This window comes from Pagrus pagrus (genome assembly GCF_965226575.1).
Source record: "Pagrus pagrus genome assembly, chromosome: 21".
NCBI lineage: Eukaryota > Metazoa > Chordata > Actinopteri > Spariformes > Sparidae > Pagrus > Pagrus pagrus.
Window position 1 is genome coordinate 10,737,629 of NC_140208.1, and position 144,179 is coordinate 10,881,807.

The following is a 144,179-nucleotide window of genomic DNA, read 5'->3' on the forward strand; positions in this document are numbered from 1 at the left end:
CAGGGCGGGGGTTCACCCGCTGACATTTGACATCTTTATAATTAACTGGGAAGGTCTAATCTCTGCCTTCAAATGACGTGTGGCCACATTCCATTTAATATGCTTATAAGCACTATGTATTATTCAAATATGCAGATGAGGCTCCGTTAGAAAACAGACTTTTTGACACAGGTTTTTCTCCGCCGTCGTGGCGGGCTATGGGGCCACTAATGGACCTGCAGGGATCGGAGAGCAACAGCCCCTCTGCAATTTTCATTCCCCGAGAAAGATGCCAAAGTTTTCTTCTCCGTCTTCTTTGTCTGGAAAAACAGACCTGAGATGAGCACTTCCCAGCGCTTTGTTTTCATCGTGTTGAAACCTTTTATTCTGCTATATAAGCCAGAGTGCAGATTCATCTAGCCCTCATTACTCTATAAAAATCATTCTTGGGGACAGGGAGTGCTTGTGTGGATTTTTCTGAAGAGTTTTAATAGTTTTGGTCGGAGATGTTTGGAGGAGTTGGCCATCTTTAGACTGAGTGAACCAGCAGAGCTTTTTATGGATGCGAGCTCTAACAGGGCTGGAAGAAAGAGCCTCTTATGTTCACTTTTGGCTTGAGTTACTTTTGAGAGGCTGGTGGTCGCTGGGTCAGAGGCTTCAGTGAGCCGGTAACCACTACACGAAGCCCTCAGTCCTCACCGGGGCTCTTCAGCTGCAGCAGCGCCTCGCCACATTCACAACCTTATATCCCCTCACTTTCGGGAAGAAATGTAGTCAGACTTGTGAGTAGTGTGTAGCTCTGTCAAAAAATGCTATTCAATATTTTGTTTTTTCTTTTCTTTCAAATCCATATTCATGAATCACTCATAAATTAGAAAATCAATATTGTACTACAATTACACTGTGGTGAGGTGAAGAGGTCTTACTATTTGGAAATCATGCATGAAACTATCCACATGTACACTAAATAAATAAATAAACCATCGCAAAATTATTGTAATGAGTGCATTATGATACAAAATCATTACAAACTGGAATATTCATCGCATCCTCTGTCAGTCTCTTTTTAAAAAAGATCACTTGTAACGTTGGGGAGCTACTAATGTAAGCGTTCTGAACTCGAAGTCACTTTATAGAATACTAGATGTGCGGTTTTTAATGTTTATAAAGTCTATTAGATGTAGAGTGATGATATAATTAGAGAACTAAAGAAAATCCGACCTAAATGTGTGAATGATCTGTTTCTGTTTCAGGGCTCATTCAGGGCCGCCCATAAAGGGGGAGAAAATGGGCCCAGCAACTTGGGGGGCTCATGGAGGCCAGTTTATCAACCTATATAAGTAATAATACCACATTTTTGTTCTAACCAAAATACTCACCATTAATTATTAAAACAATAAAAATAAACATCATTAATTGCTGTTGGTTTATTAAAATTTTGCCCGTTTCATAGTGAAAACCAGCTCTCCGCAACGTAAACACATGCCTAAACTAACTAACTACAAGCTAATGTTGCAACAGAAAAAGAAGAAGAGGGAGCCGGTAAGGGCTATGGACCTAAAAAATAATGTTATCACCAAGCTAACGATTACCAGGAGACTAGCGTTACTGACCAAGAGTTGTGGTCAATTTACCTTGAATGTCAGAAATCAGAGCTGGGAATGATGATATACCCGAGTTGACCGTGTTCCAGTAGGCCAGTCGGAAAACCAGTCCTAGCCAGTTTAGCCATTGTTAGCAATACCATTACAAGGTTGGCGGAGTGATATAAGAGATTGTGAAGTGATGTATCACCTTGCTCAGTGTTCAGTTGTCAGCCCGAAAGTACAGTACTGTATATCAACTTATCAAGTTGAGGCAAGAATAAGCAGCCTTACAATAGTCTACAGTTTTTACAGCTGTTGGTATGGGAGCAGCCATCTTGGATTTTGAGATCAGGGCCAGTGAGGTGCGTGCAACTTTCTGTCTCGGAAACCCAGCTTCAGGGGGACTTGAGCTGAAATTGTCAACTGTGAGCTGAGAAAGTTGCACCTCCCAGTTCAAATGTGTTGCACCATTAGCTAATATCACTGAGGGAGCCACCACCACCTGTGAGAAAAATGACAATGTTGATGCGAAGGTGGTCACTGGATCTTTTCAGGGGTCTTTCTGTTGGCGGGCCTGTGTCATTCGTAGCTTGAGCAACATTAGTTCACGTAACATTTTGAAGTTGTATTACAGGTGCAGTGTTTTAAGAGAAGCACATGAGTGTAAATCAGATCTTTCACACCTTCACTGTATTGTGTTGATTGTTCTCATTCTCTCCAGTGTTCGACAAAAGGATGAAAAAAAAGCAAGTCTGAAAGAATCATATTAAAAACTAAACGAATGTCTGCTGTATTTGCCCTCTGTTTCAGGTTTATCCCCAGTTTGCTATTTGGCCGTTACAGGGCTGATATCGAACGGCATCAAATCACCTTTTTTTGTTCCTTAAAGGTTGTAAACATTTGTAAATGAGTGCTTGCATGTGTTGAAGGCATATTAGGTTTTCTCCCTGGTGTCCGTGGGGGTTTATTGAGTGTGCTGTTGTTGATCCTGGGCCATGAATCCTTCCCTGCCCTCTCCTCTGCCTGGAGCCTGCCCCTAGCCTCTCCACAACCTCCCACTGAGCTCCCCTCTGTCTCTGGCTTCATCTCCAGCTCTGTCTATCCAGCTCACCATCGTAGCACCCGCCTCCTGTCTCATGTCCCTTTTAACTTAACTGTGGGCTTTTTTTTAATATCACTGTTCTCTTCAAGCCTTTGTTATTCATCCTTCTGTTGCTTCTCATTTTCATGTAGCTTATTTGCTTTTTCTTCATCCTACTTTTTGGTTCATTGTGTCTTTTACAGAGAAAGTGTCTCTATTTCTTTTTTCTGGTTTAATCAAACATATACTTACTACATATACTACATATACTGTTGTGCTGTCAGCTTCACCTGCTGACAGCACATCAAGAACTAGCCACCTTTAAGACTCCCACGAGTGTTTTCCACCTTCCCTCTGCCCACGTGTACACTTAACCTGCCTGGGTCTCTTTCAAAAGATAGAAATCTGAGGCAGAACAAACAACAAAATGCTTACAGCTTGATATTGCTCTTTGTATACAGCTATAGAACAGCTTTTATGTTAATTGGAGACATGCAGTATTGCAAATTCAGTGTTTCCTGTTTTTGAGAAATATCCCCCCAAAGTTACACAAATATTAATTTAAAACGTAATAATTTGGACACTATGGAGCAGATCATATGAATTTAGCTACTTAATGTGGCTGAAAGTGTAATTAAGCTTTAAGTAGTTTTTGTCAGAGGTAGATGAAAAGATCAATACCACTATCAATTTTATGAGCTAGCAGCTGGTTAGCTTAACTTAGCATAAAGACTCGAAGCAAGGAGAAACAGGTAGCCCAAATTTGTCTGAAGGTAAAAAAAAAAGCCATACTAACACCTCTAAAGTGCACTAATTCAAATGATATACCTCGTTGGTTTAAAGCAGCTATAAGGAACTTTCTTTTTTTTTCTTCTTTTTTTGATTCTGGCGCCCCCTGTGGACAAAAGGGCCGCCACATAAAGATCTTGATCTGGCTAGCATGTGTATTTGTTTTGAAAGCGAATGAAAGAAAGAGGCAACATATCTTTCAAACTATTTTTGTTAAACACAGCTGTTGGCAGGATGCATCGCGATGTGGCTGTGTAAGATTAATCGCTGTAATGTGACACTGGCGAAACAAAGTAAACTTTGCTTTGGCAATGTCACCGTTCTTACACCTAGGTTACATTTAATTCTGCAGCTGACAGATTTGATTGCTCAGTAATAGTAATTTTTTTAGCAAACTTTGGTTTTATGTTTGTGTTGGTGTTGTGTTTCATTCAATTTGCTTTTGGGGGCTCTTTAAACAACTGTCAGTATATATGGTTTTTCAAAGAACCTTTTGCTAAAGGGTTCCAGTTAGCTCCTTTGTTTTTCTGTCTGTAGTAATGTACTTTCTTCATAGTAATAGTCCAACAACAAGATATAGTTCAGCAGCAAAGCCAACATAAAGTGTTATGTCATCAGTCAAGAAACAGTGCATACCTTTCTGTAGATCTTCAAACTGTAATTTTTACACTTAAGTTTCTTAAAATATTAAAGCTACTCCAGGAACTAATGTTTTGTTGATTCTGGCACCCTCTGTGGACAAAAGATGACAAGATGACATGTTGTGTCATATCACCAGACTACAGAGCAGCTTCTTTCCTCAGGCTGTAAGACTCCTCAATTTATCGTTAGCACTCCACCATAAAGAATACTTTTAATTTTATTAATTATCTTCACTATCTTCTCAGTGATGGTCTTGTTTACTTATGAAGGTCACATAGGGACCTTAGTATAAAACTGAGACTGTGTAAACAAACCAGATATAACGTGCTGATTAGTGAGTTTAAGGGGTGTTGGTAGGTGGATTTTGTTATCTTTGGAAACAGCCAGACAAGCTGTTTCCCCTTGTTTCTAGTCTTTATGCTGAGCTGAAAAAGCTCAAGGCTTCAGCTACATATTTACCATACAGACATGAGAGTGGTATCGATCTTCTCATCTAACTCTTGGCAATGTCAAACCTTTATATTATTGTGAACACAACCACTCAGACCAACAAGTTCATCCAGCATTTTCTCATTCTTTCCGCCTGTCAAATTTAAAGGTGGCATCTTTCTTTTTTATCCGTATTCATATATCCCATAGTGTATGAACACAAGATCAGTGTTCTCATGCCAAGGGTCTGCATACTTAGACACGAGCAACATCACTGAGAATTTGATTACAAAATGGCAAACACAGAAATGTTGTAGAAATATGCGTGGGATGTACACATCATCTTGTGCATCCTCTTCGCAGACACATAAAGAGAAAGAAAAGGGCCTGTTGGCAGCCATATTGGCCGAATGATTTATTACTTTTCTCACATCCACCTGTTGTTTTTCATGGGGCCTAATTAGAAGCCTACTGTGTGTGTCATAATGTAACGTCGCTCACAGAAACACAGGGGAGGTTGTGTTCAAATTTGCTTTGCCCAAAATAAACGAGGTAAGAAATATTTCCCATCATTGGCTGGAGCCTTAGCTAGTTTAGCATCTTGAGACAGTATCGCACAATATTTTGGTGTTTTTGGGGATATTAACATATTATCTCACTCTCTCTTTAACACACTAAATTTAATAAGCGACACATTTCCCTCTTTTTGCCATTCTCTACCACTGTCCTCCCTCTTCCTCCCACTTACCAACCCCTCTTTATCGATTCAACACATCTCTCTTCCTCTCCGTCTCTCCTTCTCTCCATTTCCAGGCCCTGCAGATTGTCACTGTTATTTACCAAATATAGTCTGACAAAGAAGAAGTGGGATTTTTTACTGATTGAAGATCAAAGTAGCAAAGTCTCCTCCTCGAAGCCCGCCCCTTCTATTAGCCGCCCTTAAGAACAGAGGAAAACATCAATTTCTCGCACATCAATGGCGGCTTCATAATCAATTGAAAAAGACACTTGTATGGGGATGCAAATCTTATCTTTGTCTTATTAGAGCTTTTAGAAGATGCATGTCGGGATTTAATGTTATGAAATAAAAGGGGGTCGCTTTTTTTAATCTAAAGATGCAGAGGCGTTAGTAATGGTCGAAATCAAAGCCCAGAGACTGTGGTAATTACTGGAGGAGTTTGCCTATCCTTATTAATATTGATCAAATATTACTGTGATCTGATCTCTGGGCTTATGATGAATTTGGAAGGTGGTTAACGAGCACAAAGAAGAACATGGCACTCGTTTCCCCAGTGCAACAAGCACAAGCAAATGTCCGTTCGCCTCTTGTGGAGATTTTGACCATAAAAATTGGAGAAGAATGGGGTAAAAAAAATACAGTTGTGTTTGAGATGGAATTGTTAAAATGCTTAAAGATTTTAGCCTCGCATGTTTCTCTTATGGCCGTTTTTCTCCGTTTTGCCTCTTTGCCTTGAGCTGCAACAAGGTGATGCACACTCGCGCTTGTTTGAGTGCTGGAAAAAGACAGTTGCGTCAAAGGGAATTCAAGGTTGCTTTTTCATTGACCTGATGATGATGTGCAGTGCTTTAAAATGGCCCTAAATAAGCCGATGTCCTCTAGGCAAGAGGGATGCACAAAACGCACCGATTCATCCACCAACAATGCCGTGGATGATCACAGAATGTTAAAAGATCCTCATTTTGAAGTGTAAATAAGGCAGGCTCAAAAGTGTTGGCGGAAAGGGCACAATTTCTGCACAATATATCCCAATTCTTAGAAATCTTGTTTTGCGTTAAGCGATACTTAAGTGGTGACCAAAGACATCATTTCATGCCCCGGAATATACATTGTGCATCAGAGAGTATCGCGAAAAGGTGGAAAATTAGTGTTTATTTCATTGAAATTCATATATCAAAATCCTCCAGCTATGAACACATAAACAAAAGAGTGAGGGGGCTGCGGAGCCACCCATGTGGAAAGAATTGATTGCTGCTCGCTTGAAGCCTTAAGGAGTCTATTGGACATAAAACTTGAGGCCAATTGATTTTTCTGCATTAATTTCTCAATTAGGATCCTTGTAGAAGACCACGAGGGCTGCAGCCAAAAAAACTCCAGTTGAAGCATGAAGCTTTGGGGCCTTAATGGTGTGTTTGTGTGTGTGCGTTTTTGATTATGCGTGTGTGTACAGCGTGCAACCGCGCTGTAGCTGTTCTACCTAACACAGAAGTATCTGTATGATTATGAACGATTTTGGGATCAATTTTCGGGAAAAAGGAATACCTGAGAGGTAATCAATACTTGCACCAACTATGCCCTTAAACTTCATACACTCACATCCCTCCATCAGAGTCAGACATTAAAACAAAAGGCCGACAGACCTTTAAGAGCAGCTGTGAGCGTACAGCGCGCGTCATATTGACAACAAAAAGCACCTCAACAAAGAGACAAATCACAACGCTAAATGTGTAGTTTGGTGTGTTTTTAGTCTGTTGCTTTTCAACCTCTGCTTCATGACTATTTTCCCCCGAAAGAAAACAACTGCCAAATTCTTATTTCGTCTTTGGCAATGCCCTTTAACTGGTTGGGGTTAGGGATTTTATTAAAAGCTACAAATTTGAGGGGTCGAGACTGATTAACAATAGATTTTTCATAGTGATGCCGAATGTGAGTGTTTAATTTTGTTTTGTTTTAGACAAGAAATCGAAGTCTTCTAACTTTCTCACTGCTTTAACCTCCACGATTATAACTGCACGTAGAGAACAATTACAGAAGGTGTAAACAGCGGTGAAAAGGAATTTGATAAATTAATTCAAATATTGCACTTGCAGACATACAAATTTGAGATATGGAATATCGAATGAGTACTTCTGCTTCTGATATTAAAGAGGCACTATGTAGTTCCACCAAATATTACATGCCTTTATCAAATAAACATGTATAAACAGTTTATTCTGTCGTAGAAAAACATTTACCAGTAACTGTTTACATTATAGTGTCGGGATACTCTCTCCCACCAGTGCCTGGCTTGGATCATGCACTGATGCTACCATGGGTTTAAAACCCTTTATGCTAAGACCGACCCGGATGTCCCCTACAACATATAAGTTTGAGTTGAACACCGTTCTACATGTACTCACCGTCAGAAAAGAAGGTTTATATTCGTACCTTTAGGGGTACACCGGCTTGTCAATGGGACACTACCCTCTAAGGTACAGCTGCCGTAACCTTGACATTATAGTTACCTTGAGGTCCGATATTTAGCCCTAGGTGGTAGGTTACTGTTGATTGTACCTTGGGGGACAGAAATTCAGGTATAAAAGAGTAAATAATGCTGATATTGAGTTGAGATTTTTGGGGGGAATTCTTCCTTCAAATCAAGGATATCGTACGCCGTACATATTGTAAAGCCCCTTGAGGCAAATGTGTGATTGCTCATATTGGGCTATATGAATAGAAATGGCCTGACTTGGTGAATAAAGAAATGCTAATTGAAGTTTGCATTGTGTTGATGGCAAAAAGGAGCACAAAGTGTAAACCGACTAGTTGAAATAATCGTGTCGGGATACACATTTAGCTAATTTATGCTCCCCAACCTCTAAATTATTCTCATATGTAAACAGCATCAAGGTTTTTAACAAATAAAAAAAAATCACTTTATAAACTTGTTGCTTTACTTCATACTGATGAATAGATTTCAGCTCAGATCCACGCTTCCTGTTGTCTTTGTGATAGTGGCAGAAATATGCGCCAAAAGAGACACGTACCTTTGCATCAACTATAACCTGCTCACAACTTAACCTTGGATGATGTTTACCGTTCTTTTGACTCGTATTGCACAAAGAGCGCAGACTGATGTCTCGTTAATGGGCTCATCTTCCATTCTGTTAATGAAAACAGAGCCAAATGAACACGCCGGTGCTCTGAGAGGCTGTACTGAGAGGCAACTCATTTGACTCAAGGTCACGTCTCCATTGTGTCGCTCATTAATAAGTGTGCATGTAGAGCGTTAAAGATGCAATTGTTTCTCTGTACTAAAGCTTTTCCAGTAATTTATAGCGCTGAAAGAAAAACAGCCGCTACTTTACAACTCAGCAAATGAGCAGCAGTGTCAAGTTCAAATGGGAAAAAAAAAGTAGGGCTTTCTTTATGTATGCTATAATTTCTTAAAATCCTCTCTGTGGTATGAGTTGATTTTTTTCTATAAAGATGATAAGATCTTGTGTGCAGAACCTTTGCAACCAAAGCTTGTCCTTCACGAAACTAAAGTGCCTTGAATGTCTTGGAAACCAGCCCTGAACCCAGTGAATGTGCACTGGAATTCAAGGAGCACTTCTATGATTGACAGCAGCACAATATGTCGCTTCTTGTATCAAAATGATATTATTTCATTGACCATACAAAGTTGGGTGAATTGAAATGAATATAATAAGTCCTCTGCAGAGCTGGAAATGAATGCACATGCCAATTCGGACACAAAACTGCGAAAAAACATTGCTCAGAACTCACACGCAGTCGGACAAAGACAACCTGCCTCGATCGTGCACATAATGACCCTTCATTCAGGCCCCGAAAGGTCAACTTGCCCTCACTGTGATTTTAATTATGGCCCCATTGTCAGGAACATGAAGAAGACACTGTTCCCTCTTTTTCTTCTCTCACAATGAGGCCTCCTTCTTCCTGTTTGGGGAAGTGCCCTCTATGAGATGCTCCCAGTCTCTTAACCAACACTCAGAAAGGGTTTCTACCCCATTAAAAGCCCAGAGACGTGGAGGGTCCTGCATACCAGACCATCTTGCGTACAAGAGAAAGGGAGAGTTCCTATGTGCTCCTTGGGCACAAAGCAGGGGTCAACAGGAAGCTCTGAGTTTGTCCATCTGCTTTTGGTAGCTGAGGGTTTGAAAAACACAAAGGTCAGAGATTAAATTTGCCGTCAAACTAGACATCCCAAACTCATCAGGATCTCGCAAACATGACTGGAAACACCGAGATAAGAGCTTATATCCCTCTCCCGCAGGGTTCATCCATCTACGATTCCTTTTCTGCTTTAATTATACAGTCTGTTAGTGATAAAATCAACACTACACGGCGTCATAGGAGGATAACGAGACTTTGCACAGTCCGCAGAAGGTCCAGTGGCAAACACACACCATCTTCTCTCCCAATCAAGACATAAATCAGCGAATAAAAATCCCTTTTGCCACCTGACGGCTGATGCATTCACTGAAAAGCTGGTGTGAAAGTATGACTCAAACCATTAACCCGCTGGCGTGTATACCATTGACCTTTAAGTAACATTTACCAGCCAGCAGCCGGGCTTGGCTCGCCTCTCCCTGCGAGATGCTGCCGTGACGGACAGGTGAACGCCATTTGTGACGGCCGCCAAAATCCGTGGCAGCCGAGCACATACTGTAGGTTACCTCGTCTCTCAGGTGGATTCCATGTTTAGAGAGTTCAGGACCTGCCTCAGACCTTGATTAATGACTATCGCGTCCATTTCTGAAAAACGCTTGGCTGTTTGCTTTGGAGGCGACGGGAGACAGCTCACGTAGACGGACTAATATGGTTCCCACGATGCCGTGCAGATGAGTTCTGGAGACACTCGGCCTCCTGCTTGAGTCCTACAGTGATATGAAAAGCAGTGGGCCTACATTAATCATGAGTGTCCAGGCTCCTGGGATAAAAATGAGGCTCTGCATCCTGAAATCTGATCTACTTTCATGATCGATCATAAACTTTTAACCTAATGAAATGCTTGTTGAGCTGTTTGTTATATTAGTTGAGACATCTCTGGGGGGTGATATTGATTTTAGATGAGTGCAGCGTAGTCACAGTCACAGGCCAATGTGACTCACTCCACATTACACTATTATTCCCTTCTTCTGCTCTCTTTATTGTGATTTGTGTTGCAAATAGACGTTAAGGTGTTGTCCATATTGTCAGTAAGGTGTTTTTAATGATCATGTGCGCGTGCAAAACTGCTCCCTCAGATGTATTTCTATACATGTGCATCAATTTCGGCAATTCCAACAGTTTCTATATGTGAAAAAGATATTACCCTCAGCCTATAAGCTTTGGTCAACATAACACTCAGAGTGTTTTGCTTTTCAATTTCAAGGCCTTAAGAATTCCTGCATACAAAGCTTTTATTTGTATTTATCAAATGTTTTGTCCCATTGTGTCAAATGATTAGAGCGCTGAGGAGCAAGAGAGCAGAGAAGCTCCTTTTCTGCAAGTACAATGAGAGAAAACATCCGTATATCTATATGGAAGAACATATATAATTCATTTCTTCAAGAAGGCAACACAGTTTTGATGTATAGAATTCGAATCCCAACCCAGCAGAGGCTGAGTGAATATTTTCCTCAGAGTAATTAAAATAAGTACACACAGAAATATTCTGATTTATGAAGCACACTATTCAAGAGAACACAATTAACCATTTACACACATATATTTGTTGCGTGATTTGCTCTTACTCTAATGAATAATATACAGCATGAAACAATCTTTTTTATAATCAGGTGAATCAGACTTCTATTTCTCCGTCCTGTCCATTCCAAAAAAAAATGATGAGCACCATTAGTATACATGTAATTATGGCTAACCACAGTATTTATCCCGGTGATAGCATTTATATGAGCTGTGCTGACAATAAATGCCAAAATACTTAACAGCATCTCTCCCAACAATAGAGGGAATTTGCACTTGAATAAATGCAACTAAACTTTAATGTTAAGTCTCACTTATTATCAAGCGAACAAACTTCATTACTGGAATAAATCAAACCACAGTTGCCGTAAAACAAGCATGTTTTTTTTGTGTGTGTGTGTGTGTGTGTGTGTGTGTGTGTGTGTGTGTGTGTGTGTGTGTGTGTGTGTGCAGGAAAAAAAAGAAAATGTCCAGCGGTAATATGTTAATCAGCAATGAGAGACCTTTTAGCTGGTATGGTTGGCAACATGGATGCATGATGGGTAATTAACTGTTTGCAAACGCATGAGGATGTGCACTGTGCTGCTGCTGCTGCCTTCCCCTGCTCGAGATGAAACAATGAGGGGTGTTCACAGAAAAGTAGGTGAATTCTCAAAGTAGTTTGGTGCTCTGTGTGAAGATTTTGTTAAAAAACTGCTTCGTGCTCGTGCAGAATTTATTTCACCAGGTTTTTCTAGTGTCGGTGCAAAAATTGAGTAAAAAATGTTAAATTACAAAACAGCCAGTGGAGGTTTCAGAGGACAATTTTACGACAAATAAACACTGATCTGTAAAATATTAAATGTCAGCTTTCTCATGTAGACTGTGTATGAACCAGGTATAACACACTACATATATATTAAAGGTGCAATATGTAGTTTTGGGGAAGACATTTTAATCAGAAGAGAAAGATCTCCATTAACTGATTGTTTAAGCCAAAATAAACAACAAATTTGTTTTCATGACTGAGTAAACTGAATAAACAAACTGACTTTAAAGGACTTGTTTATATGTGGCGGACCCTGCCACCCTTCTAGCTTCAAGCAGTGTTCTGGGGTTTCTTAGTTTCAACAGTTTATTCAGTTATGGAAAAATAATGTTTCTGAGTTTGTATTATTACCTCATTAACATTGTAAATATTAAAATTCTGAGTTTTAATTTCTTCTCCAAAATGACCTAGTGCCCCTTTAACTTTATTATACAGCTGCTATTTCTTTTATTTTTTTACTAGTACGCTGCTAGATCTACAAACATAAACATATGTTCAGTGGTATTAAGAGGATTTAGGAGATTCTTGATATCAAACGCTCACCCCTCTTTGTTAAGGCTCTGTTCTCTCTCAGTTCTTCCTGACTATGGATCTACTGTTTAATTATTTAACATTAAAAGATTATTATAATGTTCCTAGAATCATGTGACACCAAAAAAAGAGAGAAAATGATTAAAGCTAAAATGTGTATTATGTTAAAAGCTCTCTGACAACCTGTATGAGCGCAATCTTAAAAATTTCCCAAAAGAAAAAATGTCTTAACAAGGAAAATTAATTGGTACATCTTGTATGTGTATTGTCGTTATGATATGTATGATGTTTGTGTATGTCCTATATATATGTATCATGAAAGCAAACATGCACATGGACATAAGAGGCAAACAGAGCTTGTAATTGTAAAACAATGAGATGTAAAATATTAAAGTATCATGTTTTATTTAATGTATTTGTGTTTTGCATATATCTTCAATTAGAGACAGAATAATAATTAAATCTGCCTCAGTTTTATTATCACTGACTTCAAATCTAATAGTGCCTAACAATGTCTTTATCATCAGGGGTTGATGAAGTCAGTATAGATCTGTTGTGATCAGACACTGACTCCCTCCACACTCCAGAGACATGGAAGTGCACGCCTGAGACAATCCCCAGTTGCACCGAAACCCCATCTGCACATGGAGCAGAGGTGAGCATGCAAAGCCCATAACAATATAAATAGCACCAGCAGAAAGCCATGCGTGCTCCTGCTCCATCATTCAGAGCAGCGGCTGCAATGCAGCCTATCATCATCTTATTAAAGGGTCCTGTAGATTAGAATCACCAGGGCGGCATCAGAGGCAGGTGTCCCCACGGCAGGCATGATAACACGCTGCCAGCCCCCGGTAAACTCTCAGGTACCTGCTGAGGCGATCCGGGGAGAGGCCAGCTTGGAGCTCCTCTGCTTTGGTTTGGTCTGTGTGGGCTCAGTTTTGGAGGGCCCCGAGCGGCGGGGTGCCTCTTCTTCCACCGGCTGCCTAAACACAGACACACTGGATGAGAACCAGAGCCGGCGATCCCTTTACCCTTCCTCCCTGCTCCCTACAACTGCTGGCTGGGCTGCAGCCAGCGAACACAAACACCGCTTTCACCTCATCCAGATAAAGCACATCAGTGATCACTGAGCGGAATAGTCTGCTTTCATGGTGTTGCCTGGTCTAGGTGCGTTGGTAGGCAGATTTCACAACACTTTGGTGCTAGACTGTGCACATAATTCCTCATCACTGCTGTTTGACAACACTGCTGAGAGCAGATACAGAGGAATTACTGTCATAATATTGTGTTTTATGCATCGAACAGCACGATGACATGAAACAATATTTTTTTAATCAGCAATTCTATGTCGTCTTTTGATCTTATAGTGATTTATTTTGCTTGAGAGGAGCCAAGCGTGTTGCAACAGAGTGTAAGTGTCACCTGGATGTATGTTTCAGCTCGATTCACTCGCAGCTGCATTTGAAATTCATTGTTGATTTTGTGATTGCTCCATCAAATATCGGCTATAATGGAAGCTGCGTTTCCTGAGCTGATGAGATAAGGTTAGTGAATCACCGGTGCTGAGCTCATCACCGACATACACACATAATCACACACGTGCACGATCCTTGTTCAGCTGGAGACAGCTCCTATTGCTTTTCTTATATATTGCAGGTGGGTTTTTTTTTATTTTGTTATTTTGTCTTCAACCCTAATTAATCTGTTTTTACTCAGAGGAAATTGTTTAATATTTTACATTTTAGATTTTTTTCTCTTTATTTTTAATCTCAGTTGTTCATTAATAGGAACATAGGGAATTTAAAAAAAATGCCCATTTGGCTTCACAGAACAACTGGTGTGCATGCAAAATGGACAAAAGACGAAAAATAAATGATTTAGTAAGGCTATCTTATAATTTCATGCGGTCAAATTCTCCCACACATATGCCTCTTTTTTTCTTCAGGCTAGGCTGTATTTCTACAAGAATAAGACACAGAACTGGAGCATCCGAATCTGCATCAGTTATTTGTGTCCAGTCTGGCTGCTAAGGGAAAAGAGAAAAATAAATAAATAAAAAATAAAAGAAAGAGTCTGTGCTCCGGTGAGGAATTCAGGTTAGTCCCAGAGGACATCACACCTGTCAAGAAGAAGGCAGGATGCAATAACCAACCGTCCCAAAAAATAGATCTGAGGAAACATTATCTAATATAATGAAAAATAGATCTAAAGGAACTGACAAAGCAGATAAAATTGGAAAACAAGCTCGGAGTAATGGCTTTTATTCTGCTTTGATAGGCCTCTTGTATTTTAGTAAGCACAAAAAAAAAAAAAAAAAAAAAAAAGGACAGATAGAAAAGTAGGTTATACAACCTGAATGTGAAAGATTTGGGAAGTTTAATTTAAGCTGTAAGTTAATTTGGCCCCAGTGTGACAGACTGGTGGGGGAATGGTGAAGTCAAACTGGTTGCAAACAGCCTCAGGAAGTACCTTTTCTTTTTTTTTTTTTTTTTGGTCTCTCTCTCTCTCTCTCTCTCTCTCTCTCTTTCCACCAGGAGACCGCCCATATGTGCGTTTAATCCACATTTGCTAGCAACTCCTATCTTCCTCCTATTTTACCATCACTGTCCTGCTCCCAAACTGCCTTTTTCCTCCTCACATGCTTTTTCTCTGCAGTTCGGCTTCCTCTCCTGCCTCTCTCTCTCTCTCTCTCCCCCCCCCCCTTCTCGCGCTCTCTCTCTCTCTCTCCCTTTTTTTTCCTCCTATTTATGAAAACGTCACTTCAAGTCCCTCCCTGTTTGAATCTCATTAGTTTCTTGTGTGTTTCTCCCTGTCAATAATCCTGAATCCAGACTCTCTCTATTTCCATCCCTCTCTATCTGTCAATCAGCGCCGCCTTTGAACTGAAAACCACTCCGACCAACTTCAACTCACTCAATCCGAGCGGCTCGGCTCCTTCTCCGGCTTCCTTTTTCTGCCAAGATTCCCTTCTTTTTTAGTTTTGTACCAACCAGCCAGAGCTTTGGAAAACGCCAATACTGAACACCCCAAACTTAAACTCGGACTTCCCCAGATCCACCGAGATCAAGGGTTTAAAAACTTCGTGTTTTTTTGCCCCCCTCTCCACCTAAAAAAAAAAAAAAAAAAAAAAAACAGAAGAAGAAATTCTTTGCTCGGGAAAAATGCCGCAGCTCAACGGCGGTGGAGGGGACGATCTGGGTGCAAACGATGAAATGATTTCCTTCAAAGACGAAGGAGAGCAGGAAGAGAAAATTTCGGAGAACTCCTCGGCAGAAAGGGATTTAGCCGATGTCAAATCTTCGCTTGTAAACGAGTCGGAAACGAATCAAAACAGCTCGTCGGATTCAGAGGTAAGTTGCCGATTTCGTTTTTTTTGGGGGGGGAGAAAAATCGGGGATCGATCCGTCCCCGGCGCTGTTTAAGTTAGGGGCCTACGTTTTTTTTTTTTTAGTGACATGTACAAGAAAGTTTACCATCAGCCTCACCGTGTTAACTTTAACGCCTGTGTTTCATTGCATTTCAAGGCGGAAAGACGGCCTGCGCCTAGATCTGAAACTTTCAGAGACAAAACAAGAGAAAGTTTAGAGGAGGGTGAGTTCACGGTTTATTGTTCCACTCTTTTCTCTTGCACCATGACATGATTACATGTGCCTGACGGAGGGAGGGGATCTTTGCCCCCCCTCCCCCGCTTTATACCTCAAATGCAATATATATTTTTTTAAACTTCTCAAGGCCACTTTATTAAAAAAAAGTTTTCTTCTTTTCCCCCCCCGCCATGTTAGCTGCGAAAAGGCAAGATGGAGGGCTGTTCAAGAGCCCACCGTACCCGGGCTATCCATTTATAATGATCCCCGATCTCACAAGCCCCTACCTTCCCAATGGATCACTTTCTCCAACAGCACGCACAGTAAGTTCATTTATTTACAACTCTATGTGCACACACACTCCTCACACACACACACACACACACACACACTCACACACACACACGCTGGTCTCCTCACACACACGTTCACAGCCGGACTGCCCGAGCAGACACGGACGAGTGTTGTCACCCAGAAGTGCAGCCGGTAAAAATGTAGAGCCAAGTTTTACAACTCGCCCTGAAGTGTACAGTACAGCGGCATGCATGCCCCCCCTGTTTGTCATGGGCAGCAGCTAGCATGCTAACTCTGCTAAGCGCTAAGGCGTTATTATGCTTATATGGCTGCTCATGTGCACATGACATGTTTTTTTTATTTTTTTAATTTCCTTATTGGATTTTTGCAACTTTTAAATTAAATTAAATGAAGTGCATGAGAAATACATAATAAAAAAAGATTATTATCATTGTTATAATTGCGTTATAATTATTATGATGTGTTATTATTAGTGTGCCACAAGTGCATGTTTTCAGCCCACTGAATAATGCAATTGGCTCGTGTGTGCACAGCCTCATCAAACATGCCCTTTTTTCTAACGCGGGCTGCATGAGCATTCAGACCTTTACACTGAGTTTCTGACACGCTGCACGCCGGTGTGAAGCAATGCAACAAAAAAAAAAAGAGAAAAAAAGGAAACAACAACAACAACAACAACAAAAAAACACACACACACCAATAAAATCAATATGCAAATGAGCTTCCCAGTGATTTGCATGTGTCAAAACGTGTAAAGATGTCACAGAGACGAAAGGTGCATGCATCGAAATGTGACAGCTTTTTTTAAAAAAAACGTTAATTTTCCTTTTTATTGGTGTTTCTTTTTTATTTTTTTAATGTGTGATTTATTTAAATGGTTGTGCGAGACTGGGCTGCTGGTGCTCTGCATGTGCGCCACCTTCGCTTCTAATGAGGAATAAAAAAAAAAAAAGGGAAAAAAAAAAAAAAGAAGAAGCATGTGCCGTGTAAAACCCGTATTTATAAATAAATTCATGTTATTTAGACACAATCAGCCACGCTGTAATTATGCACACTTACTCATTTGCTCAGCACCTCGCTGGTCCCACTGGGCAATGGCGATCCTTAAGCGGAATAATTTTCTCAACCATGGGTGTTTTTTTTGCCCCCCTATTTTAAACGGTTGCAATTACAAGTCTGCACTTTAGGACCTGTCATCTCATTTTACAAGGTTAAGGCAAAGACCAGGCATTTGGAAATATGACCCCTCCACCCCCCCCAACCACCACCACCACCACCACCACCACAACCACCACCACCTCAGCTCTGGCTAAAGAAACTGATATTTCTTACCTCAATTTTTGTGTGTGCACACCTTGAAAATAAACACACATCTGACACATAACGCCTTCTTTTGTGTTTGACACAATTTCTGCTTGGGGGAAATAATTTCTGCTGCTTACACACACACCTTCTATCTCTGTCTCTGTCTCTGTTTTTATAGTTGAAAAGATTTTTATCATTCCCGGCATATGCACATATGAGAGAACATTTTGCCATTCTTTCCCACTTAGTCAGCCCGGCCTTGTTAACGCTACCGGCTGGTATGTGGAATTAGTCACTCATTATTCTCATCAGCGCTGACACAAACACACACATTCACAACACAACACACATGATTTGAACTGAGGCACTTCCTTGTTTCAGTGGCAGAGGTTTGTCTTTGTGTCCTGTACTAGTCCGTGAAGCGCTCATTTCATTGTGCTTAGGCAGCAGTTAGAAACGCAGTAAATTGTGCAGCATGGCTGGAGGATGCTGCGGCGAGACAGCGGTGACCTTTTGCTCCCCTAATTCCACCCCTGAAATACTATTTTCAGACAAAATCCAGAAAAAGGAAGGATACTTTTTTTGGTTTTTTGTTTTGAGATTTTTTAAATGCACGTTCCTTGATTTGTTACCTGTTGTTAAGTTCCCTCTCTGTCATAACAAAATCGAAAAACCACTGATTATAGAGAAGATGCTTTGTTTTCAAACGAGGAGACCTCATTTATTACAGCTCAATTCACAGGTCTACCTGAGCGCTGACTGCAGACGAACATGGTTTTCGGCTTGCGGTGATCTTCCTACTGTACAGCCTCGGCCCCCACTGTCTGCAGCGCCCTGTGTGTCCAGCCATTAGAGCTTTGAAGTCAGCGGTCGCTGTAATATAAATGTATTAGACTTAAAGCTGGCATAAATAATTCACCTGGACATTGATTAGCTGTCTTGCTCCCTAACGTGTCATGTGAGGCACTGAATATGACTGCTAGTATTATTGGAATGAGACTTTCCTCTGTCTCGTCACGAAAAGGGCTTTGATTCTCGCTGCTTTTCCCTTCGTTTTTTCTTCTTCCTCTCCTCTTTGGTTTGGGCGATGCTGTGATGTTATTTTTAGGATGTGGCTTTCAATATCCAGGCCTTCAAATGTGTATTTTTGTTTTTAACACGAATGATTTAATTTGCGAATTTTGCCTGAAATTGCCAGCTATTTCCGAGAGGAAAATTCAAACCAATTTTCATTTTTGTCTCCATCAGCTGCAGGAATTTTACCTAATTTCTGTGATTTTTGTTTTGCATGACTCAAGGGGGAAAAAAAATCCTGCATGTGGCGGTTACCATAATTTGTTTGACCTCTGGGAGCCATAATCAGCGAGAATTTGTTTTTCCTACCACCTAAGTCCAAGGAGGCTCACAATTTAGTATCATTTAGCAATTTGACATGACGTTGTGCCCGGGCTTTAAAAGCCTTCCTGTCCTTCTCTCCTCCCCTGCTGTCTCCCTCCTCCCTAAACCTCACACAAAGGCCTGCTGGATCACTTGGTGCAGGTCGAATTGGAGTAGTGGCCTGCCCGCTTCACCCCCGGTTTTCTATCTCCTTTCGCTGTTCCCTTTGCTCTCTCTATCTCCCTTCCTCTCCCCGTCTACCTTTTGTTTCCTGCCGATGCTAACGCAGGTCTTGTGAAAAAAGGCGGCGGGTTAACTCCGGTGCTGTGGGCTAACATCACACCTCAACAGGTCTGGAGACGCAGAGGCTCAGGGAGGGGAAAGCGGGATCTGGGCGGCCAGCTCTCCTGCATCGGGGCTGCAGGGCCGTAAATCCACTGGCTTTATTTACTGCCTCTCGGACTTATGAATGTTAAGATATTTGACGCCACCCCTGGCCCCATAATTCTCCAAGCCTGGAGACTTTTGGCGGAGGTTTTGAGTTTCGACGTATAATTACGAGTAGTTTAAAAAAGAACAAGAAAGTGGAAGGGGAGGGAGGGGGCAACACCGAGCATCCACCGCTGTGTTTAGAGTGAAAAAAGACGCTCCCAGAACCCGTGGCGATTCTACTACAAGACGGTGGAAAGGCTTTGTGTGGTTGAAACAATAGCTTTTCTCCCCTTTTCCCTCTTTGTTTCAGTTGTGTTGTCGTGCCAGGATCGTTGCCGCAGATTCACCTCTCTGAAAAAAAAAAGAAATCCCCTTTCACACAGGCCCGACTACTTCCTTTATCGTTTTCTTATTTTAGGGAGAAATAATGGAGGATTTTCTGGTCAGATTATTGTAATGAACACGCAGGAGTGAATGCAACACCGCCGCCTTTTGTGCTCACGTGCACACATTGCTGTGGCCTTATCTGTTATAATTGACACAGACAGACAGTATCTTTCCTAAACATGGCAGCAGCATAAGCATAACAATGGTATATCATATGGATTATGTGTGTTCGGCTGCTGTAAATGGATTTTTTGGGCTGTGACAAGAGGAAAGATAGTTTAATGCGGATTTAAAGGGATAGGGCCCACACCTTATCAAATTGGCTTTACATGTTAATAGGGCCTAATTGGTGTCCGCGGGGGGTTTCGTGGCGCGACGCGGCCGCATTTTGTGCCTCTAGCCGCAAAATGCACTCTGAATTTAGTTGGAAGGTTGCGCTCCTTTTGTCTTGCAAATCACTTTTGTTTACAAAGTATGGCGGAAGCGGCTCCCGCTCTCTCTCTCTCTCCATCCTCTCTCTCTCTCTCCCTCCCACTACTCCTTTCTGTGCTCCCTCTCTTCCTCTCTCTCTGCTGCTTCTCTCATCCTATGCGAGGAGAGGGGAAAGAAAAGGTCCTTATTTTTCTTCGACTCAATAAACAGTCATAAAAAGCACAATCTGCTTTGGATTTGAGGAGTTAAGTTAGAGAAAGGGGAGGGGAGTGGAGGGGTGGGGGGCTGTGGGGGGGTCGGGAAGCAAAGTTTGGCACCATTAAACTAAAATTGGGGCCTGCTAGACATTAGCGGTGCACAGCACATTCTCGGAGCTTAATTAGTCCAAACTGTAATTGTTCATGGTCTGCCAATAGGAGTAATGCTCAGGAAAAGTGGAGTTGCACTAAATCGGCCCAGGGTTTTTAAAACAATAAATCACTCGCATATTTGTGCCGTGATTCAGATGGAGGCTCGACCTCTCCCATCTCGACATGTGGTAAATTGTAAAGTCAATGAATCGCAGATGTAGGGGTGGGGGGGTGGTGGTGGTGCTGGTGGTGGTGGTGGGGACTCAGAAAAGAGAGGGAGAGGGAGAGTACAGTAAGGTTTTGTTAGTGCCTGGTGAATGAATGGAAAAGATTTGTGCAGTAAATATTTACCGAGGAGATATATATATTTTTTTCTCTCTCAGCTAGCGGGGCTTAATTGTCTAATGCTGATGATGTTGGCAGGCTGAGCCGTGTGAGAGCTTAACGCGCTCGTCGATCTGTCACTCCGCTTGAAACAGCACAGAGGCAAAAAAAAAAAAAATCAGTCAGTTTGTGAGTGTGTTTCTAATCAGATTTTTAACTAGTGCAAAGGGAGTAGTGATTCCCCGGTGGCAGAGTGAGCTGGGCTTGGGTGTAGCTAACGTTCAGCTGCAGTCAAGTCTGGTTTGGGGCTGAACCTTTTTTTAATTAAATCATTGACTTCATTGTTTTTAATGTAATAACAGCTAATCTGATGCCTAATTTTGACTTCAATGTAACAGATTATGCCTGTTACTCATTAAGTCACAGCACAGCCTGGATGTTTTTTTTTTTTTTTTTTTTTTTTTTTTTTTAGTTAAAACAAATTATTCTCAGAATGGATTAATCCATTTTCACCTCCTGTATCCTTCCCTGTTTCTGTCAGTGAGCCACCACACTCTGCTTTTCTGTGCCTGAGCAAAGAAAAAAAAAGGCATTAGTTTAGCAGCTGTGCACTGGTGCCCCCCCCACCCCCCCACCCCCAGCACCCCAGTGTAACCCCCCTCATCTCCCAGCAGCACCCCCCCACCACCACTCACCCACCCTCCTCGCTCCCTCTTTCTCCCATGCATTTCTATAGAGCTCAACACAAAGATAGTACTGTACATCTGGAATGCAACTTTTGTCATCTGTTAAATATAGGCTAGCTCTGCTCCTGGCCCACAGGGCTTGGGGCTCCCTGAAACATGGAAATTAAATTATTCTGTGTGTGCGTGCGTGCATGTAGCCAGCAGTTAAATGCAGAGCATGTTGCCTTATTTTTATTTACTGGTTTTTCTTGGTAGACAGCGCGTTTTGCACTCCCTAGAACTGTTGGCGACTTCATTTTTAATTTCCAAAGCACAGAACCTGATTGTATCACTCTGCGAAGATGGAGTCTGCATTTTGAAACATTTCAACATTAAGTTCCTGAGAGCGCTTTCTTTTCCGAATTTCTTTTCTTTTCTGAATTCAAAATTCTTGAAAGACAGTGCATAGCTGGTCCATTCATCCCTCTTAAGTGGCCCCCGGCACAAACACACGTGTTGACAGTGCTGGTTGGGAGAATGCGAGGCTTCCTCTCACTCTCCAGCCAACTTGCATGGAGCCGTCTCAAATAAAGACTTATTGAGAACGGCGATAAGATCGTTCTGAGTTTTGAGATTTTATTGGTGTTGTTGCTGCGCTGCATCCAGCTGAAGAGATAAGGTTAAAATGAGTATTGATCGTGTCTTTTTGATATGAGGGCTGTGGTTAGGATTAGCGTGTTTCAAGAAATGATTACCTAGAATTGGTATTTTTTCGCAACGTGTCACAATTACAAAACAACTGCAGAAGTGTTTCTCCAGCCAGACAGTTTGAGTGGTCAAATATGTTGTGCACAGATGTGTAAATGTGCATTTCACACTTTGGATTGAGTGGAAGACATGCACAGATTGTTTTGTGCAGAGCTCAGATAATGCTCCAGAAACACTTCTGGTATGTGCATTTCTTTTTTCCCTCCTTTCCACTCCTGAATGTGCATATTTCTGTAAGTTCATTCATAATGGGTCCAGGGTGCTCCAGTAGCCAAATGAGTTCACCAGTAGCGGTGTGGGAGGGGCGAGAGGGGGCAGAGAAAAGCGGGAAATGTGTGTTGGGACTGTGTGTGAGTGTGTGAGTGGAGGGGGGACGGCGGGGGGGAGGCTGGGGGTCGGACGCACAAAAGCCGTCTGAATGGAGCGCATAATTGCTGTTAATGCCAGGGCAATGAGAGCAGCGACAGTTCCTGGTTAGATGTCCAAACAATAGTGCCCCAAGGCTTCACATTTATCTTCCCATTAAAAAAAAACAACAAAAAAAAAAAAAAGAGAAAAAACCCAGCAGGGACTGAGCGGAGAGGAACACAGATTGGAGCAGGCAAGTTTCAGTTTTCAGGCATGTGTTCATGTGTGTGGTTTGTGCCTCTGAACCGGCCCCCGTGCTCCCACCCTCTCCTCTCCACCACGTTTGCTCTCCGCGCTTCCCACCCTCGTCGTCATCAAAAAATTAGCCTTAAAAGCTCCGGGTGAGAGGGCCGCTGTGACGCCGGAGGAATTCTGGCGGTGCTGGCCTTCTGTTTGGATTGTGGAGTGTGTATGGGAAGGGTCAAAGTGCACCGGCGCTGACATGCTTTTTCGTTGAGAAAGGAGCTTCCCCTCTCACCCCTTTTTTACAACAACTGATAGGGAGTGCTCGAGTCTCAACTGGAGCTTTTTTTTTTTTTTTTTTACAGCTTGTGTGTGTCTGTGTATGTGTGTGTGTGCATGCAGGGAGGAGGTGCCACACTGCCATCACAGCTCTTAATGATCATGTCGGGCTAGATAATGACTAGCCGTGCCAGTGTGCACTGAACACCTGTGGTACACCAGCCTTTTATGGCTGTGGTAGAATGCTCTGGAACGCACCACAGAAGAAGAATCTCGCTCAGGCTAATATCTTTGTGAAAATACTTGATTTTATTTTACCTCTCTGCTCTGCTGTCTGAACAATCAGACAGTGGTGGTAGGAAACACTGGCATCGCCCTCATCAGCTAATTTAATTTTCCACATAAAATAGAAACCAGATCCTATGTTACCTCAGTTTATCTATCTGTTTTAACTCACATTACATGACATTAAACATAAATAATGTCAAACTCTGTGTGCAGTATCAAAATTTGCAGATGCAGATGGGGCTTTTCAGCAGTCTTGTTTTTGTACCTAGTTTGTATCTCCAGTCCCAATACAGTCAAGGGAATTTCTGTATGCAGATAATCTGTTCAAAATGGCTCTGATTGGAGGCAGGCACTTTGTGTGTGCTAAACACATAATGGAGGAGTTTAAGGTGATAAAACTCCAGTCAATGTATTTTTAATCTATTAATTAAACTTTTAATTGTAGCTGGATAAGCTCCAAGGAGTGCGTGCGATTATGTGCGCGTTTGGGAGGCGGTCCGCTAATGAGGCGATCGTCTGCTTGTTTGTCGTTAAAGGTGGCGGATTCATAACCGCCTGCAAAAGGTGAGGGAGGTTTTAGAGCGCGGGCAGAAATAAATTCATCTACTAATCTGCGGATTATGGTAGGATTTGGGGGGGAAAAAAATGTTGGCGAGATTACTTAAAAATGCACAAGGCTAATAAAATGTAACCCCTTTGCGCTGGCGTGCCGTGTGGAGCGATGTTAGATTCCTGCTTCTTTTTTTTTCCTACTTGATGAACCAATTCCAGTGGAAAACAGATTAAGAGTAAATTCCCGCGTTAGCTCTTAAACCAGCTGTTAGAAACCTATTTACACACAATAATAATACGCCTCTTGTAAAGAGACAGCTGTCAACTTGTGTACAGCACTAGATAACATTTCATGTGAACAGCTTGTCACATCCACACATGGCCTACGCTTAGCATGTGAGCACTGAATTGCCAACCATTGTGCAGGTGTATGGAGTGTATTAATTGTTTGTTTTCAGCATCAAGCAATCTGATTGGCTGTGCAAATTTAAATAGATGGAAAAGTAATTGTGTAAACAGACTTCATATTTTAAATAAATTACATTTCAAACAACATTTTCTCTATTTTTCCATCCCCAAAATGGGTCTTCTGACTTAATACTCTACTTGTATTGCACTTGCATAGCACTGAAAGTGAAAACACATGTATGGACATTGTTTTAGCAGGTTTTCAGCTTAAATAAAGCTCCTTCCACCACATCCCCCCCACCGTCCTCAGCATCACGTATTCCTTCCTCTCCAGTGAGAGGCCGGTGTGTCAGCAGTGTTCAGGGTCAATTCCAAAAGTGAACAAATTGACTCACGGCGCTGAGTGAATTGTCGATGGCCTCCCTCCCTCTGGGGGTCAGAGTGAATGGAGTGTCTTGTTTGGACAACTGTCCCGAGGTGAGATGAGTGGCCTTCGCCGTCCAGCCCGAAGGGACGAACTGACGGACAGGCAGAAGCACCAAATGAACTGGAAGACAAACGGGAAACAATGCAATCTAGTCACCTCTAGTCATTACTGTTAGATTGAAACGGTGAACTGCGGTTCACCATCGTTGGCAGCGGAGGAAGTAATGATTTTAGGCTTTCTAATAAAACCAGCTGATGTTTTTAATGCAGATTTGTGCTGCACATGCTCCCGTTTACACACTCTCAGGGATGATTCTCTCTACATCCTGGTTTCTTTAATGATGGGTCTTGACCCTAAATTGGACACACAAGTATTATTCCGTCAGGTTCCCTTGTGGCCAGTCCATTTTCGAAACCGTTGAAGAGCGAGATTGAATTTCTTATTTGGTTTGGAAGTTACTTAAGTGGAGCAACTGCTGTCAAAGTCCAAAATTAACACCACAAAATTCCAAAGTTTGTCTTTTGTGGATAAACAAGTAAGGAGATACTGCACTATTAACTTTGTGGATGTCTGGATTATATATACAGTCGAACTTAGCTTGTGCTGGACACCTTAACATAATATTATCTTTGAGTAGGAGTGAAATTGTTGAGGCGATGCCGTGTATTTGTGTAATAAACAAGATTACCTGAACATTTTTGAGCATTATGAATGTATTCTCAGATTCAGTCAGTCGAAAGAAAATTAGTTGCCAACTATTTGTCATTAATTTTTTAACCAATAATGCCAAACATTGTCTGGTTACAGCTTCTTCAATGTGAATATTTGCATATTTTTGACACTTTATAAAACAAATGTTATTCGATTCATGGTGAAAATAACTGGCAGATGAAAATGAAAATAATAAAAGTAATCGTTTACTGTCTATCGGCGTGTAAGTCGAAGGTCAATTTCAGATATTAACACGTGAATTCGAAACCTGTTCAGCCATAATGAAAGTTCAGAAACGGACAGTGGCATCACGGAGCGGGGGTGGCCTTTGTGTCATGTGATGCACGTCACAGTGCCCTTTAGAACCAGGACGCTCTTTATCTCCTCTTTACTGCGTCCTCTATCTTTATTGGACACCACACTTTGCATATTTGAAATATCAATAAAGATAAATTTCCAGCCTCGTCATTACAGGTGGCGTCGAGTGGCAAAGATTTCAGGATGGGCCCTTTAGGGACGTGATGATTTTAGTTCTCAGCTAATCTCTCTTCCGTGGGAGGTCAGTGTGGACTCTGGCAGTCAGCATTTAAGCGGCGAGTGCAGAGCTCTAGAGCATTTCTACTAGATGAGTCCAGTTTTGCATGTCTATAAAAGCCCTTTGTGCGTTGTGGATGACCCTTGCTGTTGTAAGGCCTGTATCTGTCTCTGCTCAGGCAGGCAGGCAGGCAGGCCTGCAGTGAGGATGCAGCAGCTGGCCGGGGCCCAGGCACAGGAATGCTGTGTGTGCTGTTTAAACAGTGGCTTGTCTCAGTGCAGGCCTGGAGGAGCTGAGGGAAGGAAGTTGCTGCATGTTTACATAGCTGAATTGTCCTTTGGGCCCCCCCAGTGTCTAATGCACTTCTGTTCAAACATTCACAAGTGTGCAGATGACCCCCACTGATGCCGGTGTTCACAGCTCTGCCTTCACCCGGCCTCTGCTCTCCATCTGAATGTGTGTTTGTGAACAATGAAACAGTGAAAGACTGATAGCCACTACTTTCTTCCCTACTGTGGGTGTTTGCCGCTTTAACCTGGAGGCTCGGATGAGAGATAAAAAGTATTACAAGGCTCAATTTATCACACTGAGGCATAAGGGAAGGGCAACAAGAAGCGATGTACGGACAGATGAAGAGATAGAAGGTCCTGTCCAACAAGGAGCCAGACATTGACATACGGCGGAGTCGTCAAGCTAATTGTTGTTTGAATTACCTGTTATGATCCGATGACAAATCTCTCACGCTCTTGCCACCAGAGCGGAAAATGTATCCGGGGATTGGCATGATCTTCGCGAGTGTGTAAACCTGGCTTCAACAAGATGGATAAATGCAATTATTGGGCAGACCTGGAGAGGAGAAAATCCATTTAAAGCCCGTAAAGCTAAGCAGGGGCCGTGGTTAATTCATTTGGCCAATTTACGGGTGATGTACGAGTGTCAGGGCACATTAGTCAGGCGGGGGAGAGGTGAGTGTGTGTTGGCTCAGTGGGTTGGGTGCATGTGTATTTTTTTTTTGGGAGGGGGTCTTCATGTGAAGATGCTCTTTGGTTGCAGAGCAGTCTCCTTGAGACCTGGTTCCTTCCCTCCGTTCCTCCTCCCCCTCGTGCCGTCTCAGCGGACAAAACAAATGGAGCCTGGACATGGAAATGACAAAAAGATGCACTGAGTGGGAGGGAAGCGGGATTGCTTTGCAAATGAGGTGGGGAAACGTGGCTGTGGTCCACTGGGCGGCAGAGTGAGTACCAGCATGCTTTGCCATGCCGAGAGCTCAATCAGGTCCTGTCGTCTTCCCCACTCCCCGCAAGTTAAATGACTGCTTTTTTCTATATGCAGCAGTTGTAGCTCCACTGTGACCGTTCATGGCAATTAAATGCCCTAAGAGAGCAGACCTGTAACTCAATTTCTGGTTCTAGAGTCAATCTATCAAGTATTGTCTGTAAAAACATTTAGATTTTCATCTAATTATTATGCGATAATGCATAGAAGACAGGTGTATACAGGTCTTTAATAGCCTTAAAGTTGTATTTATGAGGTCTTAATTGCCACAAACATTTTGTCTAATTTCATTTATCCATATTTTAAATGATTTTTGTCCAAAATGAATCAAGCTCTTCTACGTCGACGTCCACATTTTGCTGTTACAAATCTTTTAACTTTCCAAATACTGTCTTTTTACTTTATTCTTGCACTGTTGGCAAATTGTAGATCAACCTAACTCACTCTAATAACCACATTCCTACATAAGACCTACCTCTGCATGGGACCTCATATTACAACTTACCTCTGTACAGTAATTATCTTCAGTATATTCCAAAAAGTCAGTATTGAATGTGGTTAAAATATCTTTAAAGTGTCTTAAAAAACACTGAATTAAAGTGTCTGACAACTGTAGACCCCCCCGAAGTGCAAGCTTAATGTTGCCGTAGGGTTTCTGTTAATGTTGATGGTGTTAGAATTCACTCTGACCCAGATTGGCTTTGATACTCTCTCTGAACTCAGGCGAGTTTCAAATTGAGTTATAATTACAGTGTGGATGACGATGTTTACTGTGGGTACGCTAAGCCCTCAGCATGATGTCCGACTCACCTGAGCCGGAGCTGTGTTTGGCTCTCTCACAGGCAGTCACACCTCTGTTCCTTTCAGTTTGTTAGCATGAGAGCTCCTCAGCTGCTAAATGCTTCTAGTTATTTTTGGCTGTTTTTCTTGTGTAGCGTGGACAGATTTATGTTAATCAACTCTTGCAACTCATTGACATTAGATGGCTTCGCTCTGCTTAGTGTGTTACACAGCCATTGTTTCGCTGGAGCAAAACCACTCAACAGTTACACAAGCTGAGCGGTATGCAAAAACTGTGGTTAGAGCATAGCCGGGCGGGTGAGAGGCGTTGAGGTAAGCTTTGGTTTACAGCTCCAAGCCACAGCCTGAATCAGGGTAGGGTTTGCTATCAGACAGAGAAACATGAGAGGCCAAGACCTCTCTCACTATGATGCCGATGCTTTTTAAGTGGTTGGGATCGTACTTAAGTGCCTCTTGCTTCTGTAGATTTTGGATTGTCCGTGTGCATGCATGTTTGCAGTCCGTGTCGGACGCAGTGTTTGTTAGCATTTGTCACCTGACTGTCAGGCAGCCGGCCTCAGGAAACCAGAGTCAGTGTGAATGCTGAGGCTTGTCAAAGACAGGTGCCAGCGCTGCCGCCCATGCCTGCCGTACGGCAGCTGGGGAGAGACTGCTAGACCCACAGTCGAGTGTGGGCCATTGGGATACAGCATCAGCTAGAATTCCCTGCCACTGAGGGATCAAATGAGCAGGCTTCACTGCAGTCATGTGGCGTAAGGCTGTGTGTGTGCCGCATGTGCCTGTGCATGCACCTTCTGCAGCCTCCCGGTATTAAATACATACCTTCTGCCCTCTTGTATTTATAATATTACAGGCAGAGCTGTTACTGTGCTCTGAAATGAACTCCTCCTAACCCACTGTTACTTATGCTTTAAGTGCTATCTGAGTAAGCAAACTTGAACTTGGAAGTCCAGTTTATCTGTTGTTTCATTATTTCATCGACACACTGAGAATCCAACACCAAATTGTGTGTAAGGGGCGGTTAACGCACTGCATCTGCAATGTTTCGAAGTTTGAGAGATAAGATCTGCACTCATACTATGATTACATCACTGCAGACGTGAGAACTGTCATGTGCTTGTGAGCACCAGCAACCACAAGAGGCATGTAATGGCTCTCAGTGTCAGAAATAGTCCACTATGCAGTATCTGGTGCTTAATGAGGAATCTGAAAAGCACACAAAGCTTTATAAAGATTTGTTTCTGTTCTGGTTTGATAGTGTTTTTTGATGTGTGACCAGTCTTAATTTCATTTTCATTTTGATAACCAAATATGGTATTGGTAATGCACACTAACAGGTTATCGTGTAAAAATGTCCCTTCAGCTTGTCTCTAGTACTTCCTATAGTAACGGCAGTGCAGCTTCTCTCCCAGGCAGAGCAATGTCACAACTCTAAAGTTGAACAGGAAACCTCCCCCGTCCTCTCAGGATAGCGGGGTTGTAGAAGTGCCTGGGAGCCATTACTGTAAACCCTCTGAGCCTTCTAGGGGAAGTTCCACGGACCCTTTTCTTCTCATTTTCTCGACTCGCCTTTTGGGATCGCTTTTGAATGCAATCTGAAAACCCTGTAAATATGCAGATCTAGTCATCCTCTTCTCCTGCTCCGCCTGCCTGTTCGCTTCTACCCAGATGCTTGCCCACCCTCGTGGGAGAACAACTGCCGTCTGTGGGCCGGTGCAATTCCTCAGGAAAACGCATGGAAGTTTTCGATATGGTCCCACAGATCATTTTACATACGTGCCTCTAGACACAACTGTTCTCCGTTAGTGGCGAGCTGCCAGACTTGTTACGATCACCAGTAGGACAAATGTTTTTTTACCACCACTGTGTTGAGCTTCATACTATGTGGTTTGGTTGAGAAGTTATTCGAGCTGGTGAACCAACATGTTAATCTTCTTCTTCCTATGCTCTAGTAAATTTAGAAGTGAACACTGGCCTCAGCTGTACACCATGTAGTTTTGTTTTACATGGCATACATTTGGCTCTTGCTGGTATAAAGTTGTGACACACATACGGACAGGAATTGAGAACTGGTTCCTAATTGTCCGATCCAGCGTATGCCTCACAGCTTCTCAATTCCTTTTATTGTTGCCCATGTGTTTTCCTGATAGTTGTGCATTGCAAAACATTGACAGTAAAACTGAGGCATAAATGTTGTCGGAAACTTCGACAAGAAGAGGTCAGAAGACGGAGGGGAGGAAACGATTCACAAGGAAAGAGGACAACAGTGCTGGTTGTCACGTCTGTAAAAAGATGGTTTCAAGTCAGGGTGGAAACACCGGCAGTATGCGGAAACATCTTTATATACCACATTGGCTTAAAGGCAGGGAAGGCAGAGAAAGCTGATTGATACAATACAGATGCTTTTGATTAGAATTTTGGGCCAAATACAGACCCAAAGCATTGATATTTGACGACCTGGGAATGAGACTCAACAATCAACTATCATTCTCCCTTCTCTACCTTTAAATTCCAGGAATTACTCATATTTGACACTCATATTAACATCAGCGCCATGCAGGCAGACTCTTTGGCTAAGAAAACCTGAATGAAAACAACAACTGTACAAATATTCTCTCATCTGACCCATTTTAGATGTTGATACGTTGCCACAGCCACCTTGACTAAAATGGATCAGAATTCAATAAGGGAATCAGTAAAGAATCTGACCACATCTTATCGATTCCCATCCCTGGACACCCATATCTACCCCACAAGCAGCCAGTCAGCTGGAGGATTTATAGTCATACCATGCTTCCAAAGCCTCATCTCTTTTGGTATGCCCAAGAACCAAGCTTTGGTAATTGAGTTAACATTAGTGGTAGGCCTCGCACATTCAGAAAAGATCTCGCTGGAAGCACTTTATGCCTGACATTAATGAGGCCAGTCAGCGCCGTTAATTTGCTGTTATTTAGCTCTGTGGTAGTGTTAAATCATAAACAGGCTGAGAGAGGCCTCACTAGCAGTGAGTGTTTGAATAAATAGCAAATCTCAGGCCTGAACTTGAGGAGAATCTTGTTTCTTGGCTGGCTAGCTTGACTGTTGGAGCTCCCTGGCCAGAGATTGAGATGCTGTGGTCTGAGACGCTGGGAAAGTCAACCTCTAATTGTTCACAGAAGCCATTGGCAGGAGGAGCTGAGAAACGATGAGTGAGGCATCAGCAGGGGTGGACTGTGAGATGAGACCGATCACACTTGCCGTTTTTTTGGGGGGGGGTTTTAGGAAAGAAGTCGAACCCTACTGGGATGCTCCCCAACGACAAACTGGTTGTCTTAAAGAGAAAAGAAAAAAACTCTAAACTCCCTTTCCTTGGCTCACTTTTAAGAGACAGACACTTTCTTCACGTTTTAAATTGGCCTTGTCATGCGGTTTCCTCAACTGGGCTGCCGGGAGCCGACTGTTTCCACACAGGCCAATGTTCTGTACCAGTTTTGGTTTCGAGAAAAATAAGGGTCTGTTTTTTCTGGCACTGATCACTGTGGTATTAAACTTCCAATTTTTTTCCCAAAAGCTAACACAGTCATGCGCTTGTGTTGTTCACGCCTTTTTGATCTCTGTCACAGTTGCTTGGCGAGAGGCACATCTGCCTCTCTGTCCTAACTCTGCCACGACCCCGTAACCCTCCTCCCCCTCCCACTTGTAGCGCAAATCCAGTTTTTGTGGTATTTTTCTCTGTGCCATAATTTAGCAAATAACATCAGTAATGATTCAATTGGGCATAAAGTAATTGAGAGGCGGCCTGCTTGCCATCTGTCTGGTGAGATTACTACTTTCTGTGTAATTAAACGTGTGACCTTGCGGCTGTGGAGGGAGGTGCCAGTGGGCAGCCACTGCCAAAGAGCCAGGCCGTCTTATTTGAAGTCGGGGGGAGGCTGGCTGGGAGGGGGGGGAGTTGTTTTGCGGTTTTAACAGTTTAGCCCAGCTGCTAAAGATAGCGCAGGCTGATGTGAGTCTAGCTTAAGTGGCAGTCTCCTTTACATGGATGTGTCCTGTGTGTGTGTGTGTGTGTGTGTGTTCCCACACACCAACGAGCCCGTGTCAAAACCCGAGTCACCAAGCCTCAGTCAATTTGGCGATGTGAGAGGAGCCCGGCTGAAGACGGAGTGATCCCTGTGTGCATACAGTGTAACCAGGAGCCGATAGAGAAGCACGGGCCGAACAGTGTGTATGTTTTTTATGTGTGTGTGCCGGTGGGGTCACGACGGGCTGAATAGAGGCTGCTGTTTTAACTCTGATTTTATGTGTGGTTTTGTTTTGACTCCCGAGGTTTGGTTTCCCTTGGACAGAGTCCAGAGACTACAAGGCCTGCTTCTCCTCAGCTCTCCTGCGAGGCCGACGTGAAGGGCCCTGCAAAGCTCTGTGATTGGATTTCAGTCCTGATCTGGTTGTTTAGTGTTGTAAACAGGACATTAAAGACAGGGGAGATGGTGAGCTAATGAGTCTTTGTGCCAGTGTGCGCACAAGGGGGGGTGTTGGTGTGGTTTTCAAGCTTTATCTCCTGCATCCTCCATTGCGGTGTCACACACCCAGCTGAGAAGAGGAACTAAAACCCCCATAGTACCCTGATGACATACAGTACACAGAAGCACAGAATGCGCAACTGAAAAAGACATCAGTGTGGTTTACTCAGTGTGGGCTGGATGGTGTCTTGCAATACTTCCGCCCAGAGCTTGGAAAAAAATCCCTCTTGTTCCCCCCAAACAAAAATAACCATTTTAATTACTATGGTTGTGCTATGGAGCAGCCACAGCGCGGCTGGCAGGACCCGGCTGAGGTGGCACCGGCCACTGGGGATGGGGACGAGGTCTGGGCCGGCCTCCAGGGAAATTACAGGGTGGTGTGGAGGACGGGGGGAGAGCTGAAGCCTGCCTCCACTCCCTGCTGTCAGCCTGGAGAGCTACTGTTTGCAGCTAGCTAGCTCCTCTCCGTTTCATCTCGGCCCTCTGGAGATAATTGGAGATGTACTCTGTGTAAACATGTTTTTTTTCTTTCAAAGTTAAGTTTCATTGTTTCAGTCAGAGGACTTGTGTTTTTGGCCAGCATGCAGAAAAAATAAATTTCAGTTTTCTTTTTTAAATAGCATTCATAAAGCGGATTGTTTTTTTCTTACATTCTTCAGCCTCTGTTCCCTCTCTAATCTCTTCAACCATCTCTCGTCTCCCTTTTCTCTCTTACCACCGCCCTCTCTCCACCCAGCAATCCCTCCCCTCTCTCCCTCTCCTCTCTCAGTATGTGCTCTGATTACCTCTCCAAACTGGCAATAAGTTGATTGCTTTACAGAGATGATGTAAGCCCCTGCCCTAGGGTACATCAGGTTGGATTTCTCCCGCTTTATCTTGTAAAGCCTAAATTAACAGCTGGTTTGGTTGGAGTTCTCCTGGATCTGACTAAAGGATTAGGCTTGGTTCTCATGCGAGTCAATCCGGTTTGATTTATTGCAGGTCTATCAAAAAAGATCAATGCGAGTCCTTTTGAAAGTAAATCCTTAATCGCTCTTTGCACTTACGTGTCATCATTGTGAATTTTTTTCCCCTCCCTTCTATCTCTTGCTCTCCTCTTTCTCCACTTCTCACTCCCTAATTCTTATTCTTTCCTGACACTGCTGCCTTGTCTGCTTTTATTTTATTTTTTTCTTTCTCTTTCTACACCCAACCCAACCCAATCCGTGGTAGTGATCTGCCTCTGTCGATGGCATCATGGTGAATTGCCGGATAGATTTTTCTCTGTTCTCATTAGCTTTCCGTCGGGGCGAGGCAGCCCTAAGCACATTTTTAGCATCCTCTGGTTGCGATCACAACCGAGATGAGACCCCGCTGCCGACGCTCTTGTTTTGTCTTCACCCAAACTTCACCTAAATCATGCCTGGTCTTTTCTCCACATTAGGCCTGTCACTCACCTCTGGCTCCAGGTAACAAGGAAGTTGAAGAATTCATATGTTTTGCTGTCATAGCCTTGGACTATCCAGTCAATATTAATGAGCGCAACCTCCCACCATTGAGCTTGAAACGGTCATGCTGGCGAAGGTGAATATGAGAGAACCTGTTGTGGTGCTTCATGAAGTTGATTTACATGTTACGCTTCCGTAAAAACACTGAATCAACAGAGACTTCACAGATCTCACCTTCTGATTAATTTTTAAATCCCGGTTCTTTGCTCTTTGGTTTTGGGAGTGAGTGGTTTAAGGCATGTTGAACTCTCAAATATTATTGGTATCACACTCAAAAATCCAGCATCGTTCGGACTCCTGTTTATCTTCTTGTGTTGAACGCTTCTTTCATTCGTCTTTGATCCCTCCAGGGCCAGATGCATGCTGACACGTAAGATGTGCTAAGCACAGCCCAATAACATCTTCATTTTAAGGGTGTTCCGATACCAAAATGGCTGATTTTCTGCTTGAAATGGATCAGGTACTGGCAAGAACACGAGTCATGCGATGATTCGTTACCACATAATTTATTGGTCCCGAAACTGGACTCTTCAGCTTTAAGCATGACCTCGGATGGAGGATGGGTCTCAACCCAGAATAGACCCAATAAACTTTCGGTGTGGATACAGATAAAGAGACGGGTCCAGGATTATTTTCTAACTTGCTTTAACATTGCAAGACATTTTCCTTAAGTCCTTAGGTGGCTGTTATCTGTGACTGAGTACAGTTTGATACAGATCCCAATAAAAGTCCGGATCAAGCGGATTTAAATGTTTTCATAGAGGGTTGCTTTTTTTCAGCCGCTATACGGTATTAAATAGGATAGGATATATATATATATATATATATATATATAGGATATTGGTTTAGGCTTGATTGGGCCTTGGCAGAGGTATGCACTCTACTTAGTGCCATTCTAGTCCTTCATTTTCAAGGTTTTAACCTTCAGTCAGTAGCTATTGTATCACATCCATAAGAGGTTAGTTGTACACCGCTGTTGAACAATAATGTTGATATATATTCTGTATTTTATTTTTAAGGCACCACTCTGTACTCAAATCAGCGAATCAGCATCGCAAAGGCAGAAACTGTATAGGAACATCTCCGACAACGTTCAGTCATCTCACGTATTCAAATACTGAATATTTTCTTGCACATTCACGTCCACATGCTTCCCTGTCGACAAAATCATGTAACACTCAAACAGCACCCTGCTGCATATTTTCTCCCAGACGTTCGTAAAGTGACCCGGCAGCTGTTGTGAAGTGGAGAGAGGAGGGGGGGGGGGGTTGAGATCTCGCTAAGGTTTATATTCTTCCTCCTACTCCAGCGTTCTCTTTCACCACTCTTTCCGTCTCACGTTCTCTTATTCCTCCAACAACAGGGCTCATTATATGTTATCTTCACTACCCCCCTCCACTCGTTCCGCCATCTCTCAAGGCCAGGAGTTTCAAGGAAACTTGAGGAATACAAGCAGTAGCTAAGGCCAGAGGGAAGGATGGATGGACAAGAGCACGGATGGTGCTGATGATGTGTAGCCGTGGCGTGGTGGCTCCTCTTAAGCTTCTCCACCCAACATCTATATTTCTCTTGAGGATTCCTTGTTTGCCTGAACACTCTGGAGTCTTTTTTTCTCCCCGTTGTGCGAGTGCAAACGGGGCAGAGGGAGGTGAAACTCGGGGCCGATCGATGTCAAATTCAGGTGTGTCCTCCTGGCATGCTGGATGGGCTGGCAGACCCGGGGGTGGAGGTGTGGGAGGGGCTGTGGAGGTTGGGTGTGTGTGAAGAGTGTGTGAGGGGGGGGTGGTTGAGATCGACGGGATACGTGGGAAGGAAGGGCTTGCTGTCAGCCAGCTGGACCTCTTAATCCTACAGCCTTGGGGAAAGGGTGTGTGTGAGCGTGTGTGTCTGTGTGTGTGTGGATTGTGTTTGTCTCGTAGAGATTTGTCAAGTTTAGCACACCTCTGCTCCCCTCTTTGGCCCAGCTGAGCCCACAGTGCGAGTGTGTGTTGTGTGTTTGTGCTCCGGCGAGAGACAACCAGGATTTCATGTGCAGTGTGTTTACTGTAGTCCTCGCTTTAACGGCACACTGTATATTTATGTCGAGACGACACAGCCTCTCACCCCCTTGATGTCGGGAGAGAGGCACTGGGTTGGCGGGGGGGTGGATGGGTGGGGGGGGGTTGGTGCGAGGTTGGAAGTAGCGGGGGGCTGTCCTGCGTTGCTGGTTGAGGGTTGGGGGAGGGGGTGGGGAGTGTTGGGGTGGGGGTGGGGGGGGGGTGTAGTTGTGCCAGCTTCACCCCATCCCATCTCCATCCACTCTCTGTTCTCTAAACTCGTTTGCGTGCACTTCGCCCGGCTCTACGTCACACCGTGACTTCCTGCCCGATTGCGTCACCCCCTTGTCATTCATTAGACACAAAACATACTATTTAGCCACATTCCATGCAAGCTTTCTCTCTCTCTTTTTTTTTGCTCCCCCTCTCTCTCTCTCTCTCTGTTTCCGTCTCTCTCTCTCTCTCTCTCTTTCTCCCTCTGCCCCGCTCGCTCTCTCTCTTTTGGCGTAGACTTTTGCATATATCACAGGCTGGCAGGCTAAGAGCTTGGGACTTCCCCACGCCACACTCCAAGCCTTTGATCCTTTGCTTTGGAGGTAACATCAAAAGGAGAGGCATAGAAAGGCAGCTACTACTGTGAAGTTCAATGTTCAACTTGATGGCTTGGCTGAGGGCTTTTTTTCCTCTCTCCTCCTCCCCCCACCCTTCCCCTCACCTCCCTCCCTCCCTCCCCTCCTCCCGCTGCTCCCTCGATCCCTCCGCTGCATCCCTCAGCTGACAAAAACACACAGTTTTTTTTTTTTTTTTTTTTTTTTTTGTTAGTGCCTCTGACCTCACCGCCATAGAGCCTATCTATCTGGCGTAAAAAACAAGACCTCCTCCCCGTAAAAACTCAGACGTGCAGATGGTGTACACAAAGATTCAGTCGTTTCTTTTTGATGGCGTGGTAAAAGGTGCAGTTCCAGCGCCTGGCCCTTCCCTTTCCCTCTCTCTCTCTCTCCCTCCGTTTCTGTGTGGATGACATGCAGCATCCTATGTTGCAGCTGGTTGCATCAATGCCAAGCCGGGGCCCTATCGGCGCCGCGGTGGTGGTGGAGAGGTTGGCGGGAGGAAAAGGGCATCGCACCATATTGTTCTCTGTATGGATCCATCCCCTCCTCGCTACGGCACCTCTTCAGAATGTGAGAAAAGGAGTCGGAAACAGCTCAGAGGAAAAGAAAGACCGTCTCTCTGCTCTTTTTTTTTTTTATTTTCATCTGCTTTGGTTGCCGTGTTGACACGGAGCACATGAGGCTCGCAATCGTTCGTTCACGGGGAAAAACAAACGATTTTCATAATGAATGCCTCGACTGAGTTTCTTATGCAAACTCTCTAAATTAAGGAAGTATCAGATGAAGCCGTGCATTCCAGGTCAAAGCCGGGCTTCTCTGTGGTGTAGTCAACGGTATTTAAATGACACAGACTTGATAAGGCGATCCAGAAAGCTGAGGTGCTCCACTAAATGCTTTTTCGTCTTTTATGAGCTTCCCTGTCTGACTGAGCCAATTAGCAAAGGCGTGTGGCCTGCTTTTCTTCTCCTCTTTCTCTCTCTTTTCTCCCCTGCTCCAACTCTCTTTCTAGATAGACGCTCTCTACCATGCTCCCGCACACACACACCGCTGTACACACACCGAGCACACGTTTGGTGTATCATTAGCTTAGTGTGCGGGGAGGCGTGCGAGCCCGGGCTCTCCCTTGCCTTATCTCCATGTCAATCACAGCGTGTGTGTGAACATCAGTTGTAATGATCTCCATCCAGCCTGTCGGTGCGTGTTAGCGCCTGGCTTCCCTCGCCCCCGGAGCAAGCCGTTCCCTAGCTAATAGATGCAAAATTAAGCTGATCAATAGATGGCCTCAGCTCATTATTGACATGTTATCGCGGCGTGGGATTTTTGTGCGGGGGTTTTAGACAGAGCTAGCTGGAGATGCAAGGCAGGAGGAGCGAAAAAAAAAAAAAATGAAGTTAGCTGTCTTCTCCAAATGGCTCAGGCCACTTTATTTCAACCCTGCAATGATATCACATTAAGCTAATTAATTACATCTCAAGCTTATGCATGTTGTATTTTAAATGCTAAAGCTGTTTTTTTTTCATATTGCTTGTCCTATTGGAAGACTAATCACCTGCTCAGTGGTAGGAAATGAGATGGAGACTTTGTAAAACGCCATATTAAAGATTCATCAATAATTGGCATGTGCGCTGCTGTTTGTGTTGCGGGGGAGGAGGGTGGGGGTGGCTCTTCTGGACGGATCACCATGTGATTGAGCTAAGTGGTAATTAACCATGAGAGAGGTGTGTGTGTGTGTTTGAGCCCGCGCTTGCAGGTGTGTGTGTGTGCGTGCGTGCATGAGGATGCGTGCGCTGCTGTGTCAGGAAAGGTGGGGATGCAGAGGGTAAGGTTGGGGAGGGGGGGGGATGCATCGCCGACAGAGTTGATTTGGAGGTGAGCGCTGGGGGCACGTGGTCAGGTTGTGGAGGGATGAGGGGAGGCGGCCGTGTAGCTCGGGCCACCGCCGCCTCCCCTGACCCTCCTCAGGTCTTATTGTCACGGAAGCATCTCCCATTTTAATGAGCTCCAATAACCAAGCCCTTATTACTTATTTATTCATTAAGCTACCGTGGCAAAGCGGCAGTACCCCACTGTGTGAGCGTGCATGTAATTGCTTGTGTGGGAATGTTTTTTCATGCACAATATCATAGTAAATACCATGTTTCGTAACAACAATAATAGGTGAGGTTAAAGCTAATTGAACCCAAAATAGATAGCTTGAAGTCGATGCATTAGCCTCGTGGGTCGGGTTACAGATCCATAACCTAAAATCATATTTGAGTTTTGAGTTGAAACCCCTTAAAACCCCCGGCTTTAGGTATGCTGAGGGAGTAGGCCTCATGAATATGGAGGCTGAACTGCTTCAAGGTGTATGTGCAAGTGTGAAAGAGACACAGAACAGGCTGAATGTTTGTTGGTTTCGTATGATGCTTTTTGTGAAGATTAATTGCCTGTTGGTGTGTGCGTGTGATGCCTTCAACATAATGCTTTCTGATTGATGAATATGCGTAGGTGGAATTGTGTGATAGTGTGTAGTGTTTTCAGAATATCGGAAGTCTCTGTGAAGCCTCAGAGTGTACACATTCTCTCCCTCTGAGGCATGTTTCGTAGCATCCTTATATCCAGTCTACCGTTTAACTAATTCATAGTGAACTCTCGCAGAACAAAACCAGACACTCAACATCAAGGGCAGCGTTCAGCTCTCCTCCAGCACAATACCAAATACAGCGTTCTCCAGCACAATGTGGGCGCTTGCAATCAGCTTACTTTTCCTCCCTCAGCAGAGCTCAGCTGCTGTTCACCTTTTTTTAACTCTCCCCTCCACGCCTCAGACCCGGCTTCCTGCAAACAAAAGGTAAGCATGTAGTGAGCGCATGAGTCGCCCAACCCTCTTCTCCTCCCTTCCCCTGGCCCTCGCCTTGCGTAAGGGGTTTAGACACACCTAGGCCTGCAGATATGCCCGCTCACCTCCGTGTAGAAGTAGGTCAGTGTGTGCGAGACTCCAGCCGGGAAGGTCCAGGACCTGATCTTTGGCCTGTCGATCCATCAGCCTACCTCCAGATGTGGAGCCTCCACAATTGATGCGTGGCAAGCTAACACAAAAAAATAATCTAAAAGATTATTTAAAAACAAGTCACAAAAGGAAGTAGAATTGCTGTTTCGCCACTAATCCAAGATGCTTATGAGTTCTCAGAATTGATAAGTGGCAAAATGTCCTCAAGACAAAACCAGTAAATCCGCTTGCCTTTGACTGAGTACATTCTGTTATCCTGTTACATGGATGGCTGAAAGATCTTAATAGGAAGGAAAGTAGAGGAACTTGTTTATCGTGCCTATGATTTCATCGAGCACCTTAGTTAAAACATTTCTCTTTCTTCTTTTTTTTGTCAGTTTTAGCAGTTGCATAAAAGATGTTTTGGTGTCACGCCAAAAAATCGAGCTTCATTTATGATATTTTTATTTTCAACATAACTGTGCACTGTGCATCCAGATATCTTTTCAGCCCTTGTGGCATGAACACAAAAACAGAACACGGAAAACTAACCAGACCAGAGTATTGACGAGTAATCCCACTCTGTTCATTAATTAAGTTAACTCCGTTTACAACCCTAATAGGAGTAAGTAAGACATTTTGATTAAGCTGCAGGGCTTCCAGCGCCATAACACGCAACCGACTAGGTTTGTCACCCTAGGGATTATGGAAGCCAGTGAAAACACCCTAAAGCCCAAGTTATATTTGTGTCCGAGTAAAGAAAAACAAAGAAAGAAAGAATAGATAGAATATCAGCTCTGTGGAGCGGGAGAAACACCTGAAAGCAGAGGCATTGTGCAGCAGAGCCTGATGCTAAAGGTGCCAGAGCGCCTGTTCATTAGTGGGGCTGATGGAAGACCAGCCAGCTCCTGCTGGCCTTCACCCTCCCTGCCACCATATTTATAGAGCAGCCAAGAGATACTCTTAATGACACAGGGAGAGGGACAGTGGGAAAGGAGGAGGGGGTGCAAAAGTCAGAAATGGAACACTGTTTACTTTCTGAGGCTTGTTGAGAAGTTGGTGGTGTTTCGGACTGCAATCATGTCACCCTCACACTTCCTTTGAGAACGCTGCATGTGCATCCAAGAGTGTGCAATCTTTGCGACAGTCTATCATCATCCAATCAATTTAATTAAAGGCAGTCAACTTTATTTTCGCCAAACGTTCGACTAGTTGACAATTTTGTGTCTTTGTGATTGTTAGAAAATGTGTCGACTACATGTTGCGCAATCCTTTGAAACTTTCCGGTCAATCAGCTGGTGTTTGAACAGCACATTTGTCCACACTTGCTAAGTAAACAGTGTCACAGCAAAGCCATACTTATCTCATGAACCAGTGTTTAAGAGAGCGAAACTAACTTCCAGGACAGGCCAGATAAAAGTCAAGTGTTCACAGAAATAAGTCTAGAGAAAGCACGCCAAACAGATCAGTTAAAAACCAAGCAATTCTCCCGTTTTGTCAAAGATTGCAATGCTTTTTCGAGATATTATGAACAATAGTTGTTTCACAAGCCTGTTTCTAAAGCCTTTTTTTAAGGGGTGAGTACAGTCTGGGTTGAGAAAGGAGAAGTCACGTGCATGTTCCCCATGTGGGGAAAAAAAAGGCTCATATGAAAGTGTCAGGTTGAGTTGTTCTGCAAGAAAGAGAGAGAAGGGGAGTTTGAGGTGGAGGTGGAGACTGTTGGCAAAGGGGGAAGGGGTAGGAGGTGAGGAGGGGAGGTTTTGGATCAGGTCGGCGGCCCCAGTGCTGTCAGGGCCAGTGGAACCCCCAAGCGGTTCTGGCTTTGGAGTAAATATGGGCCCAGCGGACCCCTTCCTGCCCCAGGGCACACAAACCCCAGGCCTTCCCACATTCCACTTTTATTTTCCTGGTTGCAAAACGCCTCTGGCTATCAGAGCAGGTGGGGTGTGTTTTTTTTTTCTTTAATATTTACTCATAAAATGTGCATTAGCAGAACCAAAGCAGCCATGATGGGCCCTCTTGTGTCAGCTAACTTTCTCCCAGTTTTGTCAAGGAATTCTTCTTCCATTCGCATTAAACTGATCCCATTCCTCCGAAGAAATGCACGCAGAAACAAACACAACTATGTATCATATTGCTGAGTTGGATGCTGATTTCTCTTTTAACCAGGGGGATTTCAAAGGGTCTGTGTTGCATTAAGCTTCTCCCTCCCTCAATTACAGAAAATTACTGCCCCCTCCTCAACAAATTACGTGTTTGTGTAAGCACATGTTTGCTTCCTCTCTTGCACTTGTGAGTGAGGACAAAGACTGCTGGCAATCTCCGCAACAGATCGAGACAATATGCTCAGCTCTCGTTTTTAAAGGGATAAAATTGTAGTCAAACTGGATGAACTAATCTTTTAAGCTCTGTGCAGTTTACTTGCCGAGCTTTGAATGGGCTCCTCTTACTAGCCTTGATCATTTCAGACTTAAATAAAGCTCTTTATAGTAGCAGTCTGATTGGTGTAATCTGCAAGCTGTCAATCCCATCTCCGAGCGCTCTCCCAGAGGAGCTGCCGGGCCTGTCGACCAAAGGCTGTTCAAATGTGGGTGAGCATTGTTGTTCAGGTGTGAATGAGTGAGTAAGCATGTAAAGTATGTCACAGAGGTCACTGCGAATGTACATGTGCTATCTGCGTGGCGCCCGTGTAGAGCTAGGCCATATCTGTGATACGAGGCAGCCACAGATGGGTTGAAGATCTGCTGGACTCTCTAGAGCAACACCCAGCATCCATATGCTGACTTTAAACCCAAGCTGCTATCTGTGTGTCTGTCTGTGTCTGTCTCCCCTCCTTTCTCACATTGCTCACATGGCTGAAATGCTTGTTGGAGCCCCCAGTGGTCCTCATCATCTGTCCCATGGTTCCCTGTTGGAAAGTGGACCAGTGTTTGGGAGCCACATTGGCACATAAGGAGCTCTGTTTGTTTGATTGGTCTGAAGCCCTCTGCTCTTAATCCAAAACAAAACGAACAAGCCGTGCGGTGGCTGCTGCCCCAGCCGCCAGGCCGAATGTGATAAACACATCAGATGTGGGCTTGATGGAAAAGGAGCTGGTTGCTGACCAGAAACAGGCAGAACAATCCTGCACTTTCGGCGTGTGTCATTCACAATAAAAGATTCATGAGTAAGACTTCTCCCCACTTCTTTGTCAATAGCACATATTGACGTTTGGTTAATGTTTGATAGGATGTGGAAAATTTATTTTTGGAAAGATCAGAGTCTATCACCGGTAGCAGGAAGGAGTGTTTTAAGCCAAATTGCTTCTCTGCCAGCGTGTTGAATTAGTAACAACAGTGGTGGAAGCTGCTGTGCAGACGTGAGGATGATGTGTGAGAGCTCTGGATGCCCCTCTATTTGTCTCCAGCCTACTTCCTCTCTGCCACGAGCTGTGACACCAGGACCAGGGCCCCAGCTTGTTGTCACTGTGATGACAGTCAGTGTGGATCTGGGCTAACACTCTGTGGCCCATAACATGCCAAACTTTGGTGCAGCAGCAGTCACTCACAAATAGGCCTAGCAAGTAGAAAGCACCTGCTTTAACATAGAATAATAAAAAATAGGGATTGACTGATATGTCTTTTTAGGGCTGATACCGATACTGATTATTAGTTATCAACGAGCCTGATAAATGGTATTTGGAACTGATATACATTTGCATTTGAGATTTTTCAGCTTTTCACTCTTGGGCGCAAGCAAAGCAAATTCACGTTCTGCCTGAAAGGCCTACTGAACTTCACTACATTTTGGGACAAATATGCTGATTTTTAGCTGATAATTGGACGATCCTCAGTAAAAGAAATCATAGTGTCGTCTACTAAATATTCCAAACTGTGTTGGTTCTGGCGCTTATTTCTTTTTGATATTTTTTGGACAAAAGGTCAGACAAGACGAGCAATTTGTAAGACATTACCATGGGACCTTGGGCTCTGGGAACTTCTGACAAATATTGCTATTTTATTGACTGGTTAATTGAAAAAACTGCAGACAAGGTAATCAATAATGAAAATAATCATTAGCCCTTGTCAAAAACTCCCTCCCATCACCACCAACCCCCTTCTTGCGCTTGGGAAAGCAGTGGAGGACAGCAAAAACGGGACAGTGAGAGTGAGTTCATCCCTCTGTAAGGATTTAGAGGACTCCGTTGTCTTTCACTTCATCAGAGACAATTGAGTCATTCAGCTCCCATTGTGGCGCTGGCCGGGCGAGGAGGGGCGCAGGGCAGGGGCAGGGGCAGGGGAAGGGGAAGGGAACCGGGGGAGGTGGGGTGGGGAGGCTGAAAGGGAGAGGGGAAAAGGAGAAGCCGTCTGCTACACAACCCGGAGTCGGAGCAGAACCACTGGGTGGCTCTGACAGGGGTGGGAGTCTGTCAAAGGGGGGCTTGCTCAGTGTTTGTGTGTGTGGGAGGGGGGTGCAGGAAGAGAGACAGAGGAGAGGAGAGAGTTATCCTGGAACTCCCGGAGCAATTTGTCACATTGGAATGGCTCTTGAGTTACCCGGGGGGCCCCCTCATAGCAGGAGAGTTTTCAGGTCGCGGAGTGGGGAACAGGGAGGGGCTTGGAGCAGCAGAGAGGGGTCAGAGGTCATGGCCTACTCAAGCCCAGGCGGTGCGTCCGTTAGCAGGGCAGGCAGGCGGGTGGAGAGAAAGGAAGGAGGCCAAGAAGGGGGTGGTCGGAAAGCCCGGCGCTTGCCAGGGCTCCGTTTTCCTTGGCATGCTTGTAAAACCTGCAGGAGAGATTAGTGTGTGAGAACATTTGCAATAGCAAGGCTGAAGTGGAGCCACTTGTCGGGGCATGCGCTGCGACACCCTCCCTCTCTCTGTAGTCTTTCAATGTCTCTCTACCCCATTGCCACACTCAGGGGTGTCACCTTCACCCTCCTTACCCACCTACTCGGAACGTCCTCTCGCTCGACCCCGTTCCCCGGCTGCAGCTGTGTTTGAATATTTGCATGTGTGAGCATGTGTGCACACGCGATGGCAGGACTTTCCCATGACTGGATTCACAATTTTACCCCCCCTCTACTCTCCAGCGCTGCCATGTCTCCTAGCCCCTCTGGCACCAATGGACACTGTCTTGAATTACCTCATAGATGACAGCAGCCCCGTCACTCTCTTCCTCCTCTTTTACTGTTACAACACCACCCCCGTCCCCCTCCTCCTCTCTCCCCTTCATGGCAATTAATACCCAGTGTGGGGGGTCCATAAAAACCCGCAAGACCTCAACTCTGGAGTTTTTACAACCTTTCCTTTTTCCACTCTCAGGACATACAAACAAGCATAAACAAACCCTGTTTTTTAGCAGTAAAAACCGTCTCGGGGTCATAAATGAGTGGTAGTGGTGGAGAAAGACCAGGCAGCAAACTGTTTTTTTTCCTTGCAGGGGCTGTAACTGAGGACATGGAGTCAATAACTCCCTCCAGCGTCTACCACTGGCAGGCACCCCACAGTGAACTCTTCGCTAATTACCACTGATTTAGACACAGTCTCAGGAAGGGTCGCGACACACTCACTCTCTGACCGGCTCTGACACACATACAGCACATACACACACACACGCCCTCAGACATGAATACAAACTAGCGGTCACCCTCGCTGGATGGTAGCACAAAGAAATTGCTTCTAATGTACCTGCATCACCAGACTACTACCAGAGAACCAACCCTTAGCTCCCTTCGTAGGTCGCGCAAGGCGACTGAACGATGGTTGCACTGATGCCATTTATCAAACGGCAATGTCTAAACTTTTGTCACCAAGTGCCAAAAATGATCCTGGGCTGTGGGCCAATAATGATCATGAGATAATTATGAAATGTAGCAGGACTGCATGAGCCGCCTAGGTCTTATGTCATTCTTGCAAAGAAGCACTCAGTCACTCATGAAATATGATTTAATGGGAATCAGATAGCACCAAGTGAAGCAACAGACTCCAAACTTGAGAGCAAAGGCACTTCAGTGTTTAGATTTCTTGATCATGTTGAAGGTTTACATCCAAATTGCATCATAGAGGCACAGATCAAGTCCAAGTTCACCTGTCAGACTGTTATCTGGTAATAAAAAATGTTGGGCTCCGGAGCTTATTTAGTAATCAACAGCGAATATTCAAAACTTTGGTTGGGGGAGGAGGGACTGTTAAGAATCTACAGAGAAACTTGATGTATGGCCATTTATATATGAATCTTTGCATTTTTTGGTGAAAACGTGCCGTGCTTTATTACAATAAAAAATAGAGATATGAGGACAGAGTAGCTCATTTCAGGAAGAGAGACAAGGTAGACCATTTTAGGCAGAACAGTCAGCGAAGCGCATGACATCAAATTGAAAGGACTCCACCCAAGTTTATAACACAAAGACAGATGTTTCTCATGACCCTTGTTTCTGCTTATCTGTTATTCTGTGTGTGTGTGTGTGTGTGTGTGTGTGTGTGTGTGTGGGTGGGTAAGAGAGAGAGAGAGAGAGGGTGGGAGAAAGAGAGGGAGACTTCTGATAGAGGCCAAGTCAATCATTTATGGGAGCAGTCAGGAGGTTTAGCCTCAGAGGAGCGTGGTTAGACGCCACGCTTTAACCTCTTTATGGGTTCCAATAAAAGCCTGACAACAGCCACTTTTATGACATTAGGTCATCTTAAAGTCCTGAGCTGTGTACAGTACCCTAACCTCTGCCCTACCAGACTCCAAATTAGTGACTTAATGGAATCCAAAGTCACCTTTCAGCTACTTTATTAAAAGTTTTTTGTTTGGAAATTCCTGAAGGAGCCTGGCTAACAGTTTTGTGCTGTATGTGTCTGAAAAAAGTGTAATTTGGTTTACACAACCACTGTGTGCACTCCTGCCGGACTCTCAAATGCATGCTCGAGGCCATCCTCACTCCATCCACCATCCGCCTTAAGATCTTTGTTTGCTCTTCCATGTTTTTGAGTTTCCACACCCACACACCTGTCAAGAAATGTCGTCTCCCCTTTTTTTGTCCTATTTTTTAATTTGTTCTTTTGGTTGTTTTCTTTCTGCATTGTTAACATGTTTTGTTTCTTTCTTTCCATTCTGTTTCCTTTCTGCCATTCAGTACCTACAGATGAAATGGCCCCTGCTAGATGTTCAACCAGGAAGTCTTCAAAGTAGACAAGCACTTAAAGATGCCAGGTCCCCGTCACCGGCACACATCGTTGTAAGTAACACTCCGCCCGGTACTTTCTCCTCTTTCACCAGCTCTTCCTCCCTTATTTATGACAGAAAGACAAACTCTTCTTCTCTCATCCATCCTATGAACAGCTTCAGTGTTAAAGCCCTTCCATTTTGCATAATTGTGTGCATTTACCGTTTAATCTCAGTCACTAACAGTCGGTTTAATGGAGGCAGTGATGAATCCCAGAAAGTTTGTCTGTTTGTGAGTGATCAGGTGGCGATCGGGACTGGGGGTTGCCACTGTGGCAGGTGCAGCAGTTGTTCTTAGGACAGCCTCGCCGCTTTTAATCCCAGAGAAAGCAATAACTCCCAGCCCGGCCTTGTACCAAGCTGGATGATTATGGAAAACTGGTCTGATGTTGACAACTTTTTCATTAGAGTGAGCTAATGCTGGGCTGCTAACATGCTGTCTTTGAGGGAAGTGTGGGCGTTCCTTCAACATTGATTACCCTATCCGCGGAGTTGGAGGAGTAGTCTGGCAGGAGAGTTGGCTGGACAGAGATAGGGGCATATGCAGTAGATGCACATAACAGAGCAATCACCCCAGGCATGTCGATATCTAAGAGGAAAGCATCTCTAGAATGAACAGTTGAACGTGAACTTAGTAGTTAGCCAAAGGCATGAAGTTTTCAGGAGGTCAGGGAAAGGTTGAACATAGAGAGGTGTATGTATGTGGTCACAGGGTTAGCGAGCCAGGAAAATCAATGAGAGTGGGGATTGGGCAGAATTAGTGAGGTGATCATGGATGCCCTCGGCCATTTATTGGCACAGTTGTTACTTCTGTTTTGGAGTCATGCATCTTCTACATATCGTTATGAAAATGAAAATTTGAAAAGCGCATAACGATTTTAGATGGAGAAGCTTGCCGAGTTTGTATGCTCATGAATACAATATCTCCTGTGGTAACAGCTCAGTGCCGGAGCTAATAATACACCGCTGACCCTTTTTGTTTATGCAACAACACAGTTAGTAGTCGTCATGGCTCTGGAGCTCACACGGAAGGCAGTGATGGTTTTTTATCGCACAAATTACACCGTCGAGACACATTGTCCCTCTCAGTCACATTTGACATTTGATCATATAAGTTACTTTTATGGCCTGTAATAAATACCATCTCGAACAGTTACTCAAAAGTTGGCAGGCTAAGGCCTCCTTGGTATTTTGCCCGTTCAAGTTAAGCACGTCTTAAAATAGCAGGAGTCGACAAGGCTGTTTATTTGAAACAGGAACCTTGTCAAAAGTTGTGTTTAAGACAAAAAGCGAGCGATGACAGTGTTATTCTGAACAAAACAAGCCCAGCTAAGGCCCTCCTTATCTTTCCCTGCGATGCTGGTGTTATTTTTATACCAAAGAGTTCAGGGGCCTCTTCGTACTCTGTTATTTTAGGAGACGCTGAGAAAAGAGTTACCAACTCCTATGAAGTCATTAAACTGGTCGTAGGCAGCAAAAGCTGCAGGTAAATACTTGAGGTTTTATCCTGCTATGAGTCATATGGCTGTAAATACTTCCCACCTCACATCCACCTAAACTCCTGCTGTACAACTCACTTTTAAAGGAAGTTTGAGAGCAACCCAAAAGTGTAACGCAGCTCAAACTTCTTAAAATGGATTAGTGACGTCGAAACACATTTTATGTATCATGTTTTTTTGTTTAGATCAGATTGCTCATTGACAAGTTGCGTGCTGAAATTACCTACAATCACAACAAAACAGTTTTCGGTTTTATTTTCGGGAAAATACACGTAGGCATCTATTTTTCACAATGTACACAGACAGTTGTAATACAAACAGTCAAGCGTGCAACACTAACAGGCTTGGAACAAACAGGCAATGCCAGCAACTCATCACAAAACAGACACTGGCTTTGGGGCAAAAACAAACTTGAAACAACAAAGATGGACAACCAGCCAGATGGAAAAAATAAGCCTCGCTGAAGTACAGACGTTCACAACAACACAATGCAGGGACTGTAATACAAAAGACTGAGCTTTTTGAACAACATGTGTTAATCACTTAAAAACATGGCTGTGCCATGAAAATGAGAAAAGTCACAGAGCGTACAGAAAGTGTGTGATTTTAAGCCAGATGGAGCTTTGAAGTAACACTAAATTGTGACAGAAATTTTTAGTTTAAACATTTTCATTTACAATCTGCATGTTACATCCCTGGTGTGGTTAAAGTTCTATGTCATGCCATCCATCAAGGGATTTATGTTAAATTTTCTAAATTTAATTTTTAAGAAACATTTGATTTTAGGTCATTTTCACCCACAATAAAGAATAATGTAAAAATAATTTGAGATGTGTCTTCCTAGGGTCAGGAAAACAATTGAATTTGATGATAAACAACCTGATATCTGTAGTTTTTCTTTGTGCTTTTATTCTAAGCACAAAACAGAAGCAACAACAGAATGGAGCAGTTGGAGCACCATTAAACAATATCATGATTAGTACTGACATTGATCAATATCAGGGAATATATTGTAATATTAGTGCTCATATTGCCCAGCCCTGGTGTGATCTGTTTGATAGAATACACAGGCTGGTAAGATCAGAGGCATTGCAGCATCGCTGCATAGGCACACAACTCGCTGTTAGCACAAGTGATAAATTGAATGTGAAATGCAGCTTGTATTGTTGCCGCTCCTACCATCCTGCTCCAGCATCCACCTCTGACTGAGAAGGAAGTGTGATTGAATGTTTCCCTGGTTTGCATCATACTGCCTGTTGTACATATAGAAAAGACAGACAACTGCGGACAGCATCGTGAATGCCAATGATAGCCCCACACGGACTCCCACTGGTGTCACTCAATCAGTTGAGCTTTTTTTTTTTTTTTTTACTACAAGATGTAGGCCTGCATGTACCAGTACGTGATCTTCTTATCAATAAATTGGGCTGTAAACGGTAGTTTCTTTTTGTTTACAAATGCGAAGAAACACTCAGACACCTTGACCTCTCCCTGCCTGGAGCGCTAGCCGGCTGCATTGGCAGTGATAAGCAGCCGTCGATTGGCCTCCTAGATAACAGCGATCTGAAGCTTAAGTGACCCTGAGACAGTTGAAACAACGATAGAAAGACAGTGATAGACTGAAGGAGAGAGAGAGATGGCTGCAGATAAAGCCTGTTGTGGCTGAGGAGAAGGATGGAGGAGACGTGGACATGGACGGAGATCCAGACAGACGGTCTCATTTGTGGCTGGAAGGCTCAGTCGAGGTGGAACGCTGGAGGATGAGCCGAGAAAAGAGGAAGTGACCTCACGCAGGCCGGTCAGTCGGAGGGCAGGCTGTATGCCCCTGTTTACCATGCCCTCAAAGGGGGCCACGCAGGACCTTTTTGAAGTGCCTGACCACCCCGCAGGCAGCCTCAAAACCCGCCGCCGCTGAACTTTTATGCCATTGGCTGAAAGTTATTCAATATTTATCCACCTATTGATGTGTGTTTTTTGAGGGAGAGACTCCAAGAAACATTTTTATGCCTCGCGCAGGTCCTGAGGGAAAGATCACAAACAGTCCTTGCTTTGTCAACTTGCCTTTTATTGTGATGTTTTAATTTGACATTGTGGACTTGAAGAGCCTCTGTGGATACTTAGCAGCAGGAAGTCGCTCAATACTGGTGGAAGAATTTAGGAAGTCTGTGTATGTTTTTTTTTTCCCCCCAACACTTTCACACTTATTTAGACGGTAATTATTGTATTAACCCAGTAACACAGCATAACATACCATATTAGATTGATTTGTGTTCATAGCATCAGCAGTGGCGCAGTAAAGGACTCAGCTGGAGTTGGGCTTATGTTTGTAATGTCATGACATAATTTGGCTCATCTCACGGTCATGTGATCAAACTTTTTTTTTCAGTTTTAGATAAAGCGCAGCACCCCTGGAATGAGATATAAAGGCATCTTAAACAATTCTTATTGATTCGTGTTTCTTAATTTGCCATCATGGGAATTGGGGCAGAAACATGCAAATGTTAAGAGCATATGCACACCAACTTCTTTCCTGACATTCACGTGCATACACACACAGACGCACACACGCGCACACACAGCCTCAGAGTCTAGAGCCTAGCCCTGCTCGAACAATGTCTCCATTGTTTTGCGGGCTTTCACTGGCAGCAGGGGACGGCTGGAGTGTTAACCATTTCCCAACTGTGCCTCTGTGTGTATAAATGTGTGTGTGTGTGTGTGTGTGTGTCAGAGGTAGTGAAGCATGGGCCTAGGGACGAAGAGAGGGGAGGGCACTTGCGCCAAGTGTATGGTAATTAGTGTGGAGGAAGTGATGGAATCCGGCCATTTTTATGGACCGCAAGACCTCCCACCTGAGTCTTTACAACTACTGAACATGCTTATTTTATTCTCATTCAGTCTCGCTTGTCTCTCTGAAGAATGTGGACTGGAAGGAGGCTGTGTGAAAAGGGCTGACGTGTTTTTGATATCATTAAAAAACAAAACAAAAGGGCAGGACTGCGTCTTAGTCAAGCATTAAGTAAACACATGCCACAATAACTCCGTGACGAGAATGCGACTGTTGCTCTCCGTCCAGGATCACATTCGCCCCCCTTGACCGCTTCTCTGTCCATTTTGAAGGCACGGGGATAAAGGGGGCTTCCTGTGCTCTGAATGGGCCGTGCACCTGGGCTAGCCACACAATTGCCCGAGACTCTGGGATGCCTGGCCTCCTCAGCTGTTAATGAGCGACCCCATGGTCAGCAGGCACCACCCACGCACTGTCCACAGGCTTTACCTCGAAGGCTTTTCTCCGTCCTGCCTTATGCCGACCTTAAACTGCTCTTTCACTCTGCATTTTAAGCCTTCTCCAAATAACCTCTCTCACCCCCTTTTGTCTTCTTTCTGTGCATGCATTCCTTCATTCACCCTTAACCTTTGCTGCAAAGAAAAGCTCATATCTCAGGCATTTGTTGTCGTGGTCACTTTTGGATCCAGAGTTGCAAGTTGTTTTTTTTGGATTGGGCCGTATTGCAGACATTCCCATCTGTTTCTTTTACCTATAAATGATAGAGTTGGGACCGACTGGATCCAGCATCGGTGTTGGGTGTCGATGCTGATGTAATTCACTCACGGGATCTTGGACTGACGCCGCTGATCCAAATACTGATCTGCCGTGGCCAGAGGCATTATGTCTTTGGGCTGTTTGTCCATATATACATACGTCCCATTCTTTCAAGAACACCTTTGAGGGAATTTACTCAAATTTGGCACGAATGTCCACTTGGACTCAAGGATAAACTGATGAGAACCATGTGGTCTAAGGTCAAAGGTCAAGGACCTTACTAAACATATTTTTGGCCATTGCTCAACAACCCATATGATAATTAAGACAACAATAGGTTAATATGATGAAGTTATGAAATTTTAAATCCAAAAGGTCAGAGGTCAAATTCATGGTTTGTCTCAACATGTCCTTAGTGATATTTCAGTCTCAAAAAACAGTTACTGACTTATTGGCATATATCCAAATTCAGGTATTGGAGTTGGATCCGAATGGAAGAGAAGTGGATCGGTTAATCTCCAAAAAATAGTTCCTCAATTGAATTTCCAGAACAAACTTACATACACCGCGGCTGAAGATTTTATCCATATCGCCCAGTTCTTTTAAAAACTCAATCCAGACCTCAGATAGACACTATTGTGTCTGTCAGCTGTGTCTCGCTGTCTCCTTCAAACAAGACATTTGTTCAAAGGGTCACGCTTACATCATCGGGCTCGGGCCAAAATCTGAGGCCGTGTCGAGACGTGGCGTCAGGCCCCGGGAACCGTGACAATGAAAATGAGAGCACCTCGGTCAGTGCATCGGTCCAGCAGTCTGGACGGCCGCTTGTTCCCACAGACAATCCACTCACTGTTGGCTTAGTCAGCAACAATACCACAACAATGACTCATGAGTCTTCTCTTAACAGAGTACCTAAACATTTTAAAAGTACCTGATAAATCGCCGACCAGAATTTCGAAATGTTTGCATATATTCTGTCAAATGTGTGTTATGGATGTGTGTCGTTAAGGAGCCTCTCCATTACAACACATGATTGCGGTAATTGTTGTCAGCAGTTTGTTGTATTGTCTTTGTGTGTTTCTCTGTGTGTGAATAGCTCTAGGGCCATTGTCGTCCCATTCCCTTGCTGTGGTATTTGACCGTTAAATAACCCCTGTGAACTTAAGCTACCCCAGGGAATGTGTCGGACATGCACATTTAAAAGGATAATGCACATTTGTATCTCTAAGTGTGTGTGCTTCACCAATAACCACAGTGTTCACTGTCTAGCTGTTGTAAAAAGTTGTCTAGCTGGCCTCGGGGTCATGCACAAGTACAAACAGGACTCGGTGATGTCGGTGTAGAGAACGCCACCAACACGATAGCTTTTTAGGTACAGGAGCCCTTCAGTAAACTGTTGCTTTTCTCTGCATGTTCTGAGACTTCTACTAGCACTTTCCTTTGGAAATCAATAACTCCTATTCCCTATTTTCTTCCTCTTTCCTCCCTCTCCTGTCCTTTATCGCCTCATGATGTCTGTCAGAGAGTTGTGAGATCTGAATGTCAGTAGGTACAAATGTTCAAGTTTAACCTCTCGATGCCTCCTCCTCTAAGAATATGCAGTTCACAATTTTAGTGCACAGAGCAAAGTGATAAAAATATCAGAAATGTGTCACGATTCTCCCAAAAAGAAAAAATCCATGATTCGATTTGTCCTTCGATAGTGAAGTCAGGATTCGATTCAATTTTTACATTCATTTCAGCACCGACGCCATTGTTGGATCAAGTCTTGATTTGAAAGGATCAACACCTCACTGGTTTTATGCCAACTGTAGCAATCTTCTTTAAAAAGATAGGCAACAGGGTATCAAGTGTGATATAACTGCCATTTTTTTGTTTTTTTTCTGCCAGTGTTGTTTTATTTTTCTTCGGATACACACAACCCGCAAGCTGGAAGTACGTAGAAGGCGAGAGGGAGAACCACCAATCCTGTTTTTGATCCAATAAGTTAAATTTTCAATTTAGAAGTGAAATCATGACCCTCCTCCTGAGGAATGACTGCTCTGGGGACACTTTTTCTTTTTAAATTTACCTTATAATTGCACTTCTAACATCGAGAAAAACCTGACTCCGGCACAAATTATATACCCCTCTGTGTCGGATCATGGTACCCGTTTGCACCCCTAGACATTTAGAGCCCGAAAAATCTGTGCCAAAGCACGAGGAGGTGACAGTGGATCCCCAGACCAGCTGACTGCTCCTGAACGTCTGGGAAGGTGTCGACGCTGAGGAGATAAAATGTTCTACCAAAGCGAAGTAGTGTTTTAACAACCAGCCAGCCGGTACCGACAGCCGTGTAACCAGTGCAGAGCCAGTGTTCTCCTATTCTCTCTGTGTAAAATTAGTAATAATGGGGCCGAACACGTACCCAGGAGAAAGCTGAGCCAGCAGAGACGAGGTAGTAGTTTAAATAACTAAAAAGCCAGGGGATGCATAATTTCCAGGGAGAACACGTTGCTTTTGCATAAAACCTGGTTGGCTGGGATTGTGTGCACATTCGTATACGTGTGTTTGTGTGTGCGTGTGTGTGTGTGAGAGAGAGAGAGAGAGAGAGAGAGAGAGAGAGAGAGAGAGAACGAACAAGAGATGGAGAGCTGATATAATTGTGTGACTTGGGAACGTCCATCTTTGCCTTTCAGGGGCCCTTCTGCTGGGAATTCCCCGGACAGTCAGATCTGAGCCTTCACCAATTTCATTTGGTGAGAGACCTTTGAATTCCAAAAATATCTTGTTTGGATTTTTTGATTGATTCCACACACTCAAATTAACAACTGATAATTGATGATTCTTTCTTAAAAAAAAAAAAAATAATGAATGAAAAACATAAATCCTGGTGATGATGCTGATAATCATGCTGTGTTGTGCTTTGTGCTGTAATCCAGTGCTGCTGCTTTGTTGCTGGTGTGCTTTGTGATGACTTAAAATGCCAATCCAGGTGATGGGATGTTTTGGATGGTACATTTGTCCAGCTTTGCAGGGTAGTGAAGGTGTTTCCTCATCCAGCTTTGTTTAGAATCATTTCTGTGTTTCTGGAATTCTGTTTGCCTTCTTTATTTGTCAGTTTCTGGCTCGCTCTGGTTTAATGCCACTCTTTGGGAGGAGCGGGAGAAGGGAGACTTCCTGTTTTGTTTGTATTTCTTTGAAAAGCTCCCTTTATCAACAGCATCTGGATCTGATTGTAAGACAAAGAGGTAGATCGAGAAAAATCACACAGTCTTTATGTCCAGTATTTAATCGCAGTCACAAATCCATGATCCAAATTGTGATAGTTTTTCTTAATTTTGAAGACTTTTTTCCATTTGCAACAGTAAAACACAACATTGCCTTAAAGACTGCTCTTTTTTGGAACAAGCTCCTCATCGGCCATGCTGCTCGCCACAACATACGTTGCATTTTCTACAGTTCGTCACCCAAGGAAGACCCACGTGAAGAGATTCTAGTTACATCACTCGGTTGGTTTAGATGTGCCAGTCAGTGAGGTTCAGAAGTTTGGAAACAGACATAAAAGGACGTTAAATACCTCAATCCCTACGACTCGCCTGACAAGTAGATCATGATTGAAATCTAAATTTGTCAGATTAAAGATGACAGTGTCACAGTCCAGATTCCTCCTGTCATTGTCCTGCACCTCTTTCAAAAAAAATAAAAATCTCTTGAATATGTCATTTAAAGAAAGTGGAACGGAAAAGTGAAGTTAGTTTTGATTTTGCTGCAGAGCAGACATCCGTCAGCCTTGTTTTGGTTTCCTACAGTTCAACTCTGTGAAGCTGGAGAGACGCTGGCCCAAAGGATAGCCTATTAATCTCCTCTGAGGCGACCATGGCTCTGTGGATTGCCTACTTGAATTGTTTGACTAATCAATTGGTTGTTGATTTTGCACACTCCGCCGGGCCTTTGTTGCCAGTAAATAGCACGAGTCCTTCAAAACAAAAGAGAGAAATAAGGGAAGGAAGAAGGAAGGTAAATCACGCTTTATTGCGAAAACGGCTATTAATATGACGGCGTAGTCGTCAACCTGCTGCCTGCTTCCCCTCCCCTCTCTTATACAAGCGCCTTTGCTGGAACTTGTTTGACAAGGTCTGGCAGGATCTCTGCTGGGTGTGCCTGTCTTTCTGCATGTGTCTCACAAACACACCTTTGTCTAGACCAGCGTATCTGTAGTATCCTTGTGTCTAAGGTGTGACTTGAGTTTTGGATGACAAGTAGTCAGAGCTAGGTCGGGCCAGGCTCTAACCTCCATGTGTTTGCATACAATAACATGAACTGGTTTGACCCAGAAATCTGACTTGCAGGCCCGTGTGGAGCGGATTAAAAAAACCTGTGTGGCAATCGTGATTCGGTCATAATTCGTTTTCACGAAGGATCAAGGTTCAGAAGTTATATTGATGAATAATCTAATTTATGGCTAACCACTCCAGGCAGACTGACGGACGAGTGCACTCGTCTCTGACAGATTCCCCGTGGTTGCACCATCCCCGGCTCTGTTCCTGCAGCCGGCCTCGTGAGCGACAAGAGACTCAGCAGCTCCCCTACGCTACTGTATTAACACTGGAGGCCGTTTTCACAGGGAAACTTGTTTTGACAGAACTCCAGGTGTCTCATTGTTGGGGCTGGCATGGTTCAACAGATTTACCAATTAGCACTGGGCTGAGGGCACAGGAAGGGTGGGAGTGGAGTAGAAGAGGGGAGGGAAGAAGTGAAACGGGGTGGGGAGGAGGAGGAGGGAGAGTGGATGAGGCGGATTTGGCCACAGTGATGGAATGAGATTTTGAGTGAGAGGTGCTGGTAGGGGAAGGTGTGGAGGGGAAGGGAGGGGGGGAGCTGTGACCATACGGAGACAGGCTGGAGTAAGGCGATCCGTGACCTCGTTTTTTTCCCAGCAGCAGTATGGAAGGGGCTGAGGTCTGAGCTGAGCCACAAGGAGGAGGGGAACTACGTAGGAAAAGTAGGAGGGGGCAGGAGCAGAGGAAAAGGGGAAACACGGTGTCAACACAGGGCAACTTTTTAACTCAACACACACCTCATCTCAACCGAACTTTTTTGCATTGTTCTTTCAACGCAACCATAATCCTGATCCTCATCAGGCTTGAGCTGAGAGACAAAGAGAAAGGGAAGTACGCAGAAACCGAAAGAGGGGGCAGGACGGTAGCAGAGAGAAAGGGGAAACACAGTGTCAACACACGGCAACTTTTTCACTCGACGCGCACCATACCTCAGCCAGATTCTTTTGCGTCTTTCTCTCAACTTAACCCTCGCCCTAACCTGCTGAACCTAGGTCATTTTTTGTTTTAAACCCCAGACACTTGACTCTGTTGTTGTGCGTTGCCAACACACATCCCTCTGCAGGAGCGTTGATTTGTTTTTGCTGCAAGTCCCTCTTGGCTCGCTCTTCTCGCTCCGGTATGGGGCAGAATTGTGTGGGATTAAACACAATGTTATTACTCCCGCTAACCCCTCTTTGTTATTCCTCAGAAATGTCTGCTCCTTTTTCCAGGAAGTTTGGAAGTGAACTTTTGAGAACGGGTTGAAGTGATTAAGCGAATATCCCAGGGGTGGCCTTGCAGAATTTAGAGTAGTTTTTGGCCCGAGAGTGTTATGACACTGACACACGGCACGCACAGGCATCTTGGCATGGGTGTGCTGTAGGTACACGAGTGCCATGAAATCGCCGCCTTCTCCTTAAGGGGGGGGGGTGGAAATACAGAAGTATAGCGAGGGTGCTTCGTTCAAACTGACAGGCTTTCTGAAGTTGAGAAAAGTTTCACTTTTTAGAAGAGCATGCTTTTTTTTGTGTACTTGCATGTGTGTGTGTGTGTGTGTGTGTATTTGAGCCGACCAATCACAACAAAGACACGTCGGGCTTTCTCTATATGCAGGAAGCTGTCAGTTTACTACAACAACCAGAATAAAACTGTGGAAAATAGCAGAGGAGAAGCTGTGGGGTGGCTTTTTTGTCTGATGTTTCACTCTGTAAGCAGTGCATGGGATGTCTTGTTTGAGTCGCTGTTCAATAGCAGGGACTTGGCCATAAGTACCGTTCATGGCAGCCATTCTTAAGGATAACTGGTGACCTGGGTTCACAGTATAGTAGGTGCACAAAAGCAGGCGTAGTAAAGGTTGGATTTGAGTGGGACTGCTGCCTCGGGAAACGTTTGACTCTCAGATTCTTTGACACTTGACGCCTAAATATTTATACCCTTAACTTGTGGGCTACTGTGGCAGTGCTAAGCTAAATTAAGACAGTTTTTGAACAATCCAGCTGTTACAAGAAGCCACGAAAGCAATCAATCATCAGGAAAGCAATCAATAACTGAACTTGAAGAGTTCAAGTTTCAACGATGCAGCAAACACGTTATTGGTGCATCCTTAATTGTGAGCTCCGGATCACTATGTGGCCTCGTGAATCACTCTGGTTTTGTAATGACTTAGTGTTGAGCGATCCCACAATTGCTCTGGCGACTGCCTGTCGTACACATATGTACAAGCGGCTTGTGATTGAGAGTGATGGAGACAGCTTTGTGGAAAAGGGAGAGAAGAAGAGGACTGGAGTGGGGCGTGGGTGGGGGTGGGGTGGGAGATAGGGGAGAGAGTACGAAGCCCCGCCAAATTCCCCAAAGAACAATTTACAGTTATGGATGAATACACTGTCACAGTCAAATTTTAACTCTGTGGATGTGTGTGTGTGTGTCGAAGACAGTGGAATGCTGAGTGATTCCAGAGAGCACTTAAGCTGCCTCGAATTTTCTGTTCCCACCCGCGTTATAACGGGAGAGGGGCTTTGCTTTGGAGTTTGCAGGGGTAAACACAGGGTATGCGCTTTCTGAGTCATTTAGCGTCGTCCTCTGCCACCTTCCTCACATATTCTAAACAGTGTTTTCAGGTTTGTCGGGCCAGCCTGAACGAGACTAACCCCCCAATTTATTTGATTTTGTTCCTCTTGGCAGTTCCACTGAAGACCTATCTGAACTTTTCTTGGATTTGTTTGGCTCGGGTTTTGATGTGCGCGTTGTTATTTTTTTTTCTCCTCCGTCTTCCAAGCCTGTGTAGTCGACTGTGCCTGAGTGCCAGGCCCTGCTTTTGTCTCGGCCCAGGGAAGGAATTTGATGTGAGACTTATTTTCCTACCCAGTCAGTTTCTTTGAGCATTTTTCCCCCCGCTCCTGTTTTTTTTTTGTTGTTTTGTTTTTGTTTTGTTTTTTCTAATAGTCCTGGAAGTTTGGGACACTTCTTTGAGGCAGGTGATGCTGCGACTCGACTGCATACCTGCGCAGGTGCGCACACGCTTTCGCAGTTATTTATCCAGCCTTTCCAAAAAATGTACTCTAATTGAGTGGCCTGTTAAAACGTCACTGAAATCAGTCATGTAATAGCAGGAGGGAAGTGTGATGGGCTGAAACGGAGACCTGGATTCCATGAGATTAAGGAGGATCATCATACAAGAGGTTTTGGATGAAGGGAGAGATGGCTCAATCCTGACGGCATCTGGGCTGTTTTTCATGGGAGAGAAGTCTAAACTAACGTGTCAGACCACTTTTTCTCATCAGCGAGACGTGCTATAGACGCCCAGCGCTGGCCAGACATCGCCTGCGATAGATGCAGAGAAATGCATGCTGGGAAAAGAATAAACAAGCCTGTCACCAAAGTTGGGAAGAATCCTTAGTGCAGCGCTACTGTCAAAAAGCAGCTTCCATTTCATACATTATTAACATTACCTAAACGCATTATTTGTGTATTTATTCATTCATTTGTCTTGTTAACATCCTCCTGGAGTAAGATAAACAGCGCGGCCAGACTGGCTGTGTGACAGTTGTGTGTGAGATTTGAATAAAAAGCCCGGCAGCGTGATTGGAGCGAGACAGGAGCGGATTCTATGGACACCACACTTCCTCTCCAGGCTCATTAAGGGACAGTAAGGCGATGATGTCGAATCGGCGCGCACTTTACCGGCCTGCCTTTTTCTTTGAACAGCGTCGCCCTCTTATCTGCAACATGCTCTGTTCCTCCATAACAAGACGGTCCCACTCGCACGCACACACACGCTCTGTCTGTCTCTCTCCTCCGCGCGCACACACATTGTGCCTACACACACACTCCTCATACTTATTTAGTTTGTGTAGACAGAAAACTCTTAAGTATGTGGCTTGTCCACAGAATTTTGGCAGCTTTTGTTGTATTTTCTCCTACGCTATCGAAAAAGCCTGGTACTTGTTTTTTTTTATGTGTTCTTTTTTTCTGCACAGACATCACAAATGGATATTTTAATTGGAACTTTTGGCACTGTCTCCATCTTGTGTTGGAATGGCAGACAAGTGAGTGGCTGGCGAGGCCGGGGCCGGGCTGATTGGTGTGTAGCGAGGCGTGCCTAAATCAACTGGCAGCATGAATAGCTCGCTTGATTCTCACTGGCATTCACTGGAATCCATGGCAGTTTTTTTTTTTTTTTTTCAAACAAGATTCTTTCTTTGGAAAAAGTCTGGAATAACCAACAAGGGACAGAGAATACCTCCTGCTTCCCTGAAGCATGACTTCTTCTTTGTTTTGGTGGTGCAATTTACTTGCCTTTATGCCAACTCACTTTTTGGTGCTTTTGTAATGTCAGAGTAAAATGGCCAACCTCTGTTGTTGCTGTATCCCAGCCATGGATTCATTCACTCACTGTACAACTTCATATGGAGGTTTTGAAATGTTAATGTGCTCTTGATAATGGAAATAATCATGTTACCATAATGAATTATCATTGCACTCTTGATGTTTTTATTTCACAGTCTACTAACTCAAAGCAACCCGCTGGCATTAGTGAAGAAAAACAGAAAACTGATGGAATCAGCCCTGAAGATAATTTAAAATATCTGCTTTTTGAAGTGACATCCAGTCTTCAGACTGAGTGGCGGAGTTAGTCATGACTCTGTTATGCACCATTGTGTTTGGATGTCTTGAGCTGTTGCAAGAGCTTTAAGAAATAGTGTTGTCATAGCAGGGTCTGTGTGCACCGCCAAGTTCAAGCATGAGAAAGAGCTGATAAAATGTGATTAAATGCCATGTGACATTCATGGAAACCAGCGTAAATACTCAACGTGGTTAGTTAAATTCTCTTTTTTTATTTGGTTGACGACAGATGCTCTTGAATATGCAATCATATTTAAAGAACCCTTTAACCACACATATTATTTCTGTGCTGGAAAGCAGCAATCACAATTCCAGATTTTGTCAGAAATTAAATCTGCATGTGGTGCCACTGAGAGATTTCTTCATTCATGTGCCTTTTGTGGGATTTTTAGGAATAGATCACCAACCCCACGTTGGGTCTGACTCCGGCCAAAGCTCACTGCGGCTCCACTGCAGCAGCTAATGCAAACCACATGCTTGAGCTGCGCATCTGCATAAGTACACACCTGTTTAAACTGAGGACAGTCTTTTACCTCAAACAGTAAATTCAGGCACACTCACGCCAGAGGCAGAGCAGCTGCGCAGCCGGGTCACGTTGGAGTCATTGTAATCCTGCTTGACATAATGTAGTCCTTGTGTTTGGCTGGGCCTGTGTGTGTGTGTGTGTGTGTGTGTGTGTGTGTGTGTGTGTGTGTGAGGAGAGAGAATGGGGAGAAAGATATCGTGTGTGTGCAGGTGGGGTTGTGTGATCTGTATACTGCGCGCTTTCAAAATAAGTGTTTTTGTGTATGCGTGTGGTAGTGGGCCTTTCTCTCCGGGCTGGTAGTCAGTGCTGTGTAATTACCTGGCTGTCTGCCACCGAGCCCCACTGGAGCAGAGACAGAAGTGGAGCTGTGTCTTACACAACGTAACACAGCGGCCCGTCTGAACCACTGGCCCAGAGTTTGTTCAGCTTGGGGTCTGGACACAGCATGGGATCTCTTGGGATGCCGATGAAGTCGGGAGATTCATGAAGGCTCGTGAATCAAAATGTATATATTTAGATGTAATGTTTGGAGCTAGTTTCATGAAAAATAACAAAACAGAGATTAACCAGACTTATAGTCACCTAAGATCTTAACAGCTGTTGTTGCTGGGATCATGATCAATTTAGCAATAAGCAGTTTGAAGACGTCACTAGGGGTCGACCCACCCGCATTGCTTTTTCAGGCCTAATACTGAATACGGAAGAAATCAAGAGGCTGAAAACCAAAAATATTTTGGACTGATATTCATTTGCAGTAAAAATTTCAATCAGCCATTGATGGAATGAACCTAAGTAATGTTCTTGAGTACAATTTTCAGGTACTTTACTTGAGAATTTCCATTTTCTGCTACTTTCTACTTCCTTTTCGCTTCATTTATTTGATAAATTTAGTTACTGTTACTTTGCAGATTCAGATTATTCAGTGTTTATAGGCTATTAATTGTGACGTGTTGTTACCGATCAGATACTGTTGTGGGCGGGACACTGTGTGAGAGGATGCTGAAGAAGCACATATTTTAATTAGGTTATATAATTGGCAATCTGACAGAAAAAAATCACAAATATCAATAACTGAAAAATGCTGAATATTGGCCCCGATAATTGGCCAGGTTAATAATCAGTCTATCCCTAATTATCACTGAACGATTAATCGATTAACAGTGAAAATGATTGTCAGATTGATCGTTAATGACAATAATCGTTAGTTGGAGCCCAGGTCCCAAGATGATGTCTTCAAATTGCTTAGTTTGTCCGACCAAAAGTCCAAGAGCCAAGGGTGGAAATTTAAAATAATGTAAAACAGAATGCAGTGGAGGTGCCAAAAATGTGTTGTTGTTTTTTCCCTTTAAGAATGACCTAAGTACTTAAATAATAATTAAAGTTCTTGATTTGATTTACATTGCTGAATTGGCTCATAGTTGAATCATTTTAAGACTAGTAGTAAATCCAGGGCCACAAGCCAGAGAGTATTTTGAAATTCTGCATTACAGCCACAGGGCAGAGCGCTCTTAACTGACAGACGTAGACAGAAACAGGCCCAGCCAATCTGAAGTCAAAAGAAACCACGAGACAGATTCATATCTCCGGCATAAAGATCATCTCTCAACTTAATTTGACTCCTCGTTGCTTCAACAGTCACTGTGGAATCTGATATCTGCTCTCACACTGAGGTGCACCCCCCACCTGTAAAGGCCAGGCTCTAGGTGCGCGGGCGAGCACGTGGCACACGAGCTCCGCCAGAGCATACTGCGGTGTCAGCCTGCCTCTCCCGCCATTTTAATTGTTATATCTCCTCAGCCTTGATATGAGCAAAAAGGGAGGCCTCGGCAGAACCTGGCACATCAAAGGCTACCTCCCCTAGTCTTACAAGTTGCCTGTCTCTTTGGAGGAGCCCGGGCTTCGGAGAGCCAGAAAAGGGGATTGGAGAGGCGGTGTGGATTCCCGGCTGGAATGAGTTTGATAGGCTAATTGTAGCCCCCAGTGGACACAGGCACTCATCACAGAGGGCTGGCAGAGAGGGGAGCTGAAGCTGTGGATGAGGAGCTGCAGTGGCTGGAAAATACTCCTGCAAGCTTCACCCCTCCATCTCTGGATATCTGCACATGGCTCTCTGGTGCTTGAGTGTATGGATGTCAGAAATATTCCCGCCATATATCACTCTTTTCCTCAACCGTTGCTTCATTTACTGTGCTGCACATTTCAGTCTTCCTTGCCTCCGTAAACCTGGCAACTCCCCTGAGTAGCTCATCTTTGTGTTTTCTCACAAGCCTGCATTTTTTTAATGTTTTTTTTTCTGAGATGCAGCTGTAGGCCTAATCTGCTCACTTTGACATTCTCCAACGGAAGAAACACTTTCTCCAGGCGATTGCGCACATTAATGATGCAAGCGCATCAGCAAGCCTCGGCGCCGAGTGCATGCCGGTCACTACATTTAATAAGCCTCCTGACCGTGCAGAACCACAACAATAGATAACAAAGGGAATGTAATGCACGGACAAACATGTGCAATCCTTGTGCCGTACTACCAGCAACATTACCAACTGGCTCGACTGTAGTGGTGATCAGAAAAAGCTCTCCACAGCTTTGAACAGTTCTCTTTTTTTCCCCATCTGCATCAAAAAGAAATCAATAGCCAAAACTTTTGAGCTCGTGTATCAGTTTTTCCTCCCATTGCACCCTCCCCCCCCCCCCTCCCCTGCCGCCAGTTTGGCAGTTGTACATTACGCCACAAGAGTAAAACACAGTTAAAAGGAGAAAGGCACAAGGAGATGACACCAGCGAGGAAGCGGCTCGTGTTGGGTAGGGCCCTGGCTGGGAGAAAATCAATGGGAGGGAACACTTCCATACACGGAAATGGCACAATGGGAGGGAGAGGAGGGAGTAAAGATGTTTTTTATTTATTTTTTTTTCGTTTTTTTTTTTTTAAACTGAAAAATGATGCATTTGTTTTACCCAGGGAGAGAAAAAGCAAAGACGAGGAGAGAGAGAGAGGGAGAGAGAAAAAAAACAGTCTTCTGAACATCTTTTGAAAAAAGCAAGTTCTTTGGTGAGGTTGAGTTGTGTGGTTAAGGTTTGTTTTATCCAACTGTGCGGAAGCGTGTGTAGCTGTCTTTCAGGTCTCTTTTTAGTTGAAGCGCAGAAAGACTACTCATGGCATGTTCAAGGGCACTCAGTGGACACGGATGCCCTGCAGGAGGCGGAATTATGAATACAACATGAGTAAACAGACACCTACATATACTATTAAAATAGTAAGCCTAGTACTTGGCAAGAGACGATCCTGAGTAGTAATTTGAGCTGGTCCGTAGCAGCTCAACCTTACTCTTCTTAGGGTCATTGATAAAGACTTGTGAAAAATCAGCTCTAATTTGCCTGATAGTAGAATGATTTGCACATTGGCAGTAATGTATTCCTGTGTGCATTCCTCCAATACAACCCTTTTAGTATTCAGTTTAGTGATAAAGGATTTTTTTACACAGCAGCTGTGAACAAAGAATACAATAGCACACAAACTCGAAACACAATTCCAAGCCTGAGCCTTGAATGCCATTCAGACTTCACTGTGACTGAGCGAACCCATTCAGTGGGAGTACGCGGCGGTTGGAGAGATGGTATCAAGTTGCCTGCAGATGGAGGTCAGTGTGACTGGCACAGTTGGCACCTTGGCACGGCAGCACAAGCTGCAGCACTCAGCTCCGCAAAGGATGCGTCGACTGAAGGGGGGACTGGGGAGCGAAAGCGTTTCTCTCACTTCTCCTTTTTTTTATTGTCTGCGCTTCCTGTTTTGAAAGCCATTAAGGAGCAAATTTCCTCACAGCGAGAGGGGAGATGAAAAGGCCCCGTCTTTTGAAACATGTCCAAGCGCAAATGTGAAAAAGAGGGGGAATGATAGCTATCTGTAAACATCTCTGTCGAGGGGTCGACGGAAAAGGAATTGTGAGGGAATGATACATTCATTTGCGTTCTCTCTTTTTTTTTTTTTTTTTTTTTTTTTTTTGATTTGCTGATGAAAGAGATGCTGCAGTTTTTGTTCCGAGCCAGCTGTATTGCTCTATTCACAACCACACTAATATACCAGGGCAGGCTCACATAACTACACAGCCACCACCCCCTTTCCCCCCTTCCGAAAATGCTTTGTGACATCTGCATCCACACATGTCTGCATTCACTGTAGCCAGTGAGTATTTATAGACGAGTTGGTCTTGTCATCCATTGATCCCTCCAGGTTCTCTGATCACAAAACTGCACTTTTAAGTAGCTTTTATGTAGCATCATAAAGGTAATCTCTGCGTATTTGAACTGAGGGCACCCGAGGTTACCTGCAGAACCTGACCTGGTTATGAAGACTCAATCAGGCCCTTGGCAGCCTTTTGTTTCTAAGTCCAACACTGGTAGCATCAGTTCGCTATTTAAGTGTCACAGCTGTCATTTCTGTTTAGTTGGCATTCAGTATATTTACACCAGTTTCCTCTCAGTGGTGCTTGCCTGGTTTCTCAAGAGTAGCAGTAGCTTGGTGCTGCAGACTCTCCTCCTCCTCCCTCTCCTCTCCTCTTCTCCTCCCTCCTCTACCCCTCACTGCCCCCGAGCCTGGCCAGTCTGTGCCTCTTAATAAAACTGACAGGCTCTAATTGGGCTTAATTGCACCCTTCGGGCGTCGTCAAAAGGAGTGTTACTAAACAAACTGCAGGGTCTGCAAGCAGGCCAGCCAGTCTACGGCAGCGCATTGGCCGCTCGGCTCATGCCTGCATGTATGCGTGCAAATCGCCAAAGCCGTTGCGCGAATGTGCAACGTATGTGAGTGCGCAATAGCACGTTAGGAATGTGCATGAGTAAGCATCAAATTTAATCGCGTGGGCGTGTGTGCATGTGAGGTTTTTGAGGGATGTAGCAAGCCGTTCATTCCTCGCAGTGAGCCAAGTGAACAAGAGCTCACAAGTCTGAGAATCTTATGCATTCAAGCAGGCGGCATCACCTGACTGTGAATCTCTCAGCGCTCTCCGCCGCTAAATCGACACCGACAGTAAAACAAGAGTGCGTCTGTGTCTTTGAGGAAGTGTCTACAACTCCAGGTGTCAGAAAAGCCTTTTTAAATCCCCGCTATTATGAAAAAACCCCTACCAAACAAATCCCCGCCTTGCTTTTCAGTGGTATAAGCAAAAAAAAAAAAAAAAGATGGAGATGGAGTAGTGCTCCACATCCCAGTAGCACCACCTCCTGGTTAACGGACAGGGGCGATCATGATCCTGGCTCTCATTCGAATGTGGTCTAATTCACAGAGGTGGGGCCGGCACTCGCCGCATGGGCCTTTGCTGGGTCACTGAGCACAATCGATGGAGGGCTCCAGATGCGATTGAGTCATTGAAATGGCAAAGCCCAACCTGTGTGTGCGTGTGTGTGTGCGAGATGGAGAGTGTGAGACGGTGGTGACCCCTAAAGCTGCGACCCGCAAGGAAAAAGGAGAGATAATCACATTGAGCGCAGCGCTGTGCTAAAATTCTTCTGGCCATTTGTTTCCCCCCCCTTCCACCCTTTGAGCTATTTACTCATTACAGCCTTTTCACAGCCTGTTAGTCTTCCCGAAAAAAGTTTGGGAGTTCCAGTTTTGTTTTGAAGACGTGCAGCTTGATACGAAAAATGCCACAAACAGGACGGTTTCCATTGTGTTGCAGAACGTTCCGCCAGGAAAGACACGGGGAAGGAGGCATCCACTGTGTTTTTGTTCGGAGCTTAAAAGTCATGTAATGATGCGGTGGCTGAGCTGGAGGCCCCATAAAGACTGGAAGGGCCTCATTTCAGTGGCCTGCTGCTGCTCCAGTGCCTGACTAGCTGACTCTGTCACCCCTTCTTTTAGGAAAAGAGGCAGAGCACATAATTAAGATATACAGCCCAGGGTGGACTGAATATATAGACTGAAAGTATAGAGGAGCAGACCAGTCGGTCTCAATCGCAGCCTGCGGTTTAGTGTTTGGCTGCAGACGGTGCCCAGACCTGCGCAAGTGTGTGTGTGTGTGTGTGTGTGTGTGTGTGTGTCTGTCAGCAGTCTGAGCAGCATGCTATAAAAGGCTGGTGAGTCGAGCCATAGCCTCTCTGTGTGTCGGGGTCACAGCGAGCCAAACTGTTTGTGCGTGTATGCGAACACGTACACATTCCCTATGTGGGTATACTATGTATTTATTTGTGAGTGTGTGTGTGTGTGTGTGGGGGTGTGTGTGTGTGTGAAGGACGCTCCCTGACCCGCAGTTCCTTCCCCATTCCGTCTCCCAGTATTCATCCCTGTCGTAATATATAATCCTGCTGTCTCGGGCAATAGTGTGAATCTGAGAGGACACATCCTCCTGCTCCTTGACTTCAGGCCTCACACACACACACACGTACACACTTTTGCCGCTCACGCCTCAGTTGTCTCAGCGCTTTGTCACTCTCTAATGATAACTATCCATCAATGGTAGGGGCGTCGCTCTTGGAAATGAAGATGGATTGAATTAGCGTTGAGTGCTCCGGCCGCTGCATTGCGGCGGCAACCCGTAATTACACTGTCAGGACCATTGAACCCCCCTCGATGAGACGTTGAACTTAACACATTTGCACCAGTGTTGATTACAAGGTCTCTTAGTCCGGGCAGATTCACATCATGTAGTTCCTAATGGCAAGTGAAAGGGCCCAGTCATTTGCGGAGGATTAGCGCGTCGTGGTGCGTTCGCAGCGGTTCCCTCGCAGTGATCGAGCGGCTGCAGCAAATTTACCCTTATTGTTAGGAAAGTGGAAACAATAGCAAAAGCTTCACGCGGTCCCATTGTCCCACCATGAACAAACGCACATTTGGCTGGTAATTAGCTTTCATGTATCAGTGGAAAACACTGCTGTATTTGCAGTTAAAAGGACATCCATGAGAATTCTTGAATAGGAGCTGACATTACACCATTGGTCTTTGAAGAAACACAAACACAGATAGCGCTTACGGTTTGGGGCACGTAAAACAAGCACAAACAACCAAACTCACTCACCACCCCCCCTCCCTCCCTCCCTCCCCTCTCCGCCACCCTCACTCCCGTCTGTGGGAAATGAAAATTGGGCTGAAGTGTTTGTTATTAAATACGTCCGGGGGAAACTCCAGGAAATGGACTTAATTTCATATAGAGGCACATGACTCAGAGGATCTTAGCGAACCAATTAACCTCACCTCAGCTCATTAAAAACTCCTCTTTCATGGCCAGAAGCAGCGACTCATCCGCTAACACGGGACATGAAAGCGCAAATTTGTCCATCCAAAACTCTTAAAAGTAATTGGAAAGGTAGATACGAAGGGCCAGTAATCTAGTGACACAGCCTAACTCGAGTGAAGTGAAAATAGAGGTGATTATTGAGAACAGGGGCGACGAGCGGATTGAAAGGATCCATCGCACAGATGATCTCATACAACTCTGAATGTGCATTCAGTTCTTAAAGTTGCTCCTCAGGATTAAGACAACTTCCCCGAAGGTCACCACGCAGCAACACCTCCTTCGCACAATAGCGGTCCGTTCATTTAGCGCAGAGAGAGTTGTTCTGCAAATATTCCAACATTTTCAAATGTCGTTGCATTTAAATCGAATGGTTTTCTTCTCAAATTGCCATGAAAGAAACCACAGTGATGTGAGGAATTTCTTTGGAAAGCCTGAACAAAAAGCTTCAGATTTTTATCAACAGAAGGAGAACAAAATATTTTTATATTTTTACCACAGAGTACCCGAGGATAAGATGTGTGCAGTGGTGTTTTCCTGCTTTTGTTGCTTAGCTCAACACGTTCCATTGTTGCCTGGGGTTTTCTCTTTCAATCTCATTGAAAGTCCATTTGTGTCAACCCGACGAGAACATTAATATTAGTCATAAGTTGGGGATTACGGCGCTGTAATTGCGTGTGTGCACCGCGCTCCGAGTCTTTTTCAGCACATAAAACATGATTTCGGGGCCTTTGTTGAAACTATCTAATGGGCTAATGGCGTCGAGAGGAGCCATTCAGCTCTTTTCCACGCCAGCGCGCGTTGTCTGCGCGCGAGCGCTCGCATGTGTGCGTGCGTGCCTTGGCTCACACTGTGCACACTCATCAAGCCACATGCAAACAACCAATCTCTGTCATCTGCATCAAAATAATTACAGAGAGATAAACACAACATTTGACCATTTTCACAGTGATCTAATCTGAAGCCGGGCTGTGAAAGCGCACGGGGGAGATGATCAAATCCCTGCTTAATGGAACTGATCACTACTGTGTGTTCAACATTCAGCCGACAGCCGTATTACAGATGCATCTCCTCGTCTTTCTCTGCTTTCAGCCGTGTGTGTTTAGAGCAGAAATTAGGGTAAAAATTGGGTTAAGTATTAATTTAGATTTTGACTTTGTGACCCATTTTTACTTACGTGGATCAAATGCGAGAAGTAAAGCGCAGGCCTTTTGTCTGGAGGTCAGGATGGTGATGAACTCGGAGTGTATTGGTTACAGCCCTACTGCTCCACGCGCCTCCATCTCCCTTTAGCTAGAAGGCAAACGGCATCCGAAATCTGATTAGCCTCCATTATAAAGAGTGATATTTTCATCCCGCCGGTTCTCGGCACTGCGTCAGAGCATTTGGTCGCTTTAATGCCGGGAAAAGCCTGCTCTTTTGACAGATAGTAGATATTCCCGACATCACTTGTTTGGACATTTCTGTCTTTTGTGACATGGAATAAAAGACGGGCAAGAAAATAAAAAGCAACTAAATAATGTCAAAAGATCAGAAATCAATGGGCCGGAGGAACGTGATCCGCACGGCTCCGTATGCGACCCCCCCCCCTTCCCCGCATTACGAGTGTCTTTCTACAGCCACTAAAGTTGCTTTTGTTCACCCCCTCGGAGATGTAACTCAAGCATGAGGAAGCCGTCTGACAATGTTTGGATATCGGCAAAAAATAGCCTTTTACTTAAAGGTTACCGGCCAAGGTTTATTGAGTTACACGTTCGTCAGTGATGGGAGGCAGAAGAGTTGAGCCATGAGAGAGCTTCATTAATGTGTAGGTTTGTATTTCACATTTTGATGTAGCCGTGATGTGGAGGAGCAGGAAATGATCAATGAGCCTGTGGATAAAATGGTATTCGGGTTTTTCGGACTGATGTGTTTTAAGAATAACATTTGATCTTTGCAGCAAAATACATTTAAAACTATTTTGAAATTGGTTGCAAAGGAAAATCTGTTAAAAATGCACTTTCATCGTAAATTCGTAAATACAAGCAGAATACAGTGTTTATTACTAAAGGCAAAATACTTTTTTAATTTGTTTTTAAATTGTTTAATTCCCTAAATATATATGATATATTTTGCAATAAATATATACTTTTATTTATACAGATAAATAGAATAAAATTAGAACAATATCGTTGCAAGACAAGCAAAATGTAATAATGACTTTGAAACGATTCAACACGTCTGTTAATTAAACAATAAATGCTTTTTTGATGATTGATTGTCAAGATTGATAAACGCCAAAAGCGACTGAACGTTTTTCTTTAAAGCGTCTTATTTCTTTTATCTGATAATAGCTCCCCTTGTTGGATAAAAATAGACACTGCATTTATTATCGTCGAGCATTTTTGTTAAAACTGCAGGTCAACGGCGGGCTACTTTATCGCCTCCCTTTAAAGAAATGTCGGACCGCTTTTAAAAAATGATTTTTACGGGTTACACCAGAGTTTACAGTATAGGGTTTCAACTTCTGTGGGAGTTGTGATCTGTTCTAATGAGAAAAAGAAAATGCAGCGCCACAATGCTTTGTGTCACCCACTGAGGCTGAGAGATAGACACAGGATTAAAAAAAAAAAAAAAGAAAGAGGGAAAAAAACAATTTCTGGACATTTCTAGGAGATAAATTTAATTTCTTTGCTATTTGGAGGTCTTCTTTGAAAATGCAATTGTAATGAACACATTCAAAACTGGAGAATAGATTTACCCTCGGCTTCAAATAAGTCGGCGTTATCGGACTCTGTCATTCGCTCCTTCCCATTTTCGAGCTGCTAATTGATGTTTTTGATGTCGGCTAGAAAATTGAAGAAAATGTCATGTGTGAACCGGCGCGGAAGTTAATAAGATTGACTTCGTTGACTGAATTCACAATGAGCGAAGGAGAGGCGTGTAATGGGGACTGCTGCGAATTCGCCCGTCCATCTGCCGAGGGATGAAATCGACACCTAGCACGAATGGGCCCGTAGAGGTCGATATGGAGGGATGGAGCATTTGGGATGCCCCCTCCACTTCCAAAAAAAATACTGTTTTTTCTCCTCCCGTCTTAGCAGTTGGGTTTCGGTTTTGTTTCCCACTGATTGGAGTGCATAAGCAGCTGTTTTTCCAGAGGGCTCCTGCCCCAGCCCGGGCCCGGCTTTTCCGTGGCCTCGTCTCCCAGGGCCGCCTCCTTTCCGAACAATGCTCGTTCTTAATGCTGTTTTGAGTCTGAAAAGCCACAGAGCTTTAAAAAGGTTAGATTAAGATGTGGCTAAAAGATGCACCAATATCAGTTAGGGTCATTGCATATGCTTGGCCAATGTGTAACAGAGCCTGAACTTAAATCCCCTTAAATAAAAGGATAGAAGCACCACCGGGGTCGCTCCATCTTGAGCCATTTATCGAGCGCTGGCTGAAAGCCAAACGAAGCCGATTCACTTCTCACGTTGTGTCTCTTAAAGTGAATTTCATCGAATAATCAAATTATTAGTCAGAATTTTTACAATTGTTAATAAACGTATAATTAGTTTAAAAGTATTTATTTGTGGATTCACATTAAGGTGTAATGGGTTCTGCGTTTTTAATTGGGGCACGGATTAGTTGAGTCTGGTTCAGTGCTTCTGATTATTTTTCCCGGCCTAAAGGGGACTGAGCTAAACCCCTAATACGGCCAGTACCCCTAAGCGCTCTTCTTTTTGAAGACACCAAACAAAAAAAAAAAGTGGCCTCTGCTAGCGTTCGGCCCTCCGAGGATCGCGGATAAGGGACATTATTCTCAGAATAGGCAATTAATTCCGCTGGCAACGATCGGTTAGAGCTTCTTCCCCCACCGCCCCTCCAAATGCCCTCCTCTCCACCCTCCACTCGCCATTTGAAATGCTAACACAATGAAATATTTTTCTATTGGTCCGTGTCCCTCGGCTAAGCCACCGCCGCGGGCAAAGAATTTCATCGACTGATGAGACCACAGGCATGCCCGATAAAAAGGTTAACTGTACGTGACACGCACTCCAAGTAGCCCGCGGTACCTTGAACTCTCAAGTTCCGTAACTTTTATTTGACTTTTTATTGTTAGCGAGGCCGGGCTTGTTTGGCCGCGGAGGCCGAAAAACGAAGCAGCTTTTGGTCGCCGTATGACTGAGAAATGAGGCGAACGTGACCGTTTTTTGTTTTTTTTTTCCCTCGTAAAGCAATTTCCTTGTTTTTGATTGTGCTTTTCCTGCGATGACATTTTGCGGGCGAGCCGCCATTGTCCGCTTATTATTTGACAGCTTTTTCCGTATAAAGGAAAACGGGCTGTAATCAAATGCAATGCCTTTCAGATGATAACTCGGGATAGTTTTATCCAGGTAACAATCCATGTTAATTCCAGCGCGATTGAGGAATTAATTTGTTGAACGGTGGAAATGAAGAAAGTGAAATTGATTAAAAAGAATAAATAATATTCGGATTTGTACTGATCTATTATTATTATTGTTATTATTATTATTATTATTATTATTGTTCTGGAGCTACCGAAACCTTCTGCTTTTATTTACATTTTCCCTCCACACAGTATACATTTTGTTTCCATTGTGTTGGATTTTACAATAGCTTGGCTCTGCTGTGTGAGAATAAAGAACAATCCAGGATGGCACATTTCTTCCACCTTCAGGGATAGGCAAGGTAGACTGCCAGAGAGTGGGAGGAGGATTCCAGGCTGTTTTTAAATTGTTAGTAAAAGATATATGGGCACAGAATAGGTATGGATGCTGCAGTACCCCCAACCCCATCTTTCATGCACACAAACACACGCACGCACACACACACACACACACACACACACACACACACACACGGAGTGCTGTGCGAGGACTGAGGCAGGTGGCTCCCCATGGCTGCAGCTTCATGACAACATGCCATTAGAAATAGCAGGCCTGTTGATCAATCCTGCCGACATGACAGCTTCGCCGCGAGGCCTGGCTCTTTGAGTGCCGACGCCGCGGCAGCTCCCTCTCCCGTTTCTCCCCACTAATTGGTGAAGGTTTCTCTTATATATGCTCGTGGCACAGGGCTTTTTTTCTCCTCCACCTCCTCCTCCTCCTTTTCTTCTTTTTCTCCCTCTCCCTCTTTTTTTTTGCTTTTTTAGCTTCAGCTCCTCTTTTCCCCATCCACCCCCCTCCACCCCTGCCACCCATCCATCTTTCTTTCTCTCTCTCTCTCTCCCTCTCTCTCTCTGCATATATATGTATATATATATATATATATATATATACATTTTTTGTTTTTCATTTTAACATTGTCACAGTGGAAGCGATAACTTTGGGTGAGATATTGCAAGCGGGTTGAGTAAAAGGATGTGTGTGCCGCGGGCGCTGTTCGTTCTGTATTTTTTGCGGGACTATTGGAGCTGGGATTTGACATTGACTCTAGGCAATGTGCATCAGCACCAGATACACAATGGGGATCATCCAGAAAAAAAATTAATCTTTGTCAGGTGAAATGAAGGAGAAACTAGGCCTTTGATACGATTGCATTTTTAATTGCACGGTTTATTTTGACAATTTAGGCGAGGCTGCTAAAAATACTATACCCATAATTAAGTGACACTGTGTCATTTACGTTGAGACTCATTTATTTATTATTTTTTTTTGCTCTCACAAACAGCTGTGTTGCAGAATCCGTATTTGTGTTTATTTGATTTATCACGTAATCCCTTTCTTTCTCATCAAACAGAATTAAGTTGCAAAACGTCAAAACAATTGTCAGGAAATGGCTGCGTGTCGCTCGCTGACTTGTCACGGCACGCGGGGCTGCGTTCTGATTCCACCAGCGTTTTTCGCCCGGCGCATCACTCTTAAACGCCACCCACTCTGAATCTCTCCCAACTAAATAAATGAGGGGGGAGATAAGCACACATTAAATGTTTAACTGTCTCGCATTTGTCATCTGTTTTACCCCTCTTAATTAAACAGACGCAGCTTAGCCCCGGCACTCCAAGTGCAGACACACTCACACACAAACACACACATACACACACACACACACACACCCCGCCTGTGAGCGCTGGAGCCTGAGCGCAAACACTGTCCTGCCGATGATTAATTTAGCCGTTAATATTTATTTTACTCAGTCGTGCTAAGTTAGCAGCTCAGTGGAGGGCGAACGTGAGATTTCCTTTCTCACCCTTGTTGCAAATTCAGGAGGAGAAGATGGATTTCTTGTTCATTTTTTTTTTTTTTTTGTTTTCTCGTTTTGTATGTATTTTACATTTGTCCCATAATGATTTTAGCTGGCAGAGAGAGGAGAAGTGTTCTGTGGGCCGGTTGTGATTTGTGTCTGCTTCAGTATATTACAGTGATGCGGTGCATGTTGAAAACATTAACTACTACCTCCACCCAGTGGCACAAAATGAAAAAAAAAGGCAGGTGTGATTGGCAGCACACAGTATTTAATGTAGTGGGAAGACTTGCCTTAAGCGAAGAGGGGGATGTATTCAGCACACAATAGTGCTGCTATCTCCCACTCTGCATTGTCTCTCTCATCGCCGACCTTATTACATGCCGTATTTGGCATGAAGAATCCCCTTCTTATCGACACTGAATTTTAATGCCAATGCGCTTAGATGGCCGCCTTATTCTAGTAGTTGTTTTGACATCATATTGCATTTTTCTTGTGTGTGTGTGTTGGTTTATTATTTCTTGGAGAATCAGAAAGGAGATCTGTCTGCACCACTGTAACACCACTGTGCTCTCAACTTGCTGACTGCTCTGTAAAAACGCGGCCGCGATTGAACATTGTGTGGCACCGGCGCTCCGCCGGTTCTCGGGGCATCAGCAGCAGACGTGGAAAAAGGGAAAGGGAGAGAGCCGGAGCCCGGGCCCGGGGTGAGTGGGAGAAAAAGAGGAGAGGAGAATTGGGGGTTCCTCTGAAGCCCCCTCTCCAGATCCGAGGAGCAGAGCGGGGATCAAAGTGGCTTGTTTTATGTGGCTGGTGCGAGACTTTGAAGTCCCAGAGTCACCTACAGCACTCACTTCATCAAGTTCACTAGTGTCTTAATAGCAGATCAATAAGTTTCAAAGTCAGAGAGTTAATTTGATACTAGCGCTGATGTGATCACGCTGGGCCACAGAGCTGCCTGCTCTGCTCCCCTCTCTCGTCTCTCTCTTCCCTTCTCTCCTCCTCACCTAGATTGGACCTGTTTTAGGCTCTCAACTCGAATTAAGCCGCCGTGGGATTCTGTGTTCGGTGCCTGTTTTCATAGACAGCCTCGTGTGAGCGCTTAATCAGCGTCTGTGCTCGTGTCACAACAATTAAAAGATTGTTTGTTTAATTAGAATTTAATTTATAACACGCCTTCGTAGCCATTTGAATTTTAAGACCCTTATTTTACATCCATATTTTTAGTGTTTGTAGTCTAAAGACTTTACTTATTCATGTGAATTAAAACCCTCTCAGCTGCAATAGAGTTATTTTTATTTTATTGACATTTTAAGCAACAAAAAATTACATTTTTCTGCCCCCAAATTATTTTCAAAAGACTCAGATTAATGTGATAAAATGTTTAATTTGTTTCTGATTTGGCTCCTTTGATTTTATTACATTTATCTTTCTGTACTGCTGAAGTCTAAGTCAGTAGACGTCTCATTGAGAGATCTTTGTAAATATAAATTCTAGATTTTAATTAAATTATTAAAATATTAATACACATTTAGGGAACATTTTCACAAAATTAACTAAATGACACAAAGTGATATCTAAAGTTTTAAATGTGAACGGAGCGCCGACGGAAAAAAAAAATGTATCAATGCCGACGGCTTTTGTAGAATCAGGAGAACGGAGGGCTTTCTTATGCGCGCTATTCATTTCCAGAAAAAGGCAGCACCATCTGTATTTGGTTCGGTGACACCAGCGAGGCTGGATCGGCACCTGGAGAACAAAAGGCCAATTTAGTATGTTCATCTAAGGGTTGCTAATGGTATTAGGGAGCCGGCAGGGTGGTCGGCAGGGGCCCGGCGCTCCAAGGTGAGCCCGCAGCTTGACCCCCGCACTCACACCAATTCACCGTGCTGCTGGCATTAGTGCCCCACATCTGCCATTTTTCCTTGCGACCCCCTCAATGCTTTTATTTTTATCGGGCGCTGAGAGAAAATACGTCTTAATTTGACCCGAATAGGATCTCGCATTCGGCCGTTTCCTCCGACCGCAATCACTGAACGGAGAAAACTGATCAGATAATTGTGCAGAAAGGATGGATGCTGCTTTTAAAGCTTGACTCCATCGCTCAGAATTTACAATATGTGGGAAAAGAGAAAAGGGTTGGATTTATTAAATCATGCAAGAGAAACTGATGCTTTTGGTACAGAGGAGTGAAGAAGATGGCTTGTCATCTGCTTAATTTTTCAAGACAGGTGCAGGTAGGAATGCTTTCCGTTCAGGCAAATATTTCAGCTACGAGAGAGATTTATATTTATTCAGTCATTCCAGAAATATTGTCCGTGTGAAAAATCGAACTGACATAATTATTTAGAAAATGTTTAAAAATTGTGCATTGTGACATATTTGATGGAAGTTTGGTAAATTGTGCAGAGAGCCGTGTTTGACAGAGCCGTGGTTTCCTAGTGTGAAGCTGTTTCTGTGGTAAGCGGGAGCAGGGAGACAGCTCCTGGATGCAGCGGGTGGTGCTGATGGAGGCTGCCTGTGTGGTCCTCAGCGGTCGGTGCTCCGCCGGGCTCTGCCGAGAGTGCTGGAGGTCCGGGGCTTTAATGATTGTTTCATGTTAAATTTAGCGCCAGCGTTGTTCACAGTGCAGCGCTTGTACATCTTATTTCTCTTAATGTTCCACCGAAGGTGCAAAAAAAAAAAAAATATAATAAAAGAAAATCCAGATCTTCTTGTAAAAAGAAAATCAAGGAGAATAAATCCGATCATCAAAAGAAAAAAAGAAGTAGATGTTCTTTGAATTTAAATTTTTTGTCTGCCGTCATCAAAATTATTTGTAATTTATGATTTCAATCCTTACAAAAAATGGTTAAAATTAAGAGTGGAAATATTTCTATATTCCTCTCCTTTTTTCTTGAGGTTCCTGCTGTTCATGCACCATGAAATCTTGCTTCATTAAAAGTGTATTAATCTTGTCTCGTCTCATGGGAGGTACCTTAAGATGATGCTGTGTCTTTTTCTTTAAATTGTTGGAGGAAAAAAAAAATCTTCCAGATTTGGTCCCTGTCAGTCAGAAATAATTGTGTGCTTAATCTTGTCCCTGATGGATGACTTGGAGTTCAGCAATGGGCCAGCTCCAATGACAAATACAATATTAATATTCATTAACTGCTTTGACAATGCTAATTTTGATGCAGTAGTAAAGGGCCTTCCAAAGTTAGCGGCCAAAGCATCAGAGCTGAGCAAGGTGGCAAGATAATTTGTGCTGCTTTGCTGAGCTGAAGGCTTTTAAAGTCTTAAGCAGGGGAAAAAAAGGCTAGGTACCACAAACAAAATAAAAGAGAAAGGGAAAAAGTTCAGACGCATTGGAAACCAGGACTGTGGAAGTAATACGATCAAGAGACGGCTACAAATATTTGACACCTCCAATGCTGCATCTTTGAGCAAACATTTTTTTTATTTAAACAAAAAACCTACAACAAAAAAAGGAGCACAACATGGTAAGTCAGCACATTCTTGATTTTTTTGTTTAATCTTTTTGATCTTTTCAATTATCGCTATTTGAAGATCAATAGTCATTTTTTTCTGCTGTGGTTAAAAGGCTCACAGCGGTGGTATAGTGGATGGTCGGATCACGGCTTTAAGAGTGGGCTTCCTCTCTTCAAGCCACCAGTTGGCCGGGGTTGAATTTTCTATTGCCAGCTCTCCCGAAAACCATACAGGGCTTGTATCCATTTATTGGTATTTTTGGTATTGTTTTAACTGCTGTTGTTGGCTTGTTGTCTGGCATGTTTTTGACTTTGGAGTTGGGGTTCCTTTTCCCCACTCAGTTGTCTTAAGAGAGTTCAGGCAGGAGAGTTGGAGGTGCTAAAAGCTGCACCACAAAGACACGCTCTTTTGGTGATAAATGTTTTTTGTCTTTTGTGTCGCTTGATTTTTTTCCGGGGGCTTCTTTACATCAAAAATTGGGGCTAGCGACGGGCAGGACTGAGGGGCAGCGTGGCTGCAGCACCACGCACCCTTTGCCCTGGATCGGAATGCTTTCTCTAGCCTTTTTTTTTTTTTCCTCCGACACTTTTTCTGCCCAGCGTTTGTGTTTTTTGATTTTGCATTTAATTTAGTGTGACTAGCGGTGAATGGAGCGTGGCTAGTTTTGGGGATTAATGACATGACGAGAGACACCCCGCTGCTTGAGTTTAGCCAAGTTAGGGCAACTCCTATAGACGGCACTCCACTACCTTTATGTCTGCCAAGCCGCTGAATGAAAGCCTCTCTCTTTCTCTCCCTCTTTTTGTTGTTCTTTCAACTTATCAAAGAAAGAGAGATGGACACAAAAGAGCTTATTAGGGGGGATATGAAGATGGGCGAGGGGGAAAGAGGGAGTCCCGGTCAGACGCGGAGAAGAGCAGCGCAGCCTGAGTGTGCGTTTGAATGCATGTGGGGGCTGAGAGTGAACAGGCAGCTCTGGCCACCCGCTCGCGGTCCTCTCCGCTCTGGGACCTGACGGGCTGCCGTCCTAAGTCGCTCCAGCGTACCTTGGCTCTCGCCCGGTCCTCCGGCCGCTCTCTTATCGGCTTAACCCATCGGGCGTTTAGCGAGGGGGCTGCCGTAGATGAGGTGCTGCCCCCCAGTGGATTAGTGGCTGACATGGTGGTGGGAGTCTGCTTGGAGTCTGTGCACTACCACGAGTGCCAGCATGCTTGTTTTAACCAGGAACCGAGCAGCATCCCAAATACAGCTCTTTTAAATGGTAAGACTTTTCAACATTTTAATTACTGCTCTGCTTGATTTTTCTGCTGCTTGTTTGGCTTTAAATATTATGTTTTGATTGGATTTATTCATGGTTATTTTTCTGGGCTCCGTTTGGCAATTTATAACACTTATGTTGCTAAGTGACAGATTGACAATTTGGATAATGAAAGGCAGTGTTTGATTGCTTTGTCTTGACAGCCTGACAGGGGTGTATTATTCCAAGACATCAAACTAAATATGATTATTGTTTATTATACGTTAAAGACAGTTTTATTAAATCTCATTGATAAATACTTTGAGGCAATTTAAAATATTATGTGTTGTATTTACATGTAGATTTCAGTCATTTTGATCGTGTGTCTCATCTGCTGCTCCTGTGCTTCTGTTAACATTAATAAATCAGGGTTAATATTTTTTGGAGTTCGCGTCTAAAATATTTAACTATCGATAATTTTTAATGAAATATGATTTTTGCAAATAACATAATTATACAGTAATAATTGCAGCATATGCTTAAAGAAAAGAAGCAGGACTTTGAAGTTGTTGGTTTCTCCCTCCTGTTTTATCCTGTATTGCTCAAATTAATCTGAGAACGTTACGAGTTTGTAAAGGTCAGAGGCCGTTCCGTTAGCTTGTTTTGTGAAAGTTTTTGTCCTTCCTCTTTTTGTCTTTTATCGCACACTTTCGGGGTCTCGTGCGAACACCTCAGACAGTGGAGTGGGATAGAGGTTTTTTGTTTTTTTTTCTCTCCCCCCTTCGTTCCTCTTGTGTTGTGGCGTTGATGCCATTGTGGCTGGGTGATTGGGAGCTGTCCATCACTCGCTGGCGAACTGGCAGTTTACTTAAGAAAGTGCACGTGGGACAAAAGGAGATGGCAGGAGCGTGGCAGGCCGGCTGAATGGAGGGAGGGCAGGCAATTAGCCACCGCCTTGTCGGGGCTCTTTTACTTGTCAAGCTGGAGCCCCCCGCGCTATTGTCCAAGCTGTGTAAAGGACATTCCCAGGGCTTTGTTTTGGCTTTAAGGGCCTCAGGACTGCCTGCTGCAGGCCAGGGGAAGAGCAGGGTCCTAACAGTGACAGAGGGGCTCAACGACTACAGGAGGGAAAGGAGGAAAAAAGGAACAGCGTATTAAGAGAAAGTCTTCTAGATGTATCTGTTGCCAACTATTGAAAAACCTTAATACAGCTGGAAAACAAATGTATATTTGTTCCATTTAATCCCAACATGGTTAAACACCTGAGTTGATTTTTTTCTTAATTATCTTCCACTTCAATAACCTTCATCAGGCTGTATTAAAAATAAATGAAATGTTACTGTGCTTAGGTGGAAATAATTCTTTCCATAAATATTTAATTTGTCGTGGTCATTAGTCAGGTTTAGGTTGTAAGAGGTTATAAAAGGTAATTAAAGGCTGACAAGTCGAGTTAATTGTAGTATGTAAAAATGAAAATGATCCAGAATTATTTCAGAATGTTCTTTTAAAAAAATAAATCATTTCAAGGTAATGAAATATAACATTTCTTTATTAATAAAATTGTATTTTATTATTTTCTTTCTGTCATGTTATTAAACATCCAGATAAAAATTCCCTCGTATCAAATGTTTAATCTGGTAACAAATCTTTTTTCTCAGTCATCCCAGGAAAAATGTCATATATTTTCATCTTTGTACATTTATATTGGCACATATTTCGTTTTATTTTTTGAAAAACAACGCAGCCAATTTTAGGAAAATGTTCACCTTTTCAAAATAAAATTTAGAGAAAAACAAACGTTTGCTGGAATCCCCCCTGCAAAGCACCTTGACTGTTTACACACTGCTGGCCAACAGATCTCTTGGATTTCTCTCGCGCTCGTTGAAAGAAGTCGTGACCATGTGAAGCTCATCATTTGACTCCGGCATTCAGGAGAATAATGGATTTGAAGGTGAAGTAGTTGCAGGGAGAAAAAAAAAAAGGAGAATGGGGAGAAGAGGGCGGCGAGGAGGGGCTTGAGGCCTTGTTCACATGAACCTTGAATGGAGACATGGAGTCGAGGCGGGGAGTTAAGAGAAGAATTGTTCTGAACTCTGAGGTATTGTTTAGAAAAAAGGGTGAGAGTGAGGAAAAAAAGAAAGTGGGGGGGGGGGGGGGGGGGGGGGAGTGCGACGAAAGGTGCCACGTCCGTGTCAGAGTGAAGACTTTCTCTCCCTCCAGTCGGTTCACCCCCTCCTGGAAAGTGTGTGTGAAGAGGGGACTGTCAGCATCACACAGATAAAGTGACTGTTGGCCACACTTTGCTGAGCCTGCCCTCCCTTTGTGGATGTTGTTGTGTCTTGTTCCTTTCTTTTCCTTTTCTATCTCTCTCCCTCTCCTGCTACCTCCTCTTTGTCTCCATCTCTCGCCTTGCTCGCTTTACCTTGTAGCCAAAGCTTTTCAAGCTGCCAGTTCGTCTCTGGGCATCCTGGAGGCACAGCAGAGCCCACACACATACACACACATACTCTAAGAAAACACATACACAGACCCAACGTACAGCAGGGATTTGGGTAATAACTGATTTTTTTTCGTGTGTGTATGTGTGTGTGTTTGTGAGTATATATATATATATATATTTTTTTTTTTTTTCTCGAGTATTGCTTGTGGGAAGACTGCTGCCGTGCTGAAAAGCTGCTCGCAGTAATTTTTCCTTCTCTGTCTGGCTCTCACTTTTTGTACTTCTTGTCACCGGCATCAAAACTTTCGCTGAGAGAAAAGAAGAGGACCGCTGGCCGCTGAGAGCGAGAGCTTCTGTGGTTAGAGTGGGGGATTTTGGGGGGATTTTTTTAAGGATGGATGTGGGTGGGTGGGGAGGATTGTGGTGACTGTGTGTGTGTGTGTGTGTTCGTGGAGAAACTAGGCCTCAGACCCAGACGCCTCAAGAGATACATACGCTCTAATGTCAAAACCTGGGGGAACAATGGTCAGCCGGCCGCGGCACCAAGTGCAAAGAGAGGGGGGACGATAAACACACACGCACGCCACACATGCCCAGCAACACACTGAGCGGAGGAAGGAGCCAAGGCAGAAACAGACAAAGAAGGAGGAGAAGTGGAGGAGAGAAGCGGCCAAGAGAAGCGAGAGGGCTTCTCCCCGGCGTAGTGAGGGAAGGAGGATCTGGGGGGGCCAGGTGGAAGAAGAAGAAGGAGGAGGAGGAGGAGGAGGAGACGGGGGCGGGGGTGGGACAGAGGGGGTCATGTACCCGCGGGATGGAGCTTCAGCCGGGCCGGAGGAGACGGGAGCCAAGGCAGGAGTCCTGGGCCCCGGGCTCTCTCTCCTCCAGCAGGTGGGCTGCTGGCACCTCAATCTGAGCAGCTGGGTGAGTAACGCCGCACTGCTCCCCTGCTTCGTCTTCACTGTCTGTGCTTCCTTTTTCTCACCACTGAAGGCTTTTAGCATTATTCTGACAGGTTGTTGTTGTTGTTGTCGTTGTTGTTGTGGTGCAGTTTTGGTGAGGGGAAGGGAGGGGTTGGTATTTGGGTGGAGAGAGTCGTGGTCATCTGAATTTTCAAGTGTTTAAAGTAGAAAACTTTGGTGTTTACGTGTGTATACATTCATGCTAAAGCAGACTTTTTGCAACTGTCACACACTTTAAATTATTTTGTTTTTTTCTTAAATCGAGGCCTAAGCAATAAACGTCACAAGCAGCGCGTCTAGATTAATTTAAAAAGTGCATTTTCACTTTCTCTCGAGAGGAATATTATTTCCTTGACAAAAAAAATGATGTGATCAAGCTCATGTCTTAACCATGAAATGTAAAATAAGATTTCAATAACCTCACAGATTAACATATCCCTTTGTCAATGTTGCCATCCAATTCAAATTCTTAATTGCCTGGCTTTCAACTGAAATTCTGAGGGGGCTGATTGCATTTCAAAAGGCAGAATTCAGTCTGGCTCTTAACACCGTGATACAATATCACCTCTCAGAGAAGCCCCCTTTAACTCAGGTACGAGAGCTCAAGAGGCTGTTTACATTGAAAAGAAAAAGCTTTAACGCACACGTGCGTCTTAAGAGGCGATTTGTCTTCACAGAATACAACAGTTCTACCAAATACCACTTCATATTTAAGCTATTTGTGCGCAGTTTTATTTATCTGTGACATATCAGAACATGTCCTTTCTAGCGATTCTATTTGATGTGCCGACTATCAAAGATGGGAAGCGAAAATAAATGGTGACGAACGACTTGAGTGCTAGCGAAGAGAGCAGGAGGAAGGGGAGCAAAGGCTCTGGCCCACATAATATTTTTGTTCAGCGCTGTGATCAAGCAGTCGGCATGTCACTGCAGCAAAGTGAATAGATTAACTTTTAAATATACTGTGGTCTCGGGAGCCCCTTGCCCTCAGAGACGCATCTTCTCTGCAAGAGAAAACTGATCAACACCTCCATATCTGCTTTTTAAATCCTCTCACACCCCCCCTTCCTCACAATTCCCAGGTTCTTCATATTGTGGAGAGTTTTTCTTTTTTTTTTCTCTAATGATTAACCAAGGAATATTATTTCTGAAACGTAGCAGGGTTTTTTAATCAGCGTGCTATGCTGCAGGATCGTGGCTCTGATAAGCCTTTAATTTGTCGAAGCATTTCATATTCCATTGCCGTTAATCTCTAAGTATTCCTTTAGATTGTCTGCTTGAATCTGTGGATTGATTTGACTGAGTGCTACCAGGGCTAGTGTGTGTGTGTGTGTGTGTGTGTGTGTGTGTGTGAACATCAGTTGATATGAGGTTTGCAGGGAGATGAAGATCTTTAGCCTGGAGGGGGCACTCTATACCTCCCATAGAAAAAACAGCAATCATGTGTGTAAACACATTTTAACAGGACGACACTGAATGATACCAGATGATTCGTCAGATCGGTGGCAGCACAGTTTGTACTTTTTGTTTTGCTCAAATCAAACACACACACACACACACACACTCTCCTCTGACACTTTCCCCAGCTTCCCCCAGTGTTGCAGTTGTGTGTTTTCTGTGCGGTGTCACTCCATGTGCCTTGGACGTGGGCCACTTGCACGCTCTGGGAGAGGCTCAGGGCGCTCTGGCAGCTTTTTCTGCTTGCTTTGGAATTTGGAGGCCTGAGAGGACCCCAATCCATCACGGCACTGTCATTCCCGCGTCTCTCTCCTCTCCCTCTCTTCCCCGGCCTCTCTTCCCCTTGCCCCGGCCTCTCACTACAGCTCATTAGCGCCCCGCAAGCTGTTGTGACAACTCATCATATCATGACATAAAGCAGAGAGACAGAGGCTCGAGCCCCCCCCCCAAACCCAGCCACCCCCTGGGCCCGCAAGGTCGCCACCTTCACATTTAGGGCTCAAATTGGCCCTGCGAGGTGCCACCAGACGGAAATGCAAGGCCAACAGCTTTTTCCTGTCCGGCCTCAACCTCTCAGTCTCCCCTCCCTTTGTCCCGCTCGGTCCTGCTGTCACTTTCTCACCCCCTCTCTGCCTTCTCCTGTACTCCCCCCCCCTCACTCTCCCCAGAGGTCTGACTTGAAGCAGCTCATTCATTTGTCCACTTGCGAAAAAGGCTCTTTTCACGCAGAACAGCGTTTCTCACCAGCGAGTATAGGAAACATTTTACACTCGAGATGGTGTTCTGGACTTAGCAGCGATGCAGCTCGTGACGTGAGTTGCAGAGCCACATTGTTGGAAGCGGTGGCCGTTTGTGAGCCATCAATGGCTACCAGAGAAGCGCCATTGATCAGTGACGCGAGAAAACGAAACGCAAATGCATATGAGCTCCTTTTCCTTCAAGCATGCGGGAAATAAAAGAATAGATTAGGATGGAATAGAATAAATAGAGCCAAGGCGATATCAACAACATGACCAGAGGCGGCAGCTACTGTTTCTGTTTGTCTGCTGTACTTAAGTGAGCTGCCTGCACTTCACAGCACTGGCCCTCCTCAGCAGCAGGCGCCGTATGTGTCCTGGATGTGGTAAGAGTCAATGTGCTGCTCATTGATGTTTGTACAAGAGTGTGCTCTTAAATTTTTCTGCAGGGTCTTTTGAATGCGAGATCCCTTTTTCTTTATTTTTGAGGCTGGAGAATCATCGTCATGACTACAGAGCAGCATCTCTGTTTGTCTTCTGCTGTATTTTTGTTTGTTGTAATGACGGAGGTGGTGGGAAGGAGGATGCAAGTCAGCGGGGGTGTAGGGGCAGGAAATGTTCTTTCTTTTCCCCTGGCTTTTTGTGGAGCCGGGAGAGTAAAGCCTCCCACGTCGCCTTGCTTTTGTTTCTCGCCGCTCTGTGCGGCTGAAGCGCCCAGCAGCCTGCCAGACGAGTCCCGGGCTCGCATTGTCCCACGGTGACCACGGGGGCAGGTGCTGGGCCTTCCTTTTCTGCAGGGACCACCGGGTGCTTGCCTTGACGTCAGTGGGAGACAAAGTGGGTGTGCGGTGATCACGTGGCGTGTGGAAGGGAGCAGGTGAGCTGATTGAAGACGTCAGACCACAAGAAGTCAGTTGACCGACAGGGTGATCAACAGTTTGAGCTGGTTAGCGTTAAGGTTAGGCAATGGCAGTGGATTTCTTGAGTTTCAACCCATGTCGGCAGATAGAACTGAAAGGAAAGACCTCTGAAAGAACGTGAAATGATAGAAAGTGAGGTACAATTCACTTAGCAGTTTGTCTTTTATTGGAAAGCAGCAGAACTTGCTTCCCATCCAGCCACTTTCTGTAGTTGACCGTAGAGGCCGCAGTCGGTCCAGCCCACCGCTATTTGCCTCACTCTGGGCTTTTCAGAGAAAAAAAAAAGAGCACACTCTTAGACCACAAGTGACTGTGATGTAAATCGGCTGGCTTCTAGCTCTCTCCCGGTCCCATACACACCCTCTAACACCCTCTGTCTAAATGTGGACTCAGTGGATGGGCATTTTGAACTGTCTTCTCAATGGCCGGGGCCCCTGGACAAAAGAACTCATTTAAATGGCCACTAAAGCTTTTCAGTGCCAAGAGATGAAGAATTGACAACATTCTTTCACATCATTACCCAAGGGAGGAGCGGGGAGTCGTGAAGGAGGAGGTTAGGAGGTGAGAGATAGGGGAGGAGTGTGGGGGGGGGGGGCAAGAGAAAGAAGAGAGGAGAAGAAGACAGAGGCCATCTTCTAGCGCTCGGCTGCAGACTCATCAGCTGTCATAACCCCCCATCCCGAGTGTTTTCCTGCATGTTTTCTTCTTCTTCTATCTGAGATGTGCAGATCAGATCAGGAGCAACGAGGAGGTTTATGTTTCTTCTTTAACGAATCCCATTCCACCTACCGCCCCCTCCACCCACCGACACAAACACACATATACCAACCCCCCCCCCCCGTCGCCCCTCCATCCCCTCTCTCTTCCTTCTCTCCTCCATAGCCTTTTCAGCTCAGGGCTGTGAATGAGTCCCAGGAGTCTCTCTGCCTCCCTGGAGTTCTGCTGGGGTTCATTAATCTTTCATTGGGACCATGGCAATAGGGAATGCCCACCCCCCTCCTCCCCTCCCCTCCCCACTTTCCACTCCCCCAACACTGCCACTACAGAATAGAGGTCTGGATGGCCCGGGCTTGTACGGTCCATACAGATGGACAGCTTTAACTAGCCAGTAAAAATTTAGCACCGGGGCTCTGAATGGACTGTTGGTGCATCAGGCCCGTTATTAACTTCAGCCCGGGCACATGATTAGTTTGCAGCATTAACTTGTCTCGCCCTGGGCCCACCGCTTTGCATTTGTTTTGCCAATGAGCATCTTATGCATGTATGCCCCCCCCCTGCCAACATCTAGTCCCATTAATGTTTTTCAAAGTCTGCTGGAAATGTGCCACAGTGGAGGCTTTTTTTTCTTGCATGGGTTAAAGTCGCTAATGAGGGTGTGTGGCCCTATGAGAGAGCAGATTGAACACACACGCACACACACACACACACACAGGCAGCTTGGTGTCTCACTCCTCTCCCCCTGAACATATCATCCATGTTATGATAAGCCTGATTAGTGCTGCTTCTTTGACTGCTGAGGGCAGGATAAGGATGTGTGGGTAAAGAGGCGAGAGCAGCCTCTTCCACCAGCCTAATCTACAGCAGAGCTCTAATCTGGTTATCTTGTGGTCGGGGGGACTGTGTGTTAGTGTGTGTGTATTAGTGTCTGCCTCGGCCTGGCCTGATGAGAGGGGCTGAGCTCCGGTTAACGCAAGGGGCCCACGGCAGCACACCCCTAAAGCTCCACTGTAATCTTTGGGTAATTGAAAAAAGGGGGCCTGCGCCACTTAGGAGCACAAAGAGAAGATTACATAGCTAAAACTAATTTGGCAAAAATGCAGAAATGGATTTTCAGCCCCACCTCCTCTCTCCTAACCCTTTTATTACAATACACCCCTTCCCCTCCATGAACCGGGGGCCCTGGGGGAATAGATGAGGGGAAGGGGAGCGAGGAAGAGGGGAGACCGAGAGGAGGCTCGAGAGCGGAGCGCTGACTGGAGCTGCTAATGACTGTGGATTTACACGCGCTGCCTTGATTTCGTGGTTTACAGATGATCGATTACTTCACTGCAACCGTGGTTTAAAAAGTGCCTCATCACACATCAGACCCAAATGTGAACTGGCAACCCCCCAAGCCTCTTAGATTGTGTTACCGAATTCCAGGGTGACACCGCAGAAGTGTTTTTAATTACAAACCACACTATTTTCACTGTGGCTTGGCGGTTTGGCGCCTCGAGAGCGCCCAGAATTTGATCGCTGCTCTTTCTGAGAGCCTGCAGACCGAGTAGTAATTGTGTGGCAAGCGTGTGCAATCTCTAACCTTTAACACAAATATTAATGCCCTGGCCTTTTTGTCTCGTTTCTTCTTTTCTTTTTCCCACAGTCTAATAAGGTTCCAGTGGTACAGCACCCTCACCATGTGCACCCTCTCACACCTCTGATCACCTACAGCAATGAGCACTTCACACCGGGGAACCCCCCACCTCACCTACAGACAGACGTGGATCCCAAAACAGGTACGTTTTTCTCCACTGAATTCCTGTTTGACTTTGAGAATCAAAACAGAGTTTCAGTTAGCGACGTGCACCGCTACAGTGTGTCTTAAAAGGTGTCAGGTAAGAAACTTGTGAACATAAAAGTTGAGGAAAAACACAGGAGCAGCTCTCCTTAGATAAGGCACGTCACCTCTTTGCACTGATGGGTGTGTAAATGTTTTATTACCACCACGGTTCACGTATTCAGGACTGTGTTTGTCTTGATGGCGTCTGTCTGTCTGTATACGCGCTCTTGTAAAAACAGATCAAGATTAAAACCATTCAAATGTCACGCACAGGTGAAGCAGACTGTACTGTTTAAACTACTGTCTTATTTAACATTGGCTCCACCCATACATTGCTTATTCAATGATCTCAGAAAGAGATAGTGATAGCCAAAGTCAGACAAAGTCATCTCAAGTGCTTCTTGTTGACAACTGCCGCCCTCATCTGTTACTCATTGATTTAGCTAGCATGCTAATTTAGCATGGTTTGGCCCCAGCGGAAAGTGGCCTAACATTGGAGAACCTGAACCTGAACAGTGGCTCATAAACGTCTCGTTAAACACGGAATTCGGCAAACGACCACGGCTGCTCGCGACCGCAACTCTGTTTGCCAAGGCTCGGAAACAAGGCGGCCACTGTGGTTGGAGGTCCTCACATCAGAGGCCGTCTTTTGGGAATGATGTCTTTCCCCTACATAAATCCTCGAGACGGAGGATGTGATCTGAGCGCTCGGATTTAAAGAACTGCAGTTGCGTCTTAACAGCCTGTTGATTTAGAGTATCCGTATTTAGCAGTCAGGCTCTGCCCACACATCCCTCTCTCCCACAACCATTTAGCATACATTTTTTTGGCAATTTCATTCATTTCTGTGAGCATCTTGACCCAGCACTTAATTTTTGTTAACTGTCATTCAGCCCGTCCTTTCAGGTTAATGCATTTCCAGGGCGGTGAATAATTTCATGCTTTTCTGGTGGTCTCTGGTGGATTCAGTCAATGTTTTAGGTAATAATTTTCCCTTATTATGATGGTCCTTACAAGGGGGAAATAATGCGCCAGCTGCTGTTTAATGTAGTGCCTAATGGGGCTGCTTAATTGGGCTCAGTGTTTAATTAATTAATGAGCTATATTAGGTCTTCAGCGTTGGGTGGCGTTGGGATAATAGGCTCTCCCTTTTTTTTTTTAATAGAACTCGCCTTTGTTGTATTCCAAGAGAAGTTTTTCCGCTCGGACACAAACTGCTGGACGGCACATTGTCCATCAGTAACAGAATCCCCCTCCTGGATAACCTGGATCAGCTGCAGACTTTGGGTGTAACCACCAACAGCGGCCAAGTTCTGATCTATGAAGACTGAGCTGGCTCTTAATTCGTCGTGTTGGCACGGGTCAGAATATCTGCAACAACAGCTGCACAGGCGAAGCCAGCTGTGTGGAAGAAAAATGAAAGTCCCCCAAGTTCCTGGTCTACCGAGCACGCACACACCTCCTCGCTGTGCTTTTTTACACATGTCTAGTGTTCCCTGTTTCAAGTTTGTCATGAGAGAGAAAGTTATTTTTACACCCCGGCTGTGTACGAGACCTTTTCAAGGCATTCGTTCAGGGCAGCTTGTCGATGCAGTTTCTCCGCCTGTCAGCTGCCACGGAAAAGTAAAGGCAACGCCGCGGACGCTGTGATTGCTTGGCGTTGCCCTCAACGAGAGCTGTCCTTAAATTGGACATCTTTGTCACTGCTCGTCTGCGGGGGATAGCAAACAAAACTCGCTGCTGTTTTTGTCGTGAATCTGAGGATCGGTGGGACAAATGGAGACCGATGAGCCAATAAATACAGAGCGTTTTACGTTGTCATTAGCTGTTTTAAACACTTATGACAACACTTCATGTATAGTTATTTAAAGGTGCGATATGTAGTAATGGGGAGACATTTTAATGAGAAGAGAACGATCTTTATTTACTGATTAATTTTTAGCCTAAACAAACTCAATAAACAAACTGACCTTAAAGGACGACACAGTTTCATACTGTTGTACTTTGTTTATATGTGGCGGGCCCTGCCACATTTCTAGCCTCAAACAGTGTTCGGGGACCTTGTTTTCCTCTGAGAACAGCTTGAACTGAAACGAACTTGTTAAATCTGTGCTGACTTTTAGCTCACAGTCTGCAACTGTTCTAACATCGGCTTATTCATATAGAATCCATCCAGCAACATGTCAGGATAAATCAGCCTGACTCAACCTGTATCCCCATATTAGCAGCTCTCTGATCACAAAGACGGCTTTAATTATATTGTTGTGTTTTGTTAACTTCTAAACTTCAGTCATTTTGTATCATTAGAGCTGAATCAGTAGACAAATGTGACAAGAATCGTGTTGGTGTTCTCTCCTCACCTCTCTCCCCTCTGCCTCTTCCAACACATTGTGCCGCCGCCGCCGCCGCCTCAAAGGCCTTTGATCAGGAAGTGTGATTTAGCACTGTGTACATGCGAGCAACAAGCTCTCTTCCTCCTCCTCTTCCTCCCATCTGCACTCCTGTGATGTCTGCCCCGTTCAACAAAGAATGAATTCAACACTGACAAAGATTTGGTTCTCTCTCTCTCTCTCTCTCTCTTTCTGTCATCATCTTGTCTGTCCACCTCCTCTCTGCTCCTGTCATCCTTCTTTTCTTCCACAGGAATTCCAAGGCCTCCACATCCTCCAGATATATCTCCTTATTACCCACTGTCACCTGGCACTGTCGGCCAGATCCCCCATCCGCTAGGATGGTTAGTACCACAGTAAGCGAACCCTTTTTTATCCCTCTTTCTCCTGTGTTCTCTGATGGGTTGTGTGAAAAGGCTAGCAACGCCTACATACCGTAACGATTAATAAGCATGTACTGTATATCAAAGAGAAGACAATGAAAGCAGATATTACCATACATGCATGTGTGCCGTGCAGCAGGACATTTGTCTTTCTGTACACAAAGTCAACTCTGTCTCCTCTCTCTGCGCGAGTCCTCTAAATCTCCCAACTTGAGCCCTTAACTTTCCGACACACTCGCCGCTGGAGCGCAGCCGCCCGTCGCAGCCTCCTCAGGCCCTCGCCAACCTCAACTTGCTACTTTGTGGCAAATACTATTTTGCATGTCTCTGTATGGTCCAATTAGAGCAATGAACCGTGATTGCCCGTATTTTACCCACAATTCCACACGGGGGCTCTCCCTTGGTAACTCTTGTCAACACTTGTTAATATGACAAAAGGCTACAAATTAAGCTCTGTTAATTTAATGTTTTCTCACCGCGATCTAAATACCGAGAGAGGCCCCGAGCGCAGCCATGGCGCCCTTTGATTTGCTGCACTTTATTTTGGTATAAATTTACATTCATTATTGTTTGTCTTTGAATGTGTAGACCTCAATTAGCGTGATGGCTCCATTAAAGAGACCCGCGCTTCGTCTTTAATTATCACAACAAAACACCTAGTTCCAGCTTGGGGAGGAACAGGGCCCCACTCTGTCGACACCGAGCGAAGGGTTATGAAATTTAATTAGCCATTGCTATCAAGATTTGTGGCATTCAAATTGTTCAGAGTTTTCCTCCCTTTGATCTGCGCTCTGCAATCCCCTAGATTTTTGTCCTGATCAAATGAGAATAAAGAGGCCCACGGTGGGGAGAGGAGAGAGACAGAGGGCTTTACCTTCTCCTCTTCCATCAACCCTGTTCCTTTACCTTTTCGCCTTTCTTCTTTTCTTCCCCCTTCGCAGGCAAGGTCAACCTGTTTATCCAATCACAACAGGGGGTTTCAGACACCCCTACCCAACTGCGCTCACTGTCAACGCATCCATGTCAAGGTGAGTTGAGCCCTAGGAGCGAAACACACACACACACACACACACACACACACACACACACACGTGCTCTCACTCGTTCGTTCACTCGTGTGTTTGTGTTGGCTGCGAGGGCGCGCGTGCACACTCTCACGCAGAGACAGTGAGCAGCAACTTCTCCCTTAAGGAGAGCTCGCACTCCCCATCTCTGTGTTCAAAAGGCCAATTCTCCAGTGTGGGGGGCTCCAGCTAGCATGCTCAAATATTAATTATATTTATCATTTTCTAATGAGGCCCCTGAAGAACATTTACCCCCACTGCATGTCAGGCAGATCTGAAATGAGCCGGGGCATGTCCTTGCTGCGAGTTTGAGCAGCCAGACAGATAAACAAACACAGCAACACTTTGAAGGGGGACTAGCTGATATAAGCCGGGGCCTGACACTTGGCTAGCGCTTTGGTCCAGCCCATTAGGGTCCAGCTCAAGTGCTGCTGTGGACTTTAGTGCACCCATGGGGGGTATGTGTATTTGTTGCCATCTTGTATGCATGTGTGTGTGTTTCTCATTTGGTGTTAAACTACTTAATGTTCCCTTGAGAGACATGTGTCCTCCATATTGGTGGGGAAGCGTAAAGAATTAATTTAGGGTGACTAAAAAGCCGGTGATTTGTGGGTCTGAAGGAGCCAAAAAAGCAACAAGGCAAAAAACAAACAGCCTCCTACTCCACTCCCACTGCTCCTCCTCTTCCCTCCTCCTCCTTCCCTCTATACGCCCTTGCAGCAGGGGACTTTGGGCTGGTTTAGAGTCTAGGGATGAGGCCAAGCTTTAGTTTAATTACAGCCTGATTGGAAAAGCAGCTCCTGAGGGCGGCGTGTTTAGACCTCTGTGACATTGATGGATCATGTAGATGCAGGGAGGGAGGAGTCGCAAGGGGGGAGCGTAGCCCTAAGAATAATGGAAAGCCAGACCGTTCAGACTGTTTCCCTCTTTTTCCTTTCTTGTGTCGAACTTTTAAGTCATTGCGGTAGAAAGGGTGTCTGGATTTGTTCCTCCCAGGCCTTTCCGACCTAGTCTCAGGTGCAAAGGGTCAGACGGCAAGGTCTGTCCAGACATAGGCATCTGGCAGCAGCACCCATCCAACATGGGCTATAAGTGACTGCTAATTTGGTCCCTTAATGACAGCCTCTACATTGTGATCATCTTATTTCCAGTGCAGTTAATTGAATATACTGGCTGGGGTGCAGGGGGGGGACTGGCCATGGGGAAGAGCTAATGCCCTGTGATGAGGCCCCTAATTAAATTAGTATAACTGAATAGATGGAGGGCTCTGGGAGCTCTCTGGAGAATGGGAGGGTTTAACACATCTTCCCAAAAAAAAAAAAAAAATCCCCCAACTCCCTCCTTATGCATCCCTAAATTCTGACTTTGACAGTGTAGAGGAAAAGAATCAATTTGTTGACGAAATCTAATAAAAAAAAAATAAAAAAAAATCAGTCTAATTGTGTCAGCAAAATGGCAGGAGCCTTTCATACATAGCCTTCAGCCAGTTGGTTTTTGTTCAAAGAATGGACCAGACTGTTGTGATAGCTCAAACGATTTGTAGGGAGCAGGCTGAGTGCAGGAAATCGGAGAGAAAAGACATCCTGGCCTTGTACTCTTGTCGGGGAGCCGGTTCTTTCGCAGGAGCCTTCAATATCAGTCCCCTGTGCCATAGCCCGTACTGAATTAGGATGCAGGGAATGGATGTGGTAGCTAGTAGTCCTGCGATGAGCACCTTACACCTAGGTCCTGTTAAAAAATGCATTCTTTCAGGACGGAGGGGAAAAAGAGCCAAGGAGAGTAGAGACGGTCTGTGGAGCAAATGAAAGACATTATTTTGATAATGGGGTTGGAGCCAGTGCAGGTCCCCTGTATTGTGTGTGTGCGTGTGGATGTATGTGTGACAGGTGGGAGGATGTGAAGGCCCCTTTTGCCCCTTATGCTTAAGCCTGCCCTTTGATATGTTCCCCCATCATCCCGCTCCCTCTCTTTTCCTTGGGAACGGGAGAAGAGCACCGGCCGGATCATTATACATTAAACAGGCACGGGGGCTACTGCTTCGCATTGGCAATTAAATGGCACTGGCTGACACTGGGCTTGCTGCGCCAGTGACCCCCCCCACACACCCCAACACCGCCAGCCATTCTTACCTTTTCAGATTGAGACGTAGGAGCCCCGGGGTTGGGGTGGGTGGACGGGTGGGGGTCTCCGCTGCGTCTCCCTCTCTCTGTGTTGGTTAAATTGGTCCAAGGCGCCGCTTGCTGCTGATGAGCCCGGATGATGATGATGATGCCCCCGCGCTTCAAAGGGATGGCCGTCATGTTTAAACCATAACCTGGGCCATGCAGTGGCAGCAGGAGGAGGGGATGGGATGGGGGGAGGGAGGGAGGGAGGGAGAGAGGAAGCGAAGGAGCGTGGAGGTGGTGAGGGGACAGGGAGGAGGAGTAGAGAAGAAGAAGAAGAAGAAGAGGAGAAAAAAATAGATCTTGGAACAGAGGAAATTTTAACAAGTGCACAGAGAGAGAAGGAGGGAGGGTGAACAGGGAGAGAGGAAACGGAGTGAGCGAAGAAAATGCAGCAGCCCCTAATGATGGGCGATATGCAGCCACTGCTGCCGAGCTCCCCATCAACGGATGACATGGCACAAACACCAATGTGTCAGTGATGAAGGGAGAAGAGGGGAAAGGAGAAAAAGAGGGAAAGAGTTTGAGGGGGGGAGCGCACTGGCACTCCCCTGAGATGGCCTCCAACAGAAACTAGTTGTTCCTGGCGAGTTTATCCTCATCATTATATTCTGGCTCGGAGCCATGCAGCCAGACACAGCCGGATAATGAGCTGCTTTAAAAAAAAAAGAAGAAGAAGAAGAAGAAGAATTATTCCTCCTTTTTTTTCTCCTTCTCCTTCATCCTCCTCTCTTCTCTTAAATGCGTGTGTGGTCACGTGGAGCCGAGGCGCCGCGGTGTAAACACACACATGCAGATAGACGCGTTCAAATAATCTCACGCAAATAATTAGTGTCATACATTCACTGGCGCGTACAGTACAGCGGCGTCTTTGGGCCAGTGAAACGATTTCATAAATAAGGGTTTCTGGCCTGGATATGCGGAGCGGTTGGAGATGATGAAATGATGATAGAAGTGTCGAGGGATGAAGATAAAAATGTCAGTGCTGCTGACAGTGCTGAATTGGCAGAAACGAGTCGGGGGAGAAGCAAATAGAGACCCAATACCTGAAGTGATACCAGACTTTGATAGAGCATTTTAATCTGGTTTGCAATATTCTTTGATAAGAGAGAATGATTCAGGCTCTACCCCTCTAAAACCAGGCATTTTCATATCAACGTAACTGCTAAAAATGCGGTTTTCTCAAACACTGCGATGAGTTGAAGTTAAGCGATTGGCATTTGTCATCTTTGCGGATGAAAGGCATCGTCAGTGTCACTTAAAACTCACCGGGAAACCATTTCCTCCCCAAAATGTGAGTGTGAGGGGGGTTCGTCTTCTAGATCTAGAAGTCTCAGCGCTAATATGAGTCTGAACAGTCCCTCTGTGACTATGAGTGGAAAGGTGCACGGAGTCCTCAAGCCAACACATTTCGATTGAATCTATGACTGAGAATTGCTGCAATGAGGTTGTGATTAAATAAAGGAATTATCAAAATATGCTTGGTTAAAATGTGTGCAGCCTTTCAATAAGTTTATCCTTAGTTTGTCACTGGTACACAATATGTATTACTGATATCTTGTCATAAATGTGTATAGTTTGTGTATAGATTCTGTGATTAAATTAAACTGCTCCAATTGACCTAAAAACTCATTTTGAGTGGAATCTGTCCTGATTGGTTGTGAAGAATAACACAGGAATCAGCCGTGGACATTTTTATGTGAATGTTTTGTATGTGCATTTATGTCTTTTCTTGTGACTAAAGGCCAATTCCATTTCTGTTGAAGAAACTGAAAAAAACTACTTTATACGCATCATTGAAATCGACAGAAATGGAATTCAGCCCCTTTAGTCTTGTGTATACATGTGTTCCATCTCCCCATTTCACCCGTGTCCATTCTGACGATTTACACAGTCTTCTGTCCTCCAGGTTCCCCCCACACATGGTGCCCCCTCACCACAGTTTGCACACCACGGGCATCCCACACCCAGCCATCGTCACACCCAACGTCAAGCAGGAATCCTCCCACAGTGACATCAGCTCTCTCAACAGCTCGTGAGTAAACTTTCACTCGCCCAAACTCAGTCTCAGAAACCTCTTAGTCATAGGTTGACTCTGCTGACCTCTCTGCTCTCTGGTCCTCCACAGGAAACAGTCAGACGCTAAGAAGGAAGAGGAGAAAAAGAAACAGGTCCACATAAAGAAACCTCTGAACGCCTTCATGCTCTACATGAAGGAGATGCGGGCCAAGGTGGTTGCTGAGTGCACACTGAAGGAAAGTGCTGCCATCAACCAGATCCTGGGGCGAAGGGTAAGTCCGAACCCATCACACCCATCACACATCCCCTAACACTGGAATGGTCCAACTTAGCAGAGTGGACCAGACTTTGATGCTCAACATGGACTAACATACACCAGGGATTGAAAGTGAATGCCTTGTAGGATAGAAGATTAGCAGAGTTGTGCTAATCGAGGACCCCCATCGGGACTCACAGGCTTGTTAGAAGATATAGAAGTCTTCATGGTGACCTGATAGCCCAGTTTTGTAGATTTATGCCTCGCTTCCACTATGAAAACAAAAACGTAAGGAGAAGCACCACAAACACATTGTAGATCATTCCCATAGGAATGAATGGATGCTACTATATGGAAGCCCGACATTAACGCCGGTTCAGAACCTGCATACCTCTATTTTTCGTGTTCACGTTAAAAATCTTTCTCTGTCTTCTTCCTTGTGTCTTGTTTCTCATCTGACAGTGGCACGCCCTATCGCGGGAGGAGCAGGCCAAGTACTACGAGCTGGCCAGGAAAGAGCGACAGCTCCACATGCAGCTGTACCCGGGCTGGTCAGCACGAGACAACTATGTAAGTTTTTAAGTTTACAAGTCGTAACGGCCTGTTCTTTCCCTCTTTCACTAGGTGACATGACCAGGATGAGTTCGTTCTTTTTGCCTTTTTCTTTCACTCTTTCCTTTTGATATGTATTGATGAGACCGGACAGATTGCCTTGACCTAAGCCCATCTTCTAATGAAGGGAAGGAATAATTGTAACAAAGTCCGACCGTGATCTTGTTCATATGAATCCGCGGTGGATGTTTTTGGCGCCCTAGACGCTTTGTTCTGACACATAAGCGCGCAGATTCTCTTCAGTTTCGTCCAGTTTTTGGGATCAAGCTGACCAGAGTCGTCCACGAGCAGCCGTAGAGAAAATCTGTCTGGAAAAACCAGAAGCTCGTCAAGAGATGTCTAGATGTTCACAGAGCGGAGGAAAATAAGACAAAAGATTACAGAGAAAGAAGAAAAGAGCAGAAAAAGACAGAAAACAGAGAGCAGGGAGAGTTGTGGTCTGGCCTGCAGTGGCTGTTACAAACCGGAGGGCAGAGACAGAAGAAGAAAAAAACAGGCAGAGAAAAGAATGAATGAATAAATAAGTAAACACAAAGATGAGTCCTATTCTCTGTTTCATGTTTTGGGCATTCTGCAATATAATAACTAAGGTTCCTGTCTGTGTCTATTTTTTTCTTTCTATTTTTTTGGCGGCTAACCAACAGGGGAAAAGGAAGAAGAGAAAAAGGGAAAAGCAGCAAGCAGAGAGCAATGGTAAGTGAGCTGCAATTATCTCTCATATTAGAAGAGCCCCATCATGTGTCAGGCAGATGTGACATGTTGCAAGATAAAAGTCAAGCTAGTGTTTTTTTTGTGTGTGTGTTATGTTTCTTTTGTGTGTGTGTGTTATTGTGCCTGGCTTTTTTCTCTTCTTCTTTTTTTTTTTTTTTTTTTTTTGGTATAGTTATGCTACCCAATGCAATATTTAAATGGTAGAGTTGCTTGTAATACCCCCCTTTTCCCATTTTCCCCTAGCCTTCCCCAGCTAATAACAACTGAATATGCATGACCCCCCACACTCCTTCTCACCTCCCCTCTTGACACCCCCCCCTCCCTCCCTCCCTCCCCACTTTGCCCCATAGCGTTCTGGTATTGTGATATGTATGTTTTTGAGAATGTGAACTTGAAGCATTGTGAGAGCCATTAACTTTGCTAGTGTTGTGTGTGTGTGTGTGCGTGGCCCCCGTTTTATAATGCCTGTGCCCTGCAGATAGACCGCACTACAGTGCTGTGTGCGTGCGTGCTTGTTTTTGCGTGCGCGCGTGTGCTTGCTTGGCTGCCCCTTGCTTGCTTCTCGTGCATGCTTTTATATCAGAGGAATCACTCACATCTTTAAAATTAAGGAGGTTTGCTAATTCTATGATTCACCCCATTTCTCATGATTCACATTCTTCTTGATCGTTAACTGTTGAGGAGCGACTTGTTATCATGTATTTTGCGCTCGTTTGGTGACGGATTTCTTCTTGAAGGCCTCTCTATCTGTTCTTTTTTTTCAGAACACAGAGAATATTTTCCAAACCCTTGCCTTTCACTCCCTCCGATTACAGGTGCTAATGTCATTTTGAGTATTAAATTACTAACTTGTTTATTTTTTCTTCTTTTTTTTAATAATTAATGTATATGAATGTGCAATGTTAGGCAGGTTTAAGATTAAATTCACTTTGAAATATGCTCTCTTTTTTTTTTGCTTTGTTTGCTGCTTTCTTTTCTTAAAAAAAATGTTGCTATTGTTAATTTGAGCTAGATTATATTTCATTTAATTTCTTTCACTCATGTTGTTATTTAGTTATTAAGAGCATTTTTCCGTTTATGGCATTATCATAGTGCAGTATGCTTCAGGAACTGATGATATAAAGTTAGATTATCTCTGAAGGTTGTGATGTCAGGGTAAACCTCCTTAATCTATATGCTTCAGTAGCTGCCGCCTGTGCCTTTCCTATAGGCCAGCATGAGTTTGGCTCACTCCCCCTTTAAATCTGCCTCTAATGAGACGAGACCTGGACTCAAACGCCACAATATTCTGCTGTCACTCTGCTCTACTTCCCGTTACTGGATAGAGCAAGTGACTGGCAGCTTTCTCTGCGACAGTGCAGCCAATGTTGATGGAAAACAGTCAACTGTTTGATGCCAGGTCTAACGAGTAGATTCCCTCTTCGGGTTCCAGCCTTTTTTAATGCTTCCCCTGGCTAGGCCTAACTCACCACCGTGCTGTTTTAGCAGCCTGCTACTGCTGCCTAGTTCTAGCACCTTGACCTTGTCTTTTTGAAACCATAGTGCACTGATAACATCTAGCGGTAAATTAATCCAATCTGCATCTGCTCCAACCCAATAAGCACTTCCTGTCTTCAGCTTTAACTCCAGCTAGAGTTTAGATCACACGACTGAAAGTTTCCACTTTAATGTTATAATTTGCATGCATTTTGAGTTCCACTAATGTCTGAAACGCACTTGAGGCACACTTGAGATTGGCTTTAAGGGTTTTTTGGGGGGTTTTCTTCTTGCACAATGAGCCACTGCCAAGCTTCATAGATTCACTGTTACCTGTTTTTTCTCCTTATTTCTCTCCTTCTTTTTTGATTTCTGTTCCTTATGGTTTTTGGTTCTATTCCTCCACTCTGCTGGCTTCCCCCCCCTCCTTGTTGCGGCATCAGACCTGAGCGCTCCTAAGAAGTGTCGAGCGCGTTTTGGGCTCGATCAACAGAATAACTGGTGTGGCCCGTGCAGGTGTGTATGGTGTGTGCTTGCACCGGCCGGGGCCAGGTGAAGGCTGGGTTATCTGTACACTGGGACTTCCTCCTTCGCTCTCCCCGCTGCTGCCTTTTTTTTCTCTTCCTCTTCTCTTCCCCTCCCTCTGTCTGTCCCCGCCAGGCTATCGTGACCTCTCAGCTTCCTCCAGCCACGCCCTGCCGGTCTATCTCTAGGTTCCCCCCCACTATTTTGATTTTTTACCTCCTGTTTGGGAAGAAGGGTGTTAACAGCACATGCCAGAGTGTTTGTGTGAATGGTGTTTGTGCGTATGTATTGATGGGGTTTCATTGCAGGATGTACAGTACAATAAACTAAACTGGCAGGTCGGGGCTTGGAGGATCTGGAGCCTGATGGTTTGGTCACAATATGGAGGACATCCCAGTGTTGCCAGCCTAAACCTAAGCCCTGGCTACATGTTTTTTGTCTGTGCAATGACGTGTCCATTTTTCTTTCTTTTCTTTTTTTTTTTGTCTCTGTGTGTGTGTTTGTACCTCTTTGGCTAACAGATGCAAATACCCCAAAGAAGTGTCGTGCCTTGTTCGGGCTTGACCAGCTGAGTTTATGGTGCAAACCATGCAGGTATAACTGCTGTAGTGCCAATGGGAGGAAGACATCCACAATGAGCAGCTTCTTCTCCTTGATTATTATTATTATATCCCTCTAAAAACACAGTTTCCATCCGTGTGGTAACAGATGGCAAACTCTTCTTCTCGCTCCTTCGCTTTACTGAGGAGCCTCCTGCTGTAAATTCCCTCGCAGCAATTTTTTTCTCCCCTCATTGAACTCGGTTCAAGCCCAGTGGCAGAAAATGGATTTCTAAATAAGATCAACAAATATTTTATCTCAACAAACGTATCTCGCTGCAAGATCACGGCTTCCCCCAATGTAATTTGGAGTAACGTTCCTTGCAATCGGACTCATTGAAATCCATTTTCTCCCCAGGCGGTGGATAATTCCCTCCCATCTTAACTGTCATGTTTGTTCTAATTGGCGTCCTTTTTGAATAACAATGTTATGCTTACAAATTTAGCCCTGCTTTCTCTGAGGGCCTGCTCAGTGACACTCTTTTCTGTGCCCTCTTCCTCCTCCTCCTCCTCCTCCTCCTTCTCCAACCTCTTCTTCCTCCAAACTCCTCTTCAATAACCCTTACTTAGTCCCTACCTGTTGTCTTTCTGTTCTGACACAAGCAGTCTTTGAATTGGGAATATTTTCATGGTAGGTATTTGTTTCTGCTAAGTAATACCCTTCTCTGTGTCTGGCTTGCACCACACCCCCGCCCCACTCTTTCAACCATCGCCACACATTGTTTCCGCCGCTACGCCTTTCATTTGTTTTGATCATCTGTACGGGACGGCTCGAAGATCCAAATTGAATCGTGTGATTTTTGTGTTTTGCCACACTCCTAAGAGGTCATAAATCCATTTAAAGGGATTCAATTCAAATGTCCAACAAGAATCTATGCTTCTTGTCTTAAAATTGTCCTAAGTCTGACATCAGGCTCACCCACCTCCACACAGTCCTCTCCGCTCTCTTATCTCCCTCCCAGCTGACACAGACAATATCAAATATAACATTTATTCCTTAAACAATAATAGCAGATCATGAGGATCAGGAGACTGGAAAGCGGCATAATTTAGTCTCCTTCCATTTTAGGAGCCGAGAGGTTAAAAGTTCTCTCTGGGCTCCGTTTCCTAAAAGATGCATCTGGTGTAATTTCCCCCGAGACGGAGAAATCAATAACATACACGGGCACATACTATGAATCGATATGTCTGTTAAAAAATGGATATTAGCTCATTTGTTGCACTTTGACAGACAGTTATCGAGAGCAAGATGTGTATGTAGCAGCAAAATGATAGCTTTTTACGGCCAGTCGATACCCCCGCACCACCCAGTGCTGAGTGCACTTAAAAGCCTCATCCCCGCTCTTTCACAGATTTTTCTAGTGTTCTCCGCTGTCCGGTGTTGTGTGGAAATGCATGCCTGTGTTTCACCCTAGAATGCGATCAAGGTTTCGTGAGCCCTTGATTTGTTGATGTCCCCTCCTTCCTTTCATTCTCAGAAATCTGCTCTCTCGGTTCACGTAGAGTTACAGGAAACAGGGTTTGATTTGACTAAATTAAACAGTAGATCAGCCTTACATGTTACAAAAGGCTCAATCTCTCTCGTTCAAACACCTTTTACCTACTTCATGTCCCTCCCCGAGTCTTAAACACTGAAACTCCGTGGCCTTCGGGCATCCTCGTGATAGAACGGAGAGCTGAGAGAAGGGTCACTGTCAGGGTCAGGGTAAAGACGAAGTGGGCAGAGATTCCCCCTTAACCAAATCTGAACACTCGCAGCAGAGTCACCAGATAAATGCAACAATCCCCTACTCTCCTAACTCCCCCCGCCTCTCCCTCCCCTCCCGTGCTCGTTCGTCGGGTTCCACTGAGCGCAACGGGCCTGGCCTCGGGACTCTGCAGGCAGGCAGGCAGGGGGGGAGGGTCTCGACCCCAGGCAGGAATGCAAACATGATGCCTTGACCCCTCACGCACACACACTCGTGTCTGTGGGGCAGATACGGGGTAGTGTGGATCTTGTTGACTTTTTCGCCTCGCATCCAAACTCTGTCCCCTCAGGAGATGAGAGAGTTAGAGCCAGATCGAGGTAGAGGGAGCGAGACAGGTCCAGTAACCTCGTGTTGCTGGAGAGAACAGGCTGATCCCCAGCTGTAGCTCTTGCCTGTAAGAAAGGCTTGAGTTTACATCCAGAGAGCAACCATTACTCAACCCTAAATCTGCTTCGTTTTGTTCTCTCATCATCATCGTCATCATCATCATCATCATATCTGTGTGTGCTTTTCATTTCCCTGCTGCTTCCTGTCCAGGTGCTTCACCTGCGATCCTTCCTCCATGTCTGTCCTGTCTGGTGGTTTAGCCTTTGGAAATTGACTGTCATTTCTAGCACCTTTCATCTTAGCACAAGTTGACTTAAATGCGCCTTCAGAATGCGATTGGTCACGTAAAAGTAATGAAAAGTAATGGTTTTCCTTCATTTAAGGCGCATTTAAGTCAGCAACAGTGCTAAGAAGCGATGCAGTTTGAATACGTGATGCTAAAAGATGCTCTCTTTCTCTTGCCTTGTCCCTCAGGAGAAAAAAAAAGTGCATTCGCTACATCCAAGGTGAAGGCAGCTGTGCCAGTCCTCCCTCTACGGACGGAAGCTTACTAGACTCCCCCCCATCCTCCCCCTCCTCAGTGGTTCCCTCCCCCTCCTCAAAAGAGTCCAAACCTCAGACTGAACAAATGCAACCTCTCTCACTGACTATGAAACCGGCCCACCAGCCACTCCACCACCCGCACCTCCTGGCTGGGCCTCCACCATCTTTGGTTCAGCTGGAAAACTCTGCTGCAGCTAGCAACACGCCCGGCGCCTCCTCCCACAACGGAGCCCTGGAGCACGGCGACGTCTCGTCCTCGCGGCAGCCGGGCTCCTCTGTGGTGTCCTCAATGGCCCGGTCCTCGGCATCGCTGTGTCATTCCCACTCACTCCTCCCATCCACGGCCCCTCAGCCTCTGTCGCTAGTGACCAAGTCTATAGAATAGTCTACCCTATTCTTCTCCTCTTTTCTAGCTCTGCACACACACACCTTTCTAGGCCCTCCCTCTGCTATATTTCACTTGCCGTCAGTTCTTTTTCTCTTTCTGTTTCTGTGCCATACGGCTTGAAATTTTAGTTTTTGTTTTATTAAAAGTTCATTGGTCAATATTTGACCCCTCATTATCAAAAAATCTAATTATTATAAAGAAATGATACAATGAGCTGTAGTATAGCTTTGTGAATCTGCCAAAATTTTTATGAATTTTGTTTTTGTCTTTTTTGTAGTGTTAAACAGTGCAAACAGAAAAAATTATTTAGTTCAACTTCAAAATGTTTAAAAGACGGATATAAAAAGGTAGGCTAGATTATTCAGCGAGCCCTTTTCTTGAAAGAGTTGGTTCTCCTTCTTTATTTGTATTAAATACGAGCTTGCGAACCAATCATTTGACATCTGTTCAAACTCTAGGGGGGCATGAGGCTAGCGGTGACACCTCTCTGAGGAACAACTTTAATTGTGATGTTACTTGTTCTTGTTTAAATGTACAGAATAATGGGGAGGGGGGGATTACTGTGTTAAATATGCATTCTTCCACTGCGTTGTCTTTTTTCTTTGTTGTTTACCTTTGGGGTGGAGTCAGGCAAGTTGGGTGGGCTTGAGGGGAGGTCGGGGTGGGAGGGTTGCGGGTTATTAAATTCAAAATGTCACAACGCTAGGACCAGTAGTATTTATTGCTTTAGAGATTGCTTGTTGTATCTTGTACGTGTCTCTTTTTGACTTTTTTTTTCTTAATACATTGTACAAATATTTTTTCTTAAGGTAAGCGACTTATATATGAATGATCCATTTTTACAAGGAGGTTTTAAAAAGGCAAATCTTTTTGTTATTGATTTCTTTCCTCACTGAAAACCTGGATTCCACTCAGTGTACTGTGTAGATCTCATGAACAGAAGTATGCACAACTTCATTTCAAGAAATGCGTCTATAAGCCATTTTACAAAAAGAAGAAAAGAAAAACTTGAAACAAGAGACAGTTGGTACCGTGTCTTCAGTAGTTGGAAAAGTGTCTAAAGCCCTTCTTTTTTATTGCACAGTCACATCTCTCAGACTGTAGATTCGTGTACAGATTTTCCGTGCCAAATTTTGTGATAATTTTCTCTGCCCCTCTAACCACGCTGTAGGGATCTTTTTTTTTTTGTTTTGTTTTGTTGTCGTTTGTTTTTTTTTTTATTTCGATACCATTCTTTGCTGTGACGTTACATAGATTGCTATGTATGTAGTATAAATGTTGCTATAACAAATGTGTTTGGTAGCAAATTGTCAAATATTAAAATTTAAACTTAATAAAAAGGCGGACATCATACTGTATAAACCCACAAGGGCCAAATTATGTATATTAGGAGGTTCATAAAAAAACTATTAAATACAAAAAAATACACAAACTGCCACTTTTAAGTACACTACTACATATAGGTAGATAGAAAAAATAGGCATGTTGATGTTGCAAGAGGCTGTAAAAAAAGCTACAAGAGAATCATCCACTCGGTGCCATTGTAGTTGACATGACGCGACTGTAACCTGTCGATTTCTTCTCTGGTTTATTAAGATGCTAATGATAAATAGTTTGAATGTTTCCTTAACGGCTGTGATGTTCCTGTTCTATTTTATGCTCTTATCTTTTTGTTCGTTTGTTTTTTCCTGTTATTTTAAATGGTTCCAAAACCATGTTTTTTTGTAATGAATAAATGTTTATGCTGTACAGTCTCTGTAGCATGCAGTTCTGTATTAATAAAAGCAACTTAGTATGTGCACATCTTTGTCCTCCTTTTATTCTGAAATTCACGGGCAGGTGCAGCGACCTAAGAAAATGTTTAAACAGCAACTTGGCAGGAAGCTCTCATCCAGCTGCATTTCTCCTCTATAGTTTAGAACAGAGAATTATAACAGATGATATGACAAAGTCACTAAGGTATCTACTGAAAAGAAAATGTTTAGAGTAATCGTCAATGATCATCCCTGAAGCTGCTTTTGAGAATCATGCAGTTGCAATTAAAAATTGGAAATACTGTATTAGGTTTCCTTAAATTCAATGGCCACTCATAGTAACCCACATAAACACCAACAGTATTAACGAGTTGTTTATCTTAGTTCCAGTTCTAATTGTCAAAAAATTAATCCAGACAGGAAGTTTTAATACACAGTCCTGGGACTAGTACACTTTCCAAAATGACATTGTTTTCACTACTTTGTGTTTGCAAACATACACACTTATCACCAGTCTTCATAACATTTATTAGTCTAAATGCAGGGCATCACTTCAAATACACTCAATAATAATTTAACAATTAATCAGCCACAAACAGCAGAGTTCTTATGAAATGTGTCTGAAAGAAATGACCCCAAATCCAATTTACACTGACTACTTATTGTTAGCATAATAAAAAAAAACTTTTTCAGGGTGTGATCACTAACACTGCTTTTATACTCACCTACACTTTATGGCAAACAGCTGTGGAACATTGGACTGTTCATCAGCTAAGTTACAATGCTGTGTCCGGACTTTTGATAAATGAGAATCCCATTGACTGATGATGGTCAAGTATTCATCTTCATGAACTCACCTGTAACCCTTGTTAACTGAACTGTTTGCATAATCCAATCATCATGGATTACTTGGAGTTGTCGTGAAGGAAGAGGACAAAATCCACAGTGGATAGCTTCAGCCGTGTCCTTCAGCTGCTGCTGCTGCGACCTGGAAAGGCCAGAATGGGCCCAGGAAGTACAACCAACTTCGGGTAATTGAGATGGTGTTTGCACCACCAGCCCAAAAGATCCATGTTGATTTCTATTCAGTGGATCTGTGTTACATACAATTCTACTTCATCAGTCTTTGAAGTTCACTGAAATGTTGGGTTGCCGCTTCAGTATTGACATCGCTAAGCTGCGTTCGAACCTCAAGACGTAGCTCAGAAAGCAGGAATGTGGCGACCTTGTGTTGGTCCTTTGTCTCAACCTTTCATGTGATCCAGTCGAGATGCCTCTCACAGATAATTGCCTCAGCTGCTCGAATCAGAAGAACAATAGGTATAGTTGCGTACTGGTCTCCTTCAAGTTCACGCTGGTGCCCAGAAATCAACAAGAACTCAACAAGAAAGTCGAGCACATCTCAGAGGAAGCCATCGATCCAGCTTTCTCAACAGCCTGGCTTTTCATCAAGACGTACAGAGATTTGTAAGATATGGCCAGAATTTTTGTTGTAAACATAACAAAATACCATTATCAAAGACAGTGTGAAGAAACAACAGTGTTGTATTGTGTTGCAGAGATGTCTACTGAAGTTAGCGTGCTAACCAGCTAGCCCCAGCCAGTCCTTTTGTAATAGAGAGGTGATAGTTCGATACTCCCACAGTCACTGTTAGTGTTAACGTAATAAATGAAGAAATTAAATACTCTTATTTGTCTCTCACAATCACCTCTGGTTTGATCGAAGTCCAAACTTCACAGAGTCGCTTCTGGCTTCTCTCCCGCTGCACGCCTCTCCCATCCCCACCTGTCGTGTCTTGTCGTCCACAAAGTCACAGTCTTTGTCAGAGCCGCTGTATCACTTCTGTACTGTGTACCCTGTCTTTAAACTGACCTCAGATGGTCTTGGAGGTTGTATTCAGCCCCAGATCCAGTCATGTTCACTCTCACGTCAGGCTGCCAAATCCAGTTGAGCTGGGACCCGTCAGCCATGGTGAGGCTCCCTGCAATCCAATCCAGGGAAACTGGCTCCACAGCTAACTAAACCAGGAGCTAATTAGCTTACAGTGCCTAGCTACAGGCAAGGATAGCGAGCTAAGAGTGGCAATTGTTGGTTACTCTGGTGATACGCTACCCTCATTGTTTTCAGAACTACCTTCAAATTCTGGCCACACAAATTGCACCTCTGAGCACATGCATGTCAACTGTATTTTGAAGGTTCATGCATACATCAAATATGAATGTGATAAAAAATACATTTATTAATTTTTCAAGTATCAAAAAGAGGACAAAGAGGATTATATAAATGTGTAGAGAAGACTACGGGGCCGTGCTCGAAACTGGAGGGAAATGCCTCAGCAAAGCTCTTACCCTTACATAAGATGAATCCCCTTTGCCTACATTGTCTGACCACAATTGGCCATACCTGTGTCTCATGCAAATGAACCTCGAGCACTAAATTAATAATTAAGTGATACTCGACTAATCCCTGTAGGGAAGTTCTCTATTCCCTTGCTTCCATCTACGTGGAGGCCAGAGTTCAGGATCAGCTCAGAGCAGCACCTCGGGTGCAGATTCAGCGACTCGCTGCTGAGGATTTAAACAAGGCTGCTTCCTGCTGACAAAGGGGCGTTCACATTGTCCATTTCCTCAAGTATCTGAAATGTTCAGACACTTGAGGAGCACAATCCAGCACTTCAAAACCGCTTTCAATGAAGAGATTGTTGGATGAGTCTTTATCTGTGAATTATTGCCGTTGCACCATTTCAGTTCCTCCATTGGAGTTCTATCGGTGGTTATGTCAGAAATTTTGTCTACAAATTTTCTGTATTAGAAACAGCACACAGGCGTTACATTGCACTCAAAGCCGGCTGTGTTGTTTGGGTTGGTCTTCACTTATGTGACGTTCTCAGTGGATCAGCAACAGCTTTGGAAGAAAAACAGTCTCTGTGTGTACACGCACAGAAGTGAGTGCAGCATTTTTATGGATTCACTCGGTACACTGCGGAGAGCAGAATTGATTTCTTATTTATTTGAAGTTTGCTTAAATCTACAAAGTGTCCAAGCAAACAACAAAAAAAGTATTAGAGTGTAGCTGAAGTACAAGCGTGCATGTTGTACACGAACAGGGCCGTAATGTAATGTAGTCCTCTAGTGAATACCAAGAAAAGAAGAACCAGGGGGATGGGTTCAGTTATGATCAAGTAAATGTGGGACTCTGCTTTGTTCCCTTTGAATGTATACAATATGCACACTTAATGCATTTGTGTGGGCTATATCCTTGAACTATAAACCTGCTGGCGATGTATAACATGGGAGCGTCCGTGACAGTTCTATTACATTTCAAATAGGAGAAAAGGCATTGTATACCTGAGTAAAGAAATGACATTTTTTGATGTCAGCGTGGCATGGAGGAACAATGTTGAAGGCCATCGCTGCAGGCAAGCATACAAATCAGAAAACATTGCACAACATTAAATATGTCCCCCAGGTTACAACAAACAGAACACAAAAAGATATTGTTTCCGATGTTATTAAAAAAAGAGATGCATACCACTGACCCTGATCACAGTCGCAGAAAAGAAGAGAAAGGTTGAAGAAATGGCCGCAGTCGAGCATAAACATCTACAATCTCCTTTCGCTGAAGATGAAAATGCCACACATTTTTACCGAGCTTCACATTAACAGATTGATGTTGTCCTACATAATGACATTCCTCTTTTCACCCCAATTAGGTTTAATACGGCGTTAAAAGAATAAATATAGGGGGTCACTGTTTCGGTTTCTCTGCATAGACGTGTTTTTCGAAGGTGCTCTTTAGTTTGGAGCCACTTTTTTTCGTGAAAGGAGTTCTCATAACACTCTTGAAGCAAAACAATTAAAAAAGCCTGAATTGCACAGATAGTTCAAAAGAATGTATTCGAACCATCTCCGATGAATTGAAGCCCCGCTGTGACCTTCATCAGGGAGGAGCAAACCTTCATTCATTCCTCATGCACTTTGATATGCTGCTCCGTAAAAGAAGACCACTGCGTGGCCAATAAAATTCATAGGTTCAAAAAGCACTTGAGTAATTGTTTGGGAATTGGAATACGGAGCCAGTGCCCTCTCTGCGCTGTTCTTGACCGTATCTCATGATCTCAAGATTTAAGTCATGTGTCTAAGGATGAACTGGAGTCAATTGATTTTCCGCGGGACTGTAGGAAAAAAAAACACAGAGGTAAAGGATTCTGAGGTCGCATCAATACTTATTACAAGTTTGCACTCTACAGTGCAGGTGAAGAGGGTGATAGAGAACAGGGCAACAAAGGAGGTGATGGTGAAAAAAAATACAATACAGTGAAGTCTGAGGGTTTCAAATGATTTTGTGCTGTATTCTCAAACAGTGGTGTGTTCGAGTGAGTGCAGGTAAGCGGTCTTCTGGCAAGCTTTTAGAAAGCGCTTTGTCGAAAATGAGTACAACATCTGACATATACATATAGCAAGGTCTCTGCATTAACTTAAAAGAGGACTGTGGTGCTACAGTATTTCAATGAAAGGTCAATGGATTCATGGTTAATGCCTTCATTTTTGGCTCTCATCAGTTTAGAGAAAATTTGCCTTAAAAACATTCGAATGTCATTTAAATCTTACATATCGCACCTTTAATGCACCTATAGCGCTGTGTAATCTTAGTGATAATCATAACTTATGATGATCCCTGTGTTATAGACAGATGTAATACATTACAAGCTGGTTATAAGTCACTATAAGTGGTCATTGTTTGCTAAGTAACTAAAGCAAAAAAAAATGTCAATGCACAAATGCTGTAAAATGTATTTTTTTACATGCACTAACATACATTATACTCATGTTATAATTCATACTTTGATAATGAGCTCTGACTTTTTTTTAATAAAGACTCATGAATATCCCTGAGTGCTTGTAACTATGATAATCCAGCGCTATAGGCACATTAATGGCCTGTTCATAATGCATTATCATGCATTATAGACATGGGCTGCATAGAAAGTGTTCCCAAAGTTCTCAATTTGAGATGTCTGTATGCTTTTTCCACATCATTTCTGTCTTTTAGGGTAATCCATTGCTGCATGCTTTCTGTTATTGGGAAATACAAATGACTTGCAGGTTTAAGCAAAATGCATGAAACTCATACAGTAGACAAGTTAAAAAGAGAAACTCCTGGATGGCAGAAGCCTGGAAAGTAAAAGAATTCTGCGTGTGTTTTTGGTTCTCATATGTCATTAGCTTTTGATGCTCAAAACCCCTTGTCTAGACCTATTTTCATCCATTCTAATACACGCCACTTAGCAGATTAAATATGCTCTTCTCCAAAACTAATTTTTGAAAGAATCACCCCACTCTTTATTCAGTAACAATTGTCCTCCAACCTTGAAGAACAAAATGATGCACATGAAAGGTGGGTATTTTGAGAGATTTTTCCTTTCCTACAATATGAGAGAGTTTCTTTTATCTGAGAAATAAATAGGGGCTACCACACAAGGGAAATTTTGGTACAATTTGGTGCACAATGCTTTTCCTAAAGGACTATCCTGCAGTGTGCCAGTAACAAGGCCATCTTTAATCAGAAAGATTTTGGATCCATTAAGGCCATATTGTGTGTATCGCACTACAATGGATTCTAAAAAGAGGGACAATGAAAGCAGCGATCAAGTACAGAGAGGAGAGGAATAAGCAACAGGGAGTGCAGGGCTGTTCCATCCGAGACGAATTTCAGCAATTCAGACCAGAACATGGAGAGCCCTTTTCCCTTTTTTTTAAAGCTCGAGTCTCTCTCACAAATCTGCGGCCCTTCTTGAAAATTGATTGCTACAAAATCCGATGTATGAAGCCAAAGGTCACACAGTGGCAACGGTTGGGCAGCAACACAGAACCGAGAGAAGAAACGGATTTGAATATCTATCGATTCCTCCTGTTGTGCTACATGAGCCAACAGGACAATAAGTTGCTTTAAGAGCAGCCTCACAAGCGTTATTTAAGCGACATCTGCTCAAGGCATCTGCTCGTCTGTTTTATGTTGCTGTAAATTTGAACTTTCAACTGTGAGCCAGATGAAACAAGACATACATCAACTTAGCTTCAGGGAACTTCAACAATATTTTTTTAAGGAGTAATTTAATAGAATAATAATAATAATAATAATAATAATAATAAATAGAATAATCAATAAAACAGTTTTCATACTGTGGTTTGCAACCCTGAATGAGATCAGTGATCTACTGTATGATCTCAAAGCTGCTCTAATCAATATTTTTTTTTATAAACCATAGACAAAATGACTCTCTGCGAAAAGATATAATCATCACCTAACTCTGCAGAGCTTTTTAGCGACTTTCAGCTCATTGTTTTGGTTATCGGGCCTCCCACTTTGTTTACGGTATTGCCTTTTTGTGTACCTGGCCATTAGCAAATCCAAATGAATGTTAATGCTGCTCAGTATCTGCTGGATGTGTAGGTAAGCAGATGGTTGCTCACAAGTGCGTCATTAAACCTGCAGTGTGGGACTTTCTGTATTGAAGTCTACAATGACTAGACCATTGTTACATATTGTATTGAGTTGTGTACCTACATTATCCTAAATGCTTCCAAAAATGTTCAAACCCCCCCAAAAATCTGAACTTCTGCTCAAGTAACAGTGCGTTTCATTTGCACTATAACTTCCCAGAGAGAGTCAAAAAGCGAAGAACAAGTCGGTGAACAAGACTAAATGTAACATGAAAACATTTTTTAAACTTGGCTGTTGAATCTGTGGTGGAGATCATCTGTGAGAGAAATTACTCTTATCGGGTTTTCAGCAAAGCGAATCCATGCCGAAGGAGAGAGATGGCAAAAGAAAAGGAAAGCCCTTTGAGCCTGTCCCCGTATTGATGCTTTCACCCACTTAATGCAGATTCTCTGTTCCTTCTGGCTCTTTATCGGAATTTATGAAATGGCAGTGATGCCGTCTCCCAGTTTCCCTTCTGAATGACCAATACAGACTACTGCTACTTGGTGGTTAGGGCAGCCATTTGCTCTCACACGGGCGCCGTCGGCCGTCGTCTTTGCGGTGTGTTCAAGTGTAGCTTTTCTGGCCGAGACACAAATGACGTGACACGACGCAACCGTCAGCTTTCAAGTTCTTTGATGTCAGTTTGGTGTGTCTGGGCCCGTAAGCAAATCAACCATGCTTGTGTAATTACTCTCACTGCCAGAAGGGGGAGACAAAAGTTACACACTGCAAGTGTAACTTTATGAAGTTGGAATAAGTCAATGTTGTGTTTGCAGCTTTGCTCCCAAGTAGTCAGAAAATAAGTTAATGGAGGTTTAATCAACCTCTCAGCACAGCTATAATCAGCCATGCAGAGAAAATGAGCCTGAGCAGCCTGAAACCTCTGTAAGTCACCATTAGGTCAGTGGTATTGATTAACAACCCTGTCAATGCTCGACAGAGATATACTGTTTAATCCATGCAGTAGGTCCATAAACATCTCATTCGTCACACTTTCAAAGTTACCCTACAGCCCGGTGATTTACTGTCAAAAGCTCATTTTGCATTTCAACTGAATAGTGTTTCATGTGGCGGATAACTTGGGAGCAAGTGTGAGGCCAAAACAGAGAGAAAGAGAGCCGCAGAGAAGAGGTGCAGCATATATACAGGTGTTATGTGTGTGCGCGCCGCTGTCTGAATGTGGGCTCGTGTGTCACCTTCCCAGCACAAGTGCCCTAGTCCCTAATGATGGCGGTGTGCAGCGAGCTAACTACCCTCACAGTGGAGCGAGCCCCCAGGCTAGTGCCACATCTCTCCATCAAGGCCTGCCTTCATCCCGCTTTACACTGGGCCCTTTCCAAAGACACACACATACACACATACACAGAGCCCAATGACAAATAATTCATATTATGGCCTGCCTGAAAGTTTGCCACACTACCTCATTAAGCAGCCTATTGTAACTGGCTGACATTCTTTCAGCACAATAACATTCCTTGGTCGGGCTGTTTTTGAAGTGACATCTCACTAGAGGGAAACAGAAATAAATAAAGAAATGAAAAAACACCCAGTTGTGCGATGTTGTTTTTCACCTTCGGAACTCTCAAGGTGATGCAACTTTAGCTGCCAGATATCAATAATGGATCCTTGTTGTTTCTTGATACGAATGATAGATATTAATGAAGACACTACGGCTCAATCCGAACCTACATATTGAGTTTGATCTCCCACTTAGGGCTGCATTGATTTTTCCTCTTAGCCACACAGTCCGGTGCACCGCTTCTGACACACCAATGAAAATTAGTCTGTTTGATTTCATCTGCAAAAATGTACAATGGGCAAAGAGAGAGGCAGGAGGGGGGGAGGAGGAGGAGGAGGAGGAGTAGTGGGGGGAGCTCATGGGGGGGGCATTCTGGGAATGGGGTGTAAGGCTTGATGAGGTTGTGGAGAGGGGGTAAGTGAATATGCTCCTTTGATGTGCTCCATGTTTGCACACACGACAGCAAATGGCAGAGTGGCAACAGTGTGGGTGTTTTTTCTGAGTGGCAATCAGTCAGTTCAGAGGCGCTGAGCTCCTGGCGAGCCTACAAGGCATGTGGCTAGGTGCTCTCTGTCCTGGGGGCGAGACAGGGAGAGCTCTGACTTAGCTCTGACTTTTCCGGGGCAACAACGAGGCATGGGAGAGGAAGAAGAAACTTTCTCAGCAAAGTGAAAGGAGGGGGGGAGGAAGAGGTGGAGGGGTTGGAGGGGGGATCATCCAAGTGAGGCAGACTTGAAGCGAAAGCACTGACGAGCACTTCAATCTTCACTTCAGGTCTCGACAAGTGTGCCAAACATGGGTTTTGCATAAACACACAGCACTTCAGAGGCCAACGCGGAGATGAAGATGAAGTTATTCGAATAACAAAAGGGGAAATGAGAGGAAGATGGAAGGCGAGCCCCCTGAACACGAGCAAAGATGGAAGACAACCCCTGCTAAGTTAGATTCTGCGGCTGTCTTCCATCTCCCGCAGCAGATAGCAGGAATGATAGCAGAGCATGTTCCAGCCTCCCATAATGAAGTCCAGATGCGTCAAGTCAGCTCTGCTACTCATCATCACTGGCTGTGACCTTGGGAAAAACTACCTCAGCTGTGGGCCTTTGCTCATACGCAGAATACTGCAGAGACACAGTAACCGTGCTTGCTGCTCGGGGATTAGGAGCAGAAAATTCCTCAGTAACATCTTTTCCAAATGCCATACTGCTCCAACTCCGTCCTCTGTTAATGTTGAATTAATGGAGTGGCTCACGTCCTCCTCCCTTACTGCGTGAGAGGTGATGCTATTGGGCTGACCCTGACTTCTTCGGTGTAATAACGCAGAGGCCATTGTCAATGTGGAAGATCTGCTCCACTCTCCCTACATGTTATTTGTGAAAGGCTGATACGGAAAGAAAGTGGACATGCACTACACATTAAAGAGATAATGGACTGAATGAGACGTTGAACATGTTCAAAACAGCATTATAATTTAGCAATGTGCAGCAGAGGTAGAAAGTAATGAAGTAGGGATACTACATTACTGTACTTTATTTTTAGGTGTCTGTACTTTCATGAGGTATTTATTTTTCTGATGATATTTATATTGTAAATAATTTCTAATTTTTTTGCTGTGCTCAGGACACTTTACTAATCCAAAATGTCGGTATTTGATGTCCTGGGAATATAAGCACAAAATCAAAACACGCTGTAGTCTGTCCTCCAAGGCCCAGAATGGTTTTACAGAGACCACTTGGCCTTAAATTGGAGGAGAGAAAGTGATCTAAAACAGTGTGTGACAACTTAACAGTGATGTAGGGAGTGATGTACTGATGCACTGTGTGCAGACCTGGATCTTAAACATCACTGTAATCAATTAAAAGTGGCGGCAGTCTCCCTTTTTTCAGTTGCCAAAGAAAAACTTGAGCAGTCCTTAAAATAAAAACCTCCAATCCTTCTCCAATTTTCCTACGAGCTGCTGAATATAGGCCCCGGAGAAGAAGGCAGTCGTCAATTAGTATTCCAAAGCCCTTGTGAAATTCAACAGTCTCAATCGCTTTGTCTGAGTATAAACTTACAAGTTGGTTTCATCCCAGGGCTGACAATGGGAGCAGATTGTGTTTTTGTACTGCATATTACTTCTTATTACCTCTTTTAGTGATGGGAGATTAGAAAGCACAAGACACACTGATGTGGCTCAGAATAGCAGGTAAAAACATCTCACTGATTTTCAACTCCTCAGTCAAGTGCAATGTATCATAACTTCAGTGGCGCGCACTCACTGTATGAAACAAAAGTGGTGTGAAAGTGGGACGGCAAGTCTCATCGAGTAGACACAATTACAGTGTTGAGGATACGCTGTGAGCATCGGATGTAAGACAAGAGAGCCATTTTAAAGGAGATTAGTGCTGACACCTCCCTGTGTCTCAGCGTGCAGTGATCACACTGCGCCAGCTACTGTGTGTGGGAGGCCTTTTGTCACTTGTACCATTCAAAGTGGGAGAGGGAAAACAAGCGATGGGATGACACCCAGCCGCCTCCGATAGATCAAAACCAAACTAATAAGCCAGGATGCTCAAATTAACAATGAGGCCTCTTGTTTAACTCAGCTGCTTGACTTCCTCAGCTGAGGCACATCAACTACACAGGCACATTTAAATCCATATGAGGACGAGACTTTGGAAATAATGACTGCACTCAGCGTCATCGGGAAAAGAATTTGGTTGGAACGAGAGATAACAAAAGCTGTTTTTCTGTCAACATACCTGAAAATCTAAAGTGGATGTGCGTTGCTCACAACCACATCAAAAACTCTAATAGACAACAAGTGATAACAAAAGCAGTGCGCTGAATTTCAGCTGAGGTGGAAGCATATTAAGAGGCCAGTCATCCACTTAGTGGACCTTGGAGTAACGCACATGAGGCCCTTTACAACCATAATCCATCTCCATTGTTCCCCTGAAGAGGCTTGTTGAAAATTAATTTGGGCTGGTCAACAGTCAATAACACGCTCCCCGGAGACGCACAGTTTAACCCCCATACTGCTGAGTGTATTAGAGCACGCACACACACACACTCTCACATCCACATTCCACTCAGTTGCCTCTCAATAGTGAGAGGAAAGCATTATTGACCAATTTCTGAGCTTAATGTGCCTACATTTCACCCTCCAGGCAATCCACTCTCACCTCCTCCACACGCCTTTATCGTGTTGTCGTGTTAGCATGTTGTTTTTTTATTCATGTTGCTCCGTCAGACAAGAATCTTTCGGTGACAGGAGACAGTGATGAGGACCGTGCCAGGAGAGTTGTCACATAATGGAGCCAGCCTGATGGTTTTAAAATGGATTATTTTATTTCAGTCATAGGTGAAATGTGGTTTGATTGAAAACTGAGGTTGATTTTTCTTTTCTTTTTTAACAAGGGTTACAGTAGTTGATGTGTTTAAAATCAAATTTATGATTTTAACAAGAAAACTAGAGCTGCAGCTGCCAATTATTTTCATTGTTGATTAATCTGTCAATTTTTTTTCTCAATCAAAATGTCAGAAAAAATGTTTTGTTTTGTCCACAACCAAAAAATATTCAGTTTACAGTCATAGAGGAATAAACAAAATAGAAAATGTTCAAATTTAAGAGGCTGGAATGATAGTTTTGCCTTTTCCCCTCCGAAAAATGACTCAAACTGATTAATCGATTATCAAAATAGTTGGCTATTAATTTAATAGTTGACAACTAATCGATCAATCGATTAAACGCTGCAGCTCTAAAGATTATTCTTCCAATATCGATACTGGCAAATGTGGGAAAAAATCAAACATAAGATAATCACATGAAAATGTAAACAAAGTAACAGTATGAACGTGTGTTGTCCTTTAAGCTCAGTTTATTTATTCAGTAATGAATACAAAGAGTGTGTTTGTTTAGTCTGTTTAAGCGAAGATCTTTCTCTTCTGATTAAAACATCTTCCCAAAAACTACGTAGTGCACCTTTAAAGTTGGAAATTCAAACTGGATAAAAACATCATCCGACAAAAACATTTTTTGAGTACTCGCTGTGATCTACATCGTGTAATATCCTCTCTTTTTTCCTTACGCAAACACAACCTGAGGAAAAAAGGGAGAGAAAAAAAGTGCTCTCACCTGAGAAGCCCTTAAGACCACTCGTTACACTGCTGTATGTTCATATCAGATCAAAATACCTGACAATGCTGCTGTCAGCTTTGGCCACTCACTGCAGACAGCGCTTGACATTACACATCTTTTGCCTGAAAGTGCACCAGATATGTTTCAGTAGTAGTCAGCTATTTTCAACGCTCTGTGCTCAAGTTCAGTGTTTGCAGACACAGGAATGAGGCAATTCTGCAAAAGGAAAACATAATAGCTTGTACTGTCCAGTGTGTATTTATTCCTCCATAAAGTAGACAGTGTGATTCATCCCTGAGGGTTACCCTATAAATAAGAGCATCTCTGTCTAGTGACAGACTGAGGCAACAGCCCGCAAAAGTGTTGCAATTCCCTTGAACAAATTTGGGACACTTACATCAGGACATTTTCTCCAACTGTTATCTTTTCCAGGGCTGCAAACATTCCCCCAGTGACAAAACTCCTGACTGTCTTGTTAAATATAAGAGCGGATCACATTCATATGAAATCTGATATAATTAGAGAAAGACTGACTGTTGAGAAATGAGACAGAGGAAAAGATTCTGTTTTGAGGAAGCTTTGTGGAAATACTTTCCATTACGTCTCATTTACTCACAGTTTGCTCCAACATGCGGCATTGTGGAGCGACTACTATAAGAAATCGAAAGAGTGATTGACGGGGTGCTTCCACACAATAATCCTGTCTTATCTTACCTTGTGGAAACAATTAAAAACCGAACTGACATCGGAAAATATTGTGTAAATAAGTGTGAGCGCTTGTTTTCCGCCGACATTGTGGAAGTAAATAAAGGCTTTTCTCTGCTCGTAACCAATCCGGCGCCCCGGATCTATCGATAACAAAACTGCGCTTCTCCAACTCTCACCTCCTCTGAGAGGAAAACTACAAGCCCCTGAACGTTTGGCGCTGCTGAGATGTGTATAGAGGAGCACACATGAGCCATTTTGTCAGAGCAAGTGGTGAGGGTTTGGCGGCGAGCGGAGACACTAGAGGAGAAGCGCCTGTATTAAAGTTGAGAAAGAGTGAGAGAGAAAAGAGAGAATGGGGCTCAACCCCCCCACATCAAAGCTTTCCCCTCCAGCGGTGTCTTGTGATATTTATTTATTGAGATGATTTTGCCAGAAACCCAGTGGCCTGGCTGTGCCCCCCCACTCTTTGATATGTTGCTTGGTTCTTAGCTGGCTGTCCTCAGAGAAAGAGGGGTCGGGGGGTCAGCCAAAGAGACCCCCAGAGGAAAAAACATGGCTCACAGAGTACACCTAGAAACACCACACACCATACCATATACACATACACACACAAACAGCACACCAGATGATGCACGGGGAGAGAAGAGGGGTGGTGGTGGTGGGTGGGGGATCAGGCATTGATTATTATTAAAGGGCCAATGATTTGTTTCCTCCACCGTTTGGAGGAACACGGCTCACATCTAAATGAATATCCGATTAAACACCTTGAAGTCATTACAGCGCACGCTTGATTGTCATGTTCAGTTCACGCGCCACAACAAGCTAAAAAAGAAACGAGCCAAAGTGCGATGAAGCTCGAGAGATTCCTTTTTCATGCGTGTGTCGAGTGGACAAAGAACACAGAAACAGCCTCGGGGTTCATTTCTCTCATTAAAATGTCCACATACAAAACCGGTTGACACCTTGCACTGAGACATCCACACACACGTACACGTTCTCTGCGCGCACAGGAGTCAAAAGATCACTTGTCACATTACAGCAGTCTAGCCAGGGCCTCTTGTAACCAGATGAAGCTCGCTTTATGGTCACGTGCTGCTTGGGAAGCTATTATTATCTGCAGCGGAGAGCCAAGTCGGACGATCCCGATCCAGTAGGCCCAGGTGGAAACCATTTGTTAGCACCATGTCGTCCGCAGCGTAAAATAGCCTGGGGATGGACCTGAGGTGGCATGTTTATAGGCCAAATAATTTCCATGGAACCGTAAAAGGAGAAGCTGTGAACTGTAAAACATCGACTGGAACTGACAGAACACCAAGACTCGAGCAGCAGTTTACTGCTTTCATGTGGGGTAACGTTTTGTAGCATTGCAGGATTTTACTTTTTTACATTTCACTTTTGGCTCCAAATGTAGGCCTACAAGCCCATTCCTAGCTCGAGTTCAAAGGGACAGTTCATCCCAAAATCAAAAATACATATTTTTCCTCTTGCCTGTAGTGCAATTTATCCATATACAGTAAATTGTTTTGGTGTGAGTTTCCAAGTTCTGGAGATATTGGCCGTACAGATGTCCGCCTTCGCTAAAATATAATGTAATTTAAAGGCACTTAATGACACGCTTGTGGTGCTCAGAGAGCCAAAAAATACATAAACAGTCCAAGGCACCCTGTTTTAAAGGGCGCCTATTATGCATTTTCAATTTTTCTGTTTTGACAGGAGCTTAAACAGAGCGTTTCAGACAGAGGGGGAAAACAGAGCTGCAGCACTGGACAGTATGAGAAAACTGATGTGCTTTTTGAGCACTAAAGCATGTATAAATGAAAATGAGCATAATACTGTATGTCTCCTTTAAACTATTAATATGCCTAATATGCCTACTGTCATGTCACGGTCATGTTAGACCTTCAAAACAAACTCTGATGTGTCAGGGAGTCAAAATGTTTGTTTTTTACTACCTGATGTTTTGTGTGCCTTGCAGTTTTCTTTATTGATTTTTATGTCTACATATTAAAAGAGCATTTCTTAAAACTCCTACCCGTACATGTTTTGAGTCAAAAAACATAAATCATGACCCGTTTACTCAGGATAATCCACAGACCTTGTTGTGAGGTCTAGTCAAGGACGAGAGGCTAGCTAGCTAAGCTAACTAAACTAGCTAACGTCACAGCCCTGCCAAGGAGGATGCCATTATATTTACACCCCATACTCTCACAAATAGGAGCCTCTTGTCCGTAGAGTAGATGGACACTTCTTTCTGCGCGGTGATATGGTTGGTGAATATAGAATAGGAGGAAAATAATTTCAACTTGAAAATCCTCACAAAGGAAACAGGAAGTCAGCATGAAGTCTGTGGATTATCCTGGGAATCTGGGTTATGATTTCTGGAAAGAGACATTGCTGTTGAGTTTTTAAAACGTATTTTTCTTGGCGCTTTGAGCACCACAAGCCGAATGCCATCTAGATCAATAATGTTTGAGAGAAGGCAGACATCTCAACGGGCAATATCTCCAAAACTCACCAGCCCACACCAAAAAATAAATAAATCTAAATAGATACATAGCACTACAGCTAAGAGGGAAAATGTTCGATTTTGGGGTGACCTATCCCTTTAAAAGTCATGTTTATAGAGGAAGGAAACCCGTGCAAACCTAAGGTTATGGTCAACAGTACAAATCTGAGACTCTAAACGACAGTGGAATCCATGCATACTGATGTTTTTTATCATTTATTTTGGCAGTCCGCTAACTCTGAGTAAGTGAGGAGGGCCCCTGTCGATGGGCCCGCGTGTCACAGCCGTCCACAGAGGATTCACAAAGCGGGGCGGGGGAGCCACTCCTCACTTCACCGCAGTGAGGTTGTAATTTCATCCGCAGGGGAGGGCACGCTCATCTTTTTTGCGTGACAGATCTCCAACATAATGCATTGTCAAATAATTCTTAATATGGCGAGTGTGACACGATGGCCGCGTTCTCAATATTCAGATTTGCTCTGGCTCATAAACTCGGCCGCCACCGTGTGCCATTGGCCCATCAATCAAGACGTCTCCGCCCCCCCCCCTCATCCACACCCCCGCCTCCTCCTCCTCCCCGTCTGACTCTTCTTCACCTGTCAGCCCATTTGAATATGAGGTGGCGCTTGGATGGCTTCCACAAAATAAGCCTCTGGGACAACACGGCCTGGCAAAACTGTTTACACGTGTAGGAATTTTGATTGAGGAATATGCATAGCTCTCCTGTGCCAGCGGATGTGACAACCCCCTCTCACCCAAGTCAGAGGTTTCCTCTCGTTTTCTCAAGTTTATCTCATCATCTTGTGGAAAGGAGCTTTCATAAATCAATTTGAATATCTGCCTCAAATGTTGACACTCATTGTTTAAACAGGCTTTTACAAAATTCCCTGGCAAACAAGGTGGCTAGAAATGAAAGGCTCGACAGTGTTTGCTCTAGTTTGATGATGAGAACAAACGGAAGCGACAGAAAATATCAAGCACTGACAATCACTGCCCATCTTTCTTAGTCTCCCCTTCAATAAGTCTCCATTTAGATACCCCCTGTAATTGAACCCGTGCAAACAATAATCCATCTAAAAGCAGAAGGGCCGCTTAACGCAGAGTGATCGTCTGCGTATGAGGGTAAACAAACAGAGAGCTACTGGATCTGTCACGGCTCGGACCCCTCTAGATAAAGATGGATGGGGGAGTGGAGAGGAGGGAGGGGGGCCGAGGGACCGGGACGGGCAGTAAAGAGCCGCGTCAACTGCTCTCCCTCCTCATGCATTAAATTCAAAGGAGGCTGGTGTACAAAACTCCCACTGATCAATTGTAAGCAAAAGGGGAGCGGAGGGAGGGGGTGTGGGCGAGTGAGGCTCCGGTTTGGCATACGTGATCAGCACATTGGGCCAAATGATGTCATCCATCAGGATGGACACTGCAATTTGCCATCTATTTCCTCATCAATCAAACTTGAGCGTTCTTACAAGGGGGTGGGATGTGTGTGTGTGTACGTGTGTGTGCGCGAGTGTGTGTGTATGACAGAGAGGCATCGGCAATCTCCAGCCCTTACCTGGAGGGCATTAAGTGGCATCAACCGAGCGCAGCAAACCGCTTCACTGATCTTTTATCCATGAGTAAGATTTACAATCTGTTACATTTGAATTAAAAAATGCTCATTGGATTTTTTTTTTCTGCAGCTTTTCAAGTTTTTTCCCCGAATAACATTCTCAAAAAGTATAAAATCCATTTTAATTCCCCCTGTAGTCGTCACACAATTTAAAGCTCGCAAAAGAAGACAGAGGACTTTTAGGTTTTTTATCTTTTCTGCCCTCTCTCCTTCTGCCCTGCTATCAGTAACTTCAGAGCATTCAGCTGCTGGGTTGTTTTGAACTCAATGGGCCTTTGGCTCTTGAATGTATCTCAGACCCTGTATCATCTATAAAATCATCTAACTGACCCTGCTAAATTGACCAAAGAGCTCCTTATTACATTTAATCCTTACTTTTTATCTATCATCAACAGCTACTTAGCCGCTGGCACGTTTCCACACACTTTTAAACATGCAGCTTTTTGACTGCTCACGAAAAAAGCCCATTCAGAGTCCTGTTAGTTTCAGCAACTACTAAGCTTCAATCATAAACATTTTAGAGGAATTACCTGTCACTTAAGGGGCAGAAAACACTCTCCACATATAGTTTATAATGTTAAGCATTCACTTCATAAACTGGATCAACAGCGTTGGATGTTTTGCCCTGGGCCTCTCAGATAGTGATGAGAAATTACCTGTTGGATTCTCAGCACATTTTCAGTCTTATCTCATGAAGCAGTTATTCTGACAATTTAGCCCATCCAAAATGGCTGCTTGAAGATACAGTTGTTATGAAGTGTTTGATTATAAATAGAGCATTCAATATGTCACGTATTATAAACCGGATATGTGGTTTAGAGCTTTTTGAGCACTTCAGCACTCACCCTTGACCACTGGATTATAACTGAGCCGTGCTGATCGTGGCAGAGAGATGCCTCTGAAAATCCCTGCAGACAACGGAAAGATCAGCAGCTACAATGGAATCGTGATAGATTTTTACAAACTAAACACTTAGTAAAATATCTGACTGAAAATTGCCTAAATTTGATTTGTGCCTGGAGCTTGAGCTCGGCCATAGACACATGACAACTGGTGAAAAAGTGAATGTTTTTCACCGATTATATGAAGATGTTGATTAGCCATTTTTACAGGGGATTTGCAACACTGGCTGTCAACTGAGAAATTTGAATGCGGTCTCTCAGTCACGCTCCAAAATTACGATATGCTCTTTTTTTTTAGCAAAAATGTGTGTTTTGTGACACATTGATGTTAACCCATCTTAGCTGATTGAAACAAGATCTTAGACGTTCAGGCCACATATCATCAAGTTTTCAACTAGAAATCAAAGTTGAAATCCCGGTTGGTGCTCACTGGGTTAGCTTTAGTAGACAGGAATGACAGAACCACAGTATTTTCAGGAGTGGTTAAAAAAGCGGGTTTAATGTGGAAGCCAGTGTTTCTAAGTGTTATTATTAGTTGTTCTGCTCTCGTAAACACTACTGGATCGCAACTACCAATAACACAGAACAAAAATATGAGTTTATTCATTAATTTGGTCTCTAATGGAGTCATCAAAGCTGATAGAAATGGTGCCAGGCTGCCAGCATGTCTGGGTCGCCAGTCAGCCTTTATTTTCCCGGGAGATTTTGTGCCAGGCAGACAAATTTGCAAAGTAAAAGTGAGGTTGACAGAGAACCGATCCAAATGCCGATGTTGTCTCTCGTCATGATAATGTGCAATCAACATTTACCTCACAGTGATAATCTACAGCAAAAAATGTATCAAAAGTGAAAGTACTTATTAAGCAGCTGAATGTCCCCCTTCATTGTAATGCAACTGTATCACATACTAAATGATCTGATTATTACAATAACATTACTATTTGTGTTCTAGCAGGTCAATGTGGGGCTAATTTTAACTACCATACTTTATAAACATTGCTATTTGGTTGTTCAAACTTAAAAATATATACTTTTAGGTGCCCATTATTGTTTTTTCTGTATAAAATATTAATCTGCAAAGTATCTTGTTACTTATGATGTCAGATAAATGAGGTAAAACATCTAAAATTCCCATGTGAAATGTAGTGGTGTAGAAGTATAAAGCAGCTTAAAACAGAAATACTAATTCTAATTTAACATCAAACTTGTACTTAAGTTCAGTACATGAGTAAATGTACTTAGTTACTTTCCACCGCTGACTTTCAGTGCATGATATATAAAGATGTTGCGTCTAGTACGGACAAGGTACACTAAGTGATAGTGCGACAACAGAAAATACAATTTACTGCTTTAATTCATTGATTGAATATACTTTACCTGTTGGTATTGAACCTTAATGCTGGTTTTCCACTTGCAATGTACGGTATCGACAATAACTATAATTTTGGTGTTAGTACCAAAACTCAAAAATGCTGCAGAATTGGTATTCGGATAGAAGAATTTCAAATGATACTCAGCCTTACAACCGGCAGCCTGGGTTACCCTGTTCATGTTTTATTTCTTCTTCTTTTGAGTTTATTTTTATTCTATCTCCTGCTTCTTCCCCTGAATATTATTAGTACAACTTTTGCTAACATTACTACTCTTACTAATAATCAATTTATCTACGATCTCACGACAATTTTCTGATCCAGCAGTTCAGAAAAATCCCCACTCTCTCCCTCATCACTTTCCTCTTCTTACATGCATGGTTGAGATAATGGTCTTCTCCCCTCTGTGGGGGGAAAAAGAGCGACCGGTCTTCTCTGGGACTGGAGAAGATCAAGTTCACCTCATTATTAACCTACACAGCCCCTCTGACCTCTGCAGCACCCACCCACCAGGCAGCAACATGTGCATCTCATTGTGGGAGGACTCATTGGCCCCCCTTTCACCCCCGGCCTGCCTCGGCTGGCTTGTGTGGAGATCCAGAGCTGATTTATGGGCCCAACGGATTGGTCCCAAGTGACTCGGATGGTTTGCAAAATGTGATGCATGACTAAGGGCTGGCACAAGTGCTTCTTGCATGATTAATGAGCAGGCAGAGTTGGTTAGTTAGTTAGTTAGTTTGTTAAGCTTTATTTATTCAGGGACAGTGACATCAAGATCTATTTTGCAAAATCACACAACATTAAATGAAATATAAGCTTGTAAAGGTTTAAAGTTGAATGTCTTTTTGTAGGACATTCCAGTAGTAAGGTGGTTTTGAAGCTCTGACCTCAACCCAGGATATTAAATCTCTCTGCAGCACAGATAGCATGGCCTTTTAAATGAAGGCACAGGAATGGCAATTCATCCTACAGGGCTAGAGATGACCATCAAACACTTTCATTGAACTCTCACAGTGGTGAGTGCAAGGGATATCTAATTGCACCGTGGTAGAAAACATCATGGTTTGAAACAACATTATATAGAAATTGGCATTTTGTGCTATCGTTGCATTTTTCTTTCTCCACAAACTGGCAATTATCAAGACTCTTGATGCTGACGAAACACGGATACCACCTGATACCAGCAGCATTATAACATTGGCTCACAAACTTTGTTAGAAGCTGAAGCCAACTGTCAGAATTCTTACGCAGACATAAACAAAACAATCATTTTTTGATTTTTGTATTATTTCTTTAAAAAAATGTCTGAGTTATCGATATGACCTTTAATATATGTAATATATGTATAGAGCAAGCTTTAAATCAAACAGGGAGGTCTTGAGGTCATCGAGAACTGCAATCTGGAGAATCTTGTAGTTTGACATACAAAATGGTATCATCAGCATAAAATGAGCATTACAGTATATCTATATACATTGTAAATAGCAGTGGGCCTAATATTGATCCTTGAGAGGCACCTTTGTCAACCATTTACCGACATGATTTGAAAACATCTGCAACAACAGTTTGAACTCTATCAGAGAAAAATTGTTTGTACCATATGTTGGCAGAAACATTAAAATAAACATAAAGCCTTTCATTGAATAACATGTCATGAACAGTATCAAAAGCCTTGGACTGATCTACAAGGAGTTCAGCACAGTGTTGCTTTTTATCAAGTAGGTTAACAGTGTCATCCACAACAGCAGCTGCAGTAGTTATTGTGCTGTGACGCAGTCTAAAGCCCGACTGCTGTGGCTGAAGGACATACTTTTTCTCCAGGAAGCCACGTTGTTGTGAGTTGGTTTGTGGTCTTGAGGACTTTGGACAGCCAGTAAACCTGAGCGGTCTGTCTGAAGTGAAAGTTAATTAAAAATGTATACAAGCGGTGCAGTAAAAACAGAAGCAATGATATGTAGGTACAAAGTTATTTTCTCCAGGAGACTTTCTTATGTTCATCAGTGCAATATATACAGTATGTATCTCTGAGTATGTGACTGGGATGGGGACAGTCTTGTGTTGCCGTTGACAGTGTGTAGGGATAGGTTATCAAACATGTCACACCACACAAATAAATAAATATTAATTAATGATGGGAGCAGTGTGGAGGCCTTATTCTTTAAGGATTTTTACCAATTTCCAGTATTCAGTTCCATTTCCACTGTGAGGCTAACTCACAGTGAGATAGATAGTCCTATATCTTTATTTTCTTATGAAGGTGATACTGCGGTTAGGGGTTTCTCTGCTGTCTGAAGCTCTGCAAATCAGTGTTTGTGCCAGAAGCTCTTGCAACAGACCAAAGTTTATTTTTATTACGTACAGCTAGAGCAATTTGAGGAGAGAACCAGGGCTTTGATCTGTTCTCCCTCAAAAGTAAGGAGTATGACTATCAGAAGTGTGGGTCAGACTATTATAAAAATAATGAAGCAATGAGTCTTCAGTAGAACATGTTGCAATGTTTGAGTGTTATCATTCATTCCATTTTTTTTCTTCTAGTGTTAAAGGTGCAGTATGTATGATTGTCCATCGGCTGGTCCATAGTCCAAACAAATATGAGGCTGCATATCAACAGAGTAACCCCTAACTGCTGCAAACTGTAGCTGCCCTTAGCTACTTACTGTAGCTCAAGTAGCCATGCAGCTAGTGGTACAGAATTGGGAGCCCAGGGACCAGGGCTTTGTAGCTAGCACAGGCACTTTAGACCAGGATGGGCCGGGGATAGCTGGTTAGCAACACAACACGTAAGCATTGTAATATCAAAACTGCTATTTACTCACATTCTTTTGATATTTTCTAGTTAACTTTTGAACATTTCCAACTTAAATTCCAACATATTGCCCTTTTAAAGGGTTTGTTTTTTAGAATGACATCAATAAATGAAGATTTAGCATGTCAAGTTTGGTCTGGTTGCTTTGACAATCAGCTGATAGGGATAACCAGTTAAGGTTAAGGTCAACTTAGGCTAAGGTTAAGTTCCTAATTTGCTCCAGAGTTTTACTAGCTGCAGAGGGCAGGGCAATAAATGTCAACGACAGTGAGTTGAATACTCCCCAAACACAGATACCAGAGTAACATAATCAGATTTCTTAGGGGATGAGGAGGAGTTGAATAGACGTGCAGTTGAAACACCATTTTTTACTACCTTTCTTTTTACCACTATACTATTCTATCACATTTAAGTGAGACCCAGCAATGAATAAATCTTAATCAGGACCTTCAGCATTGAGCCAGGTTTCTGTAAGAATAACAGATTCAGGTATTCTCAGTCTAATGTCTAAAATCAAAACTACCGTTTCTTCACATTCTGTTGATGATTTAGTTCATTTTTGAACATTTTCAACAGAAATTCTCACATATTGCCCTTTTAATGACGCACGTATCCCTCATAAGGTCTTTATGGAAGGTTTTTCTTAAATGACGAGGCAGATCCAGCAAGGGCCCAAGTGTGTGGAGCACCTAAAATGGTATCACATATTGCTTTCTTTTGTATACTGGATGATACTGGGTTTTAATTGAAGTCATATTTATCATGTAACTCATCACATTTGGACACGATCACCATCCAAGTTCACCGCTTTTACATCCACTCCTTTTAGATGTTACCTTTTAGTTGAACATGTAACATATAAATTCAGGGTTTTTATTTCATGTGGACTATCCAGGGTGGTGTTTCATAAACCCAGACGTGCTCAGTGCTGGAGCACAACAGATGAGATACAAAACAAAAGGACAGAGGGCCGACAGTTTCATAAAAGAATAAATATGCAAAAAGAACAAAAAGTAGAGGCACTGTACAAAACACACACAGGCGCGCACACACACTCACACACACATACAACAGATTTTCTCTCTCTTTCTCACTTACTCACTCTCTTTCTCGCTCTCTCTTTTTCACTCTCTTTGTCATCCAGTTTTCAGTGCTAGCGAGAGAGCTGGCATCCACTAGGGCTGGGAGATGTTCTAAGACCTCTTCTTACTTTGTGCCAGCTCTGCTATACCCTAGTGGGTGTGCGTTTAAGTTTCCCCATCTGCTTCTGTTCACATTATCTAGCTCCAGGGCAGGCACCTTGTCTAAAATACACACACGCACACACACGCACTCGCACACAGGCACGCACACACACTCAGAGTTTCATCTTTGTGCTGATGACGCAGTTTTACAGTTGTGTGAAGCCCACACACACAGCATAGCAGGGGTGTTTTTTTTATCTTTACCTTCCTTTTCTTTCTCGACAGAACAGGCGAAATCAAGAGGAAGTGCTGGCCTCTGGAGAGCGGAGGCCGCTAACTTCCTCTGAGCGTTGTGATCACTGGCTGCTCATCCCTGGAGGTTAAATCAGCGGTGGAGCTCAGAGGACTTAGGGGAGCAAACATCACTCGCAGTTCTGCTGTGAACGAGGGGCCAAATTTGCATGAGAGTTCTCCGTTTTTCTGTTTTTTTTTTTAAATACCTCCTCAATCAAATCTCCTTCCTCAGCATGGGGTTATGACTTTCGAGGTACGTGCAAACAAAATAAAAGCCACAGAAGCTTCAGATTCTTAAATAACACTGATTATGATTCAAGAAACGAAAGGGAGTGAGTAATATATGAGCACAGTGTAAATGCCCAAAGTGATTTGCCGTGTCATTCTATAAATTAAAACCTAGCACAGCAGCTAGGAAGGGTTACGATGAGAAAGGAAGCTTTCCCCCCAGAGCCATGTGTGGCTATGCTCTCCCTTTCTCTGCTATGACTGGTGCCATAAGAAGCTGATTGAGCTGTCTGCACAAGGGGTCAGAGGTCAAACTCATCCTGTCAGAAGCAGGCTGGTGGTGAGCAACAGGGAGGGGTTAGGGGGCTGTGACCTGTTGATTGTCCGAGATATGATGGACTGAGAAGGAGGGGGGAGCTGGGGGGGGAGGCTGCAGTGAGTGGCTCCCGTGAACTATGAAGAAAATCATTGGCGACAAGAGGTGACTCGGGGTGGCTGGGCAATTCTGTCACCACCTGACGCTCTTCTCTAAAACTGGAGAGGAGGTTGAAAAGGAGAAAGAGTGAGGAAAAATATGTCCAACAGGGGGGCTGTTCTTCTAAGAATATTTCAGTTCAAAGACATCATTCAGAGTTATTTGAAAATACATCAGTGGAAGTTAAAAATAAAGGCACCATGAGGTACCTGGCACAATCACATAGCTATTATGTAACACAACTAAAATTCATGAAATGCCTCGGACCATTTCTGGAAGCGCAATCGCGGATAAATTTATGCATGCGAGCTGTTTTTTCCACCTCTGCTAACAAAACCTCAGGGGCAAGGTCCAACAGGCCCCGCAGACTGTCAGCGATGACACCTTGTTTCCTGTAAATCTGCGTGGAAACTAAGAGACCTTGACAGGCAGGCGGCGCCATCAAACGAACGATTATTTCCCATTTAAAAAAGAAGTGCCTTCGCATGCTTAGTTTTCATGTTTCTTTCAGTTCCTTGGAAAACCTTGTCTGGGCCCCCGTGTTTTTCACGGCCAATGAGATGTTGTGTGTACGCCTGTCTGTCTGTCTGCCTCCCCTCTCCCTTATTGCTTTATGTTTGCTTATCTGTTTGCCTTTACTTATTCATATCTGCGTTTTGGGCGCTCCTTTCTTGCCTCTTGATATTTGTCAATATGGGCTTGACCTCAGCGGGCCAAGTCTCTCCTCTGAAGTGGGAGCTGGCGATAGCCTTGAAAACAGACCTTTAAATTAAACGAGGGAGAACACAGATTGTTGTATAATTCATCTGGACCCCCCGCTGAGGATCCTCTGTGCCGTCGTGTTACTGTCTAGATTAGAATTTCCTTTTGTTGCTGCCTGTTTGTGTAATACACAATGTGGATCCTGCCAGGGCCCAGTAAATTACCTCTTTAAACATTCATTTGCCTTAACCAAGAGGAAAGGGGGGAGAGGGAGCGGAGGGGAGAAAGGAAAAAACCTCTTGATTTCACATACAATGAATAAGTTAATAAAAAGATTTTTTCCCTCTCCTGCGCACACATTTTTTTTCCTCTCCACACTTGAAATCATCCTTACCAAATCAAAAAGTAAGAGAGAAAGAGGAAGGGAGGTAGGAAGAAAGAAAAGGGGGAGAACTAGAGTGAGACGGAGAATGTCTGCGTATGCAGAAGTACAACAACAACAAGAAAGAGGAGAGGAGTGAAGCCGATTGGAGAGGAGAGAGGAAGCAAGAGAGAGAGAGAGAGAGAAAGAGCCACATGAGCTCTTGGAATGATGTGCCTCACAGTCCCCGCTTGCGTATCCCAAAATACCTGGTGCTGGAAATGTGAAAGCCAGGCGCACGACGGACGCCATTCCCCAGAGAGGCTCCGCTGGTATCATTAGCGAGGGAAACGGCGGGCTCAAGTGGCGTACAAACTTCAGCAAAACGTCAAGCGAGAGAAATGTGCACGCATTGCGCCTCTTTTTTCCCCTCCCCTCTTTCCCCCTTTTTCTCACTCTCCCTCTCTCTTTTTTCTTCCTTTGTGTTGTGTTTCACATACGACACCACTCTTCTACCAAATTAATATTTCTCAAAATAAAAGCCAGGACAACTTTAAACTAGCGAGTGAAGAAAGAGGAGGGAAGAAAAGAGAGAGACGAGGTAGAGAGGGAGAGAGAGGGGGGAGAATTTGGTTCGGTTTGCGCGCCTCCTGTGAAGTGGAGTCTCTGTCTTCCTGCTCACCTCATTTTGAGGTCTGTGGTTTTGTCTTCTCCGTCTTGGAGTCAGCTCCATCAAACTGATGAGGTCGTCACAACTGCTTATGAATGCCGAATGAGGGAACGCAGCGAGAATCGGTGCCGGTAGAAGGACATTTACATACAGTTTGTATCACAAGCAGAAAAACCTCCTCGACCTGGACAAAGTATTGTGGTGTTGGTGGACTCTTCTGCCATTTTGAGAGCAAAAAGCACAACAACAGCCTACAAACACACTTACTCCTGTTTGCTTGGTTATAGCCCTCCACTTTCTGAGGCACAAACATTTAATGGTAAGGAATAAAAGTGTTCTTCTTCTGTCGTGTGAGATATTTGCTCACACCGACACATCCAGAACAGTTGAGTCACTTACGATCGCTTCTTAAATGAGATCCCGGTGACTCACTTCTCGCGGAGCCGCCGGGATGGCACGGCTACAGTGCACGACTGTAATCAAGAGGGACAGCGAGCGCCCTTTGACGATTGGCTGGCGAGCGGAGCCAAATATGTCTTTTCTACGTGGTGCAGTCTGTCGCAGACGTAATTACAAGTTAGATCTAAATAAACAAACAGCTGCTGCCTGACCGCCCCTTCAGGAGCTGTTTGGTGGCTGCTGCTGGAGATGTCTGCTTGCTTTGGTGCAGCAAGCACAATCACAGAAGGGTGCACGCAGGCATGTTCTATATAGAGTGCACCAACGCACACAGCAAGACAACTAACCCTGTTATCATGCAAGACCTCACATGCACTGCATACTTCCTAATGACAACTCCAGCGAGAGGATAAACATACGTAGCGCATACATCCAGACGCACGACGTGTAATTTTGGCCGTGACAGACCTATAGACGTGAAAAAGAGGATTTTTCTGAAGGGGATACGGAGAAATTGTTGCGCAAACTAACAATTAGCCCTTTATTATAATTGGAGCATTTCAAAGTGATTCAGTGGGCCGGGGAGGCTAACCAAAAGTACCGAGCGGTGCTAAACTTGGAGCGTGAAGGGCCTTTTTTCCACCACCGCTATTTTAGAAAAGCGGGACAGCGAGGGAAATATAGAAGTCAGGAGAGGTGGAGAGAGAGCTGTACTCTGTGAGACATAAAGAATCCAACAGAGAACTCCTCTGCTACCTCAACAAAACATATCTGTGGTGCGCCGCTACAAAACCAGACAGCATACGAAACATCTGCCTCCCTCTAGGGAAAATTACAGGTGGTGGACAATTTAATCTGTGCGCTGTGTGCTTGAACGCTTTTGTGGCCAGCAGATGACATGGAGTTAGCTGGTCATTAACAGCTGCCACTGTTTAAATTGGCCCAATATGTAAACAGCTGGAGTCTGGGTTAATAAGTCCGGTCAACATGCTTACTAGATAAGGCCGTCTCTGAATATGATCTTGTGTGAGACAACAGATGAAGAGTTCACATTTCTCTATAATGTTCTGCAAAAACTGCAAAATTATAACAAATTAAACAAATAGAATAAACATTTGCCATAAAAAGGGAAGCTGCTTGCACATTTATCTATGGAAATGTTTGATCATGTTTTAACATTTTTGTTGTTTTAGTGAGATTTTGGTAATACTGTTGCTTGGTTACAGGCATCACATAATGTAATTCTTCATACAACAGACGGACAGATGTTTTTGTACACATAAGCAGGGCCGGATTAAATGGACGGATCACTCGTGGCACACAGTATTTTTGGGGGCCCCCTTATACACACATTTTGATATTCAATAAACAAACAAAATTACAACAATGCCACGTGACTATTATTGCACTCATTAGTTTTGTTAGGTATATATTTTAGCTTATCTATTTGTATTCTGGTATTCAAACGCAATTTGGAGTCATATAAGAAAAGAATAGCTAATGTTGTGTATGTTAAAAAATGAAAAATAAATATATAAACACCAAAATAAAGTTTTAGAGCAGAGATTATTTTAGATTTTTGGATTTCTATAAATATTTAAATGTTGAATATGTTTGTAAACGGATGTTAAACATCATCTAAAGTAGTCAATTCTTTTCTCCTCCGCCCAGGCCCCCTAGTGGCAACAAGCCCTAAGCATGTGCCTACAACGCCTATGCCTCGATCCTGCCAAGCATATAAGTAGCAGAGTAAGAACAGGCTCTTAACTCACATTTCAAAACACTATTATCAGTGTTTTCCTTAATTAAAACCCCATTTAAAATTGAAATAATGCAGCTCTTGGTAAGTAATTCCCTCGCAGTCTTGACGCAAATTGATTTGAAATAGCAGCGTAAAATTAGCAAGAACTAAATTAGGACGTGACAACAAATATTGTTTTGTTTTGTTATACAGCAAAACCCTGCTGCCACACATCAATTAGCTCACCTCATCGCAGCGGAGAATCAGACTGAATCAACAAAAGCAGAGCAAACAATTAAGGGAGTCAAATCCCAGGACAGTAAAACCACGCAGTTAGGCTAACTGCAGCTTGCAGGTAAGCCAACATGTCACTCTAACCAATCACAGCTGATGAAGGAGAGGGGACCGACCGGTCGTAAACACAGCCACTGCTGCTCAGTTTATCCGGATTCCTTCCCGTAGAAGTTGCTGGAAGTTGTCTTTAGGGAGACGCAGACACTGCAGATGTGCATTCTTAAAGCTGCCGTCATCCAAAAAACGGGCTGCTCAAAAGTTTTTGTGATATATTATCAGTTGTGTTTGGATCATTTGATCTTTGATTTCGATATAGCAAGATTTAGTTACAATCTGACCACGCTGAGGCTTATTTTGAACCCCTATCTCGCCCAACAGACAGACCAAATATATGAAGAGAGCAACCAGCAACAACACCCGAAATCTTAACATGTCTGATGTGTTTATGTGTGTCAAACTGCTGTTATGGGAGCTGTTTTTTCGCTTGACATATTGATCCAGCTGTGTTCAGGTGATCAGTATCCTGCAGGTATGGTCATAGTTTTGTGAAAAACTAGACAAAATGTTCATGTTTGTTCAACAGTAAAAACAGCCTACAAGTGATGGAGGAATGGTTTGTTTTAGGAAGGAATACAAGCAATAAAATGTACAAATCATTATTAAATGACAGACTAATTAAGTAAGCGAGTGAGTTTCCAATCGGTAACAAGAAATATTCTGTATCACACAAGTCGGACAAACAGAAAAAAAACGAACGGCGTGAACCCTCTGTGCACCGTCTGCAGAGTTCAAAGGTCGCTCCCCTTTTTTTCCAACTGTGTTACATTGTCCCCTGCAGAAAAATTAGCCATTGATAGTGGCTCCAGAGCAGCTAATGCGCTGATAACACATTACATTTGAAGGTTTCAGTGCTTTGAAACACCGGAGGGATGAGGTGTGGGAATCCAATCCATTAGATAAAGCCAACAGTAATAGGTATCCCATATCAAAGGGATATAGTTTAAACTGCAGGGGCTTTGGATGCGCTCATTTCTATTTATTGTTTTAAGTGGAGCTTTATGCACAGGAGGTGATATCAACACACTAACAAAACCCTTTCAACACCATTGGGCTTTGCGTGACATCAAATGTGTCTATTAACCAACCTCTTGACAAGCCAAGGTGATTCATCTCTACTCTGCTGCTGCTGCTGCTGCTGTGTGTGTGTGTGGCGGAGAGTGTGCGCGCATGTTTTCATTGCAGATAGTCGATAGTGATTTGAATGTAGCCTAACAACACACCAAACTGAACATTAACTATTTTAACTACTCCTTAGAAGTGATTTTCAAAGTGACTTCTTTCTTTCAAACTGTTCCCAAAAATTCTACTTTTCCCTCTCAAGCAAAATAAAAAAACAATAACAATAAAAAAATAAAAATAAATAAAATTTGAACACAAAATCCTAAAAGACAAAACCTAATTTCTTCCCCTCTGAAGGATGGACTTGGTATTGGCTTACTACAATAAACTGTTGAGAGTGAATCTCTTTGTGTGTGGCTTTGAGTGTGTTAAAAAAAAAAAAGAAAAGTTAACCGTCATACGCTGACAGCTCACCAGATTTCCTGAAGCCTGGCGGCTAAACCCAATGCCATTCTGAAAAACAAGGAGAGGCCCCAGAATCAAAGTCCCCCTTCAGCTCAATCACTCTGGCTGCCTCTCCCAAACACTAATAATCACTTTCCTCCCTTCCTTTTTTCTCCCTTGTGTGAAACATCACATTGCCTTTGATTGGGCTGTTTAAATTATTAGCACACCACCTCGGCAGAGACGGCTGGCAGTGGCGCCGGGGAGAAGGGGAGCGCGAGCCTCCTGCTGAGAGCGCCGAGATGCACGGTGTAGAGATGAGGCTTGGACCCCCTGTCACATCACAAGAAGATGGCGTCCAATAAACACTCACAATGGCCACATCTCTCCCGCGCGGTTTGTCTCGCTTACCTACATGCTTTCACTTAGTATTTGTTCCCTTGAGGCTTGTTTTATGAAGGGGAGCTGGGAGGAGGGAGGTTGTTCTGATTTGGAAGATGTCACCTTAATGCGGCTTTTTTGTTTTGTTGTGTGGCTGGTGGCACGATGCAAATCCAGGTGCAAGCGTGGTGTTACATCTCCAGACTAAGAATAGCATAAGATTGAATGTCTGTCCAGGAAATAGACCAAAAAAAACAAAGAAGTAGTCGCAGTTATTGTACTGTTTCTCTGTGAGAAACAGGCCCTGCCTGTACATGATCTGACACTGGACCAAAGAGGAACACGAGGACATTTTTAAAGCATCAAATTGAGCGACAATGGCAAAAAAAACAAAAAACAGCCTTGATCCTTGGCTACTTGAGAAGGGACGTTTTTAAAGGTGGAAATTGTGATGACCGCCAGTCCCTCCAGGCACACTGGAAAAATAAAGTCAGTCAGACAATCGGAACAAGCAAAAAATGGAGTCAATGCCAAAGCCAGATTTTTTTTTATTCTATTCTGAGGAGGACAAAACTTTGGTCTCGCTGCCCAGACTCTTAAATGAATAGCATTGAGAGAGAGACTTTGATGTGACAATCATTCCCAAGTTAATTTGTCTTCAGTCACAAGTGCTCAGGGCGTCCAGCGTGCAATCAGTAAAAAAAGACAAAGACTCACTACAGACAAAAAAAAAAAAATCTTTTTCTGAATAATGTTCTGGCTTTGATTCGCCGGCTGATCGGTGCCCACACCTAAAGGCTAGACTGTAAGTTAAGATCCATAAAGACAATGCATCAGTGAGAGGCTGTTATTATGCAATATCTGCACACTCATCAATCAATTTCTTTACTTTGCTCGCACTCCTGAATACACGCAGACAAAATGTTGTCGAGATAAATGACTGCTGAGTAAAGTTACATCCACGATATCTGAAAGGGAACAGACTGCATTTTGTCAGAGTATCAGTTGCCAAAGAAAGAGTGATATCTGAGAGGCCACTGATCATCAATTTTTGGCTTTTAGTGGGTTTGTAAACACGTCTACACATTTTTAAATACAGTTCAAAGTAAAAAATATTTGAATGTGGACCCATTATTTAGGCTACACATATGTGAGTGTAATGTTTAAGCAGAAAAATAGGCAGAACATTATGACTGCATACTGTGCAGTAGATCACCCTGTGTAAAATCCCAGATATGCAGCCAAACAATTACTAAAATCAAAAGATGAATGCTTAATAGAAACAGTTTTTAAAAAAAAATCAACTTCATCTAACCCTTTCATCCTTACCTTTTCGTACAAGCTACAGATTTTGTACCTTCACCTGCATGTACTTATAATTCTCACATTAAAGGTGCACTATGTAGCTTTGAGGAAGACATTTTAATGAAAAGAGAAAGATCTTCATTGGTGAAAAACAAACTGACCTTAAAGACAACAGCTATTTCATCCTGTTTTACTTTGTTTATATGTGGCGGACCCTGCCACCTTTCTAGCTTCAAACAGTGTTCTGGGGACCTTCTTTTCCTCTGAGAACAGCTTGTTCATTCACTTATGGAAAAGATAAATATTTCAGATTTTGAATGACTGTTAAAATTGCAAATAATACATCCGAGTTTGAATTTATTCTCCAAATCTACATAGCGCCCCTTTAATGCAATGATTCATATACAGGCAGGTATGTACACAGCAAAAATCTCTGTATCAGGATGTGATTGAGTGATAAAAAATGCTTTCAGTTATGTGTTTTATTATCTCACTTTGACTTCACTCCGCTTGCATTTTAGTTCACTCATTTATCACAAAAAGGACCCTAACAGACAAATGAAGGCCTTGCATATTAAATATTAAATCACCTGCATGTGTACAGTCGCGACCATGTGATCGTGAAGCATTTCTGCATACTCTGCTGCAAGTTTAACAATAATTTCCAGGGCTGTTGGGGTAGTTTTTTGTAGTTGGTTGGTTCTCCCCTCGCCTTTCGTCTCTGGCGAGTGAAGCCGAGCCGCTTTAAAGAGCGGCCTGTTCCTTGTGCTCTTCTGCCACCCGGTGGCCACTGGGGAGAACAGGGAAAAATCTCCAAAGACGCTTTGCCTGGAGAGGTTGATCAGTCCTCATCCTGCATCAAAATATCATGATTGCATCTTAGGAGATTCTTTGCCATCAGCCTGGAAGGCAAAAAAATAAATCTCTCTCAACTCTCTCCTCTTCACATCCCTCTGCCTTCCCTTCTCTTTATGTCTTTGTCAGTGCCATGACAGCTGATACCTCTTTAATGACTAAGACAATTAACTTTCTTGTGGGTGCAAAATAAGAAATAAGGGGTTTGCAGAGGGGGTGGGGGTGGGACTCTTAAAGACAGAAAAAGGAAGCTATGTCTGTTTACCCACGTCATCATTAAAGTGACGGCCAACACTAGCCCAACGGGCTCATCTGCATAATTGAATAGAGTTAAGAGTTGCACCAAAGCCTGTGGTTTCTGGCTGTGTGTGGACTCTGGAGACTCAGTTTCTTCCTCTTGGTACAAACGTCATCATTAGACCTCCTTAGCCCAGCGCATAACAAAGAGTTAGCTCATTACTGACAAAAATATCTTTGCTAATGTCCCCCTCGCTTTCCCCGATTCTCTTCTAATCTCTCTTGGCACAAATGACTTCAATTTCATGATGATAACACAAGGGGAAAGAGAGAAGAGAAAAAAAAAAGAGAGAAACGTGCACAGAGGAACTGGAAGAGAAAAGAAACAGCTTCGGTGACATGGCCACACTGTGTACAGAGATAGGCATGCCAAAATACAGAGAGAATAAAAAGAAATGAAAGAGCTTTCTTCCTGGCAATATTCCTGCCAACATCTGTCACCGGCAATGCTTGGCGTGTGTGAAGGTGTCTGCGTTGCTATACAGTATGTGCCATCCGCGTGTATGGCTGTGTACTCGCTTCTGAATGTTAAGGGATACATATTCATGTTGTGTGAGAGCGCGTACATCTGTGTACAAATCCAGGGAATGTGTGTGTTCGAGGATGCATTCACACACACACACACACACAAGCACTTATGTTTTTATATGTACATCCAAAGCCTCCTCTCCTCATTTCCTGCACATTTTGTGTGTGCGCGTGAAAGAGCGCAGTCTCATGCGTACGCAAGCGTGCGCGAGGCCATGCATACATCCAAAGCTTCCTCATTTACCCCATATTTGTAGGTGTGTGTAGTCGGGTTTGCACGTGTTGATGCACATGCGTGTGAGTGTGTGTGTGCGTACTCCAGCATGCCATTAAGATGAGCAATGGCAGCTGTAGCCTCTTCACCCTGCAGCCCTCCTTTCTGCCTCAAGAAATGTGCCTCCTGCTTGTCATAGAGGAGCTTGGCCTCTCACTTACTATCATATATCAAACTGCTGAATAGAGGTGGAAAGAGTGCAGAAATATTTTACTCAAGTACAATCAGCGCAACTTCAGTAAGTGCCCCTTCCTAAAGGCATCTCAAAGCTGAATGAAATGAGAGAAAAGTGCTTTTAATGTGAATCACAGGGAGGTAAAGGCCCTCAGAATAAAAAGGTTGTGTTACTCTCAAAATATCCTCTCAAGCCCAATAACAGGAGATGAAATAACTAGTTAATTTATACCTCTGGTCTTGAGTGCATCTAATAGACAGTGGATAAGAGGGGAAGTGAGGTATGATATATTTGATGCTCGCTCAAAGGTAAGCAGCCCAAAAAAAGGCTGAAGTGGAGGAGGATAGAAGACGCGTTTCCTGCTAACATTCATGAAGAATTTGAGCAAAGGAAAAGCATGAACGTAACTGAGGAGTGGATGTAAAAAGGCACAAACGGCAGCTAGAAATAAAGATATTTTACATGATAATATATATCTATGATCTGTGTGATTAAAGGTTAAAACCACACCTCCCTAAGCTCTGTTACTACACCAGGACCTGAAGGAAAGAGAGAAATTTAAGGTAAATTAAAAGACATCCTGAAAATCCATTACGCAAATGAAAAATCAAGCGCAGATTCCATCGTGCGGTGACAACTTGGAAAATTACAATTACAGCAAGGACGATGGAATAACATCGTAAATTTGAGGGCAGTAAATTTCCAGCCTTTAAAAAGTGTGTTTTCCATATTCAAAAAATCTAAAATACAAGCGGTACGAAGTCTGTCTTGAAAAGTATTATAACAGAGGTTCTGCAGCAATGATAATATACAGTAGGTCCTTGACTTAAGCTGGTGAAGTGATGTTATTACTGATGTCATCAAATACTGCATTAGTCAATATCAAGACTCAAGGAGGTCAAGATGTCAGCTGCAAGAGATGGGACAAATGCTGAGAATCAATATTAAATCTTGATGATCTGCAATTATTATTGATCTCAGGGTCAATGTCAATGAGTCAATCAACACAACAGGTATTGACATGAAGACCTCTAAAGTAGATAGAGACCAGAACACAGGATTTAGATTGAAAACCCCAACCTCAAGCCTTTCTGTCCTGTAAAAGCAACCTCTTCACACCCAACCTGACCCGCACCAGCACCACCCACCCCCAGAGCCCCGCAGCTCCAGCCGAGGCCTCTCCCCACTCAGCCGCCTCAACAAGACGGTTGAGATCGGGCTTCTCCTCAAAAAAGTCCATCTAAAAAGGAGGAGAGGACCTGGTGATGCTCTGGTGTCCTCTCTCCACACATCTCCCCACGTTAGAGAAAGCCTCGGTGCTTCTGCTCGGGCTGATTGGCCCGGCTCAGTGCAAGGACCAAGATAGGATCTTTCTATTTGCCCAGCGGCGGGGCTGCCTCTCTATCAGCGCTACCTCTGGAGGGGGTTTATCTGGCCTGCTGATAACAATGTTTTCCCCAGCCTCCCTCCCCTCCCTGACGGTTTGTTACACTGGTAAATGGGAGTCAAGGCTGTGGCTGAGCAGCCGCTGCAGTCAGCTGGTCCTACGCTACTCCATGTAAACAAGATTGGCTCCGTTTGCTTTTACGACTCCTCAGTTGTGTGTGTGTGTGTGTGTGTGTGTGTGTGTGTGTGTGTGTGTGTGTGTGTGTGTGTGTGTGAGAGAGAGAGAGAGAGAGAGAGAGAGAGAAAGGTGGAAAAAGAAACAGCAAAAATTTGTATTTATTTATTTATTTTTTTTTACAAACAATACTTCCTCTATCGCCAAATAAATTAGTCAGGATATATGAACACATTTGAGAACTTACTTCAGATGCATTAAAAACATTATCTTCATACACTCCTGTGCAGTGCAGTCTAAGCCCTGTTCTTACTGCACTGCTGCCAGTACATCTGTCGCTGGAGAGTTGCCAGCCGGACAAATCTGTGCCGAACAATATGCACTGGAGTCCATGGAAGCAGCACTAAATAGCGTCTGTGTCAGATGAAACCTTGGCCCGGTGCAGGAGGTAGTACTTAGCGAAGTGCACCCGAGTATAAGTTGTAGATCACTCTCCGAGCTTGGCTGGGGCGAAACCTTCCAACATGCTTTTTCATTCATGCCGTGGTGGGAAAAGCCTTGCCTTCTCTGCATGGCTGAAACATCTGTAAGCTGTTGCAGAGACAGAGCCCAGAGGAAAACATTTACCTAACAGAATACTAATTCTTTCAGGCCCTTGTGTCAGCACTTCGTAAATAAGCTCGCACATGTGGTTCTGTTTTCTTAAGGTGGGTCTGGGAGAACCATTCCGGCTGTGGTAATCTGCCACATCCACTCATGAGGTTTTGTTGAACGTCGCCACGGTTCTTTGCCTCTCTCGCTTTCCCTTCTGCAGCTCTGCATCTGTATGTCTGCGTGATCTCCGTGCATTTTTCTTGCTTAGACATGTATAGGTGCTGACGTTTGATTTAAAGCAAATCGTGAAGCTGTTACAAAATATGAGGAAACAAATTGAAATCATTGCATGCATGAATCCTTCCATCCTGCTGCCCCAAAGTCTCTCCTGACACTCTGAATCTGCTCGTCCAGAGTAAATATGTTTGGCTCTTACAGAAAACAAAAAACGGTGCAACATTTTTCTGCTGAAGTCTTCACAGGCTACGAGAACAACATCCAACTAATGGCCTACCATCTCCATCCCCCTCGTAGCACAGTTAAAACTCCGCTTTTATGTCCCCGCAATGAGTATGTGCATTCCTCTTTGGGATGACTGTCCCAGATTTAAAGGCTTGTCAGACACCACTAGCCCTTTATTTTTCCATAAACTTGTATTTCTTTTTTTTTTTTTTTAATCTTTTGCTTTTTTTCCACTGGGGAATTCCTGCTGCAGGAATGGTGTTGCAATGGATTATACGAAAAATGTCCACAACTGGGAGTTGAAATGGAAGGCTCCTTCATCTTTGCCTTGCAGCATCTTTTGTTGTGATGCCTGCGTGTTGCAGCGCCGGAGTGCAAAAGTATTCAAATGCACAAGAATTAGAAATAGAGGTTTAATTTCAGGTACTGTAATGTGAGCAATCTCCTTATTAAAAAGCACCAGCAGGAAGCTGATGCTACCAGCAGTTAACGACCTCTCTGTAAATGTCACTATAATTGGCATTAGTTGAACATCTGTAGGCATCTGCAGATAATCAATGCTCCTCGGTCGCCAACAAGGTCACGGTTTGTCTGAGACAGGAAATGGAGATATTCAACGCTGACAAGTCATTCTGCGATTGTGTCAGCCGCCGAGATACATAATTCAGTGCTTTTAAACTGGACCCGTCTGGCGGAGCGAGTGGTGCTTGTGTTGTTTCTTTAGTACATCTGTCTCCTCGTCACTCCTGGAGGCTGACATCTCTCTCAGCAGCGTGGCACGGCGGAGTAAAAGAGCACTTCCATGGCGCAGGTAAAAACCCGCCAAGAGATAGAAGGCCTCCTCATGAATAAATGATTGTGACACGCAGCAATAATTTGCATCTGTGTAAAAGTGACGCATCAGCGCTTTTGTCTGCCGAGAAGTCTAGAGGTGTGTTTTTATTTTATTATTTAATGGAAAATGGCTTTCATTAACAGTGGCAAACCAAAAGGTGTTGACAGCGATGCACCGACTTGTCAAGCCGATCACAGCCTGTTTTTCAAGCCGATCACAGCCTCTGCCTTTTTTTCTCTAATTAGGCATATGCTGCAAGCATCATAACAAACGCTGAAACAGGTTTGTCCTTGCCTAATCCGGGGAACTAATTTTTAAGGTTATTATGCAAATCGATACTGTTTACAAACATGAAAGCCGGCGTCCTATTTTTGATCTGCCACATCGGTTTTCGATAGCTTAAAGCCCGGCTCGGCAGGTGTCATGTCAATAACAACCAGCAATCGATCGGCGCCAGTCTGGGGGGAATTGGGACTGCTGGGCCTTGCTGTGTAGAGGGATTTTTTTCATCAGCTGAAGCCACAGTCACAGCACACCATTAAATCTTTTGTGCTTGCACACAGGCGTAGATGACTCTGTGGCTAATGTCCTGCTAAAACAGAACAGATGTTTACGGCTTTCTTCTTCTTATTTCAATGTGATAGTTGAAATATAAACACTAAGATACTTTTTTGGAAGATCACACATCTGTCTCCTCCTCCTCCTCCTCCTCCCTCTACAGTCACTCAGGAGTGGTGGAGCCCCCACAGTATAAACATTACCACCACAGCTAGATCAAATGGGAAATTGACATTAGAATGAATGTAAAAAAATAAAAATAGCAACAATCGTGAGGCCAAATGTGTAGTAGTTAAAGTAGCCCTTTAATCACAATTAATGAACCAAAATACACAATGTTAGTGCTACAATTTTAACATTTTTTTAGTGTTTTAATGTCTTATTTTAAAGGGGCATTATGTAGTTTTGACAAAGAAATTTAAACTCGGAATTTTAATATTGACAGTAATAATACAAACTCCCCCCATATCTGAATAAACAAGCTGTTCTCATAGAAAAATAAGGTCCTCAGAGCACAGTTTGAAGCTAGAAAGGTGGCAGGGTCCGCCACATATAAACAAAGTCAAACAGTATGAATTTGTGTTTGTTTATTCAGTTTATTCAATCAGGAAAACACAGACTTTGTTCATTTAGTTTGTTTAAGCATGAAAAAACTCAATCAGTCTGATTAAAATGTATTTCCAAAAACTACATAGTGCACCTTTAATGCACCTCTATGTCTCTGTAAAGCACTTTGAATTGCCTTGTGTCTGAATGGTGCAGTATAAATAAACTTGCCTTGCCTACAAACCACTTACAGCAGCAGGGATAAATGTAGAACAAAAATTACCCACTGCCATCTCTGCTAAAAAACAATTGCAGAGGAAGCAACTGATCAAGGTTTTAAAAAGTTTTAGATAATTTGAAATGATACAGTGTCAAAATAAACAGGAATAAAAAAAAAATACGCAT

The 144,179-nt window shown here is 43.8% G+C and overlaps 1 protein-coding gene across 22 annotated transcripts; it reads left to right on the forward strand.

The window, feature by feature from the left end:
* Positions 1-14,975: 14,975 nt before the first annotated feature.
* Positions 14,976-105,512, forward strand: tcf7l2 (transcription factor 7 like 2). Of its 22 annotated transcripts, XM_084342390.1 has the most exons (16): positions 14,977-15,625; positions 15,800-15,866; positions 16,058-16,182; positions 46,781-46,882; positions 54,588-54,647; positions 88,332-88,464; positions 91,152-91,254; positions 92,223-92,309; positions 96,402-96,542; positions 96,636-96,798; positions 97,245-97,352; positions 98,024-98,087; positions 98,870-98,920; positions 100,025-100,097; positions 101,312-101,336; positions 103,255-103,343. In XM_084342390.1, exons 1-15 carry the CDS (start codon positions 15,437-15,439, stop codon positions 101,316-101,318), a joined length of 1,473 nt encoding a protein of 490 aa, XP_084198516.1. In that variant the 5' UTR covers positions 14,977-15,436; the 3' UTR covers positions 101,319-101,336; positions 103,255-103,343. The 22 variants fall into 22 exon arrangements, with proteins under 22 accessions (XP_084198519.1, XP_084198524.1, XP_084198516.1 ...); XM_084342393.1 differs by lacking the exons at positions 100,025-100,097; positions 101,312-101,336 and adding an exon at positions 100,628-100,700 and having other exon boundaries at positions 14,976-15,625; positions 103,255-105,512; XM_084342398.1 differs by lacking the exon at positions 101,312-101,336 and having other exon boundaries at positions 14,976-15,625; positions 96,417-96,542; positions 103,255-105,512.
* The last annotated feature ends 38,667 nt before the right edge of the window (positions 105,513-144,179 follow it).

What these genes read in the sequence shown, in the direction of transcription:
- tcf7l2 (XM_084342393.1), top strand. Translation starts at nt 15,437, where the DNA reads ATGCCGCAGCTCAACGGCGGTGGAGGGGACGATCTGGGTGCAAACGAT. An exon ending in GCAGCAAGCAGAGAGCAATG is followed by an intron (nt 98,088 to 98,869) that starts GTAAGTGAGCTG and finishes CTTTTTTTTCAG; the next exon opens with AACACAGAGAATATTTTCCA. An exon ending in TTCACTCCCTCCGATTACAG is followed by an intron (nt 98,921 to 100,627) that starts GTGCTAATGTCA and finishes TTTGGCTAACAG; the next exon opens with ATGCAAATACCCCAAAGAAG.